This window comes from Schistocerca serialis, chromosome 8 (assembly GCF_023864345.2).
Source record: "Schistocerca serialis cubense isolate TAMUIC-IGC-003099 chromosome 8, iqSchSeri2.2, whole genome shotgun sequence".
Lineage (NCBI taxonomy): Eukaryota > Metazoa > Arthropoda > Insecta > Orthoptera > Acrididae > Schistocerca > Schistocerca serialis.
The window spans coordinates 631,722,720-631,866,898 of NC_064645.1; the positions used below are offsets into that span (position 1 = coordinate 631,722,720).

Below are 144,179 nucleotides of genomic sequence, written 5' to 3' on the forward strand. Positions count from 1 at the left end.
ACTGCCCTTTTTGTTGTGATATGGTTCGTGACGTGGCAGAGCGATCCACCACTGCCAAGCGCACAATGTGCCTGTCATAACGTGTAGTGGCGCAACAATGTGGGTGTAATCAGTCGCGTCGATCCGTCGTTCACTTCTGCATCCGACGGTTACAGATCTGCATCACAGGTGCTTGGTTCACTCCGACGCGATCGCCGATTTCTCTGAAGGCTAATCGACAATCCTTATAGGCAAGTGTTCGTCTTCGGTTGAACTCTGAAACTTGCTCGAAGGACGCTCTCTATCTTCCACGAAGCATACTGAACCTCCTCACGCAAAACAAACGCACGGAAAGAACAATTCCAGTACGTCCATACTGCCGTCTGTTCCCCCTTACTTTCTACTTGCCGCTGGTATCCTCTGACACACTTTCTTTGGCCATTGGCTATCGTACATCTTTCCCAGATGTCCATACGATTTTAGACATCTCTGTGTTATCTGTCTCTTATGTTGGTATTTCGTACATGGTCCAGCTTGGAGATGTTTCTAACACCTGTCTGGTCCTTTTTGTAATTTTGTTATTCCAAAGGGGTGAATTCAGTAGTCGTACGGCCCTTCTGCCCTGCCCTTCTTTGTTATTTATGTCATCTTCACATTTTCCATTCAGATACTTAAAAGACTTACAGCCCCAGATCTTACTGGCTCCAACCTCCAAATGCTCTTTGGTACTGTCGCCAACCTTCAGATGTTCGGTTTTTGTCATGCTTATTGTGAGGCCCAATCTTTCATCTCTCCCTCCCTCTCCCTCTCTCTCTCTCTCTCTCTCTCTCTCTCTCTCTCTCTCTCTCTCTCCGTCCGAACAGGCCTCGTAAGGCCCAGCAATATTGACCGACTGCAGTTTCGCCCTCAGCCTATAGGCGTTATTTGATGCGGATAAGGAGCGACATGTGGTCAGCACACCGCTCTCCCGGCCGTATGTCAGTTTTCGTTGCCGGTGTCGCTTCTTCTCAATCAAGTAGCTTCCCAACTGGCTTCACAAGGCCTGAGTGCATCCAGCTTGCAACAGCGCTCGGGAGACACGAACGGTGGCCCATCCAAGTTCTAGCCTAGCCCGACAGCGCTTAACTTCGGTGATCTGCCGGGAATCAGTGTTACAACTACGCCCAGGCCGTTGGCCCAATCTTTCATACTTTTCTTTTCACTTCCGAAGCATGTACTCAGCATCATCCTGGTCTCCTGCTACGATGACCAGGTCATCAGCAAAGAGAAGGGCGAAAAAAATTTCTTTTCGCTTAGGGACTCCCATGCCTCCACATTTGTTCCTCCGGGCTTTAGAGATTTTAAATAGCGTCGGTGCTGCAGCACACCCTACAGCGGGAGATATAGCCTTGGCATTAAAACAGAAAAATGGGGCGGGATACTTTAGAGTATGTATAGATTATCTCCCGAGAGCCTACCTACAAAGTTTCAAGGACCAGTCTTAAGTGAAGAATCTTGAAATATCATTTAGCTCTCTAGGTATCGCTCCCCTTTGGACCGCGAATACGAGATAAAACTAACAATAGCGCGCTGGAGGCATTTAAGCAGCTCCGAATTCCTTACGCGGCTAGAACGGGAAGAAACTCTAATATGCGGTACAGCAGTAAACACTGTTGTGTTGGCTGAAGAGCCAACACCGTGTTACTAGAGGAGGCCGAAATGCACGCGTTTTAGCTCACGCAGGCTGGCGTGAGGAGGGAAGAACTATACTGACGTGAGGTCTGGAACATGACACGGAATTAGAATTCAGAAAGCAGACATAATTAGTTTGATACTTAACTTTAATCCATTAATGAGGAACGTCGCTCTTGACGGTTCATGATTCACAATATTATCTGTTCAGAAGACATATAGTAACTGAATATGGTGCCTTGCTAGGTAGTAGCAAAAGACATAGCTGAAGGCTATGCTAAACTGTCGTCTCTGCAAATGAGAGCGTATGTAGTCAGTGAACCATCGCTAGCAAAGTCGGCTGTACAACTGGGGAGTCTCTCTAGATTAGACCTGCCGTGTGGCGACGCTCGGTCTGCAATCACTGATAGTGGCGACACGCGGGTCCGACGTATACTAACGGACCGCGGCCGATTTAAAGGCTACCACCTAGTAAGTGTGGTGTCTGGCGGTGACACCACAAACACCCTCTGCCATGCACTTCGCAGTGCTTTGTGGAGTATGTATGCATCTAAACGTAGACGTAACTTTATCAGGTACAGCAATGGCGTGTTTCATATACCGCATTCTTATCTTTCGTTTTTATGTCGTGAAGTCTTGCATTCCGAATAGAAGAAACTCGTTTGTTGTTTCTCCAAGTTTTCACGACCGAAAACATTTTACGAGTAGCCCAAATACAAAAGCCGCTAAATGCATTTTTTGTCGATTTTGAGTTGAGCACAGTACTGTCTAATTTTTTTCAGCGCCGACACTATGGAATAGGTTTCAGGGCGCAAAACCCGCTACAAACCGTTGAAATTGTCTGTAGAAAATCGTGTTCGGTTGCAGAGGCCGCTAACTGCACGTTGTCTGCAGGTGCTAAGCCCGCTAAATGTGCAACGTTTGCCAAGTTCAATAGGGATAGTGGTCGCCGTGCTATGTCCGGATGCAAGGGACGGCAATTTACGTCAGATTTACCAATCTAGACTTCGAAAGCTACCTCTCAGTTTGTTACGACTCGAAGGGATATTTTTCTTATTCAGAGTTAGGTTGGCTGCGCTGTAGTGAACGCGTACGCGACAATGAAGCTCTCGCTGCCGCTGCGTTGTCGAATTATACGCAGGTAAGCACAGCTCAGCATATCAATAGAACGTTTGTTGACGCATTTGCGTGAGTGTTTTGAAGAAAATAAGTGATTTTTGTGGACGGTTTAAATGAAGAAGATGGTACAAACGATTCGAATCCATGATCGTAGTTGCAAATGACCAGAAGGAGACTGAGAGTGACGGTCGCCTCCGAAAAGAAAGAGGCGTCCTGATCGGTGCAAAAGAAATGTTATCAGAACAGAGAGGTTATGCAATGAATACTGTGTTGTCACTAACTGCTATGACATACGTGGAAGGATTAGTCAAAGTTACTGGAAAGCCCGAAAAATTGTGTTCACAAAAAGCAAAAACAAGAAGATTTGCCTAGTTCGTGGAGAGCCCTTCTACAACTTTGAAGCTGAAGACCAGAAGAGCATTCTGAAGCACGGAAAAAATTTCAGCAAAGGAAACGGCCCAACACAAATCACAGCTGGCGTAAAACTTTAAAAATCCAAACCCGGAGATGTCAGAAAGGAACCCACTTTGGTGAAGACTGGGAGACCGACGACAAACTCAAACTCTTCACCGAGGTGTTAGACGAGCACCATCTCAAGATGCTGGAAGCGATTTTGAGTTGATGGGCAGCGTTGAGGTCGATGTCACTTATAAACAATTTTCAGCTCATTTCATTTTCCAGAATTTTTTGTCGCTGTTTTTACTAAGATGCAACTTGCCACCAATTTTATTATTTTCTAAAATTTTGTCGATGTTCCACTAAGATGCAATTTCGATATTATTTTATTTTCTACAGTATCTTGTGGTGTCAAAAACTCGATGGAGTATTTTTTTAACTTAAGTTGAGCATTCATATCTGTTCCCTTGTTGACGTTAAGTAAGTCAGTTTTTCCTGGTAAAATAATATCATCTTCGTGTTTTTTGTATCCCAATTTTGTAGACTTCTCTTTGAAATAAAGCGTACTCCGTTCATATTTGCAATAATCAAATTCCACCTTGCTGTCATTCCCTAACATATCACATCACCGAATAGCGGATTTTGCACTAGAATGTTTGTTTTGTAATTTCACTAAGTACTGCATAAATCGGGTGCAAAAACCGCTCAGTCAATTTAAGATATTAACGTGTAAAACATAATCGCAGATTTCAGCCATTAATACCGTACAAATAATTATTTTACTTATTTATTTTTACAAAAAAAAATTAAGTCTTTAATAGTGTGGATGGAGCGAGTTTTTCGCGATTGTCTCAGTTTCGCTTATCATGCAGTTAGTGGCTTTTGCATCTGGGCTACTCTTGGTGATATCTGACAGGAGTCGGCTACACAGATAAAACTCAACACAGCTACATAATCGACCGAAACAGCAGAAAAGAACAGGGAAGTCACTGAAGTTGGACTGATTGCCTTACGACATACCTCCCCCCCAGTACTGCTCATACCACATCTACCATCTGTGTGCTGTTGTTTTTTCGTATAAAGAAAAAATTAAGTAAATGCTGCTCGAGAAATATAGGTGCATCTGAAAGCACGTCATCATTATTATTTTCTAATGAATGTGACTGGTCTCTGCAATCATATTCCTTGTCTGCACTTCCCTTCTTTTTTTTCCGTTTCAGTAAAGCACGTTTCGTGCTAGTTCTTTATCTACTGTCTTGCTTTATCCCGAGAATCTTGTTCTCTAAAATGTTTTAAGGAAGTGTGTTGGTTTTCTTCGTTCAGTCGTTGTCACGAGATTTCACTAAGTACTTATTCCTTTTACAACTACTTCACCGGTCTAATCTTTCCACACAACTGTTTTCGATCATTCACCGCCACATTCACAACTTCTAGGCCTTTTGCGCGTTCTTTTAAAGCATGTCGCATAATTCTACAGCAGCGCGCCATGAAGTCATTCTGTGGTCAACTCACAACGCTTCCAGGACAGTGGGCAGGGCTTTCCCAGGCACTGCGGGGAACTGCAAGTTCTGTCGCCTCCTGCTCAGAATGTCGCCTGAGCTCTGCAGAGTCCTCGGAAGAGATAAGGCCGTTCCTGACGGGCGACGCCGCAGCGGGCCGGTGGTCGTCCTTCCTGCCTTATCGGAACGTGCGCAAACGACAAACATCCGATAGCTGAACATGCACTCGACTCACCCCAAGAGATGTTTCGCGCGCCAAATCTGTGGCGACCATCCGATCCACACGCACCGATTTGTCTGCGTAGTTGTGATCTGCGAAGACACATCTGTGCAATTCTGCTCAAACTTAGGAACTCCAATGTCCAGTCGTGATGTGTGCAGAAAGGTGCACAAACAAACTACAGAGTGAGGACTGTCCTTTAAGGGTCCCGCACACGTGTTCCGGTTTACCCATCAGCTGTAGCTGTAGACGTTTACCTGCCCATCTTTTAACCATACTGTACTGCAGATCCCTCTCCTTGTTATGCAGAGCGTCTATGGTAAGCGAATTCAGGTAGGAGATCGCCGGCCGCCGTGGCCGAGCGGTTCTAAGCGCTTCAGTCCGGAACCGCGCTGCTGCTATGATCGCAGGTTCGAATCCTGCCTCGGGCATGGATGTGTGTGATGTCCTTAGGTTGGTTAGGTTTAAGTAGTTCTAAGTTCGAGGGGACTGATGACCTCAGATGTTAAGTCCCATAGTGCTCAGAGCCATTTGAACCACTTCTCTAATCTGTTTACCATGTCGCATTAAAGTTTGGAAACAACGTGTATATAGCTCACAAGCTACTTTACAGCTTATGTCTGTGACAACTGTTTACCATCAATGGTAGCTCTCTTCATTGACCTACTTACAAGCTAAGTATATGAACTCAAACTTTCTTAGTGTCAGATTGTTCCAGAACAAACGTTGTGTCCTATTTATTAACTTCGACGTGTATTGATAAGTAACATATAGAATTAGGAAAGCAATTGAACACTTTGTGCTATACGTATCCAATGTAACGTGACACGCACACACACACACACACACACACACACACACACACACGATAGATCTTGATCAGAATTTCTGTAGTAACTGATGCGGTATCCGTTTCAGTCCTGTTTCTAAATCAGGTTGGTCAACTGGTAGTGGAGGCGGGTCGGTGAGTGTGGAGAACATACCAAATGACCCTGGTGACTTGGTCCGTCGCAACCAGTCCATCGGTTAGGATATTCAATCTATTGCTTCAGAGGCATGTCATGGCTGTCTTGCAGCTAACTACAGTTATTTGGTTCAGTTTATTGTTGAGGAAAGAACCATTGTGACAGCATAACAGGGTAAGGCATTTCCGTCACACTTGCATCAGAGAAGAACAAAGCTCCACAACTTTGTCCTTGGTGTATGGCGCAGGAAACATTAAAATTTGTGGAGTCCGGGAGCGCAGGGCGGTTTGGGGAGGTGGGGAGAGAACAACATAAAATAATTGCGTGCTTACACATCCGTCATCGAGACGATTCACTAGGTAAACGGCATCATAAAGAAATTTGTCTTGATATAATAACATTTCGTTTGTGGACATGGCTCACATGCCACACTACGTGGGATTTCGAACTTGTAACAGATATGAACAATGCTAGTTCAACTGTATTTCATTTAAAAGTAACACAGGTGGCGATAATATTCTTAATTCACTGCTAACCTTTAGAAAAATATCTGTATGCACATACGGCTCTCTCAATCAACATGGGGTTCTGACAATTCATCTATATTATTCCCTTTAACAGAATTGCTTTATGATCTGAATGAGACAATAGTTCCCCAGATTCCACTGCTTTTCTTAGAACTATACCGATTAATGTTTCTTGAGCAATATTTTAACACTTTTATACGCACTAACCTTGGCAGTTATAACCCTAGCAGCACATTTTTGAAATCATAAGAACTTGAAGAATAGATGGCGCGAGATTCTTGTTTCGGATTCCGCCCAACAACCCAGGTCCTTCATTTTAAACAGCTCTAAATATCCAGTCGATGTAACATAGTCCAGATGTTGACCGCAGAAGTCGCAGTAGAAACTACTGGATCATCTCGTTTATGCGGATTATCTTGCATTCATAAACCATTCAGTATATCAAATAGAAATCTCGTCTAGCTTGTTACGTATTTCCCTGTAATCCTTCGGCGAGTATACTCGCTACAGACGACTGCTCTGAGTCGTTGCTCAAAAGTCTGCAGTGGTGCTATTGCTTCACTTTCTTCCGTAGATGGCCACCTAATCAAAACAGCTAAACTCCAATTCATATTGAACCTAGACGCAGGCGTCTCCCATTTTAGAACGGATTGAAACTTTATAAGAATTGAGGAGATCTTTTCAGACCGTAAAAGAACTGTCGATGACTTGGAGAACCTAACTGAAATTTGTGAAAAATTCATACCACCACGTTTGTAATAATGACCTGTGAAAAGGAGAAGTACACTGATCTTCACTGCTCTTTTCGAATAGAAATCCAGGACTGTCTTCACAACAGCATCTTCCCTATGATCAAAGTGCGGATTTTCCGATTTAAGGATTATCCGTGCTTAGTTCGGCGATTTTGGAAAAAAAAAAATCACAACCTGAAGTATTCTGTTACAGTACTAAGGAATATTTTCGTTTAGAACACATTATTATGCATGTGTATCGTGTTTTACCGCCAGTAGACGATTCTGGCACCAATCCTACAACCGGAAATCAAAGAAATATTTTTCCGTTGTTTCCCATCCATTTCATCATCAGATAAACGCTGGGACGGAGGGGGGGGGGGGGGGGGGGCGCTCCCTGTAGCTCTAAGAGAAAGTGCAAGTAGAGTTCGAACACTGAGGGTTCCACTCAAACTTAACTAGGCATATACACTGGAGCGCCAAAGAAACTAGTATAGGCATGCGTATTCAGATACAGAGGTATGGAAAAAGGCACAATACGGCGCTGCGGTCGACAACGCCTATATAAGACAACAGGTGTCTGTCACAGCATCGACTCATGTCCATTGTGCGTTCCGGCGGACTTGGACAATTCCAGCAGGACAATGCGACACCGCACACATCCAGAATTTCTACAGAGTGGCTCCAGGAGCAATAAGTTTAAACACTTCCGCTGGCCATCAAACTCCACAGACATGAACATTATTGAGCACATCTGGATCTGGGATGCCTTGCAACGTGCTGTTCAGAAGAGATCTCCACCCACTCGTAGTCTTACGGATTTTAGGGCAGCCCTGCAGGATTCATGGTGTCATTTCCCTCCAGCACTACTTCAGACATTAGTCGAGTCCGTGCCACGTCGTGTTGCGGCACTTCTGCGTGCTCGCGGGGGCCACACACGATATTAGGCAGGTGTACCAGTGGCCTTGGCTCATGTGTCTCACCTAACGCTGCCACCTCAAATAGCTGTGGAACAACAATAGATATTCAAAAACGGTTTTCACCAGCATGAACGTACGGCAGGGGCTTAGGAAACCAAATACTATGCGAAATTTTAAAACGTAAACAAATACTATTTCCAACACAAACTTGCGTATTTTTAAATGAGCACCACCTACTATTTCGTATTTCATCTGACCAAAAGTCTTGTTCCTCCTGCCACCGAACTTCACTAATTCCCACTATATCTAACTTTAACCTATCCATTTCCCTTTTTAAATTTTCTAACCTACCTGCCCGATGAAGGGATCTGACATTACACGCTCCGATCCGTAGAACGCCAGTTTTCTTTCTCCTGATAACGACGTCCTCTTGAGTAGTCCCCGCCCGCAGATCCGAATGGGGGACTATTTTACCTCCGGAATATTTTACCCAAGAGGACGTCATCATCATTTAATCATACAGTAAAGCTGCATGCCCTCGGGCAAAATTACGGCTGTAGTTTCCCCTTGCTTTCAGCCGTTCGCAATACCAGCACAGCAAGGCCGTTTTGGTTAATGTTACAAGGCCAGATCAGTCAATCATCCAGACTGTTGCCCCTGCAACTACTGAAAAGGCTGCTGCCCCTCTTTCAGGAACCACACGTTTGTCTGGCCTCTCAACAGATACCCCTCCGTTGTGGTTGCACCTACGGTACGGCCATCTGTATCGCTGAGGCATGCAAACCTCCCCACCAACGGCAAGGTCCATGGTTCAAGGGGTGGGGGTGGGGGGACTTCTTTATGGCTACTTCAAAGTCGCCGCTGGCCGGTGCGGCCGAGCAGTTCTAAGCGCTTCAGTCTGGAACCGCGGAACCGCTACGGTCGCAGATTCGAATCCTGCTTCGGGCGTGGATGTGTGTGATGTCGTTAGGTTAGTTAGGTTTAAGTAGTTCTAGGGGACTGACGACCTCAGATGTTAAGTGGCATAGTGCTCAGAGTCATTTGAACCATTTAAAAGTCGCCATTCGTCTTCCAAACTATTAAAAATACTCTGTACCCCTAGGTTTAGCCTCCCCCCCCCCCCCCCCCCCCCACCACACACACAAAACTACCGTATGGGCGCCCTCAGATAGCTCTCAAACCTTGTGATGTGTCCGTGTGCGATTTCCTCTACATGTTTGCATTGCTCTTTCCCTAGGATAATTTTCAACTCATAACTGATAATGAAAGAAATTTATTTACGTTTGCTTCTTGGACCGCTTGCTCTGTGTTAACACGAAATGAAAGCATGCCATTACAAGGACTGCATTGTTGATCGTATCCACACTTTTTTTAGCCATCGACAGCTCAGTAATAACGTAGATTCTAAAATGGGGCAATGAGAATAAGTGAACCGGCGTTATGTCACCTTTCTTGCTGTTACTAAAGGTTTACGTTATCTAGGAAGGTGACCAGATACGCGCAAAACACGTCATTGGTTTTTTTAATTAGTGGCATTTCACTTTGCAACCAATTCAGCAGTTTTGCAGCACTCATATTAAAATGTTCTAACGACCGAAAAGAATTTACAAGTTACACGTAATTTAGAAAATGATGAATCTGCAGTAAAACTTCCTCAGTATTGTGGAACAGGCATACATACTGGGAGTTAAACTTTGCAATCCAAGCTGACATAGAAGCAGGATCGTCACGGAGTAAATGCCTGAAAACTTCAGCTTATGCGACACTGTATGAAGTACTACACTTGTTTCCGTGAGGGTCCAATGTTAATACACAAACCAGGAGAGTTCCACATAACTATGAAGGCCGAAGAAAAGTGTAACACTTCATCAGATTTTTCTTCCTTTATTGTTCTTTCAGTTGGGATAAAACCGCTCTTCAGGATGACTAACCAAATTTAAACATCGCTACGGGACTTGAGAAATTGCGAGAAACTTAGTGGTAAAAGAAAAACAGCTGATGGTTTTTGCAATGAATTCTTTAGTTATGTTGAACAGAACAATTTTCTACCAGGAATAGATTTATAACGGTAATGAAACTGGACTGTAGTTGATGTGTACAGCCATTTTTACTTTAGTCTTTCGGACTGAAGCGCAATTTAATTTTGAATTATCCTTATTTTTCAGTTTATCCGCATGAACTTGAATAATAGGTAGCTTGTTGTAATTCACAAGTCGCGCTCTTTTCGGAAAGAAAGAAAGAAGGAGTGAGAGGGGGGGGGGGGATTCTGGAAGGTGGGAGAGGGGTAACTGACTGTACATACTGAGAATGTAAGTGGGGCCATTGCTGTACTCTCTGGATATAACGATGTGTTAGTGATCAGAGCATGGATGAGAAATCACTTGGGGCGGCGTTTCTTCTACAGGATCAGCCCGTGGTAGAAGCGAATCATAGGCAGATCAACAAACCTTTGGAAGCCCTTATCTGCTGTGCACAAACACCCAGCAGCAGCTTGTTTCCTGCAACAATTCCTGGTGCACCGCAGTTGTCGATGCCTTCGTATTGCTAGAACTTCTTATCTGGCTCGCCCTTTGGACGATCTTGTCGCTTGCCATCAACTACCGCGCTTCAGATTTCGAGTTGTCCACCGGCCTGGACAATAATATTTGCTACTAACCTAAAGTAAAATTCCATTTCCGCGCAGACGTACGACGTCACATGTTTCGAGCGCAATTGACCGTTGTCGGTTCTGTCATCCGCTGTTGCTGTCACCCTACGGGGAAAGTCTGGTGTACATCTTTTTGAGCACCAGAATCCACGTACCATTTATACCTTCCTCCTTTCGATTAAAATTTTTAGGGTGTCTAGTAACCTCTATGGGCTCTCCGTATAGCACCCGTTTGTGGTTGCCAGTACGTCTTACCCAGTCGCAGCTAGTGGTCTCCTGGTTGCAGAGCACGCTCCACAAGAGCTCTCTTGCCCTCGTGCTCTGCTAATCGTTTTTCGACCGCTCTTTTGGTAGTAACCACGTAAACGTCTTCACAACTGCACGGTATCCTGCAAATTCTTGCTTTTTTTCAGCAGCTTGCAAGCATCCTTGTCCGACTTTAGGTGTACTTGTATTTTCCGTGTGCGTTATAGATCACAGCGACATTCCGATTCGTCAATATCTTTCCAATCTGGTCAGTAGCGTCTATTATAAAAGGCAGGAAAACCTTGGATTTTACAGACGCCGGCACATTGCTATTATCTTTTTGTGTCTTCTTAACGCTCTTTTTATCCCAGTAGAGGTGGTCGAAGTGGAACTGGAATGCGTCACACATCTGTCGTGAATAATGGATATTCTTCTTCTCAGCGAAAACATGTCCTCCGCAAACGGGGACGAAACGCTGTGTTTCAATAAGAAATTCGTCAGACCAGTACAGAATAGCCCGGAAAACTCTTAATAAGCGTGACATTTCCGGCCGTGAAGTTTCACATTTTACAGTCGTGTGGGTTGCCTACCGAAACATTGGCGACGAGATTTTTCAAGTAAATCCGGTGCCTGTCAATGATAAAGCTTTTGCAACAGCAATTGGCCCAGCAACAACATCTGCCCAAATCGCCGTGCGCAAAGCATCAGGAGCAGCTACAAGGATTTCGAAATGTTGCAGGATCGACGTCAAGAACAGTCGGAGCTCTTTTTCGCTCGATTTCAGCAGCATGGCGCCCCGCCGTCGGTCCTGCTTTGGATGAGGGCACGAATGAGTGGGACGTGTGAAGCCTTCACAGTCGTTTTTGACGTTCCAAGTAACCTGCCGTAGCACCAATGGGCAATTTGTCCTCCGTGTTCTTATACTCATTTTCTTTGTTTATTGAGTGAATGAACTAGACCCTTTTCGGAGCCTGTGTGTATTTTTGTGGTGAGTACACGGCTCATTGTGTTCTTAAGTTGCACGTCGTTATCGCTAGCGAGGAATTACTGCAGTATTGTAGCTTCAGTTGCAGTCGTATAAAGCGTGAGCTGTGGATTTAAAAACCACTGCTGTCGATTCGGTTGGTGCCTACAGGTCGCCGCGCCCAGAGCTCTCCTCATCCTCTCCCCCCCCCCCCCCCCCCCCCCCCCCCCCCCGCCCTCTCCCCAACCACCAACTCACCCACAGTGCACAGTGTCTTAATTTTGTCACGGACCGTGGACAATAACACGCTTACTAACAAAATTTTTGGGAGGTTTCTTGTAATGGCTTGGCGGTTAACAGAATGATAGTTCCCTCCCAAACACTCTCAACTGGTAATCATTCTGCTCCACTCCCGGCTAATTAGAATACTTGGCTGAAAAATAACGAACAGGTCGCACTGCACTAGCGAGTAGCGAATAAAGGTACAGTAAAAGTGCTCAGTTACAAACTGCTTACAATCGTATGCTAGTTCAATAACACGCGGCCTTCAACATTCTATCAGTTTTTAGGGCTTCCTCCAGTTCGTCACATACAGAGCGAGAGAAGAATGATCGGTTAAACGCCTCTGCACGTGCTGCAATCAGTATACGGGAGCGAGGCGTAGCAGTTTTTGGTATATTCCTCGATTCATCCCACTTGGTCCTCGAAACTTTGTAAGTTGCCGTCCATGGAATAATTTGCGTCTATCTTCACTAGTTCATTTTATTCAGCATCTCCCATGTGCCAAACAACCCTGCGACCGTTCTTAACGCTCCTTCGTATACGATACATGTACCCTGTTCTATTTGGTGCGGATCCAACACTCTTGAGCGATATTCTAGGATGGATCGTACGAATGTTGTATTGGTAATCTCCTTTGTAAATTCAGAATGAGATTTTCGCTCTGCAGCGGAGTGTGCGCTGATATGAAACTTCCTGACAGATTAAAACTGTGTGCCCGACCGAGACTCGAACTCGGGACCTTTGCCTTTCGCGGGCAAGTGCTCTACCATCTGAGCTACCGAAGCACGACTCACGCCCGGTCCTCACTGGCAGAAGTAAAGCTGTGAGGACAGGGCGTGAGTCGTGCTTCGGTAGCTCAGATGGTAGAGCACTTGCCCGCGAAAGGCAAAGGTCCCGAGTTCGAGTCTCGGTCGGGCACACAGTTTTAATCTGCCAGGAAGTTTCCTCTGTAAATTGAGTGTGTTTCTCTGTGAACCGTTATCTGGCACCTGCTTTACTTACCACTGAAACTACACCGACGGAAAAAAATCGCAACCCCAAGAAGGAGTTATTCGACGTAAATGAAAGTTGGCAACAGTGTTTCTACATCTGAAAGATGATGTCTATTCAAATTTCGCGCCAGTTGCTTATGAGTGGCGCTAGTAACACCACTATGAGACTGAAAATTAGGTTTGCTTTAAATACTCGTTGTAACGGTCGCGAGCGTTAGTTGCCTTTGAGATTGTGAGTTGCTCTTAATTAGGAATGCTTTTGTCAACACCTGACTGAGTTTTAACGAGGTCGTGTAATAGGGTACCGAGAAGATAGACGTTCCTTCTGCGATATCGCAGAGAAACTTGGCAGGAATGTAGCCACTGTACACGATTGCTGGCAGCGATGGTGACGAGAATGCACTCTCGCAAGAAGACTGGGCTCCAGAGGGCCACGTGACATTACCGAGAGGGAAGACCGCCGTGTTCGCCGTGTGGCACATCGTACCGCGTGTGCAGCAGCAATCTGAGCAGCAGTTGGCACCACTGTGACACAACCAACTGTTACAAATCGATTACTTCAAAACAGCTACGACCCAGACGTCCTGCAGCACGCATTCAAAACACTGCCATTTGCGACTTCAGTGGTATCAAGCGAGAGCAGGGCAGGGTAGAGGCCTGCTGTGTTTTCTGATGAAAACTGGCAGTGTCTCGGTGCCAGTGGTGGCCGTGTGTTGGTTAGAAGGTGGCCAAGTGAAGGCCTGCAGCCAGCCTGTCTGCGTGCTGGACACACTGGACCTGCACCTGGAGTTAGGGTGTGGAGTGCAACTTTTTATGACAAAAAGAGCACTCTCGTTGTTATACCACGCATCCTGACTACAAATCTGTGTGTCTGGTGATTCAAACTGTTGTGCTGCCCTTCATGAACAGCATTCCAGGGGCTGTTTTCCAACGGGATAACGCTCGCCCACCTACGGTAACCCAAATGCTCTACAGTGTGTCGACATGTTGCCTTGGGCTGTTGGATCAACAAACCTGTCTCTAATGGAGCACATACGGGACTCATTGGACGACAACTCCAGTGTCATCCACAGAGAGCATTAACTGTCCCAGTATTGACTGACTGAGTTGAACAAGCATGGAACTCCATCTCACAAACTGACATCCAGCACATACAAAACATAATGCGTGCACGTTTCCACGGCTGTACTCTGGCAGTTACACTGGTTATTCATGTATGAGTACCAGTATTTCACGGCTTTTCTTGTGCTGATCTTGCAATGCTAGTCACTTAAATATGTTACCTACGCAAATGTATTGTCCAAATTTTATTAATCTACATCAATTATATTTTGGTGTTGCGTTTTTTTTCCCATCAGTGTACGTGACTATTCATTTCATTTGCCTACAAATTGTCACACACTGGTAAGTTGACCAATTCCACTTGTGATGCACTTGTAGTCACAGGATACTACACTTTTTTTCTCTCTCTTTGAAGTGTCAAGCATTCAGTTTCTGAACATTTAAAGCAGGCTGCCAATCTTTGCACCATTCTGAATCTTATCTGACACACACCTACAGTTACATGCACGTTTATTGGTGACTCTCCATCCAAGGTAACATGCTGCATCTCCCCTACCAAGAAATTCTCAATTCAGTCACAAGTTTCGCTTTACATCCTATACGATCATACTTTTGATAAAAAGGACAGGCATGGTACTGAGTCAAAACCATATTGAAGTCTGTTTCGGCACTGACAGTGCAGTGTAGAGAGAAGTGTTATAACAGCCTGGTCCTAGTAGCTATGAGACTTAGCCAGTGGATCAAAGATCAAATAGTTTAATGAGGAAACTTGATACAGCTGTCAGGAATTTGAAGAACTGTGTTTTCCATCAGCTGTACAAATTTATTATTTATTTCCTGTAGGTATTGGTCATGGTGATCATCATCACAGAAAGAAAAATGTAGTGCATTACATGGATATACAGTTCAACTTTCCACTGGATAAACTGAAAACTATCATAATGTTAACAGACCCATGTAAACAATCCTTCATTTCGACACCTACACAAAATTCATGTCACTATGATTAAACAAAACAACCATTAAGGTGATAACATGAAGACTGAGTCAGTGCTTGTGGTCTTGGACTGGCTGAGTCTGTCCCTGACATTATGGGAACGCGAAGAGGACAAATTCAAGGATACAAGGACCCTACAAGTGGTATATGACATGCACTACTTACATTTGTTGCTGTCACACATGTAGAATCTCCTCTGCAGTTTCCATTAGTACTCTGTCTCCATCTGCACCATTCCACTGCTGTTTAATCACTGCTATTTGCAGTCCTCTGTTGGTCATCCAATTCAACCTCTAACAGATCTGCAAATGTAAAATCTATCAGTATGGATGAGTGAGTGAGTATTTTTCTGATAGAGGTAGCTGGTGATGTAGATGAGGGCAGTAAGATATTGTCAAATTCCTTTACCATTAATCATGAACAAATGTAGTGCAGCATGACTGCAGTAAGCAGATGACAGGTAACAACTGTTAAATCCCGGACCCAAGTGTGCCGGTGTGGACGCACTACTGTGTTTCTCGGTCAGACGGCCCGGAGGAAAGTGACCTTGCTATCAGCATATTCCTGCAGCCAGCTCTTGCTGTGTCAGAATGGTGTGACAATGTACCAGCTCAGGTGGCCAGAATGAAGCAGGCCAATACTCTGCAAAGCAGTTTGGAGCAGGACACTTATCACACCCTCCAGATGTCCCCGTTTTGATATTCGTATAGATGTATTACGTAAGCCACAGGTGCCCAATGGCTGGGTGCTGCAGGACACTGTTGTATAAGGAGACTTTGAAAACAGTATTGCCACTGCCCAGGCAGGTCAGTTGTGTGTTGACTGAAACCATTACATTTCCTGCAACTGTGCCATCCCTAGCACATAGTATATGAGGGTATCCGAGTAAAACCATTAGCCCATATGTAGGATATTTCCAACTCTCAGTGAAAAAGGAAGGATGCCCTGCAGTAGTCTTTTTCTGCTTCACTTTGTTGGTTGGCACATCAGGCAGCTGGACGAAACTTGCAGAACCAGTGGTCACCGTACATGTTGGTCAGTGGACTGACAGCACCTGTGGCATAAAGGTGCACAAGCCATTGTCCCCATGATAATACTGCTCCACTGTGATGGACTCCAACAACCAGTGCTGTGGCCTTCATGAAGCCTGCATAGTTGACACCACAGCCTCTATTCACCAAGAGTCTCCACTCAAAATGACCCCTAAGCTGTGGCTACTCCATTCTTCTGTCATATAATCTTTTCCAGGGGTGCTGGTCTAGCAAGATATGCAGGAGAGCTATGAAGTTTAGAAAGTAGGGGATAGGTATTAGCAAGACTGAAACTGCTAGTACAGGTCACAATTTCTGTAGCTGAGGCTGGGGAGTCAAGCAAGCAGTAGTTTCTGATCATACTCAGTATTTAGCTTAGTTTCTCATGTGCTTCTGCGAAGAAAAGAATTATATCTCTGTATTTTACTGTGTTGACTAGTGTATGCTAATTACTCTAAGTTTTTGTGTAAATTTTAGTGCATCTGCACTGTGTGAGTTTATTTTAGAGTGTATTAGGAACCAATAGACGTGTACCAGCAGTACTTAGATTTCTTCCGGTGACTGCTTGTATTAGTGTTCATTCCTTGTGATATAGATTGATTAAAGATGGAAAGAGAATGTGCTTGCTGTGTGCGGGTGCAGAGGGAATTCGCCAATATCCATAAGCAGTTGGAGTTGTCTTGGCCACAGTTGACAGGCTTCATGCTGCTACCTGTGCTGCAGTGGTGTGGGGTCACTTGAGTCAAATGCTTTGGGTTTGGCTTGTGTTGGCATGAAACGAGCCTGACACCTGGGTTGAGAGGCCATTCTCGATTCACACAAGTGGCTGGTTGTTTTCGCAAAGAAAGCTGGCCTCAACATGGGTTGGAAGCACAGCTACCAGTTTACAGCATTGTTTGCATAACAAATCGCGATCCTCTGGTTTGGAGCCAAGTGAAAAGTTTAAACCAGAGACTCAGATGACACTGTGACAACTTTGGATGCAGGTGGAGAATTGTAGGACACCCCTTAAAAGTGGAGGCATGTACTACACGCAGGAAATGGCTACTTCAGCAGCAGAGTACATGTGAGTTTTGTGGGATAGAGAAATCCTTCCACAGGCCCGATGCAACACACATTATGATTTCAGACTGTGAAGAGTACTATCTCCATTAATCACAGAAGGTACCATTCATCACGGTATAGCGGAGAAAGAAAACATTAATATAGCATTATATATAAAAACAAAGATGAGGTGACTTACCGAACGAAAGCGCTGGCAGGTCGATAGACACACAAACAAACACAAAAATACAAACAAAATTCAAGCTTTCGCAACAAACTGTTGCCTCATCAGGAAAGAGAGAAGGAGAGGGAAAGACGAAAGGATGTGGGTTTTAAGGGAGAGGGTAAGGAGTCATTCCAATCCCGGGAGCGGAAAGACTTACCTTAGGGGGAAAAAAAGGACGGGTATACACTCGCACACACACACACACACATATCCATCCACACATATACAGACACAAGCAGACATATAGCATTAGCTAGCTGCAGGAGTGTCCATCGAAAGGTTTCACAACTAGCCTTGCTCATAAACAGTAACAAAGAGCACTAAGAATAAAAAGCTAGCTGGAACCATATGTCAACAGCACAGAAATTCTAAATTTCAACTGGAATACATATAACAAAAAGATAAGTAGAACTCAGGTCATGGAGGCATGTTTATCGCTGTAACCTAAAGAGATCACTGCATATTCCAAATGCAAAATAATTTGGGTGATGATAAGTGTCGAAGGAGGATCAACCATGGCCATTGGATGCTTTTATACACCCCATACCTCAGAACCAGTAGTGCTGCAACATTTGCGAGGAAATTTGGACGACAATTTAGTAAATTTCCCAGTCACATTATAGTATTACGTGGGGGTTTGTACCTACCAGTTACAGTCAAAGTCACCCACATTTTTAACCAACTATTGTGTGTTACCCACTTTTGTTCAAATAACTTTGATTTCCTCACATGCAGATCTTTGGGGAGGCCGAAGAGAAACACAGCCCCAAAATGTGGCACATAAGTTGCCCTCATGTCTCTTTTTGTGTCTCTCAGTCAGGAACTCAAAGTAATTTAGTGCTTTCTGGAAATTGCATGACAGTCAAAGGTTCCCTCAATTGAAAGAACTAAGGCAATATCTTTTTAGCATCTGTGTGTAATGCTGACCACACTCTTACTTAACAGACTGTAAGTGCCAAGCAAAGTTATGAGGGATGGAAAAGATCTGTTTGCTACAGATTCACTGTGAACCTGAGTGTGGCCAAGGCCTTACAGATGACCAAAAACCGTATGAAACCAAAATCCACATAAGGAGAGCCATGTGCAAAGCTTTCAATGAATTCGAAAATAAATTTCTATCTACCAACTTGGCAGAAAATCCTAGGACACTTTGGTCTTATGTTAAATCAGTAAATGGATGGAAGCCGTATGTACAGACACTGTGACCATAATGGCATCAAAATAGAAGATAACAGAGAGAAGGCCACAATACTATATGACTTTTTCCACTGCTGATAACTGAGGAAGATTGTACTGTGTTTTCACATTTAAATTGTAGCAAAAATGTCAAAACGACAGATACTGAAAAATTAGAGACCACGAAAGGGAAAGGGAAGCACATGAAACCACTCAACAGAGGAAAAATTACTGGACCTGATGGGCTACCAATATGGTTCCTCATATAGTATATTAAATACATTGCTGCTCTTCCAGCAGCAGTGTACCTTAGATCATCTGAGAAGTGAAGTATTCCTAGCAACTGGAATAAGGCACAGATCTTTCCTATTTTCAGGAAGGGTCATAAAAACAGAAACACAAAACTATAGACTTATATCTTTCACCATAGGCATGCTCTGTTCTTGATTTCTTGGTCACCAAGTTGAAGAGGGCGGGGTGGAGGGCTTCTGGAACCCAGTCTGTAAAAGTTATATTGAGTTTGGTACAGTGGGTTCACAGGGACACGGGAAGTACCACAAGGATTTCCATGGGAAAGACAAAGCTGCGGGATAAGCAGTTGTGACAGTACTGACAAGATTTGTTTTGTGATGATTAACTGCTATGGTAAAAACTTTATGTACAGTCGCTTTGCTCAGTGAGCGCTTCCCATAACAAGTAATTCACATAACAAGGGGAACAAACTATAAAAAACTGACCACATCTGCTTAGTTTTTTTTGTTTTGTTTTTAATAACCATTTCAAAAACCACCTTTTAAACTAGATCAGTCTCTTTGGCTGCTATGAATGGACTAGACATATACTCTCCTATGGCATACTGCTTTGTAAGGCAGAATCTCCAAAAAATGCCATGTTCAGCTATACTGGTCACAAGGCAGCTCTCATCTCAATTGTTGTATCTGTTACCACCACTGTGGCCTCCACTACAATGTTGCAAGTTCTTTGCAACTTCTCCTCACCTCAACAGCTTCTGTTAATCAACTGCCTTGTGATATTTATGAGTTCCAATTCTGATTTGTTGCCAACTAATACAAATGCTATTTTGTACAGCAGTAACAGCGACAAAAAATGATTTTAAAAGAAAATCTAGTGTGAGCCATCAGCATGTTTTTCTGTAATATATTACCCAAACTGAGTAGTTACATTTTCATAACAACTTTTCTTTTAAATATGATTTTTGAATCACTACAAAAGAATATGGAATGGTAAATTCTTAATTAGCAAATAACACCATGTTGCACAAAAAAATACATATACTATGTGAATTGGCATTATAAGGAACCAGAATTACAGGGACCTTTGATCAATAGAAGATTACAATACTAACTTCGTTTGATGAAATTTACGATTCCATTCTTTTTTCAGCTATGTTTCACCTAAAATTGCAAGTCTGAAATATAAGAACATAACGAGGTGAGCCTATGGGATTGGTGCACTGTATGGAAATATTTATTTAAATTTCACACTTTTCCAAGTTTTCTGTAATACTTTAGAACATTATTTTAATTTCTGATTTTAAAAGAAGTTCATTATCCCATAAATCCCATGTTCTATTTGACAATGAACAGCATATACTTCACACTTTACAGCAGTTTGGTTACAAAATTTCTCATAACATTTTATTGTTTATTACTGCAAGAACTGTTATAACTTTTTTAAAAGGAAACTCAAACTTTCAGGAAAACAGTGATATGAAAGAAAATATAAAATACTTACTATTTTGGTTATGTGGCATCCACTGTGATTTAAACAAAAAACTGTTTCAAGATTAAGTACAATAACATATAATCATTTTATTCTCATAAATTTTACTAACCTCAAGAGGCTTATTTTCTTTGTAACTGTTCACCAATGTACACAGAAAACTACAAATATTAATCTGACCAACTGCTGGTTCTGAAAAAAATCTAGAATTTCATGCTGTAATATATCATTTTTCATACAGCCATAAGAAATTAGTCTTTGTAAATACTTGAGTGGAATAGTCCTTTTTTAGGCACAGAGTTGTAAGTTAGTCTTTGTGCTGTGGACAAAATGTGCACAAAGTATAACTTTTTATGTTGGAAACTGTAATTTCTATTGAAAATACATTTGTAATGTTTTACAAATTTGTTGATTGAGGACAGTGGTCAATAAGAAATCTGAAGACTCTCTTTAGCAATGTGCAGAAAACTTCTGCATAAATTTCATTATTTTGCCATGCCTGGATGCTAAATAAAAGAAAATGTGAATAAGTATTTGCACTAATTTTTGACAAACCTGGACCTTTACATCATCCGTCATAAAATTTTTGCTCCTTACGTCATTCAATTCAGAACTGTTTTTTAACATTGCTGTTTCCCTATCATTTAATTACGCATTTACACAGCTGTGTGGCTTGCTGAAAAAATGGAATTACTATCATCAGTTTTGTAACAATGATTTTTAAATGGACATACAGAGCAGCATTGTTACAGCAGCTAGTTAAAATTAGTGATTTATACATAAAAAGTTGTAATTTGTTCAATAACACTTCCAAAAACAATGTTTAAATAAAATACTTTGAGTGCTTAAACAGCTGACAATATTTTCCATATTTTCAAAATTATAATGGGAAATAAAAATTTGTGATCTATGTTAAAGGAGACATACATTTTTAAAAAAAGGTAATTACAAGCTCCTGAACACTGTTGTAATAATTTGTAGAGTACCCGAGGCTTTAACAACATTTTTTGAATGTTTGACAATTAAAGAGTATGCCTTTTCTTGTATAGACAAATAATGAAAAAACTACAATTTTACACCTTTCTAATCTCACAGCTAACACCATGTGGGCAGCCATGCTTGCACCTTTCAAAGTTATTGGAGGTACTGGAAGTGACAGAAATATGTGATGATTTTTGAACAAAAATAATTCCACTGTTTTGCATGTTTATTATTTATTATGACTTGCAAAAGATGGCAATTAATAAAAAACATTGCAAAAACATAAATGTAATCTTTTACAGACACAAAAATCACAAAACATTAAGGTTACATTATTTAAAGATCTCATTTAAGTGGTGGCCCTTCGTCACCATGCATTCCTCAAGTCTTACAGCAAAGTTGTCAAGCACTTTACTCAACATTGCATTTGATAGATGCAGTCACTTGTCTTGTAGCATCTCTCTCTACTAGTGTACAAAATTTGTTTGCATACACTTTCGATTTGAGGTAAACCCAAAGGAAACAGTCACGAACACTGAGGTCAGGGAACCGAGCAGGCCAAGCAATGTCACCATGTGAGAGATGATGCGGCTATGAAACTTCCTCCTCAAGGAACTCACTGTGACTTTGGATCTATGCAGGGGATGCTTGTGTAACTCTTGTTGGTTTTTGTCTGACAAATAGCAAAAATTTTGTTTGTTAGCATATCCCTGATGATTAGTGTATTCATGAGGCTTAAGCTTTTGAACAACTGCACTTTTATATGGGTGAAAGTGTAGCTCCTCATGCAGTATTCTTCTCATTGAGCAGTTGGACATTCAAAAAGCAGCAGGTTGTCTATGCAAAGGTCTGTGCAGGCTAGTCAGCACAGCCTGGCTCATACACTCAACATCGTCCGGTGTTCTGACTTACCTTGGATGTCCTTTCGGCTTTTGTTTTAATGCTGAACCAGTTGATCACAAGTTATTGACCCACAAGTTAATTGTGTTATGGAACGGAATTTGTATACTACTACTCACATGAAAATGTCTGCGAAACTGACATTGTGTGACAACAACAGACTTATCACCTTTAAAATACGTCAAAACAATGAATGCGCGATTCTCACTGGACCACTGCTCCCTGGCAACTGAAACTGCCTCAAGTAACCTTGGGAACAGCTCACTCACTCTCTCACTCCCTCACCACCACCACCACCATGCGACTCCTATACTGTGCATGAATGAAAACTGTCAGGTATTTCTGCACCGCTCCCTGTTTCATGAATCAAACTTGCTGTGTAGAGTGCTAGTCAGCTACGCTGACCACTAGACTATGGGGATGGACACAACCAGCAACTGATATTGAAAATAATAATTCCACAACTGGGAAAGCCAGACATATTGTAGAACAGTTCATAAGTTTTGCAACTCATAACCTCATTTTTTAACATACTCTTCATGGAAATTACTAATATTTTTCAGGTTCATTTTGGCAACAGTTTAAAATCAAAGAATTAATTCTAGCAAAAAAGTTATAAGTAGACAGAGTTACTTACAAAATAGTCACCTGTACATCAATTCAATTCTTTCCAGGGACAAGACATCGTAAAACAGTGGTTTGCTCTTTAGAGGGATAAGGGATTGCTTCTCTATGCAAAGTAAACTTAACCCACCCAACCTTTCCTGTGACTGTGTGGTAATTAGATAAGTGTTGACTGTTTTAAGAGCTGAAGAAGATCATTTGACTGAAGATGTAGTACCAAAATTCTCATTATCAAATTTGAAAATGTAGGAAAAGAAAGACTGCTACTTAATGTAAAGAACACACATTAAGTTGCAGACAGGCACAATTAAAAGACGCTTACATAAAAATTTTGGCCACAGCCTTCAACAGCAAAAGAGAAACACACACCAGTCATACAAACAAGCATGCACACCTCATTCACACATGACCACCAACTAAAATGCTGGAGTTGGCGGTCACGTGTGCATGAGTCGTGCATGCTTGTGTGTATGAATGGTGTGTGTTTCTTTTTTGCTGATGATGGCTGTGGCTGAAAGCTTTATGTAAGTATCCTTTAATTGTAACTGTCTGCAACTTAACGTGTATTCTTTACAGTAAGTAGCAGTCTCTCTTTTCTCACATTGTTGATATTCGTATCTGGAGCTTCCATTGTTTGATTTCATTATCAAAGTTGATAACTTAGACACTTCAATAAGCCCTGAAATCAGGACACACTCACTCATTAATAAAAAAAAACCTGAGATATTCTTTGAAGAGAACTTGGATGAAATGTAAAGTACACTTTTGTTTTTCAAAGCAACATTATGAGTGGTTCATAAATTGATGACAGTTTGTATAAAAGATAATCAGGATATTTTAATTTATAATTTTCTCAGTGATAACAGAAATCAATCAAAAAATTCCAGAAACTTTCTGGCAGATTTCATTCTAAAAAATTCCAGCTTTATCAACAGAAAAGAACATTTGTTCTACCTACAACAGAATGTGATCAACTTTTGCAAAATAGAGATGACGATAAATGTCTATTTCTGTTTCTTCTGAACACATTCTCTTCACTCTCTGTTTGGAATTTGTATTGTAGGTTTATATCAGAAGTGTTTTCTCTGTCAAACTGCAGATGTTCTGAAATCTCCACAATCTTCTTGCTGCAAATACATGACATAGTTTTTCATCTGCAGTGTCTTATACAAGACATCTGTGTAAGCGAACAGCTTAAAAAATGTTACCAGCAAGAAAATTGACTAAAATTACTCAAGAAACCAGGAAAACCCTGAGACATCACCACTTCATTGCTGTCCCAATTATCACTGCTATAGAGAACAGTTATCGAGAATACTGTGAAAGAATAGTAGCAGTTTTACTCTGTGTTCTTTAACTGTGTGGACTACTCTGGATGAGGACTTCCAACTAGTTTGCAAAAGTGATGGAACATTCTTTGAACATATTCCTGTAATGTGTAAATTCTTTTAGAAGACTTGGAAAAAATGAAGAAAGACCACTCGGAGTTACGACAAATATTTTACATGCTTTTATACTAGAGATGTTTTGTTGCAAAACCAAATTTAATATATGGGCATAGCAGAGAGTGAAGAGAGCCTTCAGATATCTTGACAAAACGTTACTTGGCAGGCCATTAATACGACCACTCATTACTGATGCTCCATCATAATTCTGGCCAACAAACTTCTGAGCAATGGCCAATTCATCAACTAAGCCATTCAGCATGAAAAATCGAAGAATTAGCAATGAGAAAACAAATCATTAGTACCTCTATCTGCACTGACATCAGTAAAATAAAAGAATCTTTCATTCACAATGCCTTCTTGAACATAACACAGGACTCTTGACAGTTGTGATTTACACCATATGTTAGAAGTTTGTTCAAGCATAATGTCTACAAACTCTGCCCATTTTATTTCCTGTTTTGGTGATTCCTTGATACTGCAGAAACAGCTTTAATAATGTCATTTCATATAACTGTGGAACTTATTCAAAATACCGTAGCTGTATTAAAGTTTGCCTCTAATAAGGGATCATATTTTTTCAAAACATTTATTAATGCCAGGTGATTTCTTTTTTTATCAGAAGCATCTGACTTATGATGTCCTCGAAATGGGAGCTTCATTTAGCTAAATAACATAATGTACCAATGTGTCTTTTACAAATTTATCTATTCCTTTTTACTTGTTTGTTGCGCTGGCTAGTATTACTTTGATGCTGTTCATTTACCAAGATGTCAACTCCGTTCTTCTCAAACATTTTTAACTGATTGAATGTGATTTTGCACTTACAAATGTCGATGATGACTAATTGATGTGTACTTTAAATCTGAAACTAAGTTACATAATGGTGGCTTTGGGCTACCTTTTCTAACTACTTCCAATTACTCTTGAAGTGTTCTCATAAAAAAAGTATTAGCTAGCATCTCAAAGTTGCATTTACTTCCTTCGCCAATTCTGAATGGAAAGATAACACTAAAAACTATTTTACTTTTGTAAACAAAACTCATCACTGTATTTTAGATGATTACAAACATCTACAGTTAAAAGAAAACCAATAACACCTTAGGGAACATGTTTAGAATACATAACACCCACATGCTAAAGCATCCTTACTGATCAAAGTGAACAGGCAGGTATTTTCATTGTACACTATAAAGGAAGTGAAGTCACACCCCGTCCGGAAAACTGAACGTGCGTGCACTGTTCTGTCTTTCACCTTCTCCCCACATTTTCTCAACAATGTGTGGCCTTGACATTGCACACTTCTCCCTCCACAAGGCTCAGCCTATCTGCTGGTGGGCAATGTTTCCTCTGTTCCTCTCTGACCCTGCAGCATGTAGAGTGCATGTCTGGGTTTGTTTACTGCCACAGGTCACAGTCAGTCATACTTGTGTCCAGTAAAAGAACAGAACAAACTGTTGTTCCTGTCCCTCTGCTAATTGCCTTCCTAAGATTTCATAAATAGAAGTACTCATAAAATAGATCAATTTTTATGGGCATGCAGCACAGACCTACCACACACTGAATATATGCCCCTGCTTTGACATCAATACATTGTACAATTTTGGAACATGTTTTACACTCACATTATGACATATTTGGAGAAAGACATATGCTCCATAGGAATCAACATGTGTTCTGAAAACAACAATTGTGTGAAACCCAATTTTATCCGTTCATTCGTGAGATCCAGAAGGCATTAGATACCTATACTCTGGTTGTTCCCACATTCCTTGACTACATCCACATGGCTACTCTGCAAACCACTCTTAAGTTCCTCGTACAAGGTTCACTGAGCCACCTTCACACTAATTCTCTACTATTCCATTCTCAAACAACGCAAAGAAAAACAAACACCTATATTTTTCTGAGAACTCTGATTTCCCTTATTTTATTACAATGATCATTTCTGCCTACTTAGGTTGATGTCAACAAAATATTTTCACATTTGGAGGTGAAAGTTGGTGATTGAAATTACATGAAAATATCTCGCCACAATGAAAAATGTCTTTGTTTTAAGGATTTCCACCCTACATACGGTATCATATCCATGACAAACTTTCTCCTGTTTCTCGATAATACAAAACGTGCTGCCCTTCTACGAAGCATCTTGATTTACTTTATTAATCTTACCTGGTAACGATCCCACACCACGCAGCGGTATTGCAAAATAGGATGGACAAGTGTAGTTTAGACACTCTCTTTAGCAGATCTGTTGGATAATCTAACTATTCTGCCAATAAAACAAAGCATTCGTTCTGCCTTCTCCATAACATTTTCTTTGTGTTCTTTCAAATTTATAGGTTGTTCGTAATTTTAATTCCTAGATATTCCATTAAATTTACAGCCTTTAGATTTAATTGATTTATTGTGTAATTGAAGTTTAATGGATTCCTTTTATCACTCATGTGGATGATCTCACTATTTACATTATTTATGATCAATTGCCAAATTTCACACCATACAGATATCTTGACTTCCAGAAGGAGTTCAATACAGCTCCATACTGCTGCCATATGAACAAAATACAAGTGTACGTAATTTCAGACTGGCTGTGAGATTGGATTAAGAGTTTCTAGCAAACAGAACACAGTATGTCATTCTCAATGGAGAGAAATCTTCAGACATAAAAATAACCTCGTGTACACCCTAAGGAGTGTGATAGGACCATTACTTTTCACAACAAACACATATGACCTAGTGCATAACATCAGAAGTTCCATGAGGCTGTTTGCGGATGATGGTGTTGTATACAGAGAAGTCACAATGCTAGGACAGTGTAGGGAAATACAAGATGATCTGCAGAGGATGGATGCTTGGTGAAGGGATTGGCAGGTGACCCTCACCTCAAACAAATGTAACATACTGTGCACAAACTGGCAAAAAGACCCATTTTTGTATTATTACACAATTGCGGAATAATCACTGGAATCTGCCACATCCGTGAAATATCTAGCAGTATGCATACGGGGTGATTTACAGTAGAATGACCACATAAAACTAATCACAAGCTTTAGCCCTCGTCACCAGTTTTGTAAACCCTCATCACCAGTTCTCCAAAGGTCTCACCAGTATTGCAGTGGAGGCTGAGTTTCCACTGTTGTTACAGTAGGCTGAGTTTGTGAGTTGGTGAAACAGTTTCTGGTGCAGTACACCACTATGACAATTTTGCCCTGCCACTGTTACACAGCTACATCCCACCAAGGTCAAGTAATAGGACAGGAGAACGAATGTTCTGCAACACTCCCAACAAATTAGTAACAAAGACACACAAATGAGTTAAAAAGGTTTACTTACCTTTGTGAGTTGTTGAGTAATGAAGTCTTCAACACTGCATGTAATGTAACACAAAGAAGGCCCTCAATGTCTAACTGCAAATAATCATACATAAGGTTCACAGTACCTAGCAATCCAATTCACAACAACTGTCTGTTCACTTTGAAGAGTTCACTTAATGACGTTTGCTGTCGAAGTCAGCCCTGGATGATGATCTCTAACCAAGTGGGCAAGAGCTGCTCTTCTATCTTCCTAGTAGGATTTATCCGTTGTAGTCCAGTCACTGGCAGACTGTACTCAGCCAGCTATTGGCTGAGGCGAAGTCAATATCTGCATTCTCAGCACCACCCATGGCACTGGTGGAACTCACGCAAGTGGACAGTCTCCATGGCACTGGCACCAGCTCACATCTTTGTGCCTGTGGTGCTTTTGGCCTGGCCGTGTCTTTTTCAGATGACACAGCAGCAAGTAAGGCAGATTCATTGGAAGAGGCCTCAGGACATTTAGTCCACCCACACAGGAGATACTTTATGAAACCTTCATTCGACAAATAATGCTAGACAGTCTGGGATCCTTACCATGTAGCACTAATAAAGGAAATAGAGAAGAGTCGAAGAATTGCAGCATGTTTCATTCTGCATTAGTGTGTAGTTTACTGTTAAAATTTCGAGCACATACATCCCTTGAAGAGCCAAGCAATATATTGCTTCCTGCTGTGCATATCTCGAGAAAAGTTCATGAACATATAATCAGAGAGATTCCAGCTCACACAGAAGCTTAACTACGATCATTTTTCCCATGAAATATTTGTGAATGGAAAAGGAAAAGGTGGAAGTGACAGAGGTACAGAAAGTACCCTCCCACTGGAGATGGCTTGGCAGAGTGAAGACACAGATGTACGACTTAGTCCATAAGAATACTGTGTATGAATCACAAGGTTCCAATTTCGTGTTCTGGTCCAGCACTCTGTTTTAAACTACCAGGAAATTATAAAACAGCACAAACTTCGCAGAAGAATGAAAGATTTTTTTGTGGATTATCTAGTTTTGTGGAAAGAACAAGCCACAAGATAATAAAACAAAAGTGAAGGAAGTTATACATTACGATGAACATGAGCCTGGGATACTTAGTGGCAACATAGTATTACCCACAGATGGCATGAACTGAATGAACAACATTCAGGAGAACGGCATACCAATGGGCTGGCTAAATGAAAGAAGATGAGCTAAGAGAACTTCCCATAACATGCATAAAACAGGAGACTGCCAAATGATTGCCTCACTGCAATCCTAAAAATTCAGCAAGCAATGAATATCAGTCTAATTTCTCACATTTGGACAAAAGTGGTGGATTACTAGAATAGAGGACTGAATCAGTCTTAGTTAAAGACTCGATTCATTTAAGGAAAGAATGTGTAACCAGAAATTTGACTCTAGTGGTGGCAAACATCTTCAAGAGAATGATAACAGGAGAGAAAGAGATGTGTGTGTTTTACTGATTCGTTTGTCATTGACAGAAGAGACAATAAGATCATTCTCATTCTTGGTCTGTGACAAAAAGTAAATATTGTGTGTACTGCGGGACAGAGATAAATTGACAGCGGCTCCATTACGCTATGGGGAATACCCACATGGGCATCCATGGGTTCAGTGGAGTTCGTGTAAGGCACCATTTGTTTTGTTTTAGGGTGCAAGAACAACTAAGGTTACGAGCCCACGTCAAAACTGTGAAACATGAAAACAAAGAGAGGAGTTAAAAACGACTACAGGTCATTCCCAATTGACGGAAGAGAAGACAGCTAAAAACAGGGGCGCGAAGAAAGGTGTATAAAATACGCCATATTGCAACAGAGGTCCAGAACTAAAATTTAAATGGCCTTTGCCATATTGCTACGATGGATAAAAAGTAAAATGTGGTCGACAGCCCACGTGTTGTTTGCTAAATGGCCGATGACTCAGACGACAGACCCAAGTGGGAACGTAAATGGTTAAAAAATGGGCATTCCATCAAGAAAAGCAAGGCACCATGATGGCCAAGGAGTATTTTACACTAGCTTCAGACCACATACACCCCTTCATGACAATCATGTTTGCCAACGGCAGTGGCATTTTTCAACAAGATAATGTGCCATGTCACAAGGCCAGGAGTGTGATGGAGTGGTTCGAGGAACACAGTGGGCAATCTCCAACTGATGTGCTGGCCCCCAACTCACCAGACCAGAACCTTACTGAACATGTCTGGGATGTGATTGAATGTGGTGTCAAAGTTCATCACCCCCTCCCCAGAATGTACAGGAAATAGGTGCCTTGCATGTGCAGATGTGGTGTCAACTCCATCCACCAAGGCTTCATTGCTTCCATGCCATAACACATCGCCACCATTATCCAAGCCAAAGGTGGACATATTGCCTATTACGTAAAGTTAAAAATAATGAAAACATTCAATTCTGAAAGACTACAGCAGACAGGGCAGTAATAAGTAAAAGAATTACAAAACAGACAGAAATGCGGAAGAAACTTCAGATAACTGAACAAAAAAGTATAAAGATTTTTTAGTTTTAAATTTGACTAGTGTTAACACATTTAAATTAAATAAATTCTGTGGAAGGAAGGTGTAGGTATATTACAAATGAGACACATAATTATGTTAATTTGAAAATCAAAAAACAATGGTTGATTTAATTAGTACTATACGAACAACAAAACATGTAGATTGCAGAAAATGGTGTCAACAGATATTTTATTAGTGTACAACAAATTACAATGACAAATGTTAAAATGTCTTTACATCTACCTCCGAAATACAGTCACAGGTGGTACTAACAGGCTTAAACGGCACCAAACAAGTAAATGAAAAACTTGAAACTATGTCTTCAGTGCGTACAAAGCACTTTAAATTGACTGCTGGAGCAGGTAACCAGAGTCATGCCAGTGTCACTTTGTACATGTTCTGTGCTAAACTTTAACACGCATATTATTTGAACTTGATACGCACTCTCTAGACAACTCCACGAAGGAAGGAAGGTTACTGTTCATGATGAGAGCCTCAGAGATGAAGCACAAGCTCAGGATGAAGAAGGAAACTGGCCATGTTCTTTTGAAACTAACCATTTCAACATCTGCCTTAAGAGTTAAAACCTATATTTCAATGATTTGATAGGGATTTGAACAGCAATTTTGCTGAAGGGAAGTCAAGTGCCTTACCACAGTGCCATGTTGCTTCGGAGAGAGAACTCCAGCAATAATACAGAGAGTAATCTTGGTACCCTCAACAGGCATGAGAGCTTTGTCAGCTATCAGGAAACTATACAAATTCAAACTGAAGCAGTATAGCAGTAATAACAACACTGCAATTTTTTTATAAGAAAGACGCAACATATCTTCATTTAGCTCCAACCGCAGAACAGACAATTAATCATTTAACAAGCAGTAATAACATTAAAATATCTTAATTTTTATTTTACAATCTTATGCACAATCAACATTTTCTTTTTTTCTTCAAAAATTTAATAGTTGTGTTATGCTGACTTTGATGCTTCTTCAAACTCCTAAACAAATTTAAATGATTAGAATCTTGAGAAGAAATATAACCCACTAACTGCAATGCACAAAATATAACAAACAATATCTTTCACTCAAAATTGTTGTTTCTTAATCCTCTGTTTGATTCAATGTTTATCTTCCTTCACATATCTTGCATCATTTACCAAGTCTCTCACTGTATGCAGTAGTTTCTCCAAACCTTGAAAACAAAATATTAAAGAAATCTGCTCTTTAAAAGTTTCTTGGTAAAAGACAAGTACAGATGTGCCAAAATGAAATTGATAATGGTAAGTATGAAGACAGACCCTCTCCCACTCGAGCATGTGTACTAACAATCATCAATCCAGTTTCATGTGACAAAATCCTTGTGCAAAACATTCTTGTTTCACTTGTCACTTCATATCTACGTAAAATCTCAGGACTTCAGTGAAATCATCTATAGTCTTCATCAGGAACAAGTGATGAAGACACTGGAGGATTTCATCAAAAGCTTGAGAATTTACCCAGATATAACACAAGTAAACCGACAATGTTTTATACAATCACTAACCCACTTTTTCATCCACACAACAAAATTTAAATGCTATTATTGGGTATAGAACAAATTAAATCACACACTATGTGGTTCCTACAATAAAGTAAAACACTTAGAAAATATAAGATAAATGAATATATCTTGGTATATAAAATTTAATTAATAAAAATGAAAATTCAATACAGAAAACTGTTAAAATCCTAGGGAGACAGAAAGACTGAATAGTGCTTACCTACGGGAGCAAACGTTCACAAAACTGCCAACAGAAACACACAAAAATCGATCAAAACACTGCTGCACCCCGCCCACCCCCCCACGGGGGCAGTGGGAGCAGAGTAAGGCACTCAAAACAAAGGGTAAGAGGAATCACATGTTATTTCCTAGTAACACAATACCGGCAGTACAAAGCTTTAAGTAAGTTGAGAAAGTTTGTACTCCGCACAGTGAGAGAAGAGTTCTGACAGTTGAAGTGGCATTGGCACATGTGCTTTGCACATCCATGACGGACAACCAGACCGAGAGATTTTGTTTATGGTACTATTGCAACGCCATAGTGATAGGTGACCCCCGGTTTCAGTCAGTGGCGCTGCATGCTTAATTCAGGTTTGTGTGTGTGTGTGTGTGTGTGTGTGTGTGTGTGTGTGTGTGTGTGTGCGCGCACGCGCTCATGCGCAGATATTCCACTAATTTTGTGAGTTTCTTGCCGTGAGAGTAGAAAATGGCTTCCTGTACTGCAGAGAAGAGGACTTTTGAAAATGGAGCTATGCTGTAGTCTTTAGTGTGCAAATTTATATACAGATTATGTGTTTAGTTTGAAAGGGGCAGGGACAATGGTGGGTCTTTGATACCAGTGCCTAAAATGATTGTCAGGGTGGTAAAGGCATTGAACATCTCTACAGCGCCAGTTAATAAGAGGGTCACAAACCAAAAAGAGGTTGCCAACTCAGATTGAAGTCCGATTATTGTGACACCTGGAAAGTTAAGAAAGAGATAGTGTCATGTGACTGAAAAGACAACTTTGACGAAAGTGATATCAGCAACATAGATATGCATACTAGAAGTGAAAGGAGTACCCGACACTTAAAATGTTGATGGTGTCACTGTTGGATAGCAGTTTGTTTACACGCAGAATGACAAGTTCCTCCATTGTAAAAAAAAAAAAAAAAAAACTTGCCCTCCAGTGGTTCTCAGGACGAAAGGTACTAATGGAATGCAGAGACACTGTAGCAAGGAGATGTTATTTCCTGTGTGAGTTGCTAGCAGTGAATCCGGAGAATGTAAGATGGGTTGTTGAAACAGGGGTCAATGCACGTCATGCACGATACATCATGTGGACAGATGACGTGCCAAGAGACTATGAGTGAGTCAGCTGTTATGGAGGGGTGACTAATTCTTGTTCATGCTGACTCCACAAACTGTTTTGTTCCTGGTGCTATGGTAATGTTTCAATAAAAAAAATATAAATAAAAAAAAGAGAAAGAAAGGCAAAAACACGTCGATTACCAAGAGGAAATGAACACAGATATATTCAAAGACTGGTTCGTTACTCGCTTGCTACCAAATGTCATTTCTGTTAGTGTTTTTGTAATGAACTCCATACCATTTGTACAATTAATTAAAGGTACCAATGGCTGCTGCAAGGAGAGATAAAATAGTTAGATGGTTGAAAGACAATAAAACATGCTTTGAACACAATATGTGAAAAGTGGAACTTCTGGAAGTGATGAAATGATACAAGCCACAGAAGATGCAGGTGTAACTGATACGTTAGCAGAGAACAACAGCCATAAAGTTATATCTCTTCCACTGTACCAACGCCATTGAACTTGACTTGGCCCAATTAAAAGCAGATGTCATGGAGCGAAATAAAACCTTTATGTTGCAGAGACAGAGAGGCTGCTAAATGAGGCTGTCATACAAATAATGTCAGAAAATTAAGATAATTTCACAAATCACGTGTGGAAAGAGATTTCAAGCTTTAACACAAAAGGCGTAACAGAAGAATTCATACAAAATTTGGTAATTTCTTTATCATACGATGACGACAGCAGCAGAAAAAGTATTGTAGTCTGTGTGTTTGTGACAATAGATGATCAGTCTGATGACAATGCTCTTGTGGTTTCTGTTCTTCCACATTTAAAATTAAGATAACATCTTTATTCGATATTTTACATGTAACATTTGTACATTTTTCTGTACCTGTATTGTTGAATATATATTTGTGAGTGTTTGTGTAAAGAGGCAAACACTGCTAGTGGATAAGAAAAAACTTGTGATAAAGAAACACATCATTCAGTAGAATGCTGCCAACAAGAAAGCTGTAATGAATTCTGTGGCATTGTTAGGCTCTGAAGTTATGGCTGCCATGGGGCTGAATGGCAGGAGGGGACAGTCAATCACCCCACTCCCTGCCCCACCAATCACTTGCCCACTGCACTACCACATCAAATACTGGCAACTGTGCTACCAGCTGTCTGAGCTCTTCGCTTGCCATATGGAGTGTAGATGACATTAGATGCAGAAGGTGAATATAAGGGCAATCAAAAAGTTTCTGTTTGAGGGCACTGCTGCAGCATTATGCGATATGGCATGACTCTGATGCTGGTGTATAAGAACCAACACATAGGCAAGGGATTAGTGTGGTATTTGTGCCTTTCTGACTTGTGTCGAAACAGTCAAGCACCCACCCTGCAGTCCTGATCTCTCCCCGTGCACTTACGGTGCCTTCGGTCCCTTAAACAAGGCTGTGAAGAGACGACAATTCTTGTTGGATGAGGCTGTGCAGCAGGTATTTACGGACTTCTTAACACTGCAGGACACGGTGTTTCACCAAAAGGGCATTTTCAATCTAGTGTGTCGGTGAAATGATTGGCTCAATGCTCATGGTGATTTTGCCTGATTGGCAAATAGATTCTGAACTCTACAGCCTTTGAATGGAAATATTTTGATTGCCCATTACATAAAGGTTGAATTACAGTACAGTACAAGGTTTTAATTTTTTGAGGAGTTTCATATCAGTATATACTCTGCTGCAGAGTGAAAGTTTTTACGATTTCTGAGTCTCTAAATCCATTTCTGCCACTCTTCTGTACAAAGAATCTCTTAATCATGAACATATGAGATCTGCACCTACTTACACTTTTAAGAGCCTTTTGAAATTCCAGAAATGGTGTTATAATTACCTCCTTTCATTATTCACATTCTTGGCCTGATGGTAAGTAACTCTTATAAAGAAAAATTCCTTCTCTCTACTGAAGATCTATTATTCGGAAGTTTAGGTTACTAATGTCATAGGGACAAGAATCGTGAGTGTTGAGTGGCAATGGCAATGGCAGCCAATATAAAAGAGAGACCCAGTCAGTAGTGTATGCCTAAGTAAAAATGTTGTTGTTGTGGTCCTCAGTCCCGAGACTGGTTTGATGCAGCTCTCCATGCTACTCTATCCTGTGCAAGCTTTTTCATCTCCCAGTACCTACTGCAACCTACATCCTTCTGAATCTGCTTAGTGTATTCATCTCGTGGTCTCCCTCTACGATTTTTACCCTCCACGCTGCCCTCCAATACTAAATTGGTGATCCCTTGATGCCTCAGAACATGCCCTACCAACCGATCCCTTCTTCTGGTCAAGTTGTGCCACAAACTTCTCTTCTCCCCAATCCTATTCAATACCTCCTCATTAGTTACATGATCTACCCATCTAATCTTCAGCATTCTTCTGTAGCACCACATTTCGAAAGCTTCTATTCTCTTCTTGTCTAAACTATTTATCGTCCATGTTTCACTTCCATACATGGCTACACTCCATACGAATACTTTCAGAAATGACTTCCTGACACTTAAATCAATACTGGATGTTAACAAATTTCTCTTCTTCAGAAACGCTTTCCTTGCCATTGCCAGTCTACATTTTATATCCTCTCTACTTCGACCATCATCAGTTATTTTGCTCCCCAAATAGCAAAACTCCTTTACTACTTTAAGTGCCTCATTTCCTAATCTAATTCCCTCAGCATCACCCGACTTAATTAGACTACATTCCATTATCCTTGTTTTGCTTTTGTTGATGTTCATCTTATATCCTCCTTTCAAGACACTGTCCATTCCATTCAACTGCTCTTCCAAGTCCTTTGCTGTCTCTGACAGGATTACAATGTCATCGGCGAACCTCAAAGTTTTTATTTCTTCTCCATGAATTTTAATACCTACTCCGAATTTTTCTTTTGTTTCCTTTACTGCTTGCTCAATATACAGATTGAACAACATCGGGGAGAGGCTACAACCCTGTCTTACTCCCTTCCCAACCACTGCTTCCCTTTCATGTCCCTCGACTCTTATAACTGCCATCTGGTTTCTGTACAAATTGTAAATAGCCTTTCGTTCCCTGTATTTTACCCCTGCCACCTTTAGAATTTGAAAGAGAGTATTCCAGTCAACATTGTCAAAAGCTTTCTCTAAGTCTACAAATGCTAGAAACGTAGGTTTGCCTTTCCTTAATCTTTCTTCTAAGATAAGTCGTAAGGTCAGTATTGCCTCACGTGTTCCAGTGTTTCTACGGAATCCAAACTGATCTTCCCCGAGGTTGGCTTCTACTAGTTTTTCCATTCGTCTGTAAAGAATTCGTGTTAGTATTTTGCAGCTGTGACTTATTAAGCTGATAGTTCGGTAATTTTCACATCTGTCAACACCTGCTTTCTTTGGGATTGGAATTATTATATTCTTCTTGAAGTCTGAGGGTATTTCGCCTGTTTCATACATCTTGCTCACCAGATGGTAGAGTTTTGTCAGGACTGGCTCTCCCACGGCCGTCAGTAGTTCCAATGGAATATTGTCTACTCCGGGGGCCTTGTTTCGACTCAGGTCTTTCAGTGCTCTGTCAAACTCTTCACGCAGTATCGTATCTCCCATTTCATCTTCATCTACATCCTCTTCCATTTCCATAATATTGTCCTCAAGTACATCGCCCTTGTATAGACCCTCTATATACTCCTTCCACCTTTCTGCTTTCCCTTCTTTGCTTAGCACTGGGTTTCCATCTGAGCTCTTGATATTCATACAAGTTGTTCTCTTATCTCCAAAGGTCTCTTTAATTGTCCTGTAGGCGGTATCTATCTTACCCCTAGTGAGATAAGCCTCTACATCCTTACATTTGTCCTCTAGCCATCCCTGCTTAGCCATTTTGCACTTCCTGTCGATCTCATTTTTGAGACGTTTGTATTCCTTTTTGCCTGTTTCACTTACTGCATTTTTATATTTTCTCCTTTCATCAATTAAATTCAATATTTCTTCTGTTACCCAAGGATTTCTACTAGCCCTCGTCTTTTTACCTACTTGATCCTCTGCTGCCTTCACTACTTCATCCCTCAAAGCTACCCATTCTTCTTCTACTGTATTTCTTTCCCCCATTCCTGTCAATTGCTCCCTTATGCTCTCCCTGAATCTCTGTACAACCTCTGGTTCTTTTAGTTTATCCAGGTCCCATCTCCTTAAATTCCCACCTTTTTGCAGTTTCTTCAGTTTTAATCTACAGGTCATAACCAATAGATTGTGGTCAGAGTCTACATCTGCCCCTGGAAATGTCTTACAATTTAAAACCTGGTTCCTAAATCTCTGTCTTACCATTATATAATCTATCTGATACCTTTTAGTATCTCCAGGGTTCTTCCATGTATACAACCTTCTTTCATGATTCTTAAACCAAGTGTTAGTTATGATTATGTTGTGCTCTGTGCAAAATTCTACCAGGCGGCTTCCTCTTTCATTTCTGTCCCCCAATCCATATTCACCTACTATGTTTCCTTCTCTCCCTTTTCCTACACTCGAATTCCAGTCACCCATGACTATTAAATTTTCGTCTCCCTTCACAATCTGAATAATTTCTTTTATTTCATCATATATTTCTTCAATTTCTTCGTCATCTGCAGAGCTAGTTGGCATATACACTTGTACTACTGTAGTAGGTGTGGGCTTCGTATCTATCTTGGCCACAATAATGCGTTCACTATGCTGTTTGTAGTAGCTTACCCGCATTCCTATTTTCCTATTCATTATTAAACCTACTCCTGCATTCCCCCTATTTGATTTTGTGTTTATAACCCTGTAGTCACCTGACCAGAAGTCTTGTTCCTCCTGCCACCGAACTTCACTAATTCCCACTATATCTAACTTCAACCTATCCATTTCCCTTTTTAAATTTTCTAACCTACCTGCCCGATTAAGGGATCTGACATTCCACGCTCCGATCCGTAGAACACCAGTTTTCTTTCTCCTGCATGCCCTCGGGAAAAATTACGGCTGTAGTTTCCCCTTGCTTTCAGCCGTTCGCAGTACCAGCACAGCAAGGCCGTTTTGGTTATTGTTACAAGGCCAGATCAGTCAATCATCCAGACTGTTGCCCTTGCAACTACTGAAAAGGCTGCTGCCCCTCTTCAGGAACCACACGTTTGTCTGGCCTCTCAACAGATACCCCTCCGTTGTGGTTGCACCTACGGTACGGCTATCTGTATCGCTGAGGCACGCAAGCCTCCCCACCAACGGCAAGGTTCATGGTTCATGGTTCATGGTTCATGGTTCATGACCCAGTGTAATATCAGTGCACAGAATAGCAAGAAAATGTTGCCCTCAGTGGAGAATGTTATTTGATACCTGCAGAAATAGCTACACAGACGAGTACTGCACACAAACGAAACTTCTGAACAGTACTTCCTGGAGATGGCACAGTAATCAAATAGTAGACTGTAATCTCCTTTTCAAAACTCTTTATTTTCGGTATCAGGTGGTAGCATACTCTCAACAAACAAAAACTCACAGAAACAATTACACTGAATACCTAAAGTGCCCTCAGATAATAGATGAGAAGACTAATTGGAGCAAAGTATCTAGGCCTTTAAAATGTTATGGTTATAATAGAGGGAAACATTCCACGTAGGAAAAATATATCTAAAAACAAAGATGTAGTGACTTACCAAATGAAAGTGCTGGCAGGTCGACAGACACACAAACAAACACAAACATACATACAAAATTCAAGCTTTCGCAACAAACTGTTGCCTCATCAGGAAAGAGGGAAGGAGAGAGAAAGACGAAAGGATGAGGGTTTTAAGGGAGAGGGTAAGGAGTCATTCCAATCCCAGGAGTGGAAAGACTTACCTTAGGGGGAAAAAAGGACGGGTATACACTCGCATACACACACATATCCATCCACACATATACAGACACAAGCAGACATATTTAAATATGTACACTACATATACAGACACAAGCAGACATATTTAAATATGTCTGCTTGTGTCTGTATATGTGTGGATGGATATGTCTGTGTGTGCGCGAGTGTATACCCGTCCTTTTTTCCCCCTAAGGTAAGTCTTTCCGCTCCCGGGATTGGAATGACTCCTTACCCTCTCCCTTAAAACCCACATCCTTTCGTCTTTCCCTCTCCTTCCCTCTTTCCTGATGAGGCAACAGTTTGTTGCGAAAGCTTGAATTTTGGATGTATGTTTGTGTTTGTTTGTGTGTCTGTCGACCTGCCAGCACTTTCATTTGGTAAGTCACTACATCTTTGTTTTTAGATATACCTTTAAAATGTTATGTAGATACAATCAAATATGAAACATTTAACTTTTGCAAATGGTTAGAAATTGTCTGTCATAAAGTAAATGCACTATAGACTAAAAGAAAAACTAGTGCAAAATGGCAACTTGTCTCATTTCTTACAAACTGTCAAACAATTTAATTGTTTTAATTTGAGTTTCATATTTAGACTTCACTTCTTACCTCTCATTCAATCAACTTTGTAGATATGTTTCATAGAGCTTCAAGAGGGACGGAGGAGTTCTAGGTGTGACTATCTGAAGAGCCGCCTGGAAATGTTTATGTGCAACGACATCTGTTTCCAAATCATCTTCTAGAGCTTTAAGTGCTGCCTCATGGCACACTGCAAGAACCTGTGAGAATAATTTTAACGATATTTATTCAAAGGTTTTGTAGTTCATGCATTTAACTGTTGTGGCTATCATTTGTTTCCTGTGTATCTTATTTATAACAACAAAATGCACTTTGAAAAAAAAATAGTGGATTGGAAATTGGCTAATTTGCCTCATAATCCAGTGCACTACAATATGACTAGTGGTGACATGTATTTTGAACTTATTCTTTTAATAAATGAAACACACGCATGGATAAAATAAGTTTTGTGTTAATCCAAAGCAAAAAAACAAAAAAACCTGTGTGTGACAGAAATTCTAACCTGTAAAATGGTAACTATACACTGATGAACTAGCTATTATGGACACCGGCTTAACAGCATAGTGGTCCACACAATACGGCAGTGATTTTGCATGGCATGGATTTGACAACTTGTTGGTAGGTTTCCAGAGGTATGCGGCACCAGATGCCTGCACGAGACCACGCAGTTCCCACAAATTATGGCTTGGAGGTTCGTGGGTGCAGAGATGCCGCTCAGTTGTGTTTCAGGTTCAGATCAGGCAAATTTGGTGGCCAAGACATCAACGTGAGTCCACTAACATGCTCCTTAAACCACTGTAGCATGATTCTAGCTTTTTGATATGGGCAGTTACCCTGCTGGAAGAGGACGCTATTCCCAGGAAAGACATCAAGCATGAAGGGATGCAGGTGGTCCACAACTATGTTCAGGGACCATAAAAATTTGCATTTTGTTACAAATGCAAAACAGATGTGAATTCTGCCTCCCAATGCAAAAATGTGAAATTACTTAACAGACACTATCTTGTAGTCAATTGTATCCACATGAACCATTTTATCAGAAATAGTTTGAAATAGCTTTATTTTGTGCATACAAATGTAAAAAATGTAACCAATTTTCAGTTACTGTATTGCACATCATCTGGCAAAGACCAGTTTAGAAAGATAATGTGGATAAGATCCTGTTTGCAAAATAAAAGGTATAGGAACACAACGACATATCAATGCACTTCATGATCTGGTGCCATGCCAACAGTGAGCAGCTGCATGGCCTATTTAAGATAAAAGCTGCATAATCCAATATAGTATCAGCTGTGGGGCCTAGCATTTTATAATAAAGAAACACATATGATATGAAACTTCCTGGCAGATTAAAACTGTGTGCCCGGCCGAGACTCGAACTCGGGACCTTTGCCTTTCGCGGGCAAGTGCTCTACTACCTGAGCTACCGAAGCACGACTCACGCCCGGTCTCACAGCTTTACTTCTGCCAGTATCTCGTCTGCCCATTGTTCTACTGATGAGATACTGGCAGAAGTAAAGCTGTGAGACCGGGCGTGAGTCATGCTTCGGTAGCTCAGATGGTAGAGCACTTGCCCGCGATAGGCAAAGGTCCCGAGTTCGAGTCTCGGTCGGGCACACAGTTTTAATCTGCCAGGAGGTTTCATATCAGTGTACACTCCGCTGCAGAGTGAAAATCTCATTCTGAAGAAACACGTATGTTTATTCACTAGCTAACGCTCAAAATATGGTAATGTGGGCACCTTTAACATGGAAAATTAGGTGAGACAGATGTTTTGAATTGTGGTTGCATCGAATACTGCTAGAGGGCAGGCCTGAACTATGTCGTTAACAATACTCTGCTAATCTCAACAAACAATTGCACAGTAACTGTTTCCGAGGGCTTTGTGTTGTGCATTGCTCGTTTCCTTTTCTTATTTTGAAATAAGTGAAGCAACTAATCGTAGTCCACCACAGAGTTCGATTACAACTCTTTCAACACCAGAAGAGATCGACGAACCCTGTGACACTGTGTCAGTTGTGCTATAGGTTGCTGCCCTACGAAAGGAAGGTGGAGTTTGTTTCCCCACACCACTCATCTCCCTCTGGTGGTCAGAATTCTGCTATCTGCCACTTTAGCATACAGTGACCACACTATAGCAATTGGAAAACAAAACCAGTAATGTTTTTTCAACTGCATAGAAATTCTAACTTTAAAATAGAGTTACCCCCATTTTGTTCTACTTCTACACCAACTATCTTGTCAATTCTATCTGTAGCATAGTCAAGCATGGGTCACTTGGCTACGAATGCCCTCGAAAAGTCAAACCAACAGTTTGTGAAAAGCCAAACCAACAGTTTGTAGATTTTGTAATCACTGAATTAGGCAGGAAAAGAAAAATGATGTCCAAAACACCTTAAATCAGAGATGCTTTTAGTTCACTGGTGGGAAAATGTTACTGCTTTTTGACAGAACAGTCATTTTTGAAAGCTAAGATACAGCCAAAAGAAGAAAACAAAGGCCATTTTGGAAAAAAAAGCTGTTGAAGTTTTCGCAAAAGCAAACTTTCCAGTCAAAGAGATCCCAATCAGCACTTTTTTCTAACAGCCAGTTTCAAAAAAGTAAGGCTTTGTTTATCTTCACTTTTAAATTTGTAAGTCTAGTCAGAAAGAGAGAGAGAGAGAGAGAGAGAGAGAGAGAGAGAGAGAGGCAAATTTTGACAAAAATAGATGCAAATATTGCAAAAGATAGCTGTGAATTTTGTAAAAAATGGATGCTACATTTTCCGGTCACTAATTATATCCAAAGCCCACAGTTATCATGGTGCCTTCAATTACCATGAAAACCCCAATGAATGTCACCCATAGCACAAAACAGCCCCCCATTGGCATGTGTGCACAGCAGGGACCATGCTTGAAGCTGCCATTTGCCTGAATTATGGTATATATGGACTTGACCATTGTTCTGCTGTAACAAGAAATATTATTTATTGGACAAGGTGACAGGTTTCCACTGATCCACAGTACAATTTAATCCTGTGCCCACTGCTATTGTAACAGACAATGTCATTGGGTCAACATAAGAACACATAGGAGTCACCTGCTGCGGGGTGTCATGTTCAACAATGTGCACTGAACAGTGTGTGCTCCAAAACACTTGTACTTGCATCAGTGCTGTACTCCGTCACCACATCTGCCACTGTTACAGAGTGAGTAATTGTCTGACAACCTCGTTCTGTGATGAGGTTTGCACATCAAACACCTGGCCAACTACTCATGGTTTTATTGTTGTCCAGCCACTTTCCTTAGATGCTCACAACAGCAGCATGCAAACAGCCAACCCGCTTTCCAAGATGCTAGTTCCCAGGTGCCGGACTATAACAGTCTGTCCCCCCAAAATTGGTCATCTCAGTGGATTTCCCCATTTACAGCATGTATCATCAGTAGAACAACTCCCCTTCCATTTCTGCTTCATTTAAATACTTTCCTTAATGTCTTATGTGCCTGTAACACCACTAGGCCGTATTCAGTCTTGTGTGGACAGTTACCATAGTGTTGTGGCTTATCAGCGTATATGGGCGTGCATTATTACCTCAGCTCCAGAATATCCTTCAGTGCTTTGAACAAGTTCTTCAACATTTACATCAGAGGCAACTGGTGTTCGACGTCCAAGTTGAAGCATGAATATCTCACGCCGAGTGTCAGCATCAGGCAGTGGAACATAAATAATACGATCGAGACGTCCAGGACGCAAGAGAGCCTACAGTCAGACATCAAGATATTAAGTACTACTGAATAAATGGAAGTGATACAGTACAGTTATTGCAGAAATAATGGGAAAATCATAAATTAATTTTTTAAATATATTTGTTTTTAACATAATACTAAATTCTCATCTTCACACATTTTAAATCACACAGGCTCCCCATAATATTTCCTCCAGCAGTCACTTTATGCTTGGCAACACTGTTTGTCATATAAAAATAACAACAACAACAACAATAACAATCATAATAATATCTACATAAGCTGTACTTCCAAGTCTACTGCATCTAAGTACTAGGTACAAACTATATACATATGAATTTGAGCATATCTGAATGAGAAAAAATAACCTATCTTCAGGTTTTTAACCGTCTTTGGGACTTTTTCTGCATACTACGTCCCGATTACTGCAATTATCTCCTTGTGAGGAACACAATAGTTAAAAAGAAAAGACAAATATATCCACATCTATAGCTGAAATCAAGTTTGTTTCATTAGTAAATTAGGTGATACCAAAGACTTGTCCTATGTCATTTTGGTAGAAATTGTGCTAATTGTCTATAACACATAAAACTCATGAGAGTAAAACTCACATGTGTTTCTATTCAAGGACAATCCTGTACAGCTTAAGTGAAGTGCAGGAGTAAGTCTTCTCTGGAACTACTTTTAAATGACTATGTCTTGATTAACACAAATAATGTTACAATTTTTATTATTGGTTTGCTAAAGTGTGCTTTTCCTACAGTTGGATTTTTTTCAAGATGCGCTATGAAGGCATGCAGTCAGAGATGGTAACCAAAATCGTACATCAAGCAGATGAACACCCACAGGTGCGAACAGCTTCACAACACATAACAGTTTACAATACTGAGTATAGCTATGTTCGGATCATTAAACTGAAGAGGTGTGGAGTGTTATGCTTTTGAAATTGATAGAGAATGACAAAGACAATCTTGCACATATTAACCTACCACAATTTTTGGACTACAGCACATGCACCCTCATATTCAGCCGGGTCATTTTGTGACTTGACTGGTACATCACACTGCAATGTTTTGACACCTGTAACAATGCTATTCTCAGAGTGAGGTGAACTTCCTGCCATGATTTAGCATTTATTTGCACCACAAGATGAAGATGTGCATTAAATTCTTAGTCAGTGATTAACACCAACAATACGAGAAGCTCCTTCACTGTTATATGATCTTGTAGACTGGTGTGGACAGAATGCACAGGCGGGTCCAAGAATTAGTCTCAGGTACTATGGTACACACTTATGTTATCCCACTAGTAAACACAATGTAACAACACTTTCTTCAGTGATAATTCATCAGATGGGAAGTACCCTTGAGGACAAAATTAACGCTCTGAAATTACTTGAACCACCTAAATATAGAAGAATGACAAAAACAGTTAGTCAGTTATAAGGAGGCCACTAGCTCAATGTGTTCTCTAAACCATGCTACAACCTGCCATTTTTCACATATATACATAATGGCAAGAGGTGAAAGAAATAAATGATGAAACAAACCCCAAGAACAACTGGGGATTAAAGCCTGGGCCTCTAGATTTGTAGCATGATATCCACCAGGTCACACTGAGGGTGGGGAAAGTGGTGTTGGCAGTGGGGGACACTATATAGATTTTATGTGAACAGTTGGCTCAAACAGATAATATCCCCCCATGTCCTCAACATGAAGTTTCAAGAACAGATAATAACATTGTTTTGTTACAATGGGTAGGCATAATATTAAAACATTTAACATTATAGTGGAATGCCTTGAATGGAATGCAAACAATGTAATGAGTAAAGCTAACAACTGAATTAAGTAAGAAGTTCAGCATCTTGGAAAGTGAAGGTTAACAGATACAGACAAAAGGAGTATAAACTTAACAAACAGTGTAAAATCCAAGATGGAATAACAGTATAAATTAGGATATATTGCCACTCACCCATGCTCCCTACCCCTTGCCCCATGGCTCCTATCCCCTTAAAAGGCCTAGATGCAAGACATGTGCTGTACATTCTTCCACTACCCCCTACTCTAGTCCACCCGGTTAGCCGTGGGTTAGACGACACGGCTTTCCGGGTGGGAAGGAGCGCTTGGTCCCCAGCACGAATCCACCTGGCGGACTTGTGTCGAGGTCTGGTGAGCCGGCAGGTAGTGTAGCACTATACACCAGACAGGTCACAGGCCCAAAATAATGACGTATGGGATTATTTTTGGTGTGCACCTCATGAAGCTGAGCAAAATCAAGTAATATCAAGTAATGCAAGTGTTAGTATAATCTGGCTTCTGTAAGAAATTCACAGCAGTAATCAATCATTGTAATTAAGTGGTGTAAAATGTTATTTTTCATGATGTGTGGCTACATATAGCCTACGAGTTACATAATATGCATTTCATTGAACTGAACTACTTTTTTTTTTGTGACAAGTTATGTATTACCTTTTACATGAAAATATGTTTAAGATTTTTTCTACCCGCAGCCTTGAGGACCATTTCACTTGGATCTATGAAAGGTACATTAGCATATGTGCCTTTCTTTGTAATTATTTATTGTTTATTCTTGTTTTTCTGACATGTTTTACATCCTGGAGGTTCTCCTCATTATGGATCTACTGGAAAGGAAAGTACACCTAATCTAATCTATGTTGTTACATATCATCGTCGTTATCACCACCACCACCACCACCACGGTTGTCATAAACTTTACTCCAATTACGTGAATCCATGTTGCATCTGAATATTTTCTATCATCATCTACCCACTTTCCATTATCTCATCACCTCAGTCTCTTATTGGCTCTTGGAAGCTAGAAAAGTACTTCATAATAGCAATAATTATTCCACACCAAGGTGCTGCCTGATCCATTTGTTTGTTTTCCTGTCTCTCAAGAGTATTTCCAATAAGTATCTCTCTGTTGCTTGATGAGCTACTTCAGTTTTCAAAAGGTTCTCTCATTACAAGTGCATTTCTCACTGCCATCACTTAAAATTAACAACACACTTTAACTGTAAGCCTTCCTTTTTACAGTGTTCATTGTAGTTTAATTTATCCTTATTGTGAATGATTTTCAAGCCTACTTTTAAATTTACACTAGGCAGTTTTTCTACTCATTGTTGTAGTATATCTGCACCAGAGGCAAACCTCTGAGAAATTCCTTATGCGCAGTAGTTTTTAGGGATATTAATCCTTTTTAAGCTTTATTACAATTCCAAATTTCACTACTCTGGTGAAGTATAATGCATGCTGCAGCACTGATATGCAAATTCTTCAAGATACTAGCATTAAGTTAAATCAATGCTTTGTTCCTTGGGTCCTGTCAGTAGAGATTTCATTTATGAATCTCAAACAAAGGGACAATTCATATTCATTCCTACATTCTACAATTTAATTCACAATATTCAAATGGTGATTTTCAGTTCTACAGCCAGTTTGCTGCTTTGCTTGATGACAATCTAATGTTTTTTCTATGTGGTTGGCAATAATTTTAGTGAATATGTTGCACATACCAGAAAGCTGACTAATAAGTCTACAGAATTTTATGTCATTTCAGTTTCTTTTGCTATGAAGGACAATAAGTACAATATTGTTCCAGTTTTTGGGCAATCCTCTTTTTTTTTTTTTCTTCCCCCCCCCCCCCCCCCCCAGGCGATCTGCTAACAATTTTGTAATTTTGTTCTGTACAACTTTTCCTACAACTTAAATAACTGAAGCACCAGGTGCCTTCGCTTCCTCCCTACTTTGAATGGCTTTGTACCTCTACATCTCTTCCAGTACTAAACTGAGAATGTCATTATTTTCAAGATAAATTATGTATGTTTCTTTTTCATCTTTTGCACGATATTTAAAGATATCTAAGAATGTTTGTACAGTTTTCTCTCTGTGTTAGTTACTGGCCATCACCCATTTTAAATGATAAAATATTGTGTCTAAAAAACAAAATTTCCTTTTTTGTATTCTTCGTAGTTTTATTTTTTTTCTATTATTTCTCTTATCACAGTTTTATTGCATCTTCTCTCACATTGTGTCAAACACACTTATGATTAGTTCTGATTAAATCAACAAATTTTATCATGTCACATTTATCATTTGCCTGAAACTCAGACCTCAGTTTATTTAGCTGCCTTGTTCTACCTCAGATTTTTTGTCTTTTGTACCTGCAACATCCTTTGCTGTTTGCAAAACTTCCTTTGTTAAATAACATTCTTTGCTGTTTGCAAAGCTTCCTTTGTTAAATAACTGTAATACTATTTACAATAGATTACTACTCAGCACAGAGGAGGTGTTTAACTGCAAATAGACACTTTTAACAGACTTTTTTACTTATTACAGTGCGTCTCTGGACAAACACACACACACACACACACACACACACACACACACACACACGGCCACTCTCATCTTCAGGTGTTGTAGCTCCACTGGGGAAAATGGTGATCTCAGCTGGCAGCTAGAGTGGGTAGTGGGGTACAGAAGAGGTGTGGGGTGGGAAGAGGGAGGGACAGAAGTGCAGGCATTTGGGAAGATACTCTAGCGCTGTCTGTGGGAGTACGCAGACATGTTGACGACAGGATGGTGGGTTATTAGGTACAGCATCGAGTGAGCATAGCATGGTGGGGCAGGGGAATGGAGAGCAGAGAAACACAGAGGATTTTGCAAGTGAGCTGGAGTGAGAGCAGGGAAGGGAATGAGGCTAACAAAGGTTGAGGCCAGGGGAGTTACAGGAAGCATCCCGATAACCTGGGCTGTGAAGCAGTCAACTAAGTAATACATATTAAGTTCTGTGGCATGCTTGGAAAATGGGGGATCCAGCTTTCTCTTGGCCATCCTTCTGCAACAGTAATTCATGCAGACAGACAGCCTGTTACTGATCATGCACACCTAGTATGCCATATAGAGACAGGTTGCTTTTACAGGTGACACTGACTTTGACAAAGTGAGAAATGCATGTGACAGGACTTGAGTAGGGGGTACTGTATTGTACATTACTGGGGGCCCAGAAATGACAAAGAGGATCTATCCCCACCGCGGCCACAGTGGTCCATAACCCCATGACGATTACCGCAGTCCACTTCACACCTCCGCCGCCCCACACCGAACCACTCTGTCAGGGTTATTGTGCAGTTCGGCCCCCAGTTGATCCCCCCCATCCACAGAGAATGTCTCACACCAGACGAGTGCAACCCCTATGTTTGCATGGTAGAGTAATAGTGGTGTATGTGTACGTGGAGAACTTGTTTGCGCAGCAATTGCCAACATAATGTAGCTGAGGCGGAATTAGGGGAAACAGCCCACATTCGCTGAACCAGATGGAAAACCGCCTAAAAACCATCCACAGACTGGCCGGCTCACCAGACCTCAACACAAGTCCACCAGGCGGATTCGTGCTGGGGACCAAGCGCTCCTTCCCACCCGGAAAGCCGTGCCGTCTAACGCACGGCTATCCGGGTGGACTAGAGTAGGGGGTAGTGGAAGAATGTACAGCACATGTCTTGCATCTAGGCCTTTTAAGGGGATAGGAGCCATGGGGAAAGGGGTAGGGAGCATGGGTGAGTGGCAATATATCCTAATTTATACTGTTATTCCATCTTGGATTTTACACTGTTTGTTACGTTTATACTCCTTTTGTCTGTATCTGTTAACCTTCACTTTCCAAGATGCTGAACTTCTTACTTAATTTAATCTTCTAAAGCAAGCTACTTTTAAATACACTCTTTCTTCTGGAGAAGAGTTTGAAGGAAAAACATAACTGTTCTCAGCACATTCTACTAACATATATAGCTCAATCATTTCTGATATAATATCCAAAGTTTCTCAGTGAGGAACTTGTTCTGTACACAGTCTTTGTCCTACTCTGACATTAAAATCCTCTGATATCATTTCATAATGGGATTTGCTGTCATTTAACAGTTTCTGCGTTACTTTGCAGAGATCTTCTAGCTCTTCATCAGAATGTGAGCATGCTGATCCATGTACTTGAATGATCTCTATGGTTTATTTGTTATTCTGCATGAAATTCCTTCAGTATCATTACTAATGTTTTTAACTGTCTTGTTTACAATAAAGCTTGTCTATACAAAAGTTAAAAAACAAAGCATATTGGAATTTAATGTCTCATTGATATTGAAGCACTTTTCAACTGCAGAAGAAAGTGGAATGAATCCAGCTATTCTCTTATTGATAAAAAGGAAGTCATCACAGGTGGAGCCAAGCTTGGGTGGTACAAGAATGGGGGAAAGAAGTCAACTGTGTCCTTTTCAAAAGAACCATCCCAGTATTCACAGAACCATTTAATCGTTCACTTTAATCTTGTAAAATATAAATCTAGATGGATGTGATTTCAACACCGATCTTCCCAAATGCGAGTCCAATACCATAATCTGTTTGACAGAATCATGTTTAACCTAAAGTGATGCATGTAAATTTCACAAAACTAGTCTTAAGATTATCAGACGTGAATTTAGGCACCTCCCAAATGTGTGTCCATTGTCATGAAATAGCTAGGTCAGTCATGCATACTACACTACAGACCACGCACAGTGCACAGTACATGGACTTCTCATGTACCTCCCTCCTTGGTAAGAGAGAAAGGCCAACACAAAGAACAACTTTTTTATGGTTGCTGTCGATTCATATTGCTAAAATTTGATATATATAACTTCAACTGCTAAAATTTTTGATTCAGTGATATTACTCACCTTGTCAATCCTGTCAGGGCGATTTGTAGCACCAACAACTGTCACATTGCCCAGAGGAGTGACACCATCCATCTCAGTTAACAGTTGTGCGAGAACACGTTCCTGTACATTGTTGGTACCGCTACCATCTCCTCTCACACCACCCAAGGCATCCAACTCATCAAAAAACACAATCGCAGGCGCTACTAGTCGTGCTCTGCGGAAGACTTCACGAACTGCTCGTTCAGATTCTCCTACCCACTTGCTAAACAGCTCTGGTCCCTAAGGTAAGTTATAAATACAAAAGTATAATTAATCCTTTAGCAAGCCTCACACCATGTTCAATAATTGTAAGCAGATATGAAGTTAAATTAATTCCTCATCACAAATCATTACAAAACCCTTTAATACAATAAACAGATCCAGAAGAATGGTGACAAAATTTCAAAAGTGAAACAAAATTATACACAAGCTGTACCTCTGGTGGACTATTTAGCAACATCATTGTACACTACAGAAATTAGAAGGCAACATTCTTAGATGGTATTAACAAAAAGTTAGTTACTTATAGTAGTACATTACAGCATTCTGAACTCTGTAAATATGTGCTGGAAGCAAATGTATTAAAAATTGGAGGAAAGGCCAAGGTAATATAAAAACACAAGAAAGATACAGACATTAACTGTAATAAATACAGAGGTTTAAGTCTGCTTGATGCTTCTTAATATTTATACATAGCCAGAACTTTTAATGATGGACTAAAAAGAATATAATCATTAAGTAACAGATGGGTGTAAGAAAAGGATTTTCCACCATGGAGTCTCCATTTGATATCAACTTGTTGAATCGTAAAGGGAAGTTAACCAAGAAATACATTAGGTTTCCTGGACCAAGAAAGAGTTTAACTTTGTCAGTAGAGAAATGTAAGGGATCTAATGAAATGCAAAGGAGATCACTGAGGAATTTTACTGGCTGCCAAACATATTTATGAAAACATGACAACTGTGATAGATACTGATGGGAAATTTGAAGAAGCAATATGCATACCCTCAGGGCGGCATTCAGCAGCTCCAGTCTACAATGTGTGCATACTGGATTGTTGTAGTGTAGTGATTCATTTGTCATGGTCATCAGAGATCAGATGTCACTCACAAGATCTGTCTGTGAGGCCTGTTTTGACTCTGTAGAAAGTAAAAGTGCTGAGTTTTGAGGTAAACAGCATTTGCAACATTCATTCTACGGTACAACCATGCCCCAACAATGAATACATACTCCTACTGAACAACCTCAGCCACTTACAGAGGGTCGCACTGGTGGCCTGCAGGAATCCGGACGGATGTATCGATGACTGCAGCACGTGTTGAGCACAATGTATTGTATCGTGTGTTGCTGTTTTCATCAGTGGTCTTTGGGACATCCCACAACCGTAGACCAGGTTCCAGATGTCCAAGTAGTACAGACACATTTCAAGATTGATGTGTTGTGCAACCAACAGTGGCCAATGAATATAATCCAAGGAAATGTTGCACCTGCTGTGTCACCATGGACAATTGGGAGCTGTCTGCTTGCAGCAGGATTAAGAACATGGTTGCTACTGGCCAGGTTACCACTAACACCACAGTATTTCTAAGCATGGCTACTCTGGTATTGTGACAGATTTAACTAGAGAGCGGAATGGTGTTCAGTTGTCTTCAGTGATGAGAGTAGATTTTTGTCCGTATGTGTGTACGGGGTAGACCTGGGGAGAGGCCAATTCCGGAGTGCATTTGCCCATGACACAGAGACACCATCTTACACTTCATGGTGTGAGAGGGGAGAAGGATACATCAGTTACAACTCACAGTCACATTTGGTGTTTCTGCAGAGTAAAGTAACCAGTGCCCACTATATTGCACATATTGTTATCCTTGTGATACTGCCATCTCTTCAACAAGAATGTAATGTGCTTTTCCAGTAGGATAATGCATGTCCATGTACAGCTGCTGTGACACAACTTGCTCTTTGTAGTGAAAACAGCCTGAGCCAGCAAGATCACCAGATCTTTCACCAACTGAACTTACACTGAACACCAAAGAATCTGGTGTAGGCATGCATGTTCAAATACACATATATGTAAACAGGCAGAATACGGTGGTGCGGTTGGCGATGCCTATGTAAGGCAACAAGTGTCTGGCACAGTTGTTAGATTGGTTACTGTTGCTACAATGGCAGGTTATCAAGATTTAAGTGAGTTTGAGCATGGTGTTATAGTCAGAGCACGAGTGATGGGACACAACGTCTCCGAGGTAGCGATGATGTGGGGATTTTCCCATACGACCATTTCACGAGTGTACCACGAATATTAGGAATCCAATAAAGCATCAAATCTCTGACATTGCTGTGGCCAGAAAAAGATCCTGCAAGAACAGAACCAACAACAACTGAAGAGAATTCAACGTGACAGAAGTGCAACCCTTCCACAAATTGCTGCAGATTTCAACGTTTGGCCATCAACAAGTGTCAGCATATGAACCATTCAACGAAACATCATTGATATGGGCTTCTGGAGTTGAAGGGCCACTCGTGTACCCTCAAGGGCTGCACGCCATATAGCTTTATGTCTCAACTGAGCCAGTCAACAGAGACTTCGAACTGCTGGTGACTGGAAACATGTTGCCTGGTCGGACAAGTCTCACTTCAAATTGTATCAAGCAGATGGACGTGTACAGGTATGGAGACAACTTCATGAATCCAAGGACCTTGCATGGCAGCAGGGGACTGTTTGAGCTTGTGGAAACTCTGTAATGGTGTGGGGCATGTGTAGTTGGAGTGATATGGGACCCCTGATACATCTAGATACATTTCTAACACGTGACGCATATGTAAGCATCTTGTCTGATCATCTGCATCCATTCATGTCCATTGCGCATTCTGACGGACTTGGGCAATTCCAGCAGGACAATGCGACACCCCACATGTTCAGAATTGCAAGTGGCTCCAGGAACACCCTTCTGAGTTTAAACACTTCCGCTGGCCACTTAACCCCCAGACAAAAACATTATTGAGCACATCCAGGATGTCTTGCAACATGCTGTTCAGAAGAGATCTCCCTCCCCTTGTACTCTTACAGATTTATGGACCAGCTCTGCACGATTCATAGTGTCAGTTCCCTCCAGCACTACTTCAGGCATTAGTCGAGTCCATGCCACGTTGTGTTGCGGCACTTCTGTGTGCTAAAGGGGGCCCTGCATTATATTAGGCAGGTGTACCAGTTTCTTTGGTCTTCAGTGTACACGGCACATAATGAAGCGGGTATTTACTCATTCTTCACAGCCGGCAAGAACCATTGCCAAATAACAACAAAAGGTGCAAGATGCTTAACACATTCTACTGCAGCTGCCACTTGGCACCCTCATAATTGTCTGCATGTAAGAATACGTGCCTGCACTACTGCACTGTGTACTGATGTGACTTTACTCTGACGTGTTTCATTTGGCCTGAAGTTTTTATCAAATATTATAAACTTCCTGTTATCACTTGTCAATACAATAACCTTGTCCTTAATGATTTTGCATCTTTTGCATGGAGTGTAGTTTATCTTCTAAATTTTTTAATATTTATATTGATGTTGCCATCTGAGGTGGGATTCTATCATTAACACAGGGGCTGAGCTGCATGACTCAGCACTGACGAATTCTGTGTGTTACACTAATGACCTCATTCTGTGTTTTGAGAAGAGGACAACATGCATAGTGTGACTCAACAAAATATGTATCAAATATAACAGTTCGTTACTCAGTTGTTTAATCACCTATAGATCATTTACAAAATATCAGATATGATATCTCAATTGACAAAGGAAACAATTTTTAAAAAATTAACTAATTCATACGTACAGTAATATTATCTATTGTAGCTCAAAATTAACATGTTGTGTTGTTGATTTTGCTATATTGAATAATCACTGCCTTTGTAGCATGAATTATTTAAGAGGTTTCCTTTAACTGACATTTTCAATACTTAGATGTTAGTTTTCTCCTTAACTGCATAAACAAAGAATATGGCGATCAACAAAGTAAGAAGACTGGAAAATATAAAGATACTATAAGATGTTATTAGGTAGGTAAGAGCATTTCAGTATCTTGGAAGTACAATCATAAGGATTTGAGATGCCTCCAGCAAGTGAAAACTTGTATTGCTATAGTGAAGGAGACATTTACTAGAAAGAGAAGATTATTATGTGGCAAACTAGACAAAAGTTTGAGACAAAGTCTGGCTCTTATTACATGTAATGAATGCTGCTGTTTATTTGATAACTGCTGGAAGTTCTTACAAGAGAAAAACAATATATATTTTAAGCAAAAATGCTGTCTGAACCATTTTGGTTGAGATTTCTCTTATGACAACAAAAACAACACAAATTGAAAATAAACAAGTTTGACATTGTATGGGGAATAATTAATGGACATCTAAATTCAAAACATATACAAATTTTTATAAGTGGGTTGCTCTCCCAGCATCACTATAGCACAGTATTTTGTGGGTTTTGAATAAGAAACAAAAAAGATCAAGTGGAGAAATGAATTTTTAAGACTTATCAAAAGATACGGGCACACAGGACCATGGCAAGACAAGGAAAATATGAGGACTAAATGGGCAATAGAGGGCCTGTACAGAAAGAAGAAAGAGAGAAAAACCTGCAGTAACAATGCTATTAACAAGGATAAATATCAAAGTAGCACGCACCACCCTACGTTGCTGGTTAATATTACTGTTCGCTGACACAATTATCAATAAGGATACATGTATTATGCACATACTGTAACTAACGGGAAGCAATGGCAACCTGCTTCTGTTAAAATTTTAAAGAAAAGCTGATCCATGCACTGACTTTTCATGCACAAAAGAGCTATGAAGCAGTCTGCTTTAAAGAGTCTTCAAATAAACAAATTTAGAATAGCTTTTCTGACTGTTCTTCCCTTTTTGTTACACGATACCATGGGAGTGATACATGGCCTTTTATTGTCTATGAATACATAAATGATACGGTGCACAGTGCCAGAGGCTCCATAAGACTGTTTGGAAATGATGCTGTTGAGCATAGGGATGTTTCAGTTTAAAGAGAAACTGTATCCAAACGCAGTAATACCTGCAGAGAATCGACACTTGGTCCAGGAAAGTTGCAGTTGACCTTGAATATAAACAAATTTGAGGTATTACACATACACAAGCAGAAAGAGCCATTATTGTTTCTGCTTATCAGTTGCCAGAAACAACAACCATGATAAAATATCTAGGAGAGATCTAAAGTGGAATAACTATGCACAATTAATAGCTCATTGGAAGAATGGTACATGCGTGCAATTCACCCATAAGAAAGGTAGCTTACAAATACCTCATTTGACCAATTCTTGAGCATTACTCAGCAATTTGTGACCCTGAAGAAGTGGAACAAACACAAGAATCACAAAGATACAAAGAAAACAACCAGATATCATTATTCATTTAGGAAGCATGAGAGCATCTCAGAGGCCCATCAAACTCCAATAAGAAATGCACTTGTGCATCATGGAGAAGGTTACTGGCAATGTCCTGTGGATATATGTCCCTTGAAGAGTCAAGCAACATTTTCCTAACTTACTGACACCATGTACCACCATAGATTGGAAAATCTGAATTACATCCTCTGCCTGGGCTTCAAATACCTTTCAATATCCACTGAAATGAAGAACACCCTACACAAAATCCTTTCCAAATATGTATTCCTCTGTTTGCCTTAAAAGTGAAATATCTGTCACATTGGTCACACCATATAAATGATCAAGATGTATAACCTGTCTCATGCATCCTCCCATCACATCTTACCAGCCCTGTCAGTGACATATCTAATCCCAACAAAGCCAGGGTCCCTGTGAAAAATGCCATGTCATCAGCTCCGCTAAAACTTACACAGTTTTTTAATGTGAGAATGGCCACCATATATCCACCACACCACAGCCTAGGGCAAGTTTGATACTCTAGTGACAGAGTATGTTGCTCAATAGAATATGGTTTACTTCAATGATAGTTTTATGAGCTGTGCCTTCTGTATCTTCCAGTCACCTGCCCTCCCTCCGCACAAAAGCAGCTTCTCTGAATCATACAGGTTGGAGCTATCACACTGTGGCGTCATGCAAACCTTCAGGCATATATCTCTACTAGTCATTGTGCTACACAACTATCTCCATTCCCAGTCCCACCTCATTTCTTGCCTCTCATGTCACAAGCTCCTTAGGTATCTTTGTCTCCACCATAGTCAGATTTATCTGTCTATGTACTTTGTTCACATTGTTTTCTTACAGGAGGAGAGAGTGATTAAAGGATGGAAGCTTTGTGATGTTCTGAGATGTATGTGTCTACACTACACAAATCAGTTAGCTACAAGGTGAGTGATGGCCTTTCTCCATTCTTTTTTGTGGTTTATACACTGTAATTTTCATTATATTAATATTTAAAACACTTTATTCTCAATTGTAGCTTTCTATGCTAACAATTTGTTTTGCAATTTCAGAATATAAGCAACTAACTTTTATTGAGATGAAATTTAACTTGCTCTCTGTTGCAAGTGCTTTAGCAATCATAGTCTTTGAACACCCAGGTGGTCCAAACATCAGAACACCACGTGGCGGTGAGATACCAAGACGTGAAAAGGCTTGAGGATGACGCAGTGGCCACTCCACTGCTTGGCGAAGCTTGAGTTTCAAATCATGTTGGCCACCAATGTCACTCCACTGCACCTGTTCTAATGGAAGACATGCTGTAGTATTAAAGGCAACTTCACAGCAATGATAATCCCTCAAAAATTTATACAAAACAGAAAATATATCCATGTCATAATAATCAATAGCTCAAAGAAACTAGGATACTATTCCACAAATCTTCTTCAGTTTACAATGATAGTTACACTATATTATATATTAAAAAATAAAGATTCCATGACTTACCAAACGGGAAAGCGCTGGTAGATAGACACAATAAAAAAACACACGAACACACACACACAATTTCAAGCTTTCGCAACCAGTCCTGAATCCCTGAACCATTACACTAACAACCTGAAAACAGCTTTTGCATCCCGCAACTACCCTCCTGACCTGGTACAGAAGCAAATAACCAGAGCCACTTCCTCATCCCCTCAAACCCAGAATCCCCCACAGAAGAACCACAAAAGTGCCCCACTTGTGACAGGATACTTTCCGGGACTGGATCAGACTCTGAATGTGGCTCTCCAGCAGGGATACGACTTCCTCAAGTCCTGCCCCGAAATGAGATCCATCCTTCATGAAATCCTCCCCACTCCACCAAGAGTGTCTTTCCGCCGTCCACCTAACCTTCGTAACCTCTTGGTTCATCCCTATGAAATCCCCAAACCACCTTCCCTATCCTCTGGCTCCTACCCTTGTAACCGCCCCCAGTGTAAAACCTGTCCCATGCACCCTCCCACCACCACCTACTCCAGTCCTGTAACCCGGAAGGTGTACACGATCAAAGGCAGAGCCACGTGTGAAAGCACCCACGTGATTTACCAACTGACTTGCCTACACTGTGACGCATTCTATGTGGGAATGACCAGCAACAAACTTTCCATTCGCATGAACGGACACAGGCAGACAGTGTTTGTTGGTAATGAGGATCAGCCTGTAGCTAAACATGCCTTGGTGCACGGCCAGCACATCTTGGCACAGTGTTACACCATCCGGGTTATCTGGATACTTCCCACTAACACCAACCTATCCGAACTCCGGAGATGGTAACTTGCCCTTCAATATATCCTCTCTTCCCGTTATCCACCAGGCCTCAATCTCCGCTAATTTCAAGTTGCCGCCACTCATACCTCACCTGTCATTCAACAACATCTTTGCCTCTGCACTTCCGCCTCGACTGACATCTCTGCCCAAACTCTTTGCCTTTAAATATGTCTGCTTGTGTCTGTATATATGTGTGTGTGTGTGTGTGTGTGTGTGTGTGTGTGTGTGTGTGTGTATATACCTGTCCTTTTTTCCCCCTAAGGTAAGTCTTTCCGCTCCCGGGATTGGAATGACTCCTTACCCTCTCCCTTAAAACCCACATCCTTTCGTCTTTCCCTCTCCCTCCCTCTTTCCTGATGAAGCAATCGTTGGATGCGACAGATTGAAATTTTGTGTGTGTGTTTGTGTGTATTTTTTATTGTGTCTATCTACCAGCGCTTTCCCGTTTGGTAAGTCATGGTATCTTTGTTTTTAATATATTTTTCCCATGTGGAATGTTTCTTTCTATTTTATTTACACTATATTATTTTAGACTGACAAGAAATGTTTATGTAGAGACTGCTAAAATATGAACATCTACAGCAGTGCTACATACAGAAAAATACATAACAAGAGCTCATAACTTTTATACCAGTTCCCTCATTGGGAAAAGCATACAGACAGGAATCAGGACACAATAAAGTAAAACAATAGGTGCTATACAGAAGGAAAAGTCACTGCACATACATATCTGGAAATATACAGTTTAGGAAACAAGTTGGAGAAATAAATTCCAGAACAGTCTTTCATTTTACTTTTCTTTTTACATTGTTCCCAAAGGATCAATTACCAAAAGAGTTGTAGCACCTAAGGCACCCTCTACAGCAACCCCAATTAACACAAAAAAACATTTTTAGGAGCTTATCTACTGCCCAATGCTTCAATAGAGTCAACAGAAGACAAAGAATCTCTTGTCGGTCAAATAAACCAGAAGCATGATGGAAATAAAGAAGCACTTTTTCCCAGAAATATCCCTTTCAGGAATTTATACTCAGTATTTACTTTCCATTTTTCTTTAGATAATTAAATACCACTACAATATTAACTCTTGCTGTACAATTATGAGTGGAATGGAAAACAACTGGTAATCCATTTTTATTTCTAAACCCATAAGTTTTTACCTATCTGGTGTCTGCACTGAAGTTTTCATTAGTCCAGCACATCACCATGTTTACTCCATTTTTCCCTATTTCCTATATTCTCTTTCCTGTGATGCAAGGACTGCCTGAAAAGTTTTGAAACCTACATATATTCAGCACTTGTATGTTCTATTTACTTTGTCACATCAACACCATTTATTTGTATTGCAATAGTGTATAACTGAACATTTCCGTGTCAGCACTAACATTAATTCTTTTTATTTCAATCTGGAGCAGATGCAAAAACATTTGTTACATTTTGATAGTGTTCATAATAAAATGGAAAATTTTAAAAGTCATTAATGTCTTATGTTTTCAATTCAGTTTGTGTGTGTGTGTGTGTGTGTGTGTGTGTGTGTGTGAGAGAGAGAGAGAGAGAGAGAGAGAGAGAGAGAGAGACTAACATACTATTCTGAAATTTCTGAAGTGTTTATTAATATAGATCCATTTTTAGAATTTCATGACCTCTAATAGCTTTAATGAATACCGGTTTTACTTGTTAAAAATGTGAGGGACAGTACGCATGTGAAATGTGTACTTCATACACTGAAAGTTAACAGTTTTTTATCAGTGTCTTGCAGTCATTACACCAGTGTTCTCTTCACTCATCCCTCCCTCTTGAACCATATACATTATCGGTTACATGTGAAAGATGAAGGATGCAATGTGGTCTGACTTCGCCATGGCTGCCAATGTGCAGAAGGCAAATACCAGTGATTTTGGGAGTGAAATGAAAACCTAATTTTCTGGACCAATACAAACTCCAAGGCAATATTACACATGACACTGAACTTGTTGAAAGGAATAAAATAAAACGCAGCATTATTCTACATACAAGCAGAGACTCTGGATTTATTCAGGATAACTGCAAGTGTATGACTGGCAAATCATTATGTACTAATGCATTACAGCACATTGCCATGGCTGTCAAATTTCATTAACATGAAATATTAGGGAGTGAATGTTACTGACATTAAGAAAGTCCTCTATTGATACATATTACAAAAAACAAGCAGAAAGTAGTTTAGGCAAACAACCAAAGTGCTGTCAACATGCAAATGGGAGAGTGATGTGCCCATACCTTCAGTAAGGAGGACACTCTGCACTTTGATAACACGTCTCTAGGTAAGAGCACAAGAGCCAGCAGATGAAATACTAACAAGCTACCTCGGCTACACATATTTCAAAATCACTCCAACTGGTTTAGAAGTTTCCAGAAATTAGGAAAGCGGCAAGGAAAAGTAGAAGCTACACAACAAGACACCCTGTGAACATGAAACTAATAGCCACTGGCACACTATAAATAGGGGATCATCACAAATCTGAGCAGCAGTATGGTACTCATCGCAGCACAGGGGCAGTCGGGGTCAGAAGGTGCTCCTAGATACTTTGGAGTTCACAAGTAAAGCCTCAGTGTCACAAAGCTGAGCACCATGCAGCAGTAAGCAATCTGCAAGAATGACTGTATTCCATTTCACAGAACAACACATTGTTGCATCCCTGCTAGTTGGGGATATTACTTGAGCAACAATGAACTGTGGATTGGCTTTGTTGTAACATCATAAGAAGCAGTTACTTGAAATTTTCAGTGTAGATCCAAACCAACCGATGCAAGAAAACTGTGCTGCTTGATGAAGACAAAGAAGGCAACTGTCATATGACAGGATGGCGAATGTGTAGTTTACACAGTATGCGTCCACAGAGAAATATCATCATGTAAAATGGTGCAGGTGACAGCAGCAGTGTAATGGATCAGACTGTTTACCTAGTGCATAAGGAAATTTATCTGCTGAACTTTGACTAATATGTATGTGTATAAAGTCAGTAATGGTCTAACAAAACCAACTGAAGTAAAAGGCACACGGGTTGCATTTTCATGTACAAGGTCCATTCAAATGAAACCTGGTCAGTGCACCTACCTTTACCTTACATGTAAGGCGGCGCCAAGTAACTGCGGGTATGGTGGCGCCATCTACTGGCAGAGAGACTGACACATGCACACCATTTGGTGTTGCATGGTGCCAGTGTGGTTTCACACCGAAGAGAAGGTGGTCACACAAGTTATCGTCCACTACCAAACGTGCGGGCCACAAGGGCCCACTGCTTGTCGAGTTCCTGGAACGGGGAATCACTGTTAATGCCCAGCGTTATAAAGCCACTTTACAGAACCTTAGACGAGCTAGCAAGTCAAAACGCCAAGGCATGTTGTCCAATGGCGTTATCCTCCAGCATGATATTGCCCATCCACACATGGCCAATGCAGTAAAGACACCCATGCAGCAGTTTCAGTGGGAAACACTGGAACATCCACCGTTCAGTCCCGACCTTCCACCGTGTGACTTTCATGTGCTTGAACCTCTAAAACAAGCTATTTGCAGACATCGATTTGCAATGGATGACAAAGTGTGTGACTGGGTCCAGGTCTGGATCTGACAGCAGCCTACTAGCTTCTTCAAGGATGGAATTGACCAGCCAGTGTCGCAATGGGATAAATGCACCAGTTTTGGTGACTATTTTTGAGTATGTGCACTGTGTATAACTACATTTTTGAGTTAATAAAATCGTTACCATTACTTTACACTATTGACCGGGTTTCATTCAAATGCCCCTTATATATGAACAAAAAAGAGATAGAAGCAATACTGCAATATTCATGGAAGTGGGGCACTGTCACACGGGTAAGTTTTGTCACAATTAAATGTTGATAAGCATATGTTGTGACTTGCTAAGTACACTACTGACAATCTGAATTCTGCCTAATGGAAGGGGTCCTCTTTGCAGCCATTTTCTCATTCACAGTACTTCCAGCATCTTTTATATCCACCCGTCTATTCAAAATGCAAGGCATTTTGTAGCATGTTATAATAGAATTCAAGGCTGCTGTTTCAATAACAAGAATTTTTGTTTATAGGATAAAAGCACTCTCTTTCAATATATTATTAGCCTTCTGAATAGTATAATTAACAAAACTGTTGATATACCTGTCTCAGAATATGACAATTTTTTTATTATCTGTTGACAGAAAGAGGTGCGATTCCATACACTGAAATACTAACTTGTCCTCTAAATGTAAGTTATTAGTGTGTGGAATATACATTTAGTTGTAAGTCATAAATCAAAATTGGTATGTTACACAAATAATTTGTTTTATGCTCTTTCATTTCCTCAAAAAGATGACAGGCTCCATGAGACAACACTACATCATACAGTGGATGAGAAGATGATGTGAGATGTGCACCACACCGCTTGTTTTGTGACAATTTATTCCCCAGTTAACAAATATAAAATTTGTTTCTGCTGGCTTGTCAGGTACAACAGAAAACAAGGAAATCTTTTTAACAGGTATTTAGAATCATAACAACAATTATCTAATTAAGGATGGAGTCCCATTTCTGGTTAGACAAAGATGGGTGAGTAAGATCTTGATACAGAAATCATCATAATAATGATGGACTGTCCACGAGAGACATTGTAATTATAAATCAATACAACTGTACTCTGATATTCATAATATTGTCATTATTCCATCCTGGATTTTCAATTGTTTTATTTTAATTAGACTCTAATGTAATCTGGGGACTTTCTAAAAGCAGATCTGGCTGATTCCAGTAATACATGTGGACACCTTCATGGAGGTAGAAGAAATGGGAGTGAAATAGCTGTTAAATCGGACACAGCGACCTCCTCAGAGAATCTTGGTCCTCGCAGATCAGAGATAGAAAAGATTAGTATGATTTTAGTAAACTGCAGGGGCATCCAAGGAAAGGTCCCAGAATTAGTATCACTTATTGAAGGTTATAATGCACAAATAGTATTGGGAACAGAAAGCTGGTTAAGCCAGATGTCAATGACAACGAAATCCTATTTTCAAACTGGAATGTTTATCGTAAAGATAGGTTAGTCGCCAATGGTGGTGGCATGTTTATTGCAATAAAAAATTCGATAAAATCTAGCAAGGTTCTCATAGATTCCAAATGTGAATTAATCTGGGTGAAATTGATTATCAAAGAACGGTCAAAAATGGTGATTGGATGCTTTTATAGACCACCTGGGTCAGGATCTGTAGTTGTAGATCACTTCAGACAGAGCTTGCAGAATATCATCAGTAATTTTCCTGATTGTGCCACTGTAATAGGGGGTGACTTCAACTTGCCAGGTACAGATTGGGAGTGTTATGCCATCAAAACTGGTGCCAGAGACAGGGAATCGTGAGGCATTGTTCTGGATGTCTTGTCCGAAAATTATCTTGAGCAGACAGTTAGAGAATCAACTCGTGAGGGTAATGTCTTAGACCTCCTGGTAACAAACAGACCTGAACTTATCGAATCAGTTAGCACAGAGGAAGGTATCAGTGATCGTAAAGCTGTGGCTGCATCTATGACGACGGGTCGTACAAGGAATGTTAAGAAAGGTAGGAAGATATATTTGCTCAGCAAGGGTGACATGTTACAAATTTCAGAATATCTCAGCAGTTAGCATCAAATATTCAGTGATGAGGATGAAGACGTGGAGAACAAATGGAAAAAATTCAAAGGCCTCGTTCAATATGCCTTAGACAAGTATGTTCCGAGTATGGTTTTAAGAGATGGGAAAGATCCACCATGGTTTAATAGCCATGTTAGAAAAGTGCTACATAAACAAAGAGCACTTCATCTCAGATTCAAGAGAAGTAAAAACCTAGCTGACAAACAAAAGCTGAACAAAGCGAAAATGAGTGTAAGGAGAGCAATGAGAGAAGCGTTCAATGATTTTGAAAGTAAGACATTGTCAATTGACCAGAGTAAAAACCCTAAGAGATTTTGGTCATATGTAAAATCAGTAAGTGGGTCAAAATCATCTATTCATTCTCTCAGCAACCACACTGGCACCGAAACGGAAGATAACAGAGAGAAGGACAAAATACTGAATTCAGTTTACCAAAGCTGTTTCACTGCAGAAGATCGTAACACTGTCCCTCCTTTCAATCATCATGCAAACGTCGAAATGGCAGATGTTGAGACAACTCGTAGCGGAATTGTAAAGCAGCTACAATTGCTTAGTAGTGGAAAGTCTTCAAGACCAGTTGAGATACCTATAAGATTTTATAAAGATTATGTGAAAGAACTTGCTCCCTTTCTAGTAGTAATTTACTGTAGATCACTTGAGCAACAAAAGGTACGTAACGACTGGAAAGAAGTGCAGGTCATTTCTGTATTTAAGAAAGGCCTTAAGACAGATCCATACAATTATAGACTTATATCATTGATTCAACCAGTTGTAGAATTAAGGAACATGTTTTATGCTCAAGAATTGCGACTTTTTTAAAAAATGAGCAGCTCCTCTATAAAAATCAACACGGATTCCGCAAACAGAGAGTCTGCGAAACTCAGCTCACTCTGTTCCTCCATGAGATCTGCAGTGCAATGGACAATGGCGCTCAGTCTGATGCCACATTCCTTGACATTTGACACCATCCCGCATTGCTTTTTAATGGAGGCAAAAAAAAAAAAAATTAAAAAAAAAATATATATATATATATACATAAAAACAAAGATGAGGTGACTTACCGAACAAAAGCGCTGGCAGGTCGATAGATACACAAACAAACTCAAACATACACACAAAATTCAAGCTTTCGCAACAAACTGTTGCCTCATCAGGAAAGAGGGAAGGAGAGGGGAAGACGAAAGGAAGTGGGTTTTAAGGGACAGGGTAAGGAGTCATTCCAATCCCGGGAGCGGAAAGACTTACCTTAGGGGGAAAAAAGGACAGGTATACACTAGCACACACGCACATATCCATGGATATGTGCGTGTGTGCTAGTGTATACCTGTCCTTTTTTCCCCCTAAGGTAAGTCTTTCCGCTCCCGGGATTGGAATGACTCCTTACCCTCTCCCTTAAAACCCACTTCCTTTCGTCTTCCCCTCTCCTTCCCTCTTTCCTGATGAGGCAACAGTTTGTTGCGAAAGCTTGAATTTTGTGTGTATGTTTGTGTTTGTTTGTGTATCTATCGACCTGCCAGCGCTTTTGTTCGGTAAGTCACCTCATCTTTGTTTTTATATATAATTTTTCCCACGTGGAATGTTTCCTTCCATTATATTGATATCATTAATTTGAATCCAACAATTACGTTTGTTATTGTCACTGTTGCATTTCGAAATCTTTTCTGTCGTCTTATTTTCCTCTTTCTGTTTTTGCCAGTAGTTTCACTTTGTATTCACCTTCTCCTTTTTACCGTAATCTGCTATACTATTTTACCCCGCCTATATATATACTCAATAATACGTAACCCACTTCCAAACCATAACCAAAAAAATATTTTTTTTGCCGCTTTCAGCACTACCGCCGCTATAATATCCACCGTTTCTAGTTCACAAACAGCTCCTTTCACCTTTTAAACAACCATTTCGGCCAGTTCTAATAACTTTCGCTTTATTTCCATTTCCGTTTTTCCCACATCACTGATCATTTTTAGCCGCTTCCCACAGGTTTTAACGCCATTATTTCTTCGTCAGACAATTGTTAGCCTCATTTTCATAATCTGCCACCACAATACCACTCCATTTAATATACTACACGCAGTTTTTTCGAAATTTTCCCGAATTTCTCCGTCCTTTAACGTGTTTTGGCGGCAACACAACCACCTAACCTTTATGCACATCGTTGTCTACCAACCCAAGTCCAACATAGCCCATCTGTAACCAACACCTTTTCGCCTTTTTTCATTCCAGATCTCCAGTTTCTTTCCGGTTCACCAAGGGATGGATATGTGCGTGTGTGCTAGTGTATACCTGTCCTTTTTTCCCCCTAAGGTAAGTCTTTCCGCTCCCGGGATTGGAATGACTCCTTACCCTCTCCCTTAAAACCCACTTCCTTTCGTCTTCCCCTCTCCTTCCCTCTTTCCTGATGAGGCAACAGTTTGTTGCGAAAGCTTGAATTTTGTGTGTATGTTTGTGTTTGTTTGTGTATCTATCGACCTGCCAGCGCTTTTGTTCGGTAAGTCACCTCATCTTTGTTTTTATATATAATTTTTCCCACGTGGAATGTTTCCTTCCATTATATTGATATCATTAATTTGAATCCAACAATTACGTTTGTTATTGTCACTGTTGCATTTCGAAATCTTTTCTGTCGTCTTATTTTCCTCTTTCTGTTTTTGCCAGTAGTTTCACTTTGTATTCACCTTCTCCTTTTTACCGTAATCTGCTATACTATTTTACCCCGCCTATATATATACTCAATAATACGTAACCCACTTACAAACCATAACCAAAAAAATATTTTTTTTGCCGCTTTCAGCACTACCGCCGCTATAATATCCACCGTTTCTAGTTCACAAACAGCTCCTTTCACCTTTTAAACAACCATTTCGGCCAGTTCTAATAACTTTCGCTTTATTTCCATTTCCGTTTTTCCCACATCACTGATCATTTTTAGCCGCTTCCCACAGGTTTTAACGCCATTATTTCTTCGTCAGACAATTGTTAGCCTCATTTTCATAATCTGCCACCACAATACCACTCCATTTAATATACTACACGCAGTTTTTTCGAAATTTTCCCGAATTTCTCCGTCCTTTAACGTGTTTTGGCGGCAACACAACCACCTAACCTTTATGCACATCGTTGTCTACCAACCCAAGTCCAACATAGCCCATCTGTAACCAACACCTTTTCGCCTTTTTTCATTCCAGATCTCCAGTTTCTTTCCGGTTCACCAAGGGATGGATATGTGCGTGTGTGCTAGTGTATACCTGTCCTTTTTTCCCCCTAAGGTAAGTCTTTCCGCTCCCGGGATTGGAATGACTCCTTACCCTCTCCCTTAAAACCCACTTCCTTTCGTCTTCCCCTCTCCTTCCCTCTTTCCTGATGAGGCAACAGTTTGTTGCGAAAGCTTGAATTTTGTGTGTATGTTTGTGTTTGTTTGTGTATCTATCGACCTGCCAGCGCTTTTGTTCGGTAAGTCACCTCATCTTTGTTTTTATATATAATTTTTCCCACGTGGAATGTTTCTATATATATATATATATATATATATATATATATATATATATATATATATATATATATATATATAATGGAAGGAAACATTCCACGTGGGAAAAATTATATATATATATGTATATAGACACACACACACACACACACACACACACACACACACACACACACACACACACACACACACACACAAGCTTACGGGGTATCAGAGCTGATCTGCGATACGATTCAACACTTCTCTCTTAACGGAGCTAAATCCACAGAGGTAATGGTAATATCCAGAGTACCAGAGGGAAGTGTGATAGGACCATTGCTGTTCACAATATATATAAATGATCTAGTAGAAAGCATCAGATGCTCTTTAAGGATATTCGCAGACGATCCCGTTGTTTATACCAAAGTAGCAATGCCAGAAGATAGTAAGAATTTGCAGAATGACCTGCAGAGAACTGATGACTGGTGCAGACTAGCAGTTGACCCTGAACATAAATAAATGTAAAATATTGCGCATACATAGGAAAAGAAATCCACTACTGTACAGCTACATTATTGATGACAAACAGCTGGAGACAGTGTCTGCCATAAAATATCTAGGCATAACTATCCAGAATGACCTTAAGTGGAACGACAATATAAAACAGATAGTGGGAAAAGCAGGCACAAGACTCAGATTCATCAGAAGAATCTTAAGAAAATGTAACTCATCCACAAAATAAGTGGCTTATAAGGCGCTTGCTCACCCGATTCTTGAGTACTGTTCATCTACCTGGGATCCCTATCAGGTAGGACTGATAGAGGAGTTAGAGAAGATCCAATGAAGAGCAGTGCGTTTCACCACAGGATCGTTTAGCTGGTGAGAGAGCGTTACAGAGATGCTAAACAAACTCCACTGGCAGACGTTACAAGAGAGACACTGTGCATCATGGAGAGATTTACTACTGAAATTTTGGGACAGCATTTTTCAGGAGTCAGACAACATATTACTTTCCCCCCACATACATCTCGCGTATTGACCATGAGGAGAAACTTCGAGAAATTAGAGCCCATACGGAGGCTCACTGACAATCATTCTTCCAATGCACTGTTCACGAGTGGAACAGGGTTGGAGGGATCAGATAGTGGTACCGAAAGTACCCTCTGCCACACACTATTAGGTGGCTTGCGGAGTATGATGTAGATGTAGAGTGAAGCTCCTGGTTCGCTGTTAAATCATAGTCCTTGAAAGGCAAGACTCCAAGCTCTGATCACATGCACTTCTTTTTAATCTGTCAGCAAAGTACACAGTCCTTGAAAGGCAAGAATCAAGGTTTAAGTCCTAATTGTGTGCACTTTTTAATCTGCCAGGAAAGCACATGATTATTAAAAACTACTTCATCTTTTGGTAGGTAAAAACACCTACAATGTGGATGGTTTTCTGCAGATAATGGACTGTAAGAAGATGGATATTACTTCCCATCAACAAGAAATGGAAACACTTACTTCCCATTCTGACAAAGGCTTCAATAACTATAGGGGTTATGTCAAAAGTGAAGGAATGATGTCAATACAAAACCATGTTGTTTAATGCCAGCACTACCATTCATCTCCACAAAAGTTGGAAAAATTATATCTAACAAAGAAACATCATCAACTTTTCTTCACATTTTAAGGATAAAAGGCACATTTGCGAGATATCAGCCCCAGCAATCGATCCTGTGTGAAAATTTGGACCATAATTCTGATAGTACTGAGTTACGACCATCTGGGAGTAAAGCTTTTAAACTTCTGCAGGCACTTGTTGTTTGTCAGTTGCTCCACCCTATTGCAGCTGCCTCATGCCCAAGTGCAAAGTACTGTAGGGCAGAGTGACAACCACAACCTTCCTATTCATGTAATGCCTATCGAGAGAGAAGAGGAAGGGGGAGGTGGACTCTTCTGCCCAATGTTTTTCTAAACCTTGTTCAAGAACATGTTATTCCATGCAAAAAAAATTAGAAAGTAATATGAGTATGTAACATGTCAACCTCATGCACATACACAGTCAATATTATTTTATCAGTATTCTCAAGGTGATATTCTGCAGCTACATATATGCCTCAAAATCAAAATGAATAAATCTAAGCATATGATGAATTATATATAATTATATATTTCCCTATTATATTCATATGATGAATTACTATGAAATGTAGCTAATGATTTTCATTTTACAATTTAATCATGCAAATCATATTGAAGAACAGTACATCTCCTGTAAATGTACTTAACTTTAACAGTGTCAGTTTTAAAATCCAAAGAAAACAATGGACATCACTGATGTCAATAATTAAATACCATCACACTACTTATGAAATACCATACTCTTTCATTTCATTCATTTACACTGCATCTGAGAAACATAATATAAAAGATATCTCTGACAGCAGCTGTAGGTTAGAAACCACACACTCTGACACAGTGAACAAAGCATGTTACCAATGTCGGCAACCCTTTTACTCATTCCATTATACTTTACTTCATACTCAGGCATTAAGCTGCTGCAGTGGGACAAAGCAAGTGACAATTGGTGCATGACAGTTGTACGTTCAGAAGGTCGTAACGGCATACTATCAGAATTATGGCTCAAATTTTCACTCAATATTGATTTCTAGGGGTGAAATCTTGCATGTGGGCTTTCCTCCTCTTAAAATATGAGGTCAAGTCCGTGACGTTTCCTTGCAAGTTGCCCTTGCAGAATCTGAATAAAGGATGTTCATATAAGCACATTATTTCATTCATTCCTGACTAAACATGGTTATCACAAATCTTTAAGACGTATTCAACAGCTGGTATGTTCTGCAACCACTTGTATTCACAAGTGTCTCTTAGGAAGCATTGCAAGTAGTTACAAAACTCACATTTGGCACTTGAACAAGGACCTCGCGTAGTGCACTCGGACGAACTTGCAAGAAGGCAGCAGCAAAATCATCTTCCACTGGCTGTGAAGCACCGCGACGAGCAGCTGACAGCACTGCATGTGATGCTAGAGATGCCAGGTCTGCCGGCACAAACCCATGGGCAGCTGCTGCTGCATCACTCAGCACGTCATGGGTGACATCTGGTAGCAGGCGACCCAGGATATCCAAACGTGCAGCTGGGTTTGGCACTCCTACTTCAATCTCACGTTCCAACCTAAGGTGCAACACGTTGAATGAATTAATCATACAGTCAAAACAGAAACATTCGTAACAAAGATCAGGTAATGTTCCCTTAAGTAACTTGTCATTTTGTTTTCAACTTCACATCATAATTACAACAAATATTACCAACAAACATCACAAACAGAAATGAAGGCAGAATTTAATATTCTGTTAACATTGTTATCATTAAAGGTGGCACTTCACCTTAGTTGGGTACATATGGGGGAGAATGTCAGCCCATATAAATAGAACCGTCCTAACATTCACCTCAAATGATGTAACCAAACAATAGAAAACATAAATCATAATGTGTAGATGGAGATTTGAACCACACTTCTCTCCAATACAAATCTAGTGTCAGGTCAGTGACCCAAATGTTCGATATATCACTCTATCACTCTTTTTTTATTCTATATTTCTGTGTCAGTTCACAAGTTCACACAAGTGACATCATTATTGATCTTGTCTCATTACCAGGCTGTCATCAAATGATTTGTATAAGTTACTATGTAACTCACCAACTGGAGAGGCCCACAGAGACACTCACACTGTAATTGTGGTTACTGTGTTTCCATAATGCAGTACGCCTAGTCTGCAAATGGTTCAAATGGCTCCAAGCACTATGGGACTTAACATCTAAGGTCATCAGTCCCCTAGACTTAGAACTACTTAAACCTAACTAACCTAAGGACACCACACACATCCATGCTCAAGGCACGATTCAAACCTGCAACCGTAGCAGCAGCACGGTTCTGGACTGAAGCACCTAGAATCACTTGGGCATGCCTAGCCTGCACAAATATTATTCTACAATAGAAATTTACAGGCCAGATCAACCTATGCAAAGGGTTTTTTATGTTATAGAAAAATACTGTTTCTCTCTCACTTACATTCAGTGGTGTTTTATTGATGACAGATTTATAACAAGAAATATTCTTACAGCTCACCTTCCATTTCATTGTAATTATGGACAAAGCAGTTAGGAAGTTCATCAGTGATAAATGCTGATAGTTTTCCAAAGTAAGAAACGTGTACATGGTCTGTTAAGCAGTAGTTTCTATTGCAACAATCTACAAAACCATAACATGATGGTGCATTCTCTGTGACATTAGCAAGTACTTAACAGTATTCCATTTTTTTCTTGCATTCCAAGTGAGTGAGAAAAGCACTGCATGCTCATTGCACCCATTCTATTCACCTCATTTAATACTACCAAGGATGAATGTTTCTCTTACATATGTCATTGGGCACAGCATTTCACAGCATTCAAGGTAATAGATCCCATTTTGCAACAGGCCAATTTTTGTTCTGGAGGTTACCACCCATAGGTAGGCCATATGATGATGTCAATCATACTTAAAACTACTACACACAGAAATGCCATGTAGTGCCACTCAGGTCTCAGTTCCACCAGTGCTTTAAATAACCAGGACAATCTTATCAGTGTGGGTGGTCAACCTGCATAGACACAGCTGCAGATCCACAAGTCTGGGGTGCAAGGAGTGTTATGTTTGCTCATTAAATAGAGACACGGTAGTGAGATCCACTCCCGACAAGGAAGCATTATGCCTGTTGCAATAGCAGAAAAATTAGAGGCCACACTGTAAGTGCGTCAACAAATGCCATTAATCCTAGAGTAGTAGCAAAAAATTCTTCAGCAGAAAATATACTGAGATTAGATACCTTCATAGCTGTTAGCTTTTTCATTCCAGAAACTTACAATTTAATATCTGATGACACCCAGTTCCAAGCATTAGATGGCTAGCCTAAGTAGTTTACAGTACTATTTAGTCAAGCGACTAAAAATGATTAAGCCAATGGAAGCACCAAAATTCCATCTCCCATAAAAGTAACTGTAAAAGAAGAGCAAATTACATGCTCAAGGGCTAAAAGAACCCATTTTGTTGAATCTGTTGGTAACACCTGAAATAGCACTGAAGAAAAGAGATGAATGGCATTCCTGTCAGTGAGATGATTTTAAAATAATTCAGCACTCAGGTGGTAATGAACATTAATCCCATACCACTCAGAAAAGTTGCTCTCTAACAGGCAGCCAATGACATTTTTCAAATACCTGACTTAGCTAATACATATCTACAGTTTCCACTCGACACAGAATGCATAAAATCACCAACACACCTTTGGAGCTGTACAAATATTAGGTGACTGCTGCCTGGTGCAGTGAGCTTTTCAGCAGTAGAACAATAGATGGAACAACAGACACAAGCCTTTCTTCCTTGTGCAAGCTACTTGGAGATGTAATAGTAACCGGCACTACCAAGGAACAGCATTTACAGCTGATAACCTCACTGCTGATTGCCCACAAGCTCCAACAGCATTTACAAAAATTGTATCAACTCTTCAAAATGTTGCAGGCTACTGGGTTGCAAAGCAACATACAAAACTTTCAATTCTTTTGGAAAGAAGTAGAATACTTGGAACACTCTTTGGCAGTAAAGAAATTCACTCGACAGAACACCATTTATCAGCAATGGCTGACTCGCAAATTCCTCATAACCAAAGGATCTCGAATCATTCCTTGACCAAACAAATTACTACACAGTATTCATGCCTAACATCTGCAGCAATCACACACCCACTCACCTAACTTCATAAGAAACGGGTTTCAGAACACTTGCTGATTATATGCAAATTGACATGTTGTTGTTGTTGTTGGTGGCGGTGGTGGTGTCTTCAGTCCAGAGACTGGTTTGATGCAGCTCTCCATGCTACTCTATCCTGTGCAGGCTTCTTCATCTCCCAGTACTTACTGCAACTTACATCCTTCTGAATCTGTTTGGTGTATTCATCTCTTGGTCTCCCTCTATGATTTTTATCCTCCATGCTGCCCTCCAATACTACACTGGTGATCCCTTGATGCCTCAGAATATGCCCTACAAACTGATCCCTTCTTCTAGTCAAGCTATGCCACAAATTTCTCTTCTCTCCAGCAACTGACATATCCTAAATTAAATTAGCTACTATGCTTGGTAGCCAGTCTAACAATTTATTTACTGAACATTCACTTAATACTAGCAACAGACATTTCCCAATACATCATAAGAACCATCCTCTCACATAAGTGCTGAAGAAGTTCAACACTCATGGAAATTCCTGGATGGAGTAATATGTAAAACAATGTAGCAGACCAAAGTGTGGAGCACACAGACGTGTCGCCGGAAACAGCATTCACACAAGCTTTTGAGCCCTTCTCTTTTTCTAGAAAAAGTACACAAATTCATACAAATACAACCACACAGACACCCAACACACATTCCCATGGCCACGGTGTGTATTCTTTCACTATAAAAGCAGCAAGAAATCAAAAGCTAGTGTGGGTGCTGTTTCATGTTACATGGCTCTGAGCTCCATACATCAGTCGACTACGGGTGAGTGGTTGCCTTTCCCTTATTTTAGAACAAAGAAGTTCCTTGCATAGCTGTAAGAAAAATATTTTCATTTAGCCACAGATCACAAATCCCTTATTGTGATATTTGGGTCTCATTACAAGCTTCTGGAAAACATAGTCCAATGCTTGCAATATTTCATACAGTACTGAGTTTCATTTCTGCCCAACAACCCAGCGCCCGGACACTCATGCATGTGCTGCATTAAATCAACTGTAGGAGTTTTTTTCCAAGTCATAACGGGGAGCTAGAAATCATTATATAAATTCCCAGCTAATACTATTAGTCATACAACCTATATCCAGGATGCCACAATAACTGCAGGTCTGTACAATCTTCATGAAAGCTAGCTTACACTTGTGTTCACATGTGCAAATATCAACACGAGTTCATCCTTCTCATGGAGGCAAACACTACAGTACAAACAGAAGTGTGATCCTAATAGTCACAGAATGTGAAGAATATCGCATAGTCATTCTCCAGTCCTCTAGAGCCAAATACAATATTTGTAGTGGTTATAAAGAATTCGCTAGGAGAGGTCACACATGAAACAGTGTGTATGGCACCAGATTTACTAGCTAGTCACAAAATCAACAAACATATTGAAAATCTAGCTCAAGCATCAAACATCAGCCCTCACCCAAGTATCCACAGTCATGGAAAAGAAAACATTTGGACTTCATTGGATCATTCCTCGACATGAGATGTAGTTGGTGGTTGTGGACACACTCTCAAGCTATTCATACACAATTAATATGCATTCTACAGTTGGTAAAGCCATATTCAGGACACTAGCTGAAATAGTGGTTACTGACATACTAGTCATGGACAAAGGTCCACAATTTACATCTCATGAATTTGCGACAGGGATGGCAGCTCACATTCTGTGCACTGTTTCCACTTGCAGTCAAACAGCAAGGTGGAACATTTGGAACAGACTTTCAAAAGGCAAATGCACAAGGAATTATTCCACAGTGGAGGCAGAGTTAAACTGTGATTTGTAGTACTACAGGACTGAAAACCCAACTGGATGTACATGTTTCAGCATCATCCACAGTGGATATCAAGCTCCATAATAACACAGGAGAAAGAGAGAGAGAACTCAGTGATGTGAGCTCCACAATGAGCAGTTCCAGGTGCAAGAAGACCAGATGTACCACCACCATCTGGCAAAATCACCAAATCTATCACCACCAAAACGTCAGCTGTGGCGGCCACCACTGCACGATCTGACCAATATCCCATGCCATGACTGCAAACATCGACATTGTCTATTATTAGATGAGCACCATTGGTTCCAACAGTGTACCACCACTGTAAGATGACAGCATAATTGTGCACTTAGTCAAGGATAACCTGCCAGAGGACGCCAAACCTCCAGTTTCCCCGCCTGTCCCTCTGTGCTGCCCTAAGAACACATCTGAAGGATTTGGTCCTTCACACCACTAACAGGGAGGACGGATCTGGTGCCCCAAGTAGGTAATCAAAATTTCAGACTGCCTGCTCTAAAACATGATGACAAGCCACATAAGGAGATCACCACTCTTAAACAGATGTTCCACGACAGGCATCATATCATTTGGTGGGTGTAATGGATTTCAAATAAAAAAATTTATGAGCAAGTAACCACAGATGAATTCTTTTTGCATTACTGTTGCATAGTGCTACTTTCTGATTATTCATACAGTGACTCCTACATCACTTGCATAATGGGCTTTGTGCTTCGTAGAGGGCCACCACTGTGAACTCTACCAATTAGCACTAACTTGATGTTGGCTATTATGAGCTAACTGCTGTGTGTGTTCCTGTTTTTCATGTGTTTGTATTTTGTTTAAGAGATTGAGCCTCAGTCAGGATATGACAAGTGATAGGGGTATAACTTTTGGGAACAGCAGTTAATGGATACATTTTTACTGGTACTCACTAATTACTAAAAATTGTGTTTAATATGATACTGAAAAGTTCTGGATGGAATACAAAAAATGGTAGGAGTAAAGGTGATTACTCACTTTATAGTTAAGGCAATGAGTGGTAGAGTGGTACATAAACACTGCTGAATTCATAGTTAAGCTTTTGGACAATGTCCTTCCCCTGCTGCCTCTCCTTCCCCTAGTCATAATCATTGTTGTACCAAACTTGAAAGCTAAAATGTAGGCTTAGCCTATGTTGTACTTTCAGATTTCAAGTTCAATCATGTTTACATGCTTGTCAGCTGTTCAACATCTCAATTGTGTTATTTTGTTTTTCTAATATAAGAACAGCATAATCCACTTTGAAAGTCTAGTTTAATAATTATTACTTAAACAGCAGTGTTAATGGGGTGCAGTGGAGGTTATCATATGCTTGCACTGTTACCAAAATCAATGAATATGAACACTTGCTCATTTACATCACTGTGAATTTTTCTGATTGTTTTCTGTAGGTCCAATCATGAAAGAGAACTATCATGGATGTAGTACAAGCCAAGGTACAAATTAACTCTGAGAAGCAGCTGTTAAAACTAAATCTGTACACTGTAATGACAATTAACTGCCATTGCTCTGCTATACACTATTTGTGCATGCACAATCTAAAAGCTATGCAGTAAATTGACTGGGATGCTGTTACTCTGAAAAGAGCTCGCACATAGATGAAACTTCCTGGCAGATTAAAACTGTGTGCCCGACCGAGACTCGAACTCGGGACCTTTGTCTTTCGCGGGCAAGTGCTCTACTGGCAGAAGTAAAGCTGTGAGGACCGGGCGTGAGTCGTGCTTCGGTAGCTCAGATGGTAGAGCACTTGCCCGCGAAAGGCAAAGGTCCCGAGTTCGAGTCTCAGTCGGGCACACAGTTTTAATCTGCCAGGAAGTTTCATATCAGTGCACACTCCGCTGCAGAGTGGAAATCTCATTCTAAATTACATAGATGCTGTTTCTCTTCATTTATCTCTTAGTATTTTCATGCCCACATAGTTATTCATCAAAGAATAACTGTTCTCTGAATGTAGAAGGTGCAGAGGCCAGTTTACATTGGAAACTGTTACTTGTTATACAGATTATAGAAAGCAATAACCCTGAATCTAAATAATCCGATTAATTCTAACAATGTGTGACTAATGAGATGCAGTCTTAATTTTTATTTGAACTGTTATAAATTTATATTTACCTATTAGTTCATTTTAATTCTCTGATGGGAGCATGTTGAAGACCTTTGCATGTAAATAGAGAGCCCCACCCTGAACGCAGGACATGAGCACAAACTCTACATGTGAATTATTTTATATCTTTTATTCTGGCTGCAAAAATAAAACTTAAAACGGACTCTTATTTAAAGGGACAAACATCATTAAGGACTAAATGTATAGAGTAGTTAGAATTCATATCACAGTGCAGCATAACAACTGTTGTTGTGGTATAGTCTTCCCATTCATGAATATTTTACAGTGGGATGTGTAAAATGTCAGACCGCATTAAGTGAATTTTTCAAAACAGACACAGAAGAAAGCAGCTTTTCAAGAATTTACTCTCTGTATAAAAAGGAACTGTACCTCCCTGGGCGACGAAGTGTGGGATCAAGATCATCGGGATGTCGAGTGGTAGCCAGTACGATGACCCTACTTGCAGCAGAATGCAGGCTGTCAAGTAACAAGCACAGTGACACGGATCCAGGTCCCCGCTTACGGCAAGTAACATCCACATCATCAATGATAGCAACATGTTGTCCTTGGACAGATGAAAGAGCCGATAGCTTAGCTTTAGCATCTGATGTCAGCTCCGAGCTGTGTAAGTAAGTAACAGATGCACCACTGGAATTTGCAATTGCTCTTGCTATAAATGATTTTCCTGCACCTGGTGGACCGTGCAGCAAAACTCCTCGTGTAGGTCGCAAACCTAACCAACAAAAAAAGTACGAATATCATCTGAATAAGATACCAAAAAGATTAACTGTATTAAAAGTAAAAGTCATTTGTCACTTCTAGCTTCTAAACTGTCAGCTCCTTCCTCAGGGAGGAAAGAGGAATTCATTGGGGAAGACCGGAAAGAACTGTAAGGACACTCAGAACGAATTTTGTCACCCATACTGTCAATTTTGACACTGATGTGAAATATGTCTTATAACTAATACTCACTTTTAACTGTGTACAAGAGTCCTATATCAAAACAGTCTTGAAGTAACAAAATATAATAAATATTACTCGGCAAAGCAAAGTAAAGACAAAGCAAAGTAAAGACAAAGCAAAGTAAAGGCCTGGCAATAGTGGGAATTGGGTACAGTCAAATTCCAGTTCAGAGTAGTGTGCTGTAACCTGACTGTGGCAACTTGCCGTCAATAAAACTGAATTTCTTAGCGATGTGAAGGAGAAAACACAGTGCAGAAGGAAAAGGTGATGGAACGTGCAACTGAAATGATAAAGCTGAGTACTAACGAACCAATGGTGTGTAAATTACAGCAGAAGGAACATGATGGTGAGATGAGTGGAAGTGAAGTATTTACCTCAAATAATATAAAAAAGCAAAGTGCATGCAATAAATATGCCACTGCAAATATGATACATGTGATATTAGGCAGCTATTTCTGAAGCATTACAAGATAACAACTTCGCAAAACCTTGACAGTTTATGACACACAGAATTAGCAAAGAAATTCTGACAAGGGGAGGTCATAAGATCAGGGATAGGAATTGAAGAACAGAATGAATGATGGTTTGGTTTAAGGTTGGTTGGTTGGTTGGTTGGGGAGAAGAGGTGTGGTTTAAGGCACCAGCTCCTACATCACCATAAATCCATTCACCCTAGTAGGTCTTTATTAAGGAGGTGTTGTTCTCAGAAAGCAGACAAGATGAGTTTATTTACCATGCATAAAATTGTCTTGGTTTGCATAACAGTGCAATAGCCTATTGTGTACATGGTCGATAACTCATTTCATCACTTTGGTTATGAAATGGATGGCAACAAGGTAGAATACACCTGATATCCTATTTAATATGCACCAGGCACATGCAAATTTATTTATCATGTTATGATTTATATTTTTCAAAAAATTGGTAACATAAACTGTTCTTGTACCATGAACATTGTATAAAGGATGCTTTGCTACAGTGGCATTATTGTTCAAACTTCCTAGCAAATTAAAAGTGTGTGATAGACTAGGACTTGAACCTGGGACTTTAACTTTTATGGGAAAATGCTCTACTGGGCTATCCAAGCACCATTCATTACATACACCTTCACTTCAGCCAGTACCTGTCTCCTAATCTGCAATCTTCACTTGCCCAAGAAAGTCAAATGTCCAGGTTCAAGACACAGTCTGGCACACAGTTTTAATCTGCCAAGAAGCAAATCAGCATGCACTCTACTGCAAAGTGAAAATTCACTCTCCAAAAATCACGTAGGCTGTGGCTAAGACATTTCTCCACAATGTCCTTTCTTCCAGGAGTGCTAGTCCGGCATGGTATGCAGGAGAATTTCTGTACGTTTGGAAAGGAGGAAGGGAGGTACTGGTAGAAGTGAAGGTGTAGGCCATGAGTGGTGCTTGGATAACCCAGTACAGCACTTACCCACAAGTTCCAGATTTGAGTCCCAGTCTGGCACATGCTTTTAATCTGCTAGAAAGTGTCAAATAATGTATGTTCTACTGTAGAGTGAAAATTCATTCAAAATCTGCAATACTGGTTTTTCTACATTAATTTTGCAGCCATACGCCAGCCTCTAACCTACATTCAATGATGTCCTTCCTTATTCCTTGTCGTATAAACCAATGCATTTCAATGCCAAAAAAATAAAAATAAAATTATCTCACGGTCTGCATTAAACTCAAGACTTCAAGCACAGTGTCTGACACCACAAACACTGAGCTACTTCATCACACCAAAAACTGGTTTTATTTTAATGGATAATAATTAAATTGATCAGGTCCACTTTCTGAGGGAACATCTCTCCCACAAGGTCCAGCAGGGTGAACAGCTGTAGGGCGAGATAACTGGCACCTTAAGATATATCATCATTCAGTCGGTTCATCGATCCCCAACCCTGAACCACATCCTCCTTATGTGAAAAAATTGTCATATATCTGTAATTTGTTTTAAAAGGTGCCAAATATACGAGTTATCATGTACAAACGAGATGACAGAGTTTCAAGAATGACATGTAGTGATTGAGAGCTCCACTTGTAAGAACACCAGAGGGTACCCTGTTACCACACCCCTGCCTGTTTTTCAGCTGTAGACAAAACAATGCTGCCACCACAGACAGTTCTTCATTTCACTTTGCTAGGTAATAGCTATGGCCTCTCCCCCCATATCATTTTTTTTAAATTTTAGTTGTGTTTGAATCTGTCTAGTACATACAGACAGGCCACTAGCTCAGTTCAGAGGTGCAAGAAGAAACTGATCATACCCTGTTATGAAGAAGCCATCCCAGTATCCACTTGCAGTGCTTTGGAGAAACAATGGAAAACCCAAATCAGGATGATGGCATGGCAATTAGCAGTCTGCTCCTCCAACAAACTAATCCAGTGTCTTTACTACTATATCACCTCAGTTTATCCAATGTTCTACTTTCATTTTACAGGAACCACTACTTCTTATTTTAATGTATTTTTTCATACAGTTTAGGATCATAGCTAACAACTCACCGACACACGCACGCAAGCACGCGCGCGCGCGCACATACACACACACACACACACACACACACTTGTATGCCCGCTGAATAAATAATGGTGGCACAATGTCAATGTAGCTGTAGAGGTGTGTGTGTGTGTGTGTGTGTGTGTGTGTGTGTGTGTGTGTGTGTGTGTGTCGTGTTTATGTGCCTGTCAATAACTCAGCACCTCTAGTACTCAGCTAGTTGTTACCTTCACTCCTAAATTATTTATATTCTGCTAAGACTTTCCATACTACTCCAAATAGTTTCATCTTTTTAATGTTTTGAACTTCATTCTACAATATCTTCTTCTTTTTAAATTGTAATTTACCTTTTGTAAGGTACTATGTACAATTACTAACTGCAAGTACTTATGACTTCATTCATTTCTTTTAAGTAGGGAATGGATGAGAATGAAATGTATAAGTTAACTTTCAAAACTGCAAACTGAGCCACATATTTTTCATCTAAACATCACTGTCTTGCCAAATTAATTGCTATTACATTTATTACACAGCTAAATAAGCTCCTAAAGATTTATGAATAGTTTACAAGAGTTAAAATCAGTTAAAAACTAGGTGCACTAAACTTTGCAGAAAACAGTATGGACAGTATGTAAGAGTAACTTAGCAGATACTGAGACAACGTACTGCTATTTCAAACAAGCTGGACCTTGTATTTCCTGTGCAATCACACTTCTACTCCTTACATCTGAAAAAACTAATTATTAACATAATGTCTTCATCTTTTCTCATTCTATCGCATTTACTTGCATGAGTCAATGTCAGTTATATGTTGTTGTTGTTGTTGTTGTTGTTGTTGTTGTTGCAGTCTTCAAACCCAATACTGGTCTGACATAGCTAATTACATACACAGACAATAAAAAGAGACATACCTGCAAATGGCTTAACATCCCCAAATGCTAGGTTCATTAGCTCTGTAATCTCATTTACAATGTCCACCATGCCTCCTACATCGTCCACAGTAATATCCTGTTTGTCATCAGCTGGCAATGCACTTGTCCGCTGAAGAACCCATGAAGTGCTGCTGATCACTGAATAAACTTCAATGTCATTCATAACTTCCACACTTTTCTTCGCTTGGCATGACTCCGAAAAGGTTTCCGATTCTTCAATTTTCAGCCTAGAAATATCATCTGCTGCCTCTTCAATGTTTACATCACACGTTTTATATGGTTTAATGTCAGTCACTTCAAATGTCAGAGGTCTGCCATAGTGTAAAATTCTTAGCCTGTTTCGTACAGAAATTATGCTGCTATTATATTGGTGATGAATCAGTAGTGAAAGGTCTGAAGAAGTTTCTATGTGAGTCAGTGGCTTGAGCCTAACTTCTTGGGCAGGTAGTGGTTTCACATTCAACTTCCTTACACAAATTTGATCACCAAATTGTCCTCTAAATATTTCCAACCCTGAAAAAAAGACAATGATTATAAACTGACATGCACAAAACAGTATGACATTTAAAAGCACAATTAAAACACATCACTGCAAGAGAAGCTTTTTCAGTGCTACCACAATCTAAGACAAACAGTCATGAAACTCTGTAGGGCAAAAAGTGCAACGTTTTGACAGCTGAAGCAATGCTAGCACTACAATCAGCTAGCCTGTAGTTACAGAAGAATGGCACAACACAAATGGAGGGTTTGGTACTTTTAACGCTGTTACGTCCATATTTTTTAGCCACTAAATATGGTGCTGGATTTTCCAATATGAATAGGAAAATGTAATTAAAGTAATATCCCATCTCCTGTTAATGTCAATACATAACAACAAAAGGTCAGTGCAGTGTAACACATATGTCGAAAATTGTTCAAGACAGGAAGTGAATTGTAACCAGGTATATTTAAGTTCAAAAAGAACTTTTTATGATTATATCTGGTATGTACTTTCTGATGCTCTGCAATGATTGTGGCTCATTTCCAGATTCCCAACTCATTTTAATACATTAAAAACTAGACAAGATTTTTACATTCTTGGCACTTAGGTGCTATTTCTCCTTATTAATGCCCTTTTCGCCCTATCCTTGTTTCTGTGCCTTGTGTGTACATATCACGTTTATTTTTCCTGCTTCCCACGTATCAAAACGCACTGGTGAGTGCACTCACAAGCACTGCATCTAGCTACACTTGGTCCACAAGACAATGTTTCTGTAACACCACCATCTGAAGATGAGCCTGCAATGGCTCGGAAACATGTTCATGGTTGAATAAATCATAAAAAAGCAACTGGTTGCATATTTATTACCAGATAAATGCCAGTTTAAATCACAGTCACAGTTTGTCATCCACAACATATATTCTAAAACTGCTTTTCCCTCATCTACTGCACCCCCACCCCCCCACCCCCACCCCCCAATCTACTCCATCACAACTGCTATTGGCTGATGGATAACTCCTCAACTTACCCAGTGGAGCATTATAAAATGCAGAGTGAACTGTTTTGTCAAGGGATTACCACAGAACCCTCCTTTATGTCTGATAGCTGTAAAAATAATTCTCCAACTCATCTTGGTTTACCTTCTTCATTAACAGATATTTGTCACACATCCTACAGTGAGCTCACTCACCATCAACTGCAGCGAAGAGACATTCATTTGCAAATCATTTTTGCATCTGATTCTACCAGTATAATCTCTAGCACTACTATCTTCAAATTTCCACGATTCAATCCAAGGTTTCATTCTCAATAAAACAGCCAAATTCTCAGAATGACTTGTGATACCATTTTTCAGAGTTACAAGTCCTCTGAAACTGCACAATTAAAAATGTCAAACAGAGAAGGTCTTTTTTCTTTTTTCTTTACAAAAATCTGCAAAGCTGTAAATGATTGCGGGCATAAGACTGCAACATCAAGCACCTCAACAACTCCTACTATTGACTGACAAATTTAGGTGCTAATGTGAAACTGTGTTAACTATCACTCTCATACAACAACACTATGTCTTTCCAAGAAGTTGTATCAAAGCTGCGACTTTCCATTTCACACAAAATATTGCACTTAAACAAATTATTTCTGACAGTCTTCAAAAGATGAGAGTCATACAGGAAATAAATCTTTTCTTTCTCATAAGTCACAAAAGATTTCTCTTCACACACACCCAGATATTACCTCCACTCAATGAAATTTGACCCTTCGTCACACAGCTCTTATCAGTAATACCCATCTCTCTTAACTTATGTACTATTGAAAATATATCAGCAGGCACACATTCATTACAAAAATGTGATAATGATTGGTGCAAACCATTTATCACTACTATTACAACAGTATTTGGGATTATGGGGTTCATGTCTCACCAAATTCTTCAAAAACCCAGTCACAACATCCAGTGAATCATCTTATGATAAATCTGACACTAATGTAATATCATACTTATGCAAATTTACAGGTTTTTTAATTTAAGAAAAGCACTTCACCTTCTCTTTCAACAAATAATTTTTTTCATTAATGCAACATTTTAGTTGTACACCTTCCAGATATTTCTGTAAATTTCTAACTGATGGAAGATGAAAATATTCTGATAAATATTTATGTGTAAGTCAACTACAATATAGCATATTCACAGGACACACCTTTATTTTATCATAAAATTGAGCCCAATGTTTCTTCTAACTTTGCTCAAAATAAGACCTCAGGCTTTATTTCTAAGATGCTGACACCCTATGATCTTAATTATTACCTGCCTGATTTAGCCATTTCCTGCAATCAACTTTCTTTTTGCAGTCCTTGGATGGTATATGTACCTTTTAAGCTGTCTGCATCTTTGATGCAAACAAACAATCTTGGCAGCTTTATGTTTCAATTGTTTCTTTATGTTATCAGCTGTTCCATTTAATTATTTCTTCCTCACATGAAATGAGTGGCACACCTTAATCAACTAGTGCAGCCTCTGTATTTGTGCATTTACTGATACACTCAATTCACCTCCATCAGTGGCATCCACAGAGTACAATGCTTTTTGCTTTCTTTGTTCTGGCATAGTGCATCTGTTGGGCAATATGACTGAGGTTGATTTGGAACACCAAACAATGTTGGCACTACATTCCACACTACTTTCTTCTTGCCTGCATTCATGAACTGGCGTATCTCAAGACAGAAAGCACAAATGCTAATATTCTGTACAGATACTACAAAAGCTTCTTCATAAGGCCAGCCCTTCTCACATCTACAACTCACTTCTTTTCTTCAAGAGTTACAATAAACGGTTACTCTATTGGGGGAAAAAAAAGCATGCATATTAGACCACAAAACTTTTTACACTATCTGTAATATGTTATAATTATCTACTTATTCATACCCACACAATGTAGTCTCATGCAATCCAGAGCATCTCCTTGCTTTCATGAACATTTTATGCCATGCTAAATTTAACAGTCTTGGCTATTTATACATGAACACAGTAATTACTTGCAACTACATGTTTCCTTATTCGCTTGAATACGTAACCACAAAAATATACCAGTATGTAGGCCTATACTTTTTTTATGAAATTGAAGTATGAAACTACGTAAGCCTTTTGAAAAAGTTTTCGACTGCTTGTCTGCAATCAGGAAAATTTCCATACATTTTTATGCATTAGTAACATCATGAAATACTGGTCAAGATTTTGTGGCTCTCATTAAGAGGAGAAGTTCTGGAGACACTAAGAGGAATGGAAATGTTAAAAATTTTCTCACATGCTTGAAAGTATGACTATCCATCCCAAAATGAGCATTTGTTATTCGTAACATTGACTTACTCCCAACATCCTTCGGATTTTTGATTGTAGCTACAATTTATAGTGCCACAAAAAACTCCGAAATACAACCACATTTTGAATGTGCTTCTCCCCTCGATATACAGTACACATACACAATTGTTTTACAGTATGTTGTGTTTATACAAGCCAGTGCCTTGGCAGTGTAGCAATTAGTGAAGGTGCAGAAAATCTGTGGGAGTCTCGTGAATTGTATGTTAGAGACTGGTGCTAGTGACAGGACTAACTGCTGTAGAAAAAAACGAAACCAGGGAGAAAATCCATAAAGCCAGCCTAATAAAAGTAGGTAGAATGACAAAGGCATCCCAAACTGTTTTCTATTAATGAAACAAAACATTTTAAAGGTGTGTAGGTGACTGAGGATAAATTCACAGTATAGGGGTACCATCTTCAGTTTGGAATCAAAACACCCTGAGTCCCCAGTTCACTCAAAGCTACTGCTTCAATTACGAATTACAATCATTAGCAGTGGTGGCCGACAGACTTTTGTTATAAGGATTCACCCTTGTTCTGCCAACGGCCTTGTCAAAGAGGGCAGAGAAGCAGACAGTTTCAATTCACATTATTTCCATTAGAGACAAATCTGATTGCCCCAATGTGTGGTTTGCACTTCCATGTCAGAGGTTCGAGACACTATAATTTCCTCAATTCCGCCTGCACAAATTTTTAAAAATACAATTCCCAATAAATCCCTGTGGGTCAGCAGTCCAGTCTTCGTATGATTGATTTGGGCCCTTCTTCCGTTGTCAAAATTCTAACCTGGCCGCAATAAGACATGTTTCTGTTGAAAAATGTTCTTGGAATAAACATTCTAAGCAATTCACGTTCCACTGGATTCAGTAAAGGCTCTAGTTTTTGTATTGTCTGATACAACAACATGTCCTTTTGTCTTCCTGTATCAGAAATATTACAGGTCAAAAAATGTATCTGCAGTCACAGGCACTAGGTGTCCCACTCTTCGTGTTGTTTATTAAATGGTGGAAAGTCTATAAACACGAGTGGCACAGAAGACATTCCTGCTAAAGTAACTAATGCTTGCACTGACTTTGGTATAGCTGTTGTTACCCTGCTGATATCCATGCATATTTTTTGTTAGGAGTTGTTGTAAGTGTTCCATGGTTGAAAAACCTGCACTTTCATCTAATTACAAAATTGTTGAAAGTCCAGTTTGCATGTCACAGGTCCCGTGCCACTGCAACTTTTATACAAGTAAACTACTCACGTTACTTATGGAGTTTATCCACAACAAGCAATATGCATACCAGATACTACCATAACAAGAGATATACTGTACATACAGGATACTATTTAGCAACAGTGCAAGCTATAATAAGTCTGTATTCCTACCAAAGGCCAGCTAAAATTACTACTGACTTCAGTAGGTCATCAAAATACTGCAGAATATCCAGTTTGTGTTTTCATAGATAAATATAACTAAAAATGATAATAAATACAGTAATGAAGAGCTTTGGAGATTATGCAGCTGAGAATTCAAGTTGTCAAAATACATACCTAGCAGCTATCATGTTTGCTACCCACATTAGAGCTTTTTCTTAACATATAATTGTTGTAACCTGTTGTAACGGCGACCAGAACGGTCGCAAAGTGGCCGAGAAAGGGCAGCAGGACCAAAAGGAGAGCGGCCCACAAACAAACAAATGAACGGAAGGTATGGACATGAAACAACAACAGACGATGGAGAGAGACCTTACGATGACAACACGCAAGAAGAAATGGAGTGACAGAGACAACCAAATGAATCCAAGACATCCACTAGTAATGAGAACAAAGAATGATAAATACGCTGTCTGTTGTCGAGGCGATGTGTCAAGACTCATGCAACAATAAGACTCACTGGCTGAGCAAGAGGCAGGCGCTTAAATACTCTATCGGGGGCACTGCTATTGGCCGCTGGAACCACATATTCCACTGTGGCACCCTCACTCCAAATGTGGGCCAGGACGCGTGCGCCACCACACCTTACGGCGCGGTGGTGTAGAGACCTCTAGGGGTCTTCAACATCCATGACATTTGGCGGGGATTCAAATTCCACAGCGCACAGTACCAGACTAATAATGACCTAAGGTTGAAACTGGTAATGCCCAGCAAATCAAATCTTTGCAACTGGAACCAACTTTCTTCCTTGAAGTTTCTATGGTTCCTAAGAACACCCCATTCATTATGAAGAAGATTCTAATAATATATCTCTGATTTCCATCGTAATTTACAGTGATTCCCAATTTACTGCTTCGTGTCTAGTGCCAGCTTCTTGATGATCTTCACATCTGAAGCCCATTCTGTAAACTACATAAAGAGGCAAAGTCTACAAGACTTATTTATGGGAACTGTATTATGATTGTATAAATTACAGTTCATCTGATACCGAGTTTTATTATTAGCCCCAAAATCCCATTAAGGAACAAATTTACTAGGATATGAGGGTAAGAATTCCACAATTCTTAATGAGAAGTCAGCAAGACATATTACTTCATCACACAATATTTTTATTGTTCACTTTTGCTGAACAGATAATTTATTTACTTTACCTGTATTACTCAAGAACATGCTACAATGGAACAACCTGGAGTGACAGTTTGCAAAATAAGCTTTAACATATCTCTTCAAATCAAAACAGCAAGAGATCCTATTAGCAGCCAAACAACCTGAACTGAATTTCCTGATTAGTCCATCTATGTGTCAATTCTGTTTCAGATTCTTATTCAACTGAACACTTTTACAACAGTGTTTGATATAGCGTATGATAATTGGTGCTTATTTCTATTGCCAAAAACTCATTGTACTCATTTGAAATTGTGTAATACATAAAACACCACAACAGTAACAAATAATCAGTTTCCTGTGAACCAATTATAGGTCTCCTCAGCTGTCACCTGGTCTTTGTCTGATGTGGTTGATCAACATTATAGTTTTTGAACACTTCTTTAAAATCTTTGAAATAGAATGAATGTAAGCTAATAATAGCAGCAGGACTTGCAGGAACCCATATATGATTCTTAATTTGATGATCTTCTGTTATGCAATCAATTTTATTCCCGTTGTGTAGTTTGTCCATGAAGCCCTTTACCTTCTGCTATGAAGGCAAGGCCCCACTCACGTAAAAAACTTAATGAAGCAATATTTGAAGTTACCAAGACAAATTTCATGATCAAAACAAAGTCAGTAATTAAAGTCTCTGTACATTCATCTTTTTAGATATGGTTGTGGGACTTGGTTATAGCCATCACTTCAACCATCACCTGCCAGCAGATGATGTCTGAAGTGATCACAACAGCAAAAAGCTACTAATACCAGTATTGCTAGCATCTGTTTTGATTACAACTGAGGTAGAATCTTCCTACACATTGGTCAGGGGCCTGAGGATCGTTTAGTAAAATGCTGAAACTGGTTGCCAAATAAAATAAGGTTGGCAACTAGATGGCTGAAAGACGTTTATTAATTCATATTTATAAAACTATAAAATTGTGAGACAGAGCAGCTCATCAGCTTCTATCTGCTCCACCCAAGATCCCTCTATGCCTATACCAACATATTCTACCAGACATTCCTCTCCTGCAACTATGCCACAGATCTTATTCATGATCAAATCTCACGAGAAGTTTACTCATCTAACCCTCTCCAATTCCAAAAAAATACACAGAAGTATCCTTCTTTTCACCCACTGTCCACTTGTCACCCAGGCCTTGAATAATGTCTCAATTCATTAGTCTGTCAAGACTTGATTTTCTCAAGTCAAGTCCTGAAATAAGATTCCCTCCCCCCTCTCCTCTTCCCCCCCTCCCGCCAATATCCTCCCAACACAACCCACCGTCACCTTCTACTGCCATCCTAAACTCCATAACATCTCTGTCAATGCATCTGACATTCAGAGACCACTATCCCTACTCCATTATAACTACAACTGATGCCAATGTCAAACCTATTCAACGCGTCCACTCACTACCAACTTCCCCAGTCCTAAAACCGGCCAATCCTACATTATCAAAGACATAACAACTTGTGAAACCAAGCTTATTACTGAAACTTCCTGGCAGATTATAACTGTGTGCTGGACCGAGACTCGAATTCGGGACCTTTGCCTTCATGGGCAAGTGCTCTACCTCTGAGCTACCCAAACAATTCTGCCAGTACCTCATCTCCTACCTTCCAAACTTCATAGAAGCTCTTCTGTGAAACTTGCAGAACTAGCACTCCCAGAAGAAAGGATATGGTGGAGACATGGCTTAGCCACAGCCTAGGGGATTTTTACCCTTTTCATTTTTACCCTTTACCCTTAACTTCAACTACAATGTTATGTAGCAATGAGTAGTATTAATAAATATTTCCTATCATCTCTCTTATCAGGGAGATAGTTTTCTTGAGTTCTAAAGCATATATTATTTATAATTTTTGTAGTGTAAACTAATAGTACATTTATTCCTTTATTAAATTTGTTGTTAATTCGTACATTCTATTTTCAAACAAATAGTTTAGATGACAAAAATCAGTACTAGGAACAAGAACAGTAAACACAAAGACATGAGAGTATTTTCAATATTCAGGTAAAAGCATTTAAACTGACCAGCAACCATAACAAATTTACTCTGTCTTCCAAAGGCAACTGAAATGTGGAAGACAGAACAGAAGTGCCTGCAGAAGTGAAACTGTGAGGATAAGTTGTGGGTCATGCTTGGATAGTTCAGTCAGCGGACCACTTGCCCACAAAAGGCAAAAGTTCTAGGTTCGAGTTCCGGTCCAACACACAAGTTTAATCTGCCAGGAAGTTTCAAATCAGCACCACTCCACTGTAGAGCAAAAATTCATTCTGGAAAGAAATAATTAGTAGAAATCACTTCGATTTATGTGTCTGCCTCCACAGGCAAGTAGTCAGTGTATCTGACTGCAATATGGGAAATCCAGGTTCAATTCCCGATACTGCCAGGCACTTTTCCTTGGTGGGCAAGTTGGAACAGGGTGCACTCAGCCTTGTGATGGCAGCTGAAGAGCTACTTGAGTGAGAAGTCTGGGAAACTACCAATGGCTCAGAAAGCAGAGTGCTGACTCCATGCACATCCTGTTGGATCAATTCTGTCAATACAAAATGAATGTACTAGACCATTTTTTGTATGAAAGGTGCTTTAACTGCAATAACAATGAAAATTATAGTGCTTTGGAATTCAAACGTGAATTACTATCTTATTTTTAGCAAATACCCCACATAATTACCATTATTTATGGCACATCGCCATCATGTAATGACTGAGATCCGGAACATCCCAAAAGTGCAACTCAGTAGCAATGGCAGTTTGTCTGTTTTAGATCACTTAACTCCATCTGAAGGGACACTACAAATAACTCAAACATAAAGGGCACATTCTAAACAATCACAGTCCTTAATCACATCATTAATAAGCATATTGCATTTTTCATTTACTATGACATTTATTTTGCCTTAACTGAAAAAGTGCCCAGCTTTAATTGCATCTCTCAAGTATTTTGGCTCTCCAACACACAATTTATGACTTTACATGAAATTATAAATATGAGGACTGTTCAATAATGAACAATCAAAATTTTTTTACGTTCATAATGAAATATCAGCTATTGAATTAACAGGGCCTGATATCACCAAGAAATTAATCATTTTGTTTGTGTATAGATCTCCCAGTGGTAGTGTGGACATTTTTTTCAATAATTAACAGAAGTTGTAGATAAAGTCTCAAGTACAAAAGTCAACATAATTCTGTGTGGGGACATTAACATCAACACTAACATCATAAATGAAACCAGCAGCACCTTCATAAACATCCTATTGGTCAATAGTGCAATAAGGGTTACCAAGACGACTTCATCAGTAATTGACCATGTGGCCACAAATATGGACAGGGAAAAATGTGATGTAGCTGTAAAAGATCTTGGACTATCAGACCATCTCTGTCAAATAACAGCAGTAAAGTCAGCCATCAAATCATTCCCTAAACTACAAGTCCACAAACGAAATCTATCAGAAATCAAAATAAAAGATTTTTCAAAAGGACTAGAAAAACAAAGCTGGGGTGAAGTTTATAAGGAAACCAATGTGAATATGAAATTCTCTAAATGCTCCACACTGTTTAAACTGAACTTTAAAAAGGCATTTCCACAAGTATGCATGTTTGTATCAACATCTCACAAAAACATATGGATAACAGCAGGTATTAAGAAGTCCTCCCAAACACTTAAACACCTCAGCTCCATGAAAAAGATTCGCAATGATCCAGAATTCTTAAATTTCTATCATAGATAGAAAAAGACCTATAGGAAGGTGCTGATTGCAGCAAAAAAAGTCATTTAATGACCAAATAATATATAATGCAGAGAATAAAAGCAAAGCAGTCTAGGATGTTATAAAAAAGGAAATGGGGAGAGGCAAAAAAACACAGAATAACATACTGATAAGGGAGGGGGATAAAATAATAAATGATCCACGGCACTTAGCAAACTATGTAAATGAACATTTTTCAAGTATCGCAGAGAAGTTACAGCAAAAATTCCCCTAAACAAATATAACACCTGTAAATAATTTTGCACTAAATACAATGATGTTACTTCCAACCAAAGAGAATGGAGTCAACAAAACAATTAAAAAACTAAAAAATAAAATGTCAGTAGGCTTAGATGAAGTACCAATGTATGTTCTGAAACAATGCATAGGGATTATACAAGGCCCCTTAACAAATATAATAAATGAATCCTTCACATCAGGGACATTTCCAGAGCAGTTGAAACAGGCAAGAGTTGTACCTTTGCTTAAGAAAGGTAATGCAGAAGTCATAGAAAATTACCGGCCTATTTCCCTTCTGCCAGCATTCTCAAAAATAATAGAAGCAATTATGAAAAACAGATAAATGAGTTACCTGAATAAATACAATCTTTTAAGCGAATCACAGTTTGGTTTCCGAAGTGACAAAAATACAGAGTCAGCCATAGTAGAATTCACAAAAGTTGTACTTGATGCTCTTGATAAAGAAGAGTGTGTCACAGGCTTATTTTTCGATCTTTTTAAGGCGTTTGATACAGTCAACCACAAGATTCTATTAAATAAATTAGAAGCATTAGGAATAAGAGGGGTAGCTAATGACTGGTTTCGATCTTACCTAACGGATAGGGTACAAAGAGTAGAGATAACACATACATCTAAACATTCAGTAAAACACTTATCAGAACCAACATACATTAATATAGAGGTTCCACAAGGTAGCATATTAGGACCAATACTGTTCCTGATACACATCAATGACTTTCCCAGTAGTGTTACTCATGGTGACAAAATCCTCTTCGCTGATGACAGCAATATTATAGTCACTGAGAAAACAAGAGAACTCCTTGCCGAGAAAGCAAATGAAACTCTCAAGGAAGTTTATGATTGGTCAATAAGCAGTAAAGTGAGATTGAAAATAAAGAAAACTAATGCCATGAATTTCAGTTTGAAGAGGAAAAATGACAATGTTAAATTAAATGTAGATGGCACCTCTATAGACTGTGTAACAAATGCAAAATTTCTAGGAATGAATATTGATTCTCAGTTGAAGTGGTGTGAACACACAAAGGAAAGTCATCAGCATGTTATGCCCTTAGAATCCTATCATCAGTGTGTAACATGCCGTGTCTTTTAGTTACATACTATTCATATGTACACTCAGTTCTTAGCTATGGCATTCTTTTATGGGGAATAAATGCACAAAATATGAACACAATTGTCTAATTCCAGAAAAGAGCCATAAGAATAATAATCAAAAATACTAGTTGAACTCATTGTAAAGATCTGTTCAGAACACTGGGGATTTTAACTGCTCCATGTGAATACATTTACCAGTCAGTTGTACACATCAAAAGTAACATTGGTAATTACTGCACAAACAGCTCTGTTCATGATCATGCAACAAGAGATAGACTCAACTTACACTTATCAAGAAAAATTATTATTACTATTATTATTATTATTATAAAATATCCAACATTCCACATAACACCTTCACTTTATGTTTTTTTCCTTCTTTTTTTCCTTTCTAGAAATACTTACCCCCAAGCTATGCATAGCACAATACAAACACCTCTTCCTCTTTCTGAGCTCAACATCTCACTCATTATGGAGGGATGCTGACTCAGTTTTTCAGGATAGCAAATGGGAAGTTGCGGTACAGAAAATGGCCCAGAGATCACCAGTGTGTGTTGTGTGTGTGTGTGTGTGTGTAGTGAGTGAAGTGTTATGAAACAATGTGTGTATAGTGTGTGCCGTGACTGATAGTGAGATATGAGTGAACAATGTGGCATTAAATTGTTTAATAAGTTATTTGTAAGTATTGTATAACCAGGAGTAAATCTAATGATTGCTTCTAACTAGAAGTCTGTAGATACATGTGTATACGAATTAGCTTATTTTAAATTGATCTAAATTTGTAAGTATATATCTAAAACAAAGATGGAATGTTTCCCTCTATTATAACTAAATTTGTAAGTACTTTGACATGTCCTATATTCTTGTAAAAAGAGATCTACAGATGAATAAAGCTACTACTACTATCACGTTAGGCTTTAATTTTACAATATTCTGTTAGCTTAATGTGTAACAAATGTGCTGCACTAAATTTATCACTGCCACTCTTGGTTTCCACCTGTTAGAGGTGGGCAAGCTGAGACAAGTTCATTATCACCTATCACAACAACAGAGGTGACACACGAAGAACAATATGTGGCTAACGAATATTCAACTGAGGCCTATACAGTGTTACAGGAGGTCTATGGTGAGCCTACTCTTTCCTACAGACCAGCTCAGAGATGTTTTAAATTGCTTGAAGAGGGGAGACAATCAACTTCAAAGGAAGGTGGACCCAGCATTACAGATACTGCTCTTACAGAAGAAAATGGCAGAGAACGGATGAATGGCACCTAGCCCTAAACATACTAAAATATAAGTTAATGACTATGAGGAGGAAAAACAAACCCATAGTGTTCGGGTACAGTGTTAGCAGTGTCATACTTGACAGAGCCATGTTGTTTAAATACCTGGGAGTAATGTTGCAAAGCAATATGAAATGAAATGAGCATGAGAGGATTGTGGCAGGGAAGGCGAATGGTCAACTTAGGATCATTCAGAGAATTTGTGGAAAAATGTGGTTCATCTGTAAAGGACACTAGTGTAACCTATTCCTGGATACTGTTCAAGTGTTTGGAATCCTTACCAGGCATTCTTTTCAAGAAATACTATTGAGATAATTTAATTTCACGTAAGGACCATGAAAATAAGGTACAAGAATTTAGGGCTCATATGGAGGCTTATAGACAATTGTTTTTCACTCATTCTATCTGTGAGTAGAACAGGTAAGGAAATGACTGGAAGTGACATAGGGAAACCTCCGCCATGCACCGTACAGTGGCTTGTGGAATATGAATGTAGATGTAGACAAAAATCAACAGTTTTGGTGTCACTGTAAGAGAGAATGGATTAATTACATTACAAGCATCATCTGAAATACTGAAAATTTCATTAGGCACCACCCACATGTTGCTGGCAGGAAATTTACACACGAGACGTGTTGTGCACGGTGGGTTCCAAGACTGCTGATTCATGAACAAAAGGATATTTGTGTGCAGGACTGCATGCAGTTGAAGTTGTTGTTGGAGGAAGATCCAGAATTTCTTTTATAGATGATCAGTGTTGATGATAATTGGGTACATCATTTTGATCCTGAGAGCAAACAGCACAGCTCAATGTACAAATCTTCTTTCCCTTCATATTTTACATCACAATGACTTTGTTATGCGGCAGATTAATTGCACTTTTTTTCCAAGTTCATCCAACCTATCCCTCTTCCCTCCATAAGAAAGGAACACACAAAAATTCTGAAAGCTAGGTAAACCTCTTTTCAGTTTTTAATTGTTACTATTCATGGGAGCAGTACCTGTAATGTTAACTTATGTAGTTAATTACTGGCAAACCATTCTGTCTTCTTGTAAAAATAAGTATTAAGTAATAATTACATAGATGGACATTTCTGCATTTGTGGCATCTCCCAGAAGTATCTTCAATGACTGAATTTGTCAATTCTTTTCCACCTGACTTCATAATATTTTGTTTGCTCAGTACATTCAGAGATGAAGGATATTCTCTTAAACATGATAGCACATTCGAATGTCCAGCAAAAGTCAATACTAAAGTAAATACACTTAACTTTTTTTTCTTCAGGAAAGTGAAAACAAAAAGCTTACCACTCTTAGGATTCCTTATCTGTTACTTCTCACCTCTTTCACATCTAGTAATGTTTGTTAACATGGAAGATGCCAAGCTGCATTGTGGCTGAGAGACCCCTTATAACTGGCTGAATAATTCAGTTCAAAGGTGAGAGAAACACAAGGGCATACCATCTCCAACAGGCCTGTGTCTAGCAAATCACTCTATTTTCAAACCAACTTTCAGGTTGATGATAGCTTATCTTTACCTTACATCACTACTCAATATCATACCTTATAAGAAAAAGTAGCCATATCAAGTTATTTTATGCCAAAGTAGCACTCATGCATCTCCATCTCAATGGAGGATGGCCATTCAATAAAGGGCAGTGAGAGTGGGAAAAATCATATCAGTCACTATAAGAGTACACATTGCCAGGGTCGCACTTAGTGGACGTAAAACAGTAACTGCAGACTAAGAGGCTGCAGCACGCTTTTTGAAGCTTTCAAAAGGAGCAGCAACCACTTGGAACTGTACAGGGTCTTATTCCTCCAAAATAATGTGCATCATTGCATGGTGGTGACAGCACAGTGATTCCTGGGAAATTGTGATTCCAAACACTTTTATAGATTACAGTACAGATCTGTCAAAATGTGATTTTTTGTTTCTTCACAAAATGAAGAGAAATAACCAGTGAGGATCACTGTAGGCGCAGAAGCACACATGTGAACCCTCAGTAATGTTTAAGATCCCATCAATAAGAAAATCATTAGTGATACATGTAAAGCATTACACCATTTAGAGAAGACATGCCTAAATTCCTGGGAATAACATATTGCATTGTGATAACTTCCAGAGATAGAACCATTTAGATGATGAGATACAAAGAGAGGTAGGAAAGGTAGAAGAACTTACAATGTTCAAATATCTATAGGTTGGAAATATGCCATTATGGATTGTGCAGGGTGAACACCAATAAAACCGACAAACTGCAGGGATGGATTCCTGACTGTAACTGGAGGATAAAAGGTCCTGTGAACATGTGTCCAGAAATTGACGGAGTGTATGCAATGACAAAAAATCATCCTGGAACACAGTAAAGAGCTGCACTGCACCCACGTCGTAACAGATGTTCAAAGTGGCCTTCTTTGGATTGCAGGTGACAGGAATAGTAGCGGTTGTCATGCAGCATACACATAATCATACTTTGGCTTACACCATGTTGGTGAGTCACTTGCCGAGAGCTTGTAGTAGGGTTCACCTCAATATCCTGTAGATCCTGGTTCTCCAAATATGGTGTACACACAGTCTGCCTCCCTGCACATCCATCTATCTGAAAGGACCCAAGATCACACAAACATTCAAAAAGAGCTTGAAATGTTGTATGATGGGGTTTGTGTCTGTGAGGGTACTTGTTTTGGTATAGCCATGCTGCCTCTCATCCGTTTCCATCTGCTTGGCCATACACAGACACCATCTTGCCTCGTTCCCGTCATGAATGCAGGACCGTTCTGCTGCTTACTGTACGCTGTGTCAATCACACAGCCCGCAACACACAAGGTTAGTTCGAATGGCTCTAAGCTCTATGGGACTGAACATCTGAGGTCATCCGTCCCCTAAACTTAGAACTACTTAAACCTAACTAAGCTAAGGACATCACACACATCCATGTCTGAGGCAGGATTCGAACCTGCGACAGTAGCAGCCTTGTGGTTCCAGAGTGAAGCACCTAGAACCACTCAACCACAGTGGCAACACACAAGGAACCCACAACATCTGGCCTTGTGGTTCCAGAGTGAAGCACCTAGAACCACTCAACCACAGTGGCAACACACAAGGAACCCACAACATCTGGTCAGAGGAAATGTTATTCCTCAGCACCATCTACTGTAGCAATGATGTGTTTCCAGACACAAGGTCATCGGACTCTTTTCCTCCATTATCAGTCAGAAATGTATCGCTGCAGTTAGTCAGTTTTATTAATGTTCACCCTGTATTTGAAACAAATAATAGAATGTTATACATTTTACAGTGTAGTAGCCATTGTACACATAAAATAAGATTGTTGCTGGAAATATTATTCCATCCTGTTAAATGAACAAACAAAGTAGTTTTAAATTATATGAAGAAAATAAAATTTTCTATATACCTTCTTTTATCATTAAAACTGATGTTACAGACTTTTCTGAAGTAGGCCAGGCAATTTTCACAGCAGAATTCCCTTTTGAACTGATAATTACTGGATCACCAATCACCATACCACAAATCTGAAGAGCAGACTGTGACAGAAGTACTAATTTCTCACGTTCTTGAGAGGGCAAATTTTTCAACGATTCTGTAACAAAATGCATCCAACATAGCTGATTTTCACACAACATTCCTGTAGTATGAATGATATTTACAGGCTTGTTACAAAAAGGTACGGCCAAACTTTCAGGAAACATTCCTCACACACAAATAAAGAAAAGATGTTATGTGGACATGTGTCCGGAAACGCTTTATTTCCATGTTAGAGCTCATTTTAGTTTCGTCCACCTACGCTCAATGGAGCACGTTATCATGATTTCATACGGGATACTCTACCTGTGCTGCTAGAACATGTGCCTTTACAAGTACAACACAACATGTGGTTCATGCACGATGGAGCTCCTGCACATTTCAGTCGAAGTGTTCGTACGCTTCTCAACAACAGATTCGGTGACCGATGTATTGGTAGAGGCGGACCAATTCCATGGTCTCCACGCTCTCCTGACCTCAACCCTCTTGACTTTCATTTACAGGGGCATTTGAAAGCTATTGTCTACGCAACCCCGGTACCAAATGTAGACACTCTTCGTGCTCGTATTGTGGACGGCTGTGATACAATACGCCATTCTCCAGGGCTGCATCAGCGCATCAGGGATTCCATGCGACGGAGGGTGGATGCACATATCCTCGCTAACGGAGGACATTTTGAACATTTCCTGTAACAAAGTGTTTGAAGACACGCTGGTACGTTCTGTTGCTGTGTGTTTCCTTTCCATGATTAATGTGATTTGAAGAGAAGTAATAAAATGAGCTCTAACATGGAAAGTAAGCGTTTCCAGACACATGTCCACATAACATATTTTCTTTCTTTGTGTGTGAGGAATGTTTCCTGAAAGTTTGGCCGTACCTTTTTGTAACACCCTGTATATTTTTAAAGACACATCACACTTATCACTTCATGTATTTAAAAAAAAAAATCATATACACTCAGAGCATCTTCATCATCATCTTCTTCTTCGAGTATCAAGGATGACCTTGTGCAATGTTTGATACCATCACTCAACAAGAGGAATTCAAAGATATAACAGAAAGTTTAAATCACAATTTTCATGATGAGGGTACACATTTCTGCCTTTATTGTTCATAGATATTTGTTCTATCAGCAATGTGTGAACTGCAAAATCAATAGTACATTCCTCTGTCCTTTTCTCTATATTCCTGTTGTATCATGCTAAATATAAAATGACATCTCTAGCAAATATTACATTTCTATCTAGATTTATTAAGAACTTAAACAACCACTTCCCCACCCATTGCAGACACTGAGTAGCTAATAGGTATGCAAAGCAATATGATGAACATAGTTAACTCTCTAGAAGATTCAAGAAACTTTTCTGGTTTTATGTGCATAAATACACATCACACTTAAGAGGGGAGGGCTCATATCATTTAATGGATACATAACGAGGATCTATCTCAAACTGACAGTCATGAGACATAAATGGTTGTTAAAGTATAGCAGTAGATCATGGAGTTGGCCAGACTCTGGTCATGCTCAGATGCTGGTCTACTCTGTTTTGACATATGAAATTCCACAACTATAATTACTGAGAGCTCCATCCTACAATAAGCAATAATATCTGTGGCAAGGTGTGGAGGTAAGCTGTTGGACATTGACTATGCCTCCAAGATATGTGCTATGAAGAATAAGACTCTGATGTCACCAAGTAATATTTGATTACTGTAGTAACTTCCAATGAGCGTGTTAGTCTCCAACAGCAGCAATGGATCACATTGCAAGGTGCCCCTTCATCTCATTATAAACTCTTACTGAATAAATGTCATACATTGTATATACATATCAAGCTAATATTTCTCAAGTGATCAGAGAATTCTAAGCTACCTGTCCCTTTACCCTCTCACTTCTACCCCTTTTACCAATGACTGCAAGGAATCCTTCCCTCCCGTCATCACCAGGCTCCAACAGTATAGGATGTTAAATGCTAATGGTTGTAGTAGCATATCTGCTACTGACAAAGCTGGACAATGGCATCAGGTAATTATGGGCAATATTCAGCACATACATCAACTTTTATGAATAAATATAAAAATAAAAGTAAAGATGTTAATGTATTTTTAATGAAGCACATTTACAGGCCAGATTGGATACTGCAGAAATATATATATATATATATATATATATATATATATATATACACATATACACACACACACACACACACACACACACACACACACTTCTACCTCGACTGACATCTCTGCCCAAACTCTTTGTCTTTAAATATGTCTGCTTGTGTCTGTATGTGTGGATGGATATGTGCGTGTGTGCGAGTGTATACCCGTCCTTTTTTCCCCCTAAGGTAAGTCTTTCCGCTCCCGGGATTGGAATGACTCCTTACCCTCTCCCTTAAAACCCACTTCCTTTCGTCTTCCCCTCTCCTTCCCTCTTTCCTGATGAGGCAACAGTTTGTTGCGAAAGCTTGAATTTTGTGTGTATGTTTGTGTTTGTTTGTGTGTCTATCGACCTGCCAGCGCTTTTGTTCGGTAAGTCACCTCATCTTTGTTTTTTTTATATATATATATATATATAAAAATCTAAAAGAAAGATGATGAAACTTACCAAACAAAAGCGCTGGCAGGTCGATAGACACACAAACAAACACAAACATACACACAAAATTCTAGCTTTCGCAACCTATGGTTGCCTCGTTTTTAGATATATTTTTCCCACGTGGGGGTTTCCCTCTATTATATATATATATATATATATATATATATATATATATATATATATATATATATATATATATATATTTCAATTACAATAAAAAGCAATAGCCCATCCACATAAATTTCCCATATTTCCCATCACAATATTTCCCCAAATTTCAACTTTTCAAACATTTCAAATTACACATAATTTGCTTTTATTACAAAATGGCAACTATGCCACATTCATTGAGAGCAGTGATGCCTGCAATATTTATTACTGGGACATTTTCAAACATTAGCTTCCTTTTAACAATGTGATAAAGCATTCATTTACTTATTATTGGTTCAGGTAGCATTTTCCCAAATATCATGCCAGTCTCAACACATGAATGCAAATATCACACTTGAAGAACTCTTGAGTGTTGATCCCATGGAAACCTCAAATTTACTATTGATTTCTCTAAGCTATAAAGCAGAAGGTATATGATCTCCACACATTCTGCCACCAACTGTCATTAAAGCAAGTGACAGTGAATATTTTCATTCTCATTGCAACTTACCAACTGATGGCAACTGTTCCAGTGTGCTATACAAAACACCATCCATAATGTAAGCATGATTCCATGCTTCTGGTGCCTGAGGGCACGATCCATTTAGATGTGTAGCATGATCCTTTTGAGATATAACTGCCTGGCAAACTTCACATTTCTCCCACAGAGATGTAGACTTTCTAGTGGCAGATTTGCGTGACATACTCGATACCTAAAGTAGCCTTTTAAATTAGGCCCAAGGAAGTCTCTACAGAAATTAATTGAATCAGTTAAGCACAGCTCAATTTTATAAAGAATTTACAGTGCACTTATATTATTAATTACAATCACTTTACATGCTAATTGCAAGAAAAGACAGAATAAACACAGTATATGTTACAAAAAGTTATTAACAGAAAACTTTTTATTGTTTTGTGTTTTCAGATTATCTGAAAACCCAATAAGGCAACTGAAATAGGTCTTACACAGAAATTTAATTTTTGTTCTGACTGAGCAACAAAGACATTTATAGTAAATGATGAACTTTGCTTCTACTTCCTCAGTCATAGGTTCATATTGCAACTCTACATCCATCTTTTTGTCCATCACTTCATCTGAGTACTATTCTCATATCTCCTCTATATACAGCCATTATCTTATTATTTTTACATAGTGTACAGTCTATGTGATCACTCTTCTTTTTAAAATCATAAATTGGACTATTGCTTAGCTGTTAGTTCTATTTGGTATAGGCCTCACATATTTCAGTAATAATCATGGATGAATTGTACAAGTGTTTTGCAAGCAATCTACTTTGTGGATGGAATCTTCCTGGTATCCAATCACTGAACTGGTTTGCATGCGGCTCTATGTATGACTGATCCTAGGTATTCTAACGAATGAAATAAAAACTGGTTTTTATTAATAAAGAAATAGTGTCAAGACAGTGTTCATTCATTCATTACAACAGGTGACATCACTGTTTCTGAGAAATGGTGTCAATTATGAACTAGGCTATATGTTTGTTTCATTTCCTACGCCTAAAAATTGCAGAACTGATCAAATGCATCTGTGCCTCACTGATGTTATAGTCATGGGGGACTATGTTTTCTTAATTTTGTTGAGTGCAGAATTTTACATTTCTGAACATTTAAAGGAAGTGGCCAATCTGTGTACATACTCACTAGACATATCTGCATCATTTGTTAAAATTCTGAGCTTGTTATTAATATTGCCCATAATGTCACTAAAACACAACATGAAAATCAAGTGTCCCAACAAAAGCTCCCTGTGGCACATCTAAAGTTACTTCTAAATCTCGATCCAAGATAACATGTTGTATCCTCCCTAACAAATCCTCAGTCCAGTCATAAACTTTGCTTGACAGCCCATACACGTATACTTTTGATAATAAACACTGGTGTGGAACTTAGGCAAATACTGCATCTACTTGACTGCCATGACCCATGGTTCACTGCATGTCACGTGAGAACAGCATGAGTTGGTTTTTGTGGGAAAGATGTGTTTAGAATCCATGCTGGAGGTTATTCTGTTCGAGTCACCTCATTTTGTTTTAGCTTGACTATGTTCAAAGATTCTAAAACAGATGGTTATCAACAATACTGGATGCTAGTTTTGTGGATCAGTCCTGCAACCCATCTATTACATGAGTGTTATCTGTGCTTTCTTCCAATTACTGGGAACAGTTTTTCTGTTTGTGGGATCCACAGTATACTGCATTATGGTCAAAAGGGGAGTGGTAGCTACCTCAACCATCTGCACAAAAATGCACTTCAGTTCCCACAGAATGTGCAACCACCCCAGTTTCATCAAGCAACACCATCTCCAACCAGCTATTAGCTCTACAACCTGACACTAGACTGTCATTAAATAAGTACATCCACATGGACAAAAAAATGCTGATATAACTCCAAGAAAAAGACAGGAAATTTTAATTTCACAATCTCTTTTCACTTTAAACTTAACTTTGCTCCAGTCCTTAGAAAAAAGAATTTTGTGTGTCATAGGATGTCAAAAGACAACTGTCTACTTTAGACGAGTGTTCATCCTCATCCTTCTCCTGCTCTACTTTCCCTCGTTTCAAGCTACTCCATGGAACCGTGGCATTTTTTTTTTTTTTTTTTTTTTTTCCCCCCACCAAATCAGCAAGTAGTCATAGCAGTCATAATGCGAACTTGATTCACTACTTTGGATAAGAATGGAGGTAGCTGCTATCTTGCACATGCATGCTGTCACAGTAATAAAGGGTGACATTTAACAGAAAAATGTTTTTCCAAAGCTACCTTGGTGTTGAGCTACATCTCACTGAAACTCTCATCCATGTAAAACCAACCGATAAACAATCATACATCCACATCAATGGCTCTGACCACTTCCACACAATTATAACAGCCACTTTCCTGAAGCTTTGGCATTCATGGCCAACATATCTGGCACAAAATCAAATTTCTTAACACTCATACAACAGTCTCTCCCAGGCTTTCCTCTCCCATAAATATACCACAGATCATGTCCAAAAACAATTCTATCTTTTAGCATTCTCCTCTTACATTCCAACAAAAACAGCTCCAATTTCCCAAACACTCGGAAGCACTCCCTAGTCTTCCAGTGCTACTCAGATCCCAAATGCCTCAATGTGTTACACTGCCAAGCCTATGTCTTTCTCAAACCAATCCCTGAAATGAGATAATCTCTCCCTTCCCATCTTCTACCTAACCCGTGTAACACCTTTGTCCAATCATATAACATTCACAAGCAATTACCTTGTCTCACAATTTATACCCCTGTAAGTGTTCCCACTGTAAAATCTACCCCAAGCACTCACCCACTGCTACTTACTCCAGCCCTATCACTGATGAATTCCACAAAAACCAGGGTAGAGCATCATGTCAAACCACATATGTTATTCACCAAGTAACATGTATTCACTGTATGGCTTGATATGTAGGACTGATCACTATTAAACTGGCTGAGCATATGAATGAACATGTAACTGTCCCCCTTAGCGACAACCAGTACAAAAAAGTAAAACCTACAGATTGACTCGAGGGAACAGTGTGCTTGTTACACCCAAAGGGTCATTTGGATACTACCACCCAGTACTAGCTTCCCTGAACTTTGATGATGTAAAATTGCTCTTCAACACATCCTCCCAATCCTCCACCAACCACGACTCAAACTGCCCCACCAAGTTTCCCCAACTGGTAGATTATTTTTTCATTGGTAGTTTTTCTTTATTTACCTTATAACCTTTTTATCTGCATCCATATCTCTCTCTCTCTCTCTCTCTCTGTTTTGAGTATGCCCTGCACCCCGCTTTTTTGGTGACAAAGTTATGGGGAAGAACCACAATTCTGATGGATAGTTAGTCTAATAAGTGAGAGGCAAGTGAGTTTTGCAAATGAAAGCAAAGGCGAGCTATCAAACATCTTTCCATTCACTGGAAAATGTTACAATCATACAGTGACTTGTCTTTGGCAAAACAATGCACACTACCTACTTTTAAAAAAATTCATGTTCACACAAAAATTCTATTTCATATTTGCAAATTCACAACATAAAACAAGATTTTATTCAGTTTTCTTATATTTTTACCACATTCATGGTTGTGAGAATGACAAGTCTCAAGCATGTACTAACTGTTCAAAAGTCTCTTAGAGGGTAGCGATACACATAAGTCCACCTCCATCAATGAGTGGTCAGCATGGCTGAAAGCCATGTGAGGGGCTCGTGTTCGATTTCTGGTTGGGTCAGACACTTCCTCCACTCGAGGACTGGGCGTTGTGTTGTCAATGCCATCAACACCCACGTCGCCAAAATGGCATCAAATAGAAAGCCTTGCATTAGGTGGCCGAACTCCCCAACAGAGGACTCCTGGCCAAAATATGCCATATACACATTTTTATAGTAAGTACTTGTTGCAATGTTCATACTAACAAATGTGCACTATAAAAACAACACCGGTACAATTAATCTGTGAACAGTGAGCAGATGACATTCATGTCAAAGTTAGTGCAAAACTCCAGAAATGGGCTTTAGGGGCCACTAACACAATCCAGTATTGCTGTCATATGCAAGGTCCTAGTGGGCAAGGAATCCTGCCGCATTCCACAAACATGTTATGAAGAATCAAGCACCAGTGTTGTGTGGATTATTGTAATTTGGTCTTGAACATTGTAATGTTAGTGTTGTTAGGGCTGAAGGAAAGGGAGAGGACAAAATGTGACAAGCCTAACCCTCCTATACAATGGGCAATCACTGTCTAGTCACCTCATACCCTAGTTCCTTAAAACACTGTGCAGAGGTTTGGAATTTAATTCAGGACATTGGCACAAGTGATGATCATGAATTTACTGCAAACAGATCTTTTGGCAACTGACAGGTCATCATCAATGGCTGACGAAGACAACAGATTGCTAATTGAAAAAATAATATATATCCAACATCACGTAGGAAGTTACAGTGTGGAGATTATAATTTGGAACAGTCATGATGTTACCACAAGAAGCTACAAAATAATTAGTTAGGAAATACTGAACCTGCTGATTTCGTGCTTCAGCACAGCCCTACACTCTTGAGGATCAACCCGTAGCCCAATGTGAAAACCAAACAAATAAGGGTCATTCCATGCCAAACTGAGCCTGAGGCTTATTTTTTGAAAAAATGCCAAATTTAACAATGTTATAGTTTTTCGAATCTACAAAAGTTGAATTTTACTGTCCTGAAAAAATTATAAAAATTACATAATTAGCTGAGGAAATATAGTTAAACAAAGTTGGCGATTCTACAGATGAGGATGGAAAACAAAAGGTTCGCTTTTTGTGTTGGCAGCTGTTTAAATTTGGGTTGCAGCAATTGTTGATGTTTTAATAGTTTAATTTCAAGAGCAGAATCTTATCTTCCTGACAAACTTCAGTTTTTAAAGAAAGGTAAGTTATTAAGTATGCAGCTAATTCACAAAAGTTACTATGTATTTAGTGGCCCACCCGTGACAAAAAACATGAAAAAGTTTACCTTCTAACTCAGCAATTATAGTAATTCTATATATTTTAGGTTAGAAGTAAGAAAAACAAATAAAAACATCCAATGAACCATAAGGCACCTTCTAAGTTGTAAATGATCATCTATAAATGTTAAAAGAAATTGTGTCCCACCCGTGACAGATTTTTGGATGTTAGTCAAATCTAAACCATTTAACACTTCTTGTTATTGTTAAGCTAAATTGGTTGATATAACAAGTGCTTTGATGGTTTACACTAAATAAAAACTTACTGTTTATTCAGAAAATGGGGAAAACAACATCAGCAGAGCGTATGGGAAAACTTCGAGAAAAACTGAAGAAAGATACCAGCAAGTACAATGTCCATAAAGAAAAAGAAAGAGAGCAGGATAAAAGAAGAAGGGAAAATATGAAGATGAAGGTATCCTCCAGTGAAAAATCTTTATTGGAATATTGAAAGAGGGAAGCTGAAAGAAAAAGGAAGTACAGACTTAAACTAAAATCCGTATTAATTGAAGATCAGTCTGAGACCTGTATTTCCCAGTTAGGATCATATAAATGTCCTCAGTCCCTTGGCAAAGCTGTTTCTCGGGTAAAGAAGTTGCTTCCTTCAAGCCCCTCAAAAAAATCAGCAGTAATAAAAAAGGTTGTAAGTGAAAGCTTACCTAAAAAGGTAGTAAAGCAGATTTTCCCAGTAGTGAAGAAGACATCTCGAAAACTTACAGGTGATAATCTGCTCAAAATACAAAATTTTTTCACAAATGATGAAATCAGCAGGCAGACATCTGGAATAAAGGATGTAAAGTCTATTGTAGACCATGAAACTGGGAAAAGAGTTAGCTTGCAGAAACGTCACATGAGTATGACAGTTAAGGAAGCATTTTTTCTTTTTAAGCAAGACAATCCAGATATTGATATCAAGATTTCAAAATTCTACGAGTTGCGGCCTAAAAATGTTGTTCTAACGTCTCAAATGCCTCACAATGTATGTGTGTGTGCAGATATCATGCTAACTTCAACTTCATCATTGAAGCCATTCACAAAGAAATAGCTAGTTTCCCTGCTACTCACACTCACCTTATGAATCTTGTTTGCTGTGATGTAGAAAGTGAAATATGCATGACAAGTCAATGCAAGAAATGCATCATCAATTTACACACATTAATAGATGGAAAGTTTGATTTGTGAAACATAATATCTTGGAGAAAATGGACCGAACATGAGTGTCACCCTAAACAGACTACTACCAGTGGAACACTGTGAAGCTCTCTCTGAACTTCAGTCTCAACTAAAAACATTCAAGGAGCACTTCTTTGTCAAAAGGATGCAATCTGGAGCTTTCAAGACTGTGAAACCATCAGTTAGTGATGATGAAGTGATATTGCAAATAGATTTTGCAGAAAACTATGTAGCACTAGCACAAGATGAGATACAAAGTGCCCACTGGAGTCATACACAGATTACAGCGGTCACTATTAGTGTTTGGATGAAAAAAGGGCTACAGTCATTTGCAATTGTGAGCGATGAACTGTGCCACGACAAGTACTCAGTTTATGCATGTTTGAAGAGTATAATAAGTAAGCTGAAACAAGAGCTTCCCAATTTGACCTCGATACGAATTTTCTCTGATGGTTGCGCAGGTCAATTTAAGAACAAATTCACCATTTCTAACCTCTGCTACATGATGCAAGACTTTGGAGTGTCTGGAGAATGGTTTTTCTTTGCAACATCACATGGGAAAGGTGCAGTGGATGGCATTGGAGCTGTAACAAAAAGGGCTGTTTGGAATAAAGTTAAGCAAAGAAATGTCATCATCAGCAATGCACAGGAGTTTTTAGACTGTGCCAAATCATCTGTTTCTGGAATAAACTTTCTTCTTCTGACAAAAGATCATATTGATGAAAACAGAGACCTTCTGGATGGCCGCTGGAAAGCTGTTAAAAAAATAAAAGATATTCGCAGCAAGCATTACTTCAACGGTTACAATACCTGTAACCTAGTATGTGGTAGAACTTTCCTAAAATCAGATTTAGAGAAAGTGGAGGTTTTCCCACTTTCACCCAACATATATTCACTAATCTACACAGATTCTGAGATGAGTGATGAGGAATCATATCCTGATGTCCTGTTGACATCCAATTCCCAAGAAGTTACAGGTTCAGAACCAGCTGTGGAACAAATCATGCCAGGAACATTTATTTTAGTTGAGTTCCAAACTGAAAGAAAGACATCCACTACATACAGATATGCTGCAATTGCACAGAGAAGTGTAGAAGACAATGGGGAAATACAGATTATGTGTATGCGATCTGTTGGGGACTCAGCAAAGGTATTTAAAGCTGACGAGGAGGATGTATCCTACATAGAGTTTAAACAAGTTCTTGCTATTCTCCCGAATCCAAATGTCAAACATGTTAGGGACACCTTATATTATGAGTTTCCTGGCAATTTAGACATTTTCGAAAGTGGGTGAGAGGCCAAGTGTATTTTTTCAAAGTGGTACATTCTTCAAGTGAAACAATTAAGTACTCAGAACTGTAAACTAATACCATACCAAAATTTATATTACTTATAAGCAACAAAAATGTTCTACAAAGTTATTAAAACTTAAAGTGTCCTCTAAGTATATGTTACCTACTGATTCATAGCTAACTGACATAATAAAATCAGTTTAAATAAAAAAAAAAGATTGTACTTCACATGAGTCCCACCCGTGACAATTCCTTGTCCCACCCGTGACAGTCTTTGATTGCAATTATTGTAAGTATTACTAATCTAATATTTATTGATATTATGACATGTAGAGAATTGTTTTATTAATGTGAATTCAATATTTTCAAAAGAATGCATAAATCACAGAATTCTTCTAAAATGTTGGTGGTTATTCAATGCTACGTCTATTTGCTGTCCCACCCGTGACAAAGTTTTAAAGATGAATAACAGCTCAATATGTAAACTTCTGACATTCAGATTTAAAGTGAAGGTAAAACAATTATTCGTAAGGCAACCAGTCAATTTTTACTTTATTTCTATTTATACTTCGTGTTATATCAGCATCTGACTGTTGAAAAACGTAGTGCAACTGTCCCACCCGTGACAATGGAATCCCCCATAATTTAAAAAAGGGAAATAGAAAATTATGTCAATCTATATCTGTATTATGATAACTAATGAAAATGGTTGTGAAGGAGTCTTTATTTCATGGTACTATAATAGCCTACAAAAAAAACTGAGGTATTAGCAGACATAAAAAACTAATTTTTAAGAAAGGGCGTGAGTAAAAATAGGTTGCTTGATGAATATTCTTCACGAATTTGGAACATAGTAAATAATCTATGGGCACCTGAAGCAAAGAAAACGGAACACATGACGCAGTAGGCAACTCACGGATTCGTTCCAGTTACGGTAACACAACGCAAAGGCACTTACAGTTTATTCACAGTTTGTTTGGATGGGATTTATAAAAGTTCTAACATCACTCATCATTGAACTGAAAGACTTATGGCTTAAAACTCCAAAACTAATCAGACGCACTTGGCATCCCCCTCGCACGTGTTTTTGTTTACAATTTACATCTTTCGAGGATTTCACGTAAACACAATGGACCAAAGTTTGTACACACGTGCAGACCAAGGATTTTAGAAAAATAGCGCAGACGCGGATCTTCACGCAATAGAGGTGATGCCACTCCACTGGCGCCCCCGAAATTGGATGTGGAAACACCCAGATTTTGGTAGAGTCGCTCGACTTTTTGCCAAACGCTAAAATTTTAAATAGTTTTAGCTTTGTGTCATCACTGCCCTTCTGGCAAATTCGTACTGGTCGTCATGCCACGTGAAAATATTCCACAATGCGTTTCAAATGGTGGCATTCACATAGGCTGCCGTCACGTCACTTAACTTCAAGGTTTCTCTGGTACAAAGTTTTAACGGTGTGTTTGTCTGCTAACATCGGAAATTAACTTATTTTCGCCGCGCTCACTCATTTTATAATAGTTTATTTTGTTCTTTTGTGTCTTCTTTATCTAATATTTTTTTGTCCTCGGCGTTGTGGCAAACTGCAAATGTTCCATGGCGACTGGGTATATTTTTCATTGAGCGTTCTTCGAAAAGCTAAGTCAGATACATGTAAGAACAAAAACTGTTTAGGTTTTACAATAGCAGAACAGAGCTGACACCTACATTTTATATAAATAAGAATAGAAGCTGATGAAGTAATTTTTAAAAATAATATTTTAAGAGAAAAATTCCCTCTAATGAAGGAGAAAAGTACAGTTGTTATGATGTTATTGGTTACTTAATAAAGAAACGTAATGGATAAGATAAACAGGCGCTATTTGTTCCCTTAGAAATATTGTTTAAACTGTTTCTATTTATGTGTTAAGCTAGAAAAAAATGATGTTTTGTTGTTTCACTCCTCAGCACTTTAACACACAAAGCTGATGGAGATCAGACGTTATAAAGTTTGCTTTGGCCATTAACCCATGTGTCCCCACTCTTGTGTACAGGCAACACAAAGTTTTCAGCAATTTATTGTTTTTACGAGGTGTTAAATTAAATATGAAATATGCAAAACATAGACAGAGAACTTGCGAATGCTTTTTGGCAGATGCATAGTGCCTTGTGTATAATAAGTTCACTGTGATAGCATTTGGTGGAATTAAACTTCGCATTGTATGTACACAATATTGCAAAGAAATGCATTAATAAACTTTATTGCTGTTAAGGCCCACCCAAAGTAACAATCTATCTGCTGAAATGTCTGTGCACATCACATCCGCACAGACAGATTATTGTGAACAGGAGGTCTGCACAGATATGAGATATGCGAAAATCTGGTCGTTGGACTTGGGGGTTTGAGCGAAATTTTTCAGATCAGTGGGTTCAAATCACATCTGCATAGACAAGCTGGACAGGAGATAGCCGCAAATCTGACGCGCCAAACGTGTTTGAGTTAGCTGTTTGTTAATGCTTGTGATTCTCGTATGTGTGTGCATACTGAAAAGTGAATTTTAAAGAGCCAGATACACATCAGTGCCTTCCTTGCCGCATTTATCGAAATGTGTGGGAGTCATAGGTGCTAATGGAAAATTTAGAGTAGGGAATACAGTAATAGAGATATGAAGGCAGTTGTTTGTACTTTTTTCATAGAAAAATTACGGGCATTTGTCCCTACAGCAAACAGAGAAGCGGAAGTAAAAATATAAATTTTATTCAGACTAGTTACTGCAAAGGTTTAAGCAAAGAAACAAAATTTATTTGATCTGTGCTGGCAGATACATTAACTCAGAATTGTCCTATGCCATAATCATATGTGACAGGGTGGCAAAAAAAAGTAGGACTGGCCATATATATAAGACTATACTGCATTTCAAACATGTCTAAAACTGTAAAAATATTTACTTTAGGTAACCTGTTAGAACTGAGGTGCCAGTGCAGTATTTACTTGTCTTCACGAACTTATTCTTCAGGAGAGTGTAAATACCTTTGCATGTGTTATGTAACATTTCTTTCTTGTTTCGAAACTGCAGTAGAAAATTCTAGATTCTTTTAGTTCCTTCCTGGTGCCAGGAATTTTAATGTCACCATCAGCTTCTCATGTAGAGAAATTTCTGTGTGTATACAAGTGTTTTTCCTCGTTATAGTAGAGTTATGAGTGTCAAAAGATATTTATACGTTTCCAAATCTATCTGCAAATAGCTACACGAGTCAAGAGGTTCACCCTGCACCCCGTGAAATAAATTTCTGTGTGAAAACTGTCATTTCTTAAGCAGACACTGTATTGGCCATTTTGGTTAGCCTCTCTGTTTCTTTCATATTTATAATTTTTTTCAACAGGAGTTGCAGACACAGACCATAATAGAATTCCCTCCATTTCTGAATAAATGAAATAAACTTTGAGGTACAAGAGTGTGGTTGCCTGCCACTGAAATTTATTTTCTACAGCGACAGATGGTGGGTGAACAGTATAATGGAGCTTGTTTCATGTGAGCGCACTGTATTTGCAGCGATACATTTCATGCACAAACTTTTACATGGATATCTATGCAGATTTTTGCATTTGGATGGGCTTTCTGTTTCTCAGTTCTGATGCCATACTCCAACTTTTCGTAACATCACTTTCACTGTTCGGTACTGGCATAAGTGAACTGACATGACATGACATGATGGACACTGTGAATAGACACTGACATGGCAGTTGCATATGTGGCGTGGTGTGTGCGATAGCCATGTGATTTGGTCTTTACCCCACTGTCAACTACTTGCAGTTTTAATTGGTTGTAACGTAGTCTACTCTACACAAACTTGTGCCTTCAATATGACAACATCACGCAGCTGTGAAATAGATCCCAGGACTTGCAGAACGGATGTAACATCGCACATTACAAACAAAGCTGTTTTACTCTCTAATACATCGTTCTACACATTTAATGCTTGTATATCAACGAATCACTGATACATTCCCATTTACATAGCAAAAAATGCAGTTTTTACAAGTGTCAAAAATTACTAAATGTGAAAACAGAACATTCTCCAGATGTCAAGTACATGGCAGAATATGCATGTAGAAAAGTGCAATGTTATGATTAACACATGTGCTCATGAAAGAAACAGTAATAGTATTCCCATTTAAATAGCCCAATATGGAATTGAAACAAATGACTGGTTTGTAATGTTATTACACAGTCACTTAATTCATAGGTATTTCATAATCAGTTTCATCAATATAAATGGTAAGATGTAAAAAGATATCTGGTTAAACAAACAATGAATTTCTAATGAGCTATTTTGGTAGATTCATTGCATGACTGTACATCCAGAAGCAACTACCCAAAGCGAATTCTTAGAGATTAGAAAAGATGGCAAAAAATGCCCCATGTGAACACAACTTCTCTCTAAGTAATGTTTTTAAAAGTTTTGCGGCAGGATAAGGATTTTCATATCATTGTCTGATTGTGTCAATATTATACTTCACTATACTTTCTTGCTCATTAAAACCAACAGATTAAAAACTAGAATCAGGTAGCTATACATATAACAAAACTGTAACAACCCGATTTCTGTACATAGGAGATATTTAAGGAAATTTAATATAAAGAGTCTTTATAACAGCAATAGAAGCCAAAACAATTATTTTTGGAATGAGATTTTCACTCTGCAGTGGAGTGTGCGCTTATATGAAACTTCCTGGCAGATTAAAACTGTGTGCCCGACCGAGACTCAAACTCGGGACCTTTGCCTTTCGCGGGCAAGTGCTCTACCGTCTGAGCTACCAAAGCACAACTCACGCCCGGTCTCACAGCTTTACTTCTGCCAGTATCTCGTCTCCTACCTTCCAAACTTCACAGAAGCTCTCCTGCGAACCTTGCAGAACTAGCACTCCTGAAAGAAAGGATACTGCCCGCGAAAGGCAAAGGTCCCGAGTTCGAGTCTCGGTCGGGCACAGAGTTTTAATCTGCCAGGAAGTTTCATATCAGCGCACACTCCGCTGCAGAGTGAAAATCTCATTCTGAAAACATCTCCCAGGCTGTGGCTAAGCCATGTCTCCGCAGTATCCTTTCTTTCAGGAGTGCTAGTTCTGTAAGGTTCGCAGGAGAGCTTCTGTAAAGTTTGGAAGGTAGGAGACGAGATACTGGCAGAAGTAAAGCTGTGAGGACCGGGCGTGAGTCGTGCTTCGGTAGCTCAGATGGTAGAGCACTTGCCCGCGAAAGGCAAAGGTCCCGAATTCGAGTCTCGTTCGGGCACAGAGGTTTAATCTGCCAGGAAGTTTCAATTATTTTTGGAATTTTTGTTTGTTTATCTGTCCGTCTGTCTGGCCATATGTTCGTATGCACATCATGCATAAACTACTCCACAAAATAAGATACAGTTGTCGCAGTTGTGTTGTTAGAGGTCTAACTTAAAAATGTGGTGCATGTTCCATCTTGGTAAGCCGCCTAGAAGCCGAGTTTTCTATACATACGTAGTGGTTTTGGCTCAGTATGGGAAAACCAGAATCAATAGGAACTACAAGGAAACTGTCTTATGTGATTTTTCATGAAAATATTTTGCCACAATCAAATTTTTGGTCAAACTCGAGCTGTACGAGAAAAATGAGTAAAACTGCCATTTTTAAAATGTGGATCAACTCAGTTATGTGCAACGATCATTTCATTATATTGAAAGAAAACAAATCAGGACAGCAGTAGTTTTACAAAATTAAAGTACCCAAACCAAGACAGAAATGATAAAACCCATAAAAAGAAGTATTTTGGAACGTTTTATTATCATAATTATTATGTTGACAGTTTAATCCCGTTATCCACATGCATTCTTCAATTCATTCTCGAATTGCTATAATTGTTATGGTGATAAGTTTGTTGAGTTGACGCTACTATTATCGTTGATAAAATGTCAAGCTGACACAGAAAATCTATTATGGTTGATAAGTTTATCGAATTGACACTAAAAATCACTTTTGTGCATTTCTTCAGAAGTTTTCATAGTGTCTTATCGACATAAGTGAAGCGATGCAAGTGTTGCGATTTCGAATTACTGTCTTCTTTCAGTCTTCAGTTTATTCTTCAACTGCTGTAACTATTATTGTTGATAAGTTTGCTGAACAGCAATAATGGTTTCCCAAAAATGGCCTAACCTTTGTTCTGCTTCTGCTCAAGCCAAACGAGTGCGACTGAGAAGATTAAGAGAAAGTGAACCGGAGTATGAAGAGCGTTGAGCATCGCAGCGTTCTAGAAATGCATTGTATCGATCTCAAGAGACTTCTTGTGTACGCGAATCACGTTTGAATGCTAACAGATGCCGAAAGACTGCTTCGCAATCTGTAGAGATTTATGTGAAACGTGAACGTCTCTTGAGTGCAGGCCGATCTCGCTATACTGCAGCACGAAGTGCGGTAGCTCAGAACGAACGTGAGATTCGTTATCCTCTGATCGTAGGCACCACAAGATTTCCCGATCCATGGAGACGAATTCCGAACAGGAACTGCATTTGATCGATCACTACAGCCGCCACGAAATCTCACGTTCTATTGAAAAGCACTGGGAAAGAGAAGCATCATCTGCTGATGTGGCCGTCATATTTCTCGGTTTCTGGAGACAGAAGAGCAGCAAGAGCTTCGTTTGTCTGCTGAGCATAATCACAGAGAAAATTCATGGTTTTTGGAGGCAGATGAGTAGCATGATTTGTCTGATGCTCAGATCCGCTACCATGATTGACAGCAAGCGACTGTCCATCACTTGGAACAAGAAAGGAAATTGCGCCATGTCATCCTTAGGCTGTCAGTCAGTGAGATGACGAGTCGATGGTATACGATCCTGAGGAGGTGCCTTGGCTACAAAGAGAAAAAACCTGGTTTTGACTACGATTCAGCAATAAAATATGGCGCTTATTCTCAATTTGGCTCAATGAACGAAATATGCACGCCTTTCCGAGCTTTGAAGTGGCACGGAGTACCCAAGGGAATGCGTTGTTCATCTGGCAAAGATCGCCTTCAAAGAATACAAGGCTCATCAGAACCATTGAAAGAGTAATTAAATGGAGAACATCTGCTATCGAATACTTTTTGGAGAACTTAAGGGCCTACAACAACGCTTTCGAAATGACTTCATTTGGAGTTAAGTGGATCATAGAAGGGGCGTTTGTGCCTAGCTTTAAGGGTACAGGGCCAAGTGTACTATTTGATTGGCTCTTTGTTGCTGACAGATGTTCCAAGATTTTTACAAATTTATTTGGTAGCTAATTATCAAGACCAGGCAAATGTTAGGCAACAACATACATCTAATTTAAACTCAGCTTTGTAAATAAGCCTGTAAAAGATGCTGTACAGTGTGAACCCACATGCCCACAGCTTTAAAGTGGCACTTCAGTCAGTTCCAAATGACGAGCACAACAATTGCAAGTTTGTAATTACAGCTGAAAGAAGACCAAGAGTATCTCACCTGGGTCGCTATAATCCACCAACAACAACGAAGTCGCTCTCCTGTTGATCGACCAGGAATGTGATAGGAAATACATTGTGTTATGTACTCGTGATGATCCTCTTCAGAGAATCAACGAAACGCATAGCACTTATGATTCGTTCCAGTATCCATTAACGTTTTGTCGAGCTGAAAATGGCTAACTTTGCTAGGTATAATATTGATCCTCCCACAGGTGCTCCAAATTTTAACAACAACAAAAAAACTTCCGCAAGGCAGTTACACAGTATTTTTACCAGATATGTGAGAATATATCATAAAAGAAGGTTGTATGCATGGAAGAAGCCTGGAGATACTGAAAGGTTTCAGATAGATTATATAATGGTAAGACAGAGATTTAGGAACCAGGTTTTAAATTGTAAAACATTTCCAGGGGCAGATGTCGACTCTGACCACAATCTATTGGTTGTGAACTGTAGATTAAAACTGAACTTAAGAAAGGTGGGAATTTAAGGAGATGGGACCCGGATAAACCGACTAAACCAGAGGTTGTACAGAGTTTCAGGGAGAGCATAAGGGAACAATTGACAGGAATGGGGGAAAGAAATACAGTGGAAGAAGAATGGGTAGCTATGAGGGATGAAGTGGTGAAGGCGGCAGAGGATCAAGTAGGTAAAAAGACAAGGGCTCGTAGAAATCCTTGGGTAACAGAAGATATATTTAATTTAATTGATGAAAGGAGAAAATATAAAAACGCAATAAATGAAGCAGGCAAATGGGAATACAAACGTCTCAAAAATGAGATTCACAGGAAGTGCAAAATGGCTAAGCAAGGATGACTAAAGTACAAATGTAAGGATGTAGAGGCTTATCTCACTAGGGGTAAGATAGATACTGCCTACAGGAAAATTAAAGAGACCTTTGGAGAAAAGAGAGCCACTTGTACGAATATCAAGAGCTCAGATGAAAACCAAGTTCTAAGCAAAGAAGGGAAAGCAGAAAGGTGGAAGGAGTATATAGAGGCTCTATACAAGGGCGATATACTTGAGGGCAATATTATGGAAACTGAAGAGGATGTAGATGATGCTGAAATGGGAGACACGATACTGCGTGAAGAGTTTGACAGAGCACTGAAAGACCTGAGTCGAAACAAGACCCTGGGAGTAGACAACATTCCATTGGAACTACTAACGGCATTGGGAGAGCCAGTCCTGACAAAACTCTACCAACTGGTGAGCAAGATGTATGAGACAGGTGAAATACCCTCAAACTTCAAGAAGAATATAATAATTCCAATCCCAAAGAAAGCAGGTGTTGACAGATGTGAAAATTACCGAACTATCAGTTTAATAAGTCACTGCTGCAAAATACTAATGCGAATTCTTTACAGACGAATGGAAAAACTGGTAGAAGCCGACCTCGGGGAAGATCAGTTTGGATTCCGCAGAAATGTTGGAACACGTGAGGCAATGCTGACCTTACGACTTATCTTGGAATATAGATTACGGAAAGGCAAACCTACGTTTCTAGCATTTGTAGACTTAGAGAAAGCTTTTGACAATGTTGACTGGAATACTCTCTTTGAAATTCTAAGGATGGCAGTGGTAAAATACAGGGAGCGAAAGGCTATTGACAATTTGTGCAGAAACCAGATGGCAGTATTAAGAGTCGAGGGGCATGAAAGGGAAGCAGTGGTTGGGAAGGGAGTACACAGGGTTGTAGCTGTCCCCGATGTTATTCAATCTGTATATTGAGCAAGCAGTAAAGGAAACAAAAGAAAAATTCGGAGTAGGTATTAAAATCCAATAAGAAGAAATAAAAACTTTGAGGTTCGCCGATGACATTATAATTCTATCAGAGACAGCAAAGGACTTGGAAGAGCAGTTGAACGGAATGGATAGTGTCTTGAAAGGAGGATGTAAGATGAACATCAACAAAAGCAAAACGAGGACAATGGAAAGTAGTCGAATTAAGTCGGGTGATGCTAAGGGAATTAGATTAGGAAATGAGACACTTCAAGTAGTAAAGGAGTTTTGCTATTTGGGGAACAAAATAACTGATGATGGTCGAAGTAGAGAGGATATAAAATGTAGACTGGCAATGACAAGGAAAGCGTTTCTGAAGAAGAGAAATTTGTTAACATCGAGTATAGATTTAAGTGTCAGAAAGTCGTTCCTGAAAGTATTTGTATGGAGTGTAGCCATGTATGGAAGTGAAACATGGACGATAAATAGTTTGGACAAGAATAGAAGCTTTTGAAATGTGGTGCTACAGAAGAACACTGAAGATTAGATGGGTAGATCACGTAACTAATGAGGAGGTATTGAATAGAATTGGGGAGAAGAGGAGTTTGTGGCACAACTTGACAAGAAGAAGGGACTGGTTGGTAGAACATGTTCTGAGGGATCAAGGGATCACAAATTTAGCATTGGAGGGCAGCGTGGAGGGTAAAAATCGTAGAGGGAGACCAAGAGATGGATACACTAAGCAGATTCAGAAGGATGTAGGTTGCTGTAAGTACTGGGAGATGAAGAAGCTTACACAGGATAGAGTAGCATGGAGAGCTGCATCAAACCAGCCTCAGGACTGAAGACAACAACAAAATGTGAGAACAAACATATCGACTTACACCGATTTAGAAGCCTTTTTAACCAATTTTTAGTAGAGGTATATGCAAAAACTGAACCTGAACGGTTAGTATTCATCACGGTTAGTACTCATCACAGACAATTTCATGTGAAAAATTCCATCGACCTTAGAGAAGCATTACAGCAAGATTCTGAAGCTGAAAATTTGGGTGGGATGGTGATTCTCCCTTCCATATTTGCTGGTGGTCCCAGGTATATGGTAGAGCGTACTCAGAATGCAGTTTGTTATGCTAGAAAATATTGTGGCGCAGATTTGTTTATTATTATGGGCATCAGCCCAAAGTGGCCGAAAACAGAGAACAACTTGCTTGCCGGCCAGCCGTCCCACGATACACACGACTTGATTCCTCGAATATTTCAATTAAAACGGAAACGCTGATACACCTTCTTAGAAAAGAAAAGATATTTGGAGCAGTCTGGTGCTATATGTATTCCACAGAGTGGCAAAAGCGTGGTTTGTCTCATTCTCACAACCTTTTGTGGCTCGAAGATAAGATTGGACCCAACGACATTGATCGAGTCATCAGCACCGAAATACCCAATCCCAACACAGACCCCATTCTGCATAAGATTGTCAGTACCAACATGATGCACGGTCCATGTGGCTCATTAAATAACAGTCCACCTTGCCTGAAGAAGGCCGTTGCATGAAGAGGTTTCCGAAGAACGTCGTTAACGAAACTTTTTCTCGTGAAAATGTTACTGGTAAAAAAGGGTATCCCTCGTATCGCCGCCGGGAGCCTCAAGACGGCGGTTTCACAGCTGAAGTTAATATGTGCTGTGAGTGTGTTGCGGTAGACAATAGGTGGGTAGTACAGCATTCACCAGTACTTTCATGTGCGTTTGAAGCTCACCTGAAAGTAGAATACTGCGCTAGAGTAGAGTCGATCAAATTCATTTGCAAATACTGAGTACAGGAAGTGACCGTGCAACGTTTGGTTTTGACACTGCTGATTGTGACGAGGTGACCAAAACTCCGTCAGGTTGCTATATTAGTACCTCGGAAGTAGTGTGGCGGATACTGGGTTTTCCAATTCGCGAATGGCACCGTACCGTTATATACTTAGTTGTTCTTTTAGAAAACGGCCAGCGAGTCGGTTTCAATCCTGAAAATGTGCAGCAATGTTTAGATAATCCTCGCCGTACCACACTCTTAGCTTATTCCAGTGACTGTCGGGAAGATAGTTGGGCTCAAATTCTTATGTACAACGATGCGCCATCCAACTACATTTATGAAAAGGACCGTTTACAGCAGAAGCCGACGCGATCAACCAGTGGAAAGTTTTCCAGGCGTTTATCAGGACCCCGTATTAGGTGGAGTGCACACTGTCCATCCAAGTAACACTGAATGCTATCACTTGCGCCTTTTGCTGGACACAGTCCGTGAAGCCACATATGGCATTGAACGTTCAACGTTATATGCAGCTTTCAGTGAGCTGCGTCTGCCAGATGATGAGCGAAATTGGGACGAAGAGCTCGAAGACCCCATAATCAGTGGAAGTCTTAGTCGATGGCGCCATTTGTTTGCAGTTATGATCGTGTTCTGCAGACTTTCCTGTCCTGTGAAGTTGTGGGAGAAATATCAGCAACCTCTATTAGAAGATTTTCTTTTTGCAGGTAGGTGCATTTATGAAAATAGTGCAGCAGAATCTGATGTGAGAGTTGTCGATTGTTGCCTTTGCTCGCTTCAAGATGTTATTTCCATTGGTGCTAATCCTATGAGCCATTACGGTCACCTAGAACCGCAGGGAATCGCTGACTGTCCGCCAGTTAGTCACGAGTATGCTGCGGAGACAAATTATAGTTCTACCGCAGTGGCTGAGATCGCAAATAGTAATATTGGGACCCTTTCCGATGATCAAAAGTCAGTGTATGACAACAGCAGGATGAAACCTTTTGTCCTTGACGTCCCTGATGTATAGCCAAAACCTTTTTGACTCAATAACTACTGGTTGAAACCAGGAGGCAAGGGAAGGTAACATTAGCTGTTGCGTCTTCTGGGATTTGCTACTACCTTACTCCCTCGAGAGAAAGCTGTGCACACCATATTCAAGATACCTTCGGACCTAGACATAAATGAAATCCCAGTATATGCAGCATCCCGAAGCAGCGACAAGGCGAAGTTCCTTGCAGAGTGCAGCCTAATCGTTCCAGACGAATGCACCATGGCACACAAAAAGCCATGCAAGCAGCCAATCGCACTCTGCAAGACATCCGGCGAAACGATCGTCATGGGGGCGTCACTGTTTTATTTTGTGGTGATTTCCGAGAGACTCTACCCGTTATAACACGAGGAACTAGAGCAGATGTCTCAAACGCTCCATGCTCTGGCCTCGGGTATAGAAGCTGAGTCTGATGTAGAACATGTGGATTCAGTTGGGTGGCAATCCGTGTGCGCAAGAAATCTCGAACGTTTTATTAAAAATCGGCGAGGGCCCGAAACGAATGGGTCAGTGCCTCTGCCAGAGAGCCTTTGTCTAATTGTTCCTTCGGTGGAGAAACTATTTCATTTCGTTTATGAACATGTATCATAATAAACACGTCGCGAATATTCTCGGCTTTGTGAACAAGCAGTACTGATGCCCGAAAATGATGAAGTGGCTGCTACAAACTATAGCAGTTGCGATAAGCGGGAAATCCAGGTTAAAGTCCCGGTCCGGCCCAAGTTTTCATTGTCGTCATACCATTATACGGCTGATGGTTGTTCATATTCGCAACTGCAACTACATGTCATGTATTTCATAATGGCTGTAGTCGCCGTAATGCCTGTTCCTTCAGACAAGCATCTCCTAAGCAACATTGCAACGTAATTCGGAATAACACAGGCACTGCACTATCGTACGTGAATTAGAGATGGGCAAAACTGTTCTTTTCAGAGATCGGATCAGAACTGTTCACTCCCTGAAATGAATTAGCTCTTTTTCATGACTCACCACTCATTTACAATAGAAAATAAATGGAAGGCACATTGCCCTTTAAACTTGGTTTATTCCAGTACTATACCTGTATTTTGATCTTATTTGATCCTATTTTGAAGTAACACAGATAATGAGTAAGAATTTTGTATTGTTTATTGAAATTTCCACGATATGACAAAGTTTTTGATTATTGATTTATTTTGCACTATCGTGGTTTTTTGGGTGATCGGAAAATGTTGTAACTTGAGATTTACATTAACAATATATTTGGCTACAATGTATTAAAATTTCATTAACCTCATACAAATACATCGCAAGCCATATATTTTTAAAGTGAACGTTTCCTTCCGAAGACGCCTAAAATCGCAAAATCCGTACCAGAATAAGAAAAAAACTATAAATTTGACTGTAAAACGAAAGTGCTGCATATAGCCTTACGCAGAATAAAACAAGGAAAATATTGGTGTATCACATTTTGCGATACGTTTAGTCGGTTCGCTCGTAATTAAAGCGTAAATTCGAGTGTCCATAATAAAAATCCTATAGTAAGAGGAGTCGTCAGGAACCTAATCTAATCAGTTTAAACAAATAAAAATAAAATAAAAACAAATGATGTATACATAACATAATAATGTAATATACGTAGCGGTATTACTACGAAGAACAATATCCAGTAGAGACGAACTCCGATGCAGAGCCGCTGTGTCGAGCAGGTCGAGCGGCGAGCTGTATTACTGCGTGAGCCGAGACCGCAGAGACCAGAGTGACACCTTAGTCGCTTTGCTCAACGCTCTGGCTAGAGTCGAGGCGGTGGGGTGAGCGTTGAGCGGGCGAGTTCCGAGGGTGGGGGGAGCGGTGAACTCACCCGCTCCGAGACAAATCGTCTGTTCTCTTGCGAGCAGGTTGTTGCAAGTAGTTCCTATGTTATCCGCTAGGTGGCTCTCTGTCCTGTTGCTCGCATCAACTGCCCAGAGGGCAGGACGTGCGACTGAAACGATCGCCGACAGAGTGCGATGCGAAGTCAAGCTGCGCCAGACACTGCGCGCGGCAGACGACGCACAGAGACGGCACGGCATATGTGAAACACTAAATCCAATGGGGCACTGCACAATGCAGGCAGCCAAGGTAGAAGCAGGGCAGAGGCCGGCGCTGGCTGTGTTGTGTGGCGTGCACTGTGCTGTGACCAGCAGAGGCGCCGCTGATATGCTCCGTCTCTCTCTCTCTCTCTCTCTCTCTCTCTCTCTCTCTCTCTCTCTCTCTCTGCCGTGGGAAACGTTTGGAGCTACCGTTCTTTTTTTCTGAATCACTGATTGTTCACTCCTTTGAAAGATTCAACTCTATGAATTAGTTCAAGAGTGCATCCCCCATCTCTAACGTGAATCCACAAAACACCCAAAAATATATTAGTAAGATCCCATATCTTATAGTGGTCAAACGATTTGATTTTCTGTTGCTAAAATACTTGTGTCTGAATGGGTTCTAGATCGTTCGCAAACAGTGTATTCGCCCCAAACAGTGCATTCGCCTTTTTTTTTTTCTTTGGCTCTGGAATATCTGGTTGGCCAGGTTCTTTCTCAGGATCCTCGTTGTCACTAAACTGAGGTTGCGGTCCTGGTCCGCGTTCTGTTCTATTTCAGGACAAAGAATGTCTTTTTGTTCCTTTTTTGAATAGGTTCTGATGTTTTTAAAAAGATAATCTTTCCGTTGTCTTGTCATCCCTGCTGGAATCATGGCTCCATGAAACCCAAAGGGTCCATTTTCGTCGGGAAGATCTGGTTCACAAATTCATTTCCATTAATGTCCATTTTACAATGTAACTACCTTTGCAGCTGATGATGAACTCAAAGTGGGTGTATTTAGTTATGTGAGATACTTTGTCAGTATTACCGTTTTTCAAGACATTTAGCCAGTCGTATATATTCACAGCAACTTCACCTTTTACATTATTTTCTAACAGCAGCACTAGAGTTAAGATGTTTTGTAGGTGAATGTTTTTGTTCCTACAGTAATGTCAGCTGTGGGCGAGCGTTTTAGGGCTGCCAGCTGCAAAGTGCTAACATCTTTAGGCATTTATAACTCATTTAAAAAGGGACCACTAGTCTTGTTTGGCATTGTTATATTAAAAAAAGTTCTTCTTTTATACAAAGCTACTCAGAGCTCCTTAAAACATCTATAAAACTGAGGAGATACTATTTTTTGAAGCATTGCCTACACAGCTGTGAGATTTAGGAAAAGGTGCTGTTGTCGGGCCAATTTTATTTCCCCATATCAACAAGAGGATTATATTTCAAAACATTGCCACTGATTGCTTTTAATGATATTATTGTCTCCTGTTGGATTCAAGCAACTTTAAAATCAGTACGAGTGTGCGCACAATGAAGTAAATTACCACAATATACAAAAAAAAAAAAAAAAAAAGAAAACTGAAGTTTTAGACGTTGTCGAACGTTTTTGCTTGTACTGAAAATTTTACTTCTCCGACAAAAGGTCCCCTTTCGCATTCCGTCTCATAATTTATGAAATTACTTGGACGTAAGTTTCATTGTTTTATTTTCGGATGAAATGTGTAAGGACGCAATAAATTTATAACTGTCAGTCTTTACACTAGTTGGAAATTTTTAGAATTTCTTTCAGTGATAACTCGTAGAAAAATTACGAGTCGTTTATTACAATATGGATCCACTTGTTTCTTTGTATAATCCTAACTACATTTCTCAATTTCTGGAAGGCACTCTTTGTTTCTCTCACAAAGTTCATCTTCTCGCTTCAGTCATGTTTCATTTGGATCTTTCCCAGACTCAGATTTAAAAGGCTTTGGAAAAAATTCTTGTAATTGTACTTTCACCTAATTTCGTTTCTTCGCAAGCATTTTAATATATCACTTGTTGTTGCGTCCTCTTCTTCCAAATACTCGTACTTCTCAGAGACAACGAGTGTCTTAGAAATTATCCAACCTTTCCACAGAACTGCCCTGTGTGGTGTCCATATCTGTCGAGAACCAGAGTACCATGGTATAGTTCTTATCGCCACTGTAACGAAACCGTTTATCAGACATTGCATGTCTTACAACAATCGAAGTCAAAATATTTACCATTTATATTTTCCTTAACATAGTACCATACGCTAGTTGTAGCACTGACGCTTCTCATGATTCCTGCTTGTGTGAAGTTGGCTGCGGTTGTAGCCTGGCAGTTACGTTTCGGAACTAAAAAATGGTTCAAATGGCTCTGAGCACTATGCGACTTAACTTCTGAGGTCATCAGTCGCCTAGAACTTAGAACTAATTAAACCTAACTAACCTAAGGACATCACACACATTCATGCCCGAGGCAGGATTCGAACCTGCGACCGTAGCGGTCGCTCGGTTCCAGACTGTAGCGCCTAGAAGCGGACGGCCACTCCGGCCGGCGTTTCGGAGCACTATGAATCTGATTTACAACTTGAAATAAAGATTTATTGAACGCTCGGTTCCAGACTGTAGCGCCTAGAAGCGGACGGCCACTCCGGCCGGCGTTTCGGAGCACTATGAATCTGATTTACAACTTGAAATAAAGATTTATTGAACGCTCGGTTCCAGACTGTAGCGCCTAGAAGCGGACGGCCACTCCGGCCGGCGTTTCGGAGCACTATGAATCTGATTTACAACTTGAAATAAAGATTTATTGAACGCTCGGTTCCAGACTGTAGCGCCTAGAAGCGGACGGCCACTCCGGCCGGCGTTTCGGAGCACTATGAATCTGATTTACAACTTGAAATAAAGATTTATTGAACGCTCGGTTCCAGACTGTAGCGCCTAGAAGCGGACGGCCACTCCGGCCGGCGTTTCGGAGCACTATGAATCTGATTTACAACTTGAAATAAAGATTTATTGAACGCTCGGTTCCAGACTGTAGCGCCTAGAAGCGGACGGCCACTCCGGCCGGCGTTTCGGAGCACTATGAATCTGATTTACAACTTGAAATAAAGATTTATTGAACGCTCGGTTCCAGACTGTAGCGCCTAGAAGCGGACGGCCACTCCGGCCGGCGTTTCGGAGCACTATGAATCTGATTTACAACTTGAAATAAAGATTTATTGAACGCTCGGTTCCAGACTGTAGCGCCTAGAAGCGGACGGCCACTCCGGCCGGCGTTTCGGAGCACTATGAATCTGATTTACAACTTGAAATAAAGATTTATTGAACGCTCGGTTCCAGACTGTAGCGCCTAGAAGCGGACGGCCACTCCGGCCGGCGTTTCGGAGCACTATGAATCTGATTTACAACTTGAAATAAAGATTTATTGAACGCTCGGTTCCAGACTGTAGCGCCTAGAAGCGGACGGCCACTCCGGCCGGCGTTTCGGAGCACTATGAATCTGATTTACAACTTGAAATAAAGATTTATTGAACGCTCGGTTCCAGACTGTAGCGCCTAGAAGCGGACGGCCACTCCGGCCGGCGTTTCGGAGCACTATGAATCTGATTTACAACTTGAAATAAAGATTTATTGAACGCTCGGTTCCAGACTGTAGCGCCTAGAAGCGGACGGCCACTCCGGCCGGCGTTTCGGAGCACTATGAATCTGATTTACAACTTGAAATAAAGATTTATTGAACGCTCGGTTCCAGACTGTAGCGCCTAGAAGCGGACGGCCACTCCGGCCGGCGTTTCGGAGCACTATGAATCTGATTTACAACTTGAAATAAAGATTTATTGAACGCTCGGTTCCAGACTGTAGCGCCTAGAAGCGGACGGCCACTCCGGCCGGCGTTTCGGAGCACTATGAATCTGATTTACAACTTGAAATAAAGATTTATTGAACGCTCGGTTCCAGACTGTAGCGCCTAGAAGCGGACGGCCACTCCGGCCGGCGTTTCGGAGCACTATGAATCTGATTTACAACTTGAAATAAAGATTTATTGAACGCTCGGTTCCAGACTGTAGCGCCTAGAAGCGGACGGCCACTCCGGCCGGCGTTTCGGAGCACTATGAATCTGATTTACAACTTGAAATAAAGATTTATTGAACGCTCGGTTCCAGACTGTAGCGCCTAGAAGCGGACGGCCACTCCGGCCGGCGTTTCGGAGCACTATGAATCTGATTTACAACTTGAAATAAAGATTTATTGAACGCTCGGTTCCAGACTGTAGCGCCTAGAAGCGGACGGCCACTCCGGCCGGCGTTTCGGAGCACTATGAATCTGATTTACAACTTGAAATAAAGATTTATTGAACGCTCGGTTCCAGACTGTAGCGCCTAGAAGCGGACGGCCACTCCGGCCGGCGTTTCGGAGCACTATGAATCTGATTTACAACTTGAAATAAAGATTTATTGAACGCTCGGTTCCAGACTGTAGCGCCTAGAAGCGGACGGCCACTCCGGCCGGCGTTTCGGAGCACTATGAATCTGATTTACAACTTGAAATAAAGATTTATTGAACGCTCGGTTCCAGACTGTAGCGCCTAGAAGCGGACGGCCACTCCGGCCGGCGTTTCGGAGCACTATGAATCTGATTTACAACTTGAAATAAAGATTTATTGAAAATACTTGAGAATTAGCTTCAAGCAGTCAGATTTGTACAAATATTTGCAGAATAAAACATAATTTAAGAAACATCAGTCTTTCTCTTCGCTGTAGTTAGTTAGTTAGTTTCATGCTCAACAGATCATTTACATGAAAAATCGTAGTGATGTGAAACGCGTCATTTTACATTAATATCAGAAATTAATTTTTAATTACTCATAGATGCTGAACATTTATAAGAACTTTTTTTAACATACAGATCTAAGTTAGTAATTCCAATTTTCTGTTCACAACCTTTCGCACATTACAATAATAGAAATTCTTCTAAACAATAGAAGGAGTTGTCCAGGAGAAACTTTTTCTGTTTGTTTTAAAATTTTACTTGCTGTCCGTCAGACATCTTATATCTCTGGTTAAACGATTAAGAATTTTAGTTGCAGTATTGTGCACCCCTTTTTGCACTAAAGACAACCTTTATGTGGAGTACTGAAAGCCATTTTTTCCTCTGTTATTGGAATTATACAGTGTCCCTTTTGTCTGCCCCGATAGCTGAGTGGTCAGCGTGACGGATTGCCGTCCTATGGGCCCGGGTTCGATTCCCGGGGATTTTCTCCGCTCAGGGACTGGGTGTTGTGTTATCTTCATCATCATTTCATCCCCATCCGGCGCGCAGGTCGCCGAATGTGGCGTCGGGTGTAGTATGACCTGCACCACGGCGGCCGGACCTGCCCCGCAAGGGGCCTCCCGGCCAATGACGCCAAACGCTCATTTCATTTCATTTCATTGTCCCTTTTGAACTATAGTGGATTATTTACAACAGGTTTCATGGAGAAATAAATATACTGTCAACCAGTATTCAAAATGCACAACTCCTTAAACAGATGCTTACAAAATGATCGTGGTGAGAGCCACATATTATTCTTACAGCACATTTTAGAGCAACGAGTACTTTCTGTTCTAAAGATGGTGACAATCCTGTGATTTTTTTGCAATTCAGCCCTTCCATGGAGGCTCTACTCCAGTCACTCCAGCAACAACAGATGAATAAGATCATGTTGAAGGCTTATTACCTACATTGGCCCATGGTATAGCACTGGTTGTTCACCTGCCGCCTTCCCTCCCCCCTCCAACCCCCACCCCAGATGAGTCTGTGGAAGAATGGGACACTTACGTTAACGGGCTTCGCCAACGTTTCGTGGCGTTCTGAGTGGCTGACAAGGCCGGTCTGTAAGGCTTTTCTTGTTGTGGATATGTCCTCGTGTGTATCACTTACTGTGCGAGTTAACTCCCTTGTAAGAATAGTGCCACTTTCTATTGACAATATGTGTCGTTCACTGCCCTCTTATCATGGTAAGCACACGCGTGTGGTCGCTGTCCTTGTTTGATTCCACCAATGTCGCAAACAGCAGCAGCAATCGTATCACACTTGGGCGGCCTAGCTTCACAACCTCAGCCGCAACTGCCGCTTCATCTCAGGAGTTATGCGCAGACATCATGGTCTGGGATGCAACCATTCAATTGACCGCAAATAAGGAGGTACGTCAAAGTCCCATTCAATTTGAGGACCGTATGTTGGAAGAATATTGCACAGTAGTTTGAGATCTCCCGCGTCGCAGGCCGCCAATTAGAGGCTTGGAGTGATGTCATCATTAATGATAACACGCAGTCCCAGTGCTCGGAACCTAGAGCATGATCCACGTATTGCTTCCTGCAGAGTGTATCCTTCATTAGGCCAAACAGATGGACGTCGGAAGGTGCGAAACCCGGGCTGTAACGTGGATGAGGAAGGACAATCCAATGAAATGTGTGAGCTCCTCTAGGGTGCGCAGACATGTGTGAGGCCTGGCGGTGTCGTGCAGAAGGCAAAGTTCGTTTGCATTTTTATGGCGATGAACACGCTGAAGCCGTTTCTCCAACTTGCTGACGGCGGCACAGTATTCTTCAGAGTTGATCGTTGCTCCGTGAGGGACGACATCAAACAGAATAACGCCTTCAGAGTCCCAGAAGACCGTCGCCGTTACTTTACGAGCTAAGGGTGCGGCTTTGAACTTTTTCTTTGGAGACGTGCGGAGGCCCCAGTCCAATGACTGCCATTTTGTTTCCGGTTCAACGTGGTGAACCCATGATTCATCGCCAATAACGATTTGTTCACTGCCAGGTCTCCGTGAACATTCTGCAAGCGCCTATGAATATCTGCGATCCTCTGGTTTTCCGCCAAAAGAAATTCAGTGACAGCTCTCCGCTTTGAACGCACCTCCGTTACAGACGCCATTTTGAAGGGTACGTAAGTGCCGCCACTTGTCAGAACTACATGGAACTACGAGGGCCAAAGTGGGAATACTCTACAGTGTCCCACAACAAATATTGCATTTCTTCAACAGAAACTGGGCAAGAAAAAAAAGTGTTGCAATATTGTGAGACCTGAGTTTCTCCTGGCATATACAACTTTCAACTTCCCTCATTAACAGGGGTGGAGGTTTCTGTTTAAACTCTGTTTGGAATCCGGCTCTCTATCTTGTCAAAAAACAGAGGGACAGAGTCAATGCTACGTCACCTGCGAATTTATAGTCTCACTATCGATAGCTCTGGCTTTGGTCATCTTTGGTGGCACTGGTGTCCAGTGTGTGTGTTATCTTTCCTGCTTCAGTCCGAGAACCGAGGTTTTAAATTTGCCCGTACGCCGCCTGTCCGTTGCAGTTTGCCTTGAAAATGGCGGGGTGTTCTCCCGCCGAAATATCGGCGGTCGCTGAAAGTACTACCTGTCTGAAATCCCGGAAGTTATTTGAATGTTGCAATATTTATTGAATGCTCCTTGTACATTACAAGAAAGAGATTTTTTTCTTTTATTTTCTTTCTGTGTAAACCGACGTACGAAATTTTACTGTATAGTGCAGTGTCTCTGTTTAAAATTCACATTATACAAAATCCCTTCAGACATGCATGCAAGCAAAAAACAGACATTGCTGACGATTTACGGCTGCTGACGAAATTTAATTTGTGAATTGCGAATCCAAAATGATTTCAGCTGTGCTATTTATTGGTGACACGTGAAAATTTGTGCTGGACCGCGACTCGAACCCGAATTTCCCTCTTATCGCGAGCGGCCGCCTTATCCGTTTCAGCTACCCCTGCCGAGCGAAACCTGCATGATTCACCCTTGTCCACATCTCTTAACGTTCGCACACACACACACAATATGTGATTGCCGCAACAGCGAGGGACATTTAAGGTGTCGAGGCATGTAACACTTATTATTTTATTGTACAGTGTCTGTGTTTTCGAGTCTCATCATACAATGTTCCTTCGAAATCGCATGCATGTGGTTACGGCGACTGCTCGCGATAATCGAGAAATCTGTGTTGAATCCCAGTCCGGCACAGATTTTCATGTGTCACCAGTAAACAACACAGTCAATTTAGAGCTCATATTCCCAAGTGAAATTTCGTCATATTTAAGGAGCACCTGTAGATCGTCAGCAGGGCCTGTTCCTTCAGGTATGAATGCATTTCTGAAGGAACATCATATAATTTGAATTGCAAACACAGACACTGTAAAGTAATATGATAAATATTACATGCCTCGAGGAGCCGAACGACAACCACAGTGAACATCCCTCCCTGTTGCAGGAATCACATAATGCGTGTGCAAACATTTGGAAATACGGAGAAGGGAAATATATGGAGGTTCGGGTCGATCCAAGAGGCGCTCATTGATAGCCAAATTGATTAAGGCGACCACTCGCGTTAAGCGGGAAATCCGGGTTCAGGTCCCGGTTCAGTACAGATTTTCATGTTTCACCAGTAGATAGGAAAGCGTAAGTCAATTTAGATCCAGATTTTGCGAATAAAAAAACTTCGTCACATTTCATATATGAACAGGACAAGAATAAATAATATGAGAATTGTCTACTACGGCACGTTTTATTCTGATCTGTCTAAAACTAAACTCCGTCTGTCATCGGATGCGGGTACCGACGGCGGTGGAGTAAGCACACAGTTCTCCTGGCCGTCGTGAGTTTTCGTGACCTGTCTGATTAGCCTAAAAATTTTTAAATAAAATAAAATTCGTAACAGGGAGGAAATAAAATATTTGAGATTGGTGCATCGATGTGGCAGGAACTGTTGTGTAATACTATTGTGTAATCAATAAGAGAGGAATGAGTTTGTGTTGAATTCTCCAAGAGTAGTTTTGCTTTAGAACGCAACTCTGAGAAATAACAGCTGGAGGTATTCGGTCGTCAGTTTAATATCTGAAAGTGAGGTTTTCAGTGGTATGTAATCTTTAGCTGGGCGTAGATAAGACCATATTTTCGGTCGTAAATTTGTCCGTCGGAGGTCCGAGCACAGCCTGCGGCAGACGCACTGGCTATGGGGTCTTGCAGCTCCATACAACAAGCTAGCGGCCCATCAAGCGGATGTGGTGGCGGCCGGAGCAGCTGGGAGGGCCGCGGTGGGGAAGACTTTGAAAGCTAAGCACTCAAATTATTTTCCAACTGGTGAGCAGTCTTGCACCACCTCGGAACAGAGTGACCGTTAGTGACAGAGACCCAGTAGATTCTACTTGACAAGGTGAAGTAGTGGGTACTAGAAATATGGACAGAATATAGCGGCGACCGACTAGTATGGAACTTGTTGCGGGTGCACTGCGGACACGAAATGGTGGTGTAATCTCTTAGCATTGTTTCCATAGGGCGAGTAAAAGTTGAGCTAATTGTACTCGATCTGAGTGAATCAGTACCTACGGGTATTGATGAGACTCACGCAATGACAGATTCGGGAGAGAAGCGACTCTCTCCAGATGTCAACCCCGGCGGGCAAAATGTTTTAATGTCATCACTAATGGATATATTAAGTGACCTCAAGCCCAGACTGCAAAAGGACACTGCCAATTTGAATTACAGTTTGTGAAGGAGAAGCCAGTTTAAAAACAGAGTTTAAAACAGTGATTCGAACTGAAAAAAATTGAAATAAATGGTGCGCAAACTTATGTTTCAAACGAAATTTAAAAGATTAAGTCTGAAGTAGAGTATTATACAGACAACCGTTTGCCCTGTATAGAGCACAACTGGAGGAGCATGTTAATTCGAAGGTGAAAAGTATTATTTCAATAGACTCAGAACTCAGTGGTGTGCATTAAAACTATCTAACGCGTCAGCGATTCTAAGCTACTGATCACAAAAAAGTTGGACACCTACGTAGTTGTCTGTGGCACTTCTACGGAAGAAACAGAACTACAGCAAGCCACACATGAGGAGGCTGTATGTAGAGGATTCATTAATGTAAGTGATACTATCATGTATGGTCAGTGCACTAATTTTAGTACTCATATAAAAGAGATGAATCACAGGCTGGAGGCTGAACGAAAAGAGAAGGAATCGTTTTAAAAACAACAGCTTGTGCATAATCAGGTGGAAGACGAGAAACTTGGGAAGACTGACCAAGATGTCTTCAAGTTCTTTAAAAGTGTAGTGCAGTTCTTGGCTGTTACCTCGGTGGAAGTGGCCTTTATTCGATGTTGCAAATTCAGTTATTTCGATCTACAAGACAGTGTGCATCCAGAATTACCATACAGAAATTTATGGACATGTTGCTGGTGTCTTGGCCAGCATAGGAGCAAATATCGTTTGAAGCAGGCCTTTAGAAGGGGATGCAGTCTGCGGGACGGTGACTCCTGCAACTGACAGCTTCTACGCCTATGTCCACCAGTACGGGGGATAGCTTTGATGTGGAAGTTCTCTGATTTACGTGGAAAATTGATTACTTTGTAGTACGTACGCTGATTTCAGCGCAAGATTTAAAGTTGTCGGTACACCATTCGTTGTAGCAAGCATAAGATGACACCTAGAGACAAACTTCTCACTTCTTTAGCTACAAATTTCCCTGATTTCGACACAATATTCGCTCCTTCCACGCAAAAATGATGTGAAACTGCGATAATTTGAATTATCACAGGCCGCCGATCTGTTGTTGTCACGAAAATATTTTACAAGTGAACCCAGGCTAACAAAAACATCGTTAGAGTCTGCATATGTGTTTCGATGCGGTCTGGTGGGGAGTCGGCAGCTCGGTCATGTAGCGGGAGTTGCAACTGAATAATACGCTACACTATGGGGACTGTCGGCGCTTTCTCACGTCATTCCCGAAAGACGGTTGCAGCTGGAGCTGCTGCCTGCTTACTGCGCCCAGCAGATGGCGCAGGGCACTGCTGTTGATGACAGTTCAGCTCTTCTGTCTTGAAATGTGGTGTGCGGGTAGGGTACTGACCATTACTCTCGTAGAAAAAGCCATATTTCCCCGCCGTATGTGTTTGTTGCGTTTTTCTATGACTATGATTCGACTTGTAAAAACATATTAAGTGTCAATAAAATTCTTCTGGTTTTGTACTGCATTGTCAATGTGCAAAACTCGCTGACGTTCCGGCCACTGCTGCAAATGACCTTCTTCAGGTTGTTTTTGCTAACTGCCGAATGAGAAAAGTTTTGGTTCTCATATACTGGCGGAAGAAACTGCTATCGCAATGTTACTGGGTACTGAGGATGAGAGGAAGGGGTGTTAAGACGTCATGCAACTGTTTTGTGGAGGACCTGGGTTCGATTCCCGATACTGCCAGGGATTTTTCGTTGTATCCACGAATGGAGTTACAACAAGTAACAGAAGGTGTGAGTAAGTAACACCGTTCATTCATTAACAAGGTAAGAATAAAACAGAAATAAAAAATAACTTCAAGGAATAGGCTAGTACTGCCGCTGGGGTAGTGATCAGCAAATTCCATGGATAAAATCTGGCTGGCTGATTCCGAATAGTAGAAATCTCAAGAATGTCTTCTTGCAAGCAGAGTTGAAGCCGAGATGAAAGCGATCTGAGTGATGCTGTGTCGAGGTAACAGCAGTAGCTTAGCCCAGGACGAGACTGAAGCTGTGTGCAGTTACGGAGCCCTGGCGGCCTATCAACACCCCCGCCATCGGCGAGTCTGCGGTGGAGAGGCGCAGCATGGTTGGGACAGTGTCAGCATGTGTCTATTTCCTGAAGGTGCCGCAGCCAGTGTTGCTAAGATACCGCAGAAGCAGCTGTATGGGGATCCAGGCCTGCTCTCTCTGGCTGGGCGGCACTGCACATTAGCTGGAAACTGCTGGCCACAGGCTGTGTGACATGTGACCTGCAGCTGCATGGTGGCATGTGCCAATGTGTAGGCACTGAAGATGCCACATTCTTGCCCCTAGAATGCCTCACTGTGAGGGTCCACGGCAGTGATGAGAAGGTCCAAGCCAGTGGCACAGCAACGAGGTCGGTCAAGGAGCTGGGTCCAGACGTGGCTGACCTGCATTCCAGCATTCACCGTGCGGGCCCCTGGAAAAACCGGAGGAAAAACCAGAGGCAGAGTATGTGCCTCCAGGCCGTCTGCATAAGCAATCCCCCTGATGGCGCAGGTGAGTCTAGTTCTATGGGTGTCTCAGTAGACGACAGTGACAGGGATGGCAACCACATCTGGGACGGCAGGAGGTGCGGCGTCCATGGTGGCGAGCACAATGATGGTGGTGCTGCAGACTGCAATGACGGAGGCTGCAGCGCCAAGGGCTGCGGTGGATGGGCTATGGCGGCAGAGGGTGTGGCACCCATGGCCAAGGCGACCCAGGCTCCGACAGCTGTGGCTGTGGCAATGGCACACACGATGCGGGAATCCTGCTGGCAGTGCCAGACAGCTGGTACGAAAGCCGCTGTGGATTACTGCTGGAGTAGAAACCATCTGCTTGAACATGCTCTGGAACAGAAAGGTCTGCAGCAGTATCACGGGTAAGGTGACATTACAGCTCATTATGGTGATGATGATGTCCTGACCTGTCCAGAATAATATAGATTGCTCTGCCCAGAGGTTTGACTATAATCCTAGATTCCCACAAATTCCCCTGAAATACTCCTTGGCGCTGGCCTAGAATTTTGAGGGAGATGGAGGAGCACTCAGAGATAACACATGGTGGAGGAGATGCAGTGTAGTTCAGTGAGACGTAAGATGCAAAAGTTCAGCTGGTGAATTATCGCCTTGAGGCTTCGTACGATATGTCAATAACACAAGCAGAGCATTTTCCTTGGAATGGGACTGTCTTAACTTCAACACTTGTGCCCCGAAGGTGCAAAAAGCATTCTGCTTCGCCGTTGGTGAAGAGGTTGCTTATCTGATGTGGGTGATATCAGTGGGCTTCCAGAAAGGCACGAATTCTCTTTAAGTCAGTTTTGAGCCATTTTCAGATAGAATGGTGGATGGTAATCCTTGTTGGCAGAATATAGTTGCTAAAACTCGGATCGTGCTGGCCAGTGTTGTGGAATTCTTAGGGATCACAAAATGACATTTAGAAAAAGCAACCACTTAGATAATCAATCGTGAACCCCAAAAAGGCCCTGCAAAATCGATGTAAAGTCATTGCCTGGGGATGTCTGGCTGGGATCAATCGCAAAACTGTTGATGAGTACCAGGCAGGTTCTCTGTGCATTCCTTGCAATGCCTAATGATGCGTGCGATGTCCTTAGTGGTGGTGGTAAGTTCCTGTGGGACCAAACTGCTAAGGTCATCGGTCCCAAGGCCTACACACTGCTTAACCTAACTGAAACTAACTTGCGCTATGGAGAACACACATGCCCCAGGGAGGAGTCGAACCTTCGACGGGGAGAGCCGCGTGAACCGTAGCAAGGCGCCACGGACCGCCGCTACCCCAGGCGGCGCAATGCCCTTGTCGATCCTCAGCCAACTGCTTTCTACAGCGATACCCCAATGTCTTTTACACAGTAATTCCAACACCCGCTGCTGCATAGATCCAGAGCACAGCTTCATTTTGGACCGAAAAAGCGTCCCACTAGGAAATACAACGCTGAAGAGACTCGATGGGAAGCCACATCTTATCAATGGGCCAACCTGTCTGAATAAAGTGGCGAAGGAGCCCCATGGCCGTGGCGATCCAGTGGTAGTCAGTCGGAAGGATAGCTACTGTGGCTTCATTGATTTGGTCAATATGAAAGCAAGTTTGCTCAGAAGAATCAAATTCTGCATCTGATCTGACAGGAACATGAGTTGCCGTATTTGCTTTGGTATGGTGTGCCATGGGGCGATAGAGATTATTATTATTTGGCAGGGTAAGTGCCCAATGTTGGAATTTTTGTGCTGTCCGGTTGGGTACAGGTCTGGTTGGGTGGAATAAACTGGTGGAAGGATTGTGGTCTGTTAGCAGAAAAAACATCCATCTGTAAAGGTACTGATGAAACAATGAAAGGCCGCCTGGAGCTTGGCGATTCTTTGGGGGAGCGAGCTATCAAGTAGCCCTCAGTTGTTTGGCGGTAGGGCAAACTCCGTGGGAGTCGATGACAAGAGCGAGGTATTCTATTTTGATATAAAAAAATTCGCATTTCTCCTAGTTGCACCAGAGTCCCGCGTCAGCGAGGGTGTGGAAGAGGCATTCCAGGTTGCAGAGTTTTTTCTCTGGAGTAATGCCGGAGATACCACCCACATAACTAGAACAGGAAGGCACCTTCGACGTCAGTTGCTCTAAAAACCGGCCGGAGCAGAAGTGCTGCCGAAGGGTGGACACTGATATTGGAACAGCCCAATGTGAGTGTCAAAGGGGGCTGCACTATTTGCCATGACGATTTTCAGGAAGTTATGGCTATAAATGTGAATGAAGTTGCGAATTTGATAAATGTGCTCAACCTCTGTAGTATCGATACAATCATATTCTTTGTAAGACTGTTTGAGACCAGAGATGTTGGTCAGAGAGAGTCAGAGAATAGCAGTAGCAGAGTATGTTGGACAGTCTGGCGATGTGCTTGGTTTAAAAATGAAGCTGGCCTGCCGCGTAGTGGAGGAAGCGTTATTTAAATAGGATTTTGTAGTAATATGTTTGGAGGATAAGATTGAGCAACTGAGATTATATCAACGAAAGAATGATAAAAGCCAACTTTTAAGGTGATCAATTTTTTTAAAATATTTGTAATTGCATAACAAGTTGTGTACTGCGGAGATTTATGAAAATTGATATGACATCGTCTTGCATTCCACATCGCAAATAGAAAGTGATTTTTGACATTCACATCATTATTCCTAATAGCAACAAGTTACAGAGCAGCCGAGAGTTCCTTGCGCACAGGTAGGCCAATAAATTTAATTACCATCAAAGTTCATGTCCACTGTAAAGCACAGTCATTGACAGAGTGTATTTGTGAAAAGAATATCATATCAGTTCAGAGGCTTAATACCAGTAGAAGATTTCAGTAAAGTGCTACATTGTGAATTTTGTAACTGTTGTACCAAAAATTCAGGTGCACTAATTTTTATGTTCAATTGCTGTTTAATTAAAATAACAGTTCTTGTATAGAGATTGTTTACAAGACTAAAGATAAAGATTAGCAATATTCAGGGCCAACATTTTAATCTGAGTCTATGATCATAGTTCTGTTGTCCTGCACCGATATTTTCATATTTCGATACCAAAATAAGTTTTACAGATTTCTTAGCTATCAGTTTGACCCTTGTGAACACCAGTTTAAAAGGATATAAGAAACTAACAAGCGCTGATTAAAAGGAAGGATTTCATCGCGTCATCCAACAGGAGTTGCTGACAGGCGGCCTTGAGTTGTTTCTCCGAGAAGAACACGCTTCCTTGCAGTTTGTACATCACCTGTTGGCGACGAGGGAGCGCGTACATATCCGCGACGGACTGGGCATTCACGGTGGACTTAAAATCTTTGCAAACGTGGAATTTTCCACTGGGTTTTCTGACGACGACAAGGGGTGACGCCCATTGGCTGGTAGAGACAGACGTGAGAACCCCAGCTCCTGTATCCTCTGAACTCGACCTCAGCCTCCTCCCGAACTGCGTGGGGGGGATGTCTCGTGCTTTGATGAATCACGGCTGTGCAATGTCTTTCCAGGTAATGCGGGCGCAAAATTATTTTGCCGTACCTAGGATGTCCTGAAAACGATAAGGTGTTTGTCTCAAAGGTTCGTAGTGCTGTCGTGGGGGCATGGGGATCGATCGTTGCCATATTTTCCGAGGTTTGCAGGCCAAAGATGCTAAAGATGTTAAAGCCAAAAATGTTAGGATTGTTGTAAGAGTGAAGCACTGTGACTGGAATTGCCTTGATTGTAGATCTACATTGCATCCGAGGACGGCAATGCTATCCCCATTGCGCCTGTGTTGGAGCTTCGAGCCACAAGATGCCGAGCCTTACGAACGTCCACGTATTGATTAATGCAACGGAAGCCCCAGTATCCGGCTCGAACATATAGCTGAAGGAAAAGTTTCTTTGGCTTACATACAAGCACAGAAGGGCGCTGCGAGCGACAGGATGATTCGTGTACAAGGTGCGGCTAGAAAAAAACCGGACTGATGCTGGAAAAAACATTTATTTACAATTTCATGTTATCTCCTTCAATGTACTCTCCTCCTCGGTCTCTACACCGCTCCATACGAATTTTCCACTGTTCATAGCAATGCTGTAGATCATTTTCGGTAAGTCCATACATTACTTCCGTCGCTTTTTCTTTTATTGCTTCAACAGTCTCAAATCTAGTTCCTTTCAAAGCTGACTTGACTTTAGGGAAAAGAAAAAAGTCACAGGGGGCCAAATCAGGTGATTAGGGTGGATGATCTAAGATGGGAATGTTGTGTTTTGCCAAAAACGTCTTCACTGACAACGCACTGTGAGCTGGGGCATTGTCTTGGTGAAGGATCCATGACTTTTTTCTCCACAAATCGTTCCGTTTTCTCCGTACTCGCTCACGTAGGGTAGCCAGGACGCTAATGTAGTAATGCTGATTCACTGTTTGTCCCTCTGGCACCCAATCAATGTGCACAATCCCTTTGATGTAAAAAAAAAAACAGTCATCATTGCCTTGAATTTCGATTTTGACATTCGTGCTTTTTTTTGTCGTGGAGAACCAGGAGTTTTCCAATGCATCGATTGGCGTTTAGTTTCGGGATCGTAAGTAAAAAAACCACGATTCATCGCAAGTAATAACATTTTGTAAGAAGGTGGGATCACTTTCAATGTTTTCCAGGATGTCAGAACAAATCATTCTTCGGCGTTCCTTCTGTTCAATTGTGAGACACTTTGGAACCATTTTTGAACACACTTTGTTCATGTTGAAACTTTCACGAAGAATGTGCCTAACACTTTCCTTGTCAACTCCTGTTAACTCAGACACTGCTCTGATTGTTAAACGGCGATCTTGTCGAACAAGTTTGCCGATTTTTTCAATGTTTGCATCAGTTTTTGCTGACAATGGTCTGCCAGTGCGAGTGTCATCACTGGTGTCTTCGCGGCCATCTTTAAATCGTTTAAACCACTCAAACACTTGTGTTCGCGATAAACAATCATCGCCGTACACTTGTTGTAACATTACAAACATTTCACTTGCAGATTTTCCTAGTTTGAAACAAAATTTGATGTTAACACGCTGTTCTTTCTGTACAGTCAACATTTTCCGACGCACAGACAAAACGTCAACTACTTAAAACAGACGCCACGGGCAGACTGAGTGCAGGAGGCAGATGAAACTCGAGCAGTAGGCGGAGCGAGAGTCACGTGACAGGCCACGCGACTTTCAGCCTTATTGCATTCGTTTTATTGTTTCACCAGTACTAGTCCGGTTTTTTTTTCTAGCCACACCTCGTATAGTGGAAATGCTATAACAGGTTTGAACCAGTAAAGACTCATCAGAAACCGAAAGGTTCAGGAGCGTGGCGTCATCGACCTGCTGGACGTCCATTGCTTCAGAACCTTAGGTGGCCACATTAACAAATGGGCTCCGTAATTTCTTTCAGCAACTGCCTTGAATGCGGCCAATATGTTTGCAAAACGAACATTTGGTTCTGTGGAAATGACAAGTGCGGGTAATGCTGTGAGCCACTACCTGTAGGACTGTGTATGTGACACTTCTGTCACGTTGAACGATTGTCTTCAGTCGTCGTTGGTACCGTTCTTGCAGGATCTTTTATCCGGCTGCAGCGATGTCGGAGATTTGATGTTTTAGCGGATTCCTGATTTTCACAGTGCACTCGTGAAATGGCTGTAGGGTGAAGATCCCCACTTCATCGCTATTCCGGAGATGCTGTGTTCCATCACTCGTGCCCCGACTATAACACGACGTTCAAACTCACTTACATCTTGATAACCTGTCATTGTAACAGCAGTAAGAGATCCAACAACTGCGCCCGACACTTATCGCCTTGTACGGGTGGTCCATTGATAGTGTCCGGGCCAAGTATCTCACGAAATAAGCATCAAGCGAAAAAACTACAAAGAACGAAACTCGTCTAGCTTGAAGGGGGAAACCAGATGGCGCTATGGTTGGCCCGCTAGATGGCGCTGCCATAGGTCAAACGGGTATCAACTGCATTTTTTTAAAATAGTAACCCCCATTTTTATTACATATTCGTGTAGTACGTAAAGAAATATGAATGTTTTAGTCGGACTCCTTTTTTCGCTTTGTGATAGATGGCGCTGTAATAGTCACAAACGTATAAGTACGTGGTATCACGTAACACTCCGCCAGTGCGGACGGTATTTGCTTCGTGAAACATTACCCGTGTTAAAATGGACCGTTTACCAATTGCGAAAAAGGTCGATATCGTGTTGATGTATGGCTATTGTGATCAAAATGCCCAACAAGCGTGTGCTATGTATGTTGCTCGGTATCCTGGACGACATCATCCAAGTGTCTGGACCGTTCGCCGGATAGTTACGTTATTTAAGGAAACAGGAAATGTTCAGCCACATGTGAAACGTCAACCACGACCTGCAACAAATGATGATGCCAAAGTAGGTGTCTTAGCAGCTGTTGCGGCTAATCCGCACATCAGTAGCACACAAATTGCGCGAGAATTGGGAATCTCAAAAACGTCGATGTTGAAAATGCTACATCAACATCGATTGCACCTGTACCATATTTCTATGCATCAGGAATTGCATGGCGACGACTTTGAACGTCGTGTACAGTTCTGCCACTGGGCACAAGAGAAATTACGGGACGATGACAGATTTTTTGCACGCGTTCTATTTTGCGGCGAAGCGTCATTCACCAACAGCGGTAACGTAAACCGGCAGAATATGCACTATTGGACAACGAAAAATCTACGATGGCTGCGACAAGAGGAACATCAGCGACCTTGGCGGGTTAATGATGGTGCGGCATTATGGGAGGAAGGATAATTGGCCCCCATTTTATGGATGGCAATCTAAATGGTGCATCGTATGTGATTTCCTACGTAATGTTCTACCGATGTTACTACAAGATGTTTCACTGCATGATAGAATTGCGATGTACTTCCAACGTGATGGATGTCCGGCACATAGCTCGCGTGCGGTTGAAGCGGTATTGAATAGTATATTTCATGACAGGTGGATTGGTTCTCGAAGAACCATACCATGGCCCGCACGTTCACCGGATCTGACGTCCCGGGATTTCTTTCTGTGGGGAACGTTGAAGGATATTTGCTAACGTGATCCACCGACAACGCCTCACAACATGCGTCAGTTCATTGTCAATGCATGTGCGAACATTAAGGGAGGCGAACTACTCGCTGTTGAGAGGAATGTCGTTACACGTATTGCCAAATGTATTGAGGTTGACGGACATCATTTTGAGCATTTATTTGCATTAATGTGGTATTTACAGGTAATCACGCTGTAACAGTATGCGTTCTCAGAAATGATAAGTTCACAAAGATACATGTATCACATTGGAACAACCGAAATAAACTGTTTAAACGTACCTACGTTCTGTATTTTACTTTAAAAAACCTACCTGTTACCAACTGTTCGTCTAAAATTGTGAGCCATATGTTTGTGACTATTACAGCGCCGTCTATCACAAAGAGAAAAAAGTGGCCCAACTAAAACATTCATATTTCTTTACGGTCTACACGAATATGTAATAAAAAATGGGGGCTCCTATTTAAAGAAACGCACTTGATATCCGTTAGACCTATGGCAGTGCCATCTTGCGGGCCAACCGTAACGCCATCTGGTTTCCCCCTTCAAGCTAGACAAGTTTCGTTCGTTGTAGTTTTTTAGTTTGGCTCTTATTTCGTGAGATATTTGGCCCAGTCACGATCAGTGGACCACCCTGTATATGCGTTGCCGACCGTAGCGCCGTATTCTGCCTGTTTACATATCTCTGACTACACCAGTTTCTTTGGCGCTTCAGTGTATAAGGAGAAAGAAATTACAGGGTGGTCAGAAAATGTCTGAAACGCTTGTATAGATGTTGCAGGGCAGGGTGTACTGAGACATAGATGTTACGAAAAAAATTGGTTATGTTGCGCCGTTTTCGAGTTATTTAGCATTGAAGTTAGCCAATCGGGTCGTCGCACGCAAATTCAAGTTTCATCTAACTGAAGAAAGCACTCGTTGGCCAACACCACCCGCAGGCAGCTTGAATATGAACGCGCGGCGCCCCGATTGGCTAATTTCAATACTAAATAACTCGGAAACAGCACAACGTATCGAATTTTTTTCTTATCATTTATGTCAGTACAACCTGCCCTGTGACATCCTCACGGGTGTGAAACTTGGGAGAAATAATTTGTCTGATGGTTTAAATGACCAGCTATCGTAGCCGGCCGCGGTGGCCGTGCGGTTCTAGGCGCTTCAGTCCGCGACTGCTACGGTCGCAGGTTCGAATCCTGCCTCGGGAATGGATGTGTGTGATGTCCTTAGGTTAGTTAGGTTTAAGTAGTTCTAAGTTCTAGGGGACTGATGACCTCAGATGTTAAGTCCCATACTGCTCAGAGCCATTTGAACCTTTTTTTTTTTTTTTTTTTTTTTTTTTTTTTTTTTTTTTTTAACCAGCTATCGTAGTTGAAACTGACTGCCAGGAGAAAAAAGCGAAAAGGCAGGTATTCACAGTGCAGCACAGCATTTTCTTTCCGGCAGTTGGTTTTGATGGAAAATTTGTATACTAATATTTAAAAATAGCCTATGTCAACTCAGAATGTTTATTAGAGTCTCGTGTAAAATTTTGAAATAAATCGGCCAAGAACTTTTGGAGGTCTTTGCTAACAACGATGTATCCAGTGGCGTCCAAATGTTTATTAGAGCATTGTGTAAAATTTTGATCAGTCAAGGACTTTTCGACGTTTTTGTTAACATCGTTAAACAACGTCCAATTTTTAGATAGTTGTATTAATGAGAGAAAAATCTATTTTTATCAGTACCACTTCTCACGAAGTAATGTTTTCGGTGTCTGGCCGGGCGGTGTGGCCGTGCGGTTCTAGGCGCTTCAGTCTGGAACCGCGTGACCGCTACGGTCGCAGGTTCGAATCCTGCGTCGGGCATGGATGTGTGTGATGTCCTTAGGTTAGTTAGGTTTGAGTAGTTCTAAGTTCTGATGACCTCAGAAGTTAAGTCCCATAGTGCTCAGAGCCATTTGAACCAATTTTTTTTCGATGTCTGTAGCATAGTGGCCAGACAGGACTCTCAAGAACTTTTTGAAGAAAAAAATAAGGGTCTGAAAAAATGATTTGATCTGGTTTTCTTTATACTAAAACTGTTTCGAGTCAACTACAATATAGTACAAAAATTGAGATTTTTTTAAAGAGAAAAGACAACACTTCTGGCCGTAAAGGGTTGGAGCCCTGATATGAGTCAAAGTGTCAATTGAAAAGTATCGATGAAACAGGTACCGGTTTCGAGACGAAGGTAATCGACAGCAAGAAGTGTCAATACTTTTTCCTGGCACCATGCAACATTAAAGCGGCCCTGGTAGCGAGATGTTTCCGGAGTCGTACACAAAGAAAGACACAAATCGCCCAGTTCACACATCGCTTTCACATTCATTTTCTTTTCTGCCCTCTACGCATTGGCGGCAGGTGCGGCGATGTCGGCGGGCCTGTTTCGTTCGGAGCTAATGGCCGCAGTAGGTGCGGCAGCGCGAGTCCGCCAGACGCGTGCGTCTGTGCCCGCGTGTAGGCGACGTGTGTGACGAGCCGGCCGGACAACAGAGGGCGTGTCTGCCGCCACGTCGGACGGGCAACGCCCGCCGCTCCTCTCTTGTCCGCCTAACAATGCTCGTTCGGTTATCCCACAGGCGCCGGGCCGGGCGAAAGTGCCTCACGCAATTCGTGTCACCATTATGTCTCGCTCGTAAGCGTCTTATCTCCGCTCCGATTACGAGGAAAATGACGTTGCGTTGGCCAATTTAGATCGCATCGACTGGGAGATACGTCGTCCCCCATGAACGGATTTTACTTAGCGGCTTAGCTGTGAGAATTTCTTCGGTATCACCGTATCCATCGACTTCATGTGTTACTTCATCATCCAAGTTGAAAACTGAGTACACCTGGTACGAGCTGCCGGGGAGGGAGGTCTGAAAATTCATGGGAGGAAACAAAGCACAATTTTTTATAACATGAAACTTAAAATCATTGAAAAATTGTGTTTATTAATCACCAAACATACAATGCTACCACTTTATTTTAGGTACTGACGACTTACAACATACACTATCTGATCAAAAATATCGGGACACGTGTTAGTGGACACTAATATGAGATGTACCCGCCCTTCGCCTTTATGAGGGCATGAAAGGTGCTAGGAGGTGTCTCAATATCTGTGCAGAAATGGCACCCCATCTTCCTC

At 40.4% G+C, this 144,179-nt stretch overlaps 1 protein-coding gene across 3 annotated transcripts; it reads right to left on the reverse strand.

The window, feature by feature from the left end:
* Positions 1-31,134: 31,134 nt before the first annotated feature.
* LOC126416269 (ATPase family protein 2 homolog) lies at positions 31,135-109,176 on the reverse strand. 3 transcript variants are annotated; one of them, XM_050083908.1, is made up of 11 exons: positions 109,001-109,176; positions 100,582-100,783; positions 97,191-97,376; positions 80,954-81,487; positions 76,962-77,304; positions 69,748-70,021; positions 56,493-56,702; positions 49,969-50,229; positions 43,090-43,257; positions 39,550-39,719; positions 31,135-31,443 (listed from the first exon to the last, which is right to left on the reverse strand). In XM_050083908.1, the coding sequence occupies exons 2-10, from the start codon at positions 100,772-100,774 to the stop codon at positions 39,561-39,563; spliced, it is 2,328 nt and encodes a 775-aa protein (XP_049939865.1). In that variant the 5' UTR covers positions 100,775-100,783; positions 109,001-109,176; the 3' UTR covers positions 31,135-31,443; positions 39,550-39,560. The 3 variants fall into 3 exon arrangements, with proteins under 3 accessions (XP_049939865.1, XP_049939864.1, XP_049939863.1); XM_050083907.1 differs by having other exon boundaries at positions 100,582-100,793; XM_050083906.1 differs by having other exon boundaries at positions 100,582-100,819.
* Between the last annotated feature and the right edge of the window lie 35,003 nt (positions 109,177-144,179).

Coding starts and splice junctions, on each gene's coding strand:
- LOC126416269 (XM_050083908.1), bottom strand. CDS start 100,774: ATGTCACGCAAATCTGCCACTAGAAAGTCTACATCTCTGTGGGAGAAA. Junction 56,703..69,747: donor TCCTTGTTCAAGTGCCAAAT/GTGAGTTTTGTA, acceptor CCATTAGAACAG/GTGCAGTGGAGTGACATTGG. Junction 50,230..56,492: donor TAAATTTCATCTCAATAAAA/GTTAGTTGCTTA, acceptor AACTTACCTTAG/GGACCAGAGCTGTTTAGCAA.